The following is a 113,691-nucleotide window of genomic DNA, read 5'->3' as shown; positions in this document are numbered from 1 at the left end:
GCCAATAAGCACATGAAAAGATGCTCAATATCATTAGTCACTAGGGACATGCAAATTAAAACCACAATGAAATACTATTTTATACCCACTAGCGTGGCTATAAACAAAGAAACAAACAAAAAAAAACCCAATAACGAGTACTGTAGAAATCGGAACCCTCATATATTGGCTGGTGAAAATATAAAATGGTGCCGCAGTTGTGGAAAACAGTTTGGCAGTTCCTCTAAAGTTAAACATAGAATTACCGTATGACCCAGCAACTCTACTCCTGGGTATATATCTAAGAGAATTAGAGACATGTGTTCAAACAAAAACTTGTACAGGAATGTTAAAAAAACATATTCATAATGGCCAAAGAGTAGACACACTATCAACTAATGAACAAATAAACAAAAGGTGGTATATCTATACAATGGAATTTTATTCAGCCATAAAAATGAATGAAGTGCTGATGCATGCTACAACATGGATAAACCTTGCAGACATTGTGCTATGTGAAAGAATTTAGACACAAAAAGTCACTCATTGTATGATTCCACTTATATAAAATGTCCAGAATAGGAAAATCCATAGAGACAGAAAGATCTGTGGTTGTCATGGACTGGAGGGAGGGGGAAATGAGGAGTGTCTACTTAATGGGTATGAGATTTTTCTTTTGAGGGTGATGAAAGTAGCCTGAATTAGATAGTAGAATTATATACATTTTTTAAGTCAGTATGACTTTTTGTTTTTTTTTTGAGATAGAGTCTTACTCTGTCACCTAGGCTAGAGTACAGTGGCATGATCTTGGCTCACTGCAACCTCTGCCTCCTGGGCTCAGGTGATTCTTGTGCCTCAGACTCCTGAGTAGCTTAAATTACAGGTATGTGCCACCACACCTGGCTAATTTTTGTATTTTCAGAGAGACAGGGTTTCATGATGTTGGCCAGGCTGGTCTCAAACTCTTGGCCTCAAGTGATCTGCCTGCCTCAGCCTCCCAAAGTGCTGGGATTACAGGAGTGAGCTACCGTGCCGGGCCTGTCAGTATGACTTCGAAGTCAAGTAAACCTAAACTAGAGTTCTGGTTCCATGTGACAATGGGTTAGATGTTTAATCTCTGTAAAGCCTTAATTTCTTTCCTCTCTGTAAAATGGGTCCATTAATATTAACATTTCACGTATCTTTGGCTTTTGCCTGTATCTCAGCACTTTGGGAGGCTGAGGAGGGTGGATCGCTTGAGCCCAGGAGTTCGAGACCAACCTGGGCAACAGAGCGAAACCTCATCTGTACAAAAATTACAAAAATTAGCTGGGCTTGGTAGCGTGGACTTGTAGTCCCAGCTACTCAGGAGGGCTAAGGTGGGAGGATTGCTTGAGCCCAGGGGGCGGAGGTTGCAGTGAGCCATGATCACACCACTGCACACCAGCCTGGATGACAGAGTGAGATCCTGTCTCAAAATAATAATAATATTATTATTATTATTATTTTTGGTAAGTATTAAATTAGACAATAATAGAAAGTTGATGCTGTCTCCCTGAATGGCACTGCCATCCTTTCTGTTTGCAAGCCAGAAACTTAGAAATTACCCCTGACCTCAACCTCTGCCCCCATGGCTAGTTGTATAAATTTTGTTTTCTAACTGTCTCTTGAATTTACGTTTCTCTATCTCCTCTACTATCCCCTGAGAAAGATGAAAAGAAAGCAGCCCCTGACAGTTGAAAGCTGGCTTGATACTCACAGCTAAGACAAATTATTTTCCTATTGGACGTAACAGTCTCCCAACCTCAGAAAAAGTTACTCTAAGACTATGATAAAATAAGAGAAAGCAAAGCCTCTTCATAATTTTTTCTAAATACACAAAACGAACAAACAAATATGTTCACTGTGCCACCCACAAAATATCAAACACAAAATATCAAACATCCCTCTCTTGGCTAAAAAGGAATGACTGCTACATTTTCTTTCTTCTTTTTTAATCTTAAATTGTCCTTTCCTGCCAGCCCTATTCTTAGGAGACGGCCCTCCTAAACTGAGAGGGAGATTGCTGTGCGTCCTGCCAGACTACTCTGCTAGGACTGAGCGCGGGGGAGCAGAAATGGCCTAGGCCAGGACAAGTGACTGCTACTTCTTTACCAATTACAGCTTTATCCTTGTTCTAACCTGCCCTCCCTGAGATAATATCTATTCACATCCCCAATTACAGAATTGACCCGATTCCCTAACAACATCTAATCCAGAGCAAATCTTCATTTTATTTGACCTTCCCTCCAAATCACCCGACTGTCATGAGTGGTGTAAGGTTAGAAATAACCAAGTCTATGTATTTTTGTGTGTTTTTACAATGTTAGGATTTTATCGATGTTATTTTAATCACAAAAGTTACAGATTATATGGAGTTCTTAAGGAGGCCATTTTTTTAAAGTACTTTTTGTTTCTTTGGTAGTCAGAGCCCCAGAGACACGGGCTCAAGTCACTTTATAAGTCAGTCAATATTGTAAACCATACATTATTATAGTATATTAAATTAATATATAAATATTATAGGTTAAGTATTTTACGATAAACAAAGTAACATTTAACATTAAAAAAAGAGAGAGAGAGAGAGCTAGGAGAAAGGGTTAATGAACTAGTTTAGTAGGAGTGAAGATGATAAAAGGAGTCCGGGTCTGGGGTGGGTGGTTTGCTGGTCATGTAAGGAAAACTGGGAGGTGGTAGAGCCTTTGGTGGCAGATGCCAGGTTTTTATCATGAGTGACTGCAAGAAAGTGTCACTTAGGATGGCTGTTTTGAGTTGTTGAAGGGCTAATCTGTTTCATATTCATAGAGTATTTGGTGAGAACTGATAGTGGAAGAGTGTGTTTGTGTTTTTATCTGGTTGTATGCAGCCTTTAAAAAAAATTAATTTATTAAACAGAACGTGTTATTCTTATTGGCAAAGTGCCCTATGAAATGTAAAATGGCGTCTTTTTTAATAAGATGGAGTTAGTTATGTCTTTTTGTTGTTTTATTTTGAGCTGGAGTCTCACTCTGTTGGAGTGCAATGGCGTGATCTCTGCTCACTGCAACATCTGGCTTCTGGGTTCAAGTGATTCTCCCGCCTCAGCCTCCTGAGTAGCTGGGATTACAGGCATGCATCACCACACCCAGCTAGTTGTTTTTTTTAGTAGAGATGGGGTTTCTCCATATTGGCCAGGCTGGTCTCGAACTTCTGACTTCCAGGGATCCTCCTGCCTTGGCCTCCCAAAGTGCTGGGATTACAGGCATGAGCCACCACGCCCGGCTGGAGTTAGTTACATGAAGGGTGCTCTATACGCTTACCAAAGTCCAACTTCTATTACTCGTTCTTTCTAACAACCTCTCACTGAGACAACTCATAGCTCATGTCTCCCCATGATGTGTGCTCTCCCCTCACTGCAATGAGTAATAGACCCAATTTGTTCAACGCTAGGTGTGCTCCTGGTGCCTTTAGGCTGGAAGCCATTGACACGCTTTAGTTCAAGCCATCAATAACTTTTGCTTAGTCTATTGCAATAGTCTGTAATGTTCACTGTTTCTTATACATTACTGAGAATCACTTTGTAATAGAGACAATGACTATTATTATTATTATTATTTTTTGAGACAGACTCTTGCTTTGTCGCTCAGGTTGGAGTGCGGTGGCGTGATCTCAGCTCACTGCAACTTCTGCCTCCTGGGTTCAAGTGATTCTCCTGTCTTGGCCTCCTGAGTAGCTGGAACTACAGGCATGTACCACAATGCCCCGGTAATTTTTTGTATTTTTCATAGAGATGGGGGTTAGCTATGTTGGCCAGGCTGGTCTCGAACTCCTGATCTCAAGTGATCCACCCACCTTGGCCTCTCAAAGTGCTGGGATTACGGGCATGAGCCACCGTGCCCAGCCAACAATAATTATTTTTAAGATTTCATGAGAAATAGAGTTTGTTAATTATTTATTTATTCTTCCAAATATTTGCTGATTACTCTACTATGTGCATAGCATTGTGACATCATGAAGATATATAAAGAAAACTTTTAATTCAAAAAAGTCTCTGCCTTCAATAAGCTTTGGCAATCCATGTACATGGATAAAATATTATATGAAGTTTTAAAATGAAAGTTGGCAGCTGGGCACAGTGGCTCACACCTGTAATCCCAGCGCTTTGGGAGGCCGAGGTGGGTGCATCACCTGAGGTCAGGAGTTCGAGACCAGCCTGGCCAATATGGTGAAACCCTGTCTCTACTAAAAATACAAAAATTAGCTGGGGTTGGTGGCGGGCGCCTGTAATCCCAGCTACTTGGGAGGCTGAGGCAGGAGAATCGTTTGAACCCAGGAGGCGGAGGTTGTAGTGAGCCAAGATCGTGCCACTGCACTCCAGCCTGGACAACAAGAGCGAAACTCCATCTCAAAACAAAAAACAAAACCAAAAAAAAACAAAAAAACACTTTTCATCACAGAAAGCATTATTCATAGTATTTTGGAATTTTAAGCCTTTATTTCAAACTTTTTTTTTTCTTTTTTGAGATGGAGGCTTGCTCTGTTGCTCAGGCTGGAGTGCAGTGGCATGATCTTGGCTCACTGCAACCTCTGCCTCCCCGCTGGTCAAGCAACTCTCTTGCCTCCTGAGTAGCTGGGATTACAGGCATGCACCACCATGCCTGGCTAATTTTTGTATTTTTGGTAGACACCGGGTTTTGCCATGTTGGCCAGGCTGGTCTCGAACTCCTGACCTCAAGTGATCCGCCTGCCTTGGCCTCCCAAAGTGCTGGGATTACAGGTGTGAGCCACCATGCCTGGTCCTATTTCCAACTGAAAAATTGTGTTATATGACTTACAAATCTAATTTTTTGCATTAGATGACAACCACTTTCACTTGTTCTTTAATATTGGAGCAACCCAAGATAGAGATTATATTTTTAAAAACAGAATTATTATTTTTTTTGAGACTGAATCTTGCTTTGTTGTGGGGGATAGGTCAGAGTGGTGGAAGAAGCTATAGGGAAAGAAGCAGACCTTTTGAAATGTCAGAAGGCTCTGCAAAGCTTCTGGGGAGAATAAGCTGGAGGCACCTGTTTTCTTACCCTGAGGCAGAGGGCAAGAAATAGGTACAAGGAAGTATAGCGGAATTTATCTAAATAGGCTTGTTTACCCATGTTGTCCAGAAACTATCTTTGGCCAACCCCGAGTGACTGCTCCAGGTAAGGGGGAACAATAATGTTAATTACCTGCAGATTGTGTTTGCTCCAGACTTTCGCATTATGTCTGTACTAAATAAATGCAAGCAGCTCCAGCTGCTCGAGACTGCTTACTCTGCCAGCAGTCCCCTAGCGGCTCTGACACTGCATACCTGTGTCTGAGTATTCCTTTCATCCATCGCTCGGCCAGGGTCTGTGGGACAGATCCGGCATTCTATCACCAAGGCTAGAATGCAATGGTATGATCATAGCTCACTGTGCAGTCCCAAACTCCTAGGGTCAAGCAATCCTCCTACCTCAGTCTTTCAAGTAGCTGGGACTACAAGCATATATCACCATGCCCGACTACTTTTTTAAAAAATATTATTTGTAGAGGCCGGGCGTAGTGGCTCATGCCTGTAATCCCAGCACTTTGGGAGGCCGAGGCAGGAGGATGGCTTGAGCTCAGGAGTTCAAGACCAGCCTGGGCAACATGGTAAAACCCCATCTCTACTAAAAATACAAAAAATTAGCCAGGTGTGGTGGCGCGCATCTGTATTGCCAGCTACTGGGGAGCCTGAGATGGGAGGAGCGCTTGAGCCCAGGAGGCAGAGGTTGCAGTGAGCCGAGGTCGTACCACTGTACTCCAGCCCCAGTGACAGAGCGAGCCCCTGTCTCAAAATAAGTAAATAAGTAAATAAATAATTTGTAGAGGGCCGGGCACTGTGATGCTTGCCTATAATCCCAGCACTTTGGGAGGCCGAGGCGGGAGGATCACTTGAGCCCAGAAGTTTGAGGCCAGCCTGGGCAACACAGTGACACCTCGTCTCTATATAGAAAAAAAAATTAATTAATTAAAAAATAATAAAATAAATAAAATATTATTTGTAGAGATGGACACTTGCTATGTTGACCAAACTGGTCTCAAACTCCTGGCCTCAAAGGATCCTCTTGCCTCAGCCTCCCAGAACACTGGGATTACGGGCCTGAGCTGCCACAACTGGCTAAAAAATCCTATTGGCAAATTTGATTACACTGTTTCCTTCCTTCCTTCCTTCCTTCCTTCCTTCCTTCCTTCCTTCCTTCCCTCCCTCCCTCCTTTCTCCCTTCCCCTCCCTTCCCTTCCCTCCCTTCCCTTCCCTTCCCTTCCCCTCCCCTCCCCTCCCCTCCCCTCCCCTCCCCTCCCCTCCCCTCCCCCATCCTCTCCTCTCCTCTCCTTTCCTTTCCTGGAGTCTTGCTATGTTGCCCAGGCTGGACTCAAACCACTAGGCTCAAGTGATCCTCCTGCCACAGCCTCCCCTGTAGCAGGAACTACAGGCACGCACAACAGCACCCAGCTTACACTAATTTTAATGTTTTAAATTACATCGTGCATATTAACATAAACTCTTTTAACCAGCTTAAATGCTTTACATGGCAGATTTGCAAGTAAATCTAATAAATTAAACCTACAAAACGGCAAAACAAGTTTTCTTAAATATCCTAAATATCGCAATGATGTTAACAGCTCTAATCAAATTTTCTCAGCTCTTTCGTCATTTTTGTTCATTTTATTTTATTTTTTGAGACGGAGATTTGCTCTCGTCGCCCAGGATGGAGTGCAATGGCACAATCTAGGTTCACTGCAACCTCCGCCTCCTGGGTTCAAGCAATTCTCCTGCCTCAGCCTCCCTAGTAGCTGGGATTACCGGCACCCGCCAGCATGCCCGGCTAATTTTTGTATTTTTAGTAGAGAGAGGGTTTCACCATGTTGGCCAGGCTGGTCTCGAACTCCTGACCTTAGGTGATCCTCCCACTTCAGCCTCCCAAAGTGCTGGGATTACAGGCGTGAGCCACCAAGCCTGGCCCATTTTAAGGACTTCTTTTTAAAGACTAGTCAAGTGCAGCAGTGGGAAGGTAGGGAAAGAATAGAACAAGGAGTTTCATCTGCAACTGTGAACAGTCAATTGAGGTAACTTGCTACCTTTGGATCAGCCAAACTTTTCATCTTAAAATGCCAACATCTAAAAGATCAGAGTCAGCCAGATGCAGTGACTCATGCCTGTAATATCAGCCCTTTGGGAGGCTGAGGCGGGAGGATCACTTGAGGTCTGGAGTTTAAGAACAGCCTGGCCAACATGGTGAAACTCTGTCTCTACTAAAAATACAAAAATTAGCCAGGTTTGGTGATGGGTGCCTATAATCCCAGCTACTCAGGAGGCTGAGGCATGAGAATTGCTTGAACCCAAGAGGCGGAGGTTGCTGTGAGCCAAGATCTCACCACAGACCTCCAGGCTGGGCAACAGAGTGAGACTCCGTCTTTGAAAAAAAAAAAAAAAAAAAAAAGCAGCCGGGTGTGCTGACTTGTGCTTGTAGTCCTAGCTACTCAGGCTGATGGAGGAGGATTACCTTAGCCTGAGAAATTGAGGCTGCAATGAGCTGTGATGGCGCCACTGTACTCAGCCTGGGTGACACAGTGACACCCTGTCTCAAAAAAAAAACAAAAACAAAAAACTGGACAAATAATTTGCATAGCTTGATCTCATTTATGTTTTAACGTGTGTGTGTGTGTGTGTGTGTGTAGATAGATAACACACACAGACACATATAGCCTTCTTTTCAAACATATCCATACATATATACATATGCTTAGCAAAAGGGCTAAAGAGAAACTCCAACCTACTAGCTGTGGTTATCTCCAGGAAGACAGAGTAGATGAGAGAAAGAAGCATTGGCTATCTTTAATAATTAAAATTGAAGAAAAGAAATACTATTTTAAACTTAGGAAGCAATATAAAATTTCATTATTCTATATTCTCCAGCATTTTCTTATTACCCTATAGGATATTTCACAGCTTTAAGGAGTTAAGAAAATTTCAGTAAAATTGAAATCTAGCAGAGGAGAGGGCATGGTTCTCTGAGTGTCTAAAAACTGTCCTTCCACATGTAATAGCCTGGGACAGTGATCATAAAGCTACGTCTGTGGGACCCCTGTGCTGTAACATTCCACAGCAATGGGATCAACCTGGATAGGATGGCCTCGAGCGCTCAAGTCCGTGGTCCAACAATGACTTACAAAACATTTTGTGAGGGTTGAGCAATCTGTAGGAAAGAGTTTAACAGTCAGGGTTAAACCGGAGAAAGAGGACTGTAGGTGGAGCTATATTGGCCTGGGTGGTTATGGGGGATGGCAGGGGAAGTCCCAGATCTGCAGGGGAGGCTGTCAAGAAGGGCAGGCTAGAACTCTAGTACGTGAACAATGCTATATTCCGTAGGTGGAATTTCTTCTTCAGGGAAGCCTCGCTTCTGTTCTTAACTTCTTTCAGCTAATTCAATCAGGCACACCCAATGATCTAGAATCATCTTCCACACCTAAAATCAATGGATTATGAACTTTAGACGTATCTACAAAATACCTCAGAGCAACACCTACATTTGGGTTGCATTGAATAACTGAGATGGCTGTAGTGATTGGCTACTTTTTCTGTCTGTTTTTCAGGGACCACACGGCCTCTGTCTCTCTGAATATCTCCTTTTCTCTCTCAGGGTTTCCTCTGCTCATCTCCCTTGTCAGCTGAATTCCTGGCTTACTCAGTTTATGTTCTATAAGATTTTAACTTGCATGCAACCCATCATACCTGCCCCTTTCTTCACTTTCTATTTTATATTCTTAATCCTATACCTACTGGGCATTTTTTTTCCTCAAATTCCCCAAAGAGTGTCAATATTATTGTCCCTACTCATCTTTTCACCATGAAGAATGTTGATAGTAAGGTGGTAGTGAGAATTAGAATGACAGCTATAAAACAGTTTATGAAGAATCAACTTGAAGAAGTGAATGACTAGATATGAAAGTTGCAAAAGGAAAGCGAATTAAAAGTAAACCACCATTTTCTACACTGACTGGAGCTTTGCTCCTTGTTAACAGTCATACTCAAACAACAAATTGCATCTGAGCCTGGGTCTTACCCAGTGGCTGTAATTCCTTGCCTAACTGGCTGTCTCTCCTGTCCCTGGTCCCATAAGCCAGTATGACTCACAAACATGTACCTAATAGCATTTAAACTCAAAGCCCAAATACTAGCTTATGTTTCTCGCCATCACCCCAGGACACTTTTGGCTTATTTCTGTCCTACCTATGCTCTGATGAGCTCTGCTAGGTCTGTATTCTAAACTCTAGTCTCATGGAAATACCTCAATTCTAGTCTCTGTTGTTCTAGACTTTTGTTTTTGAGACAGGGCCTGGCTCTGTCACCCAGGCTGGAGTGTCATGGCATGATCTCAGCTTACTGCAATCTCCATCTCCCGGGCTCAAGGCTTCCCACCTAAGCCTCCCAAGTAGCTGAGACTACAGGTACGAGCCACCATGCCAAGCTAATTTTTGCATTTTTTTTGTAGAGACAGGATTTCACCATGTTGCCCAGGCTGGTCTTGAACTCCTGAACTCAAACAATCCGCCAACCTTGGCCTGCCAAAGTGCCGGGATTACAGGCACAAGCCACCACGCCCAGCTCTTGTTCTAGACTTTGAATTTCCGTGTTTATTCCTGAAACGTGCATGTTGGTTTTCCTCTACTCAGGCTTAGCTCAGCCCTACAGTTTCTGATAAAGTTGTTGTTTTGGGTAGGAACAGAACTCTACAGCACAAAGGCTACAGAATTTAATCTCACTTTCTGGTGACTGTGACTGGCTAGGTTGGCCATATCTTCCTCAAGCAAGGGAGATCATTTGTTTCTGTATCACATATCTTTTGAGCGCCTGCTGTTTGTCAAACCCCATTGTAGGTGCTACGAAGTTAGTGAAACACAGCCTTTCCCTTTAAAAATGCTCCTAGAGGAAGGAGAGACCAACACTACCCAATTTCAAACACAAAATTTGACACCAGCATGCACAGAAAGCACATGGAGGATATCATCTTAAATCAGCTTAAAGGTTCAAAGGTGGCTTACTGGAGCTTATAGCACACTACGGCCTTAAACTCCTGGGCTCAAGCAATCCTCCTGACTTAATCTCCCAAGTAGCTGGGACTACAACCCCATGCCCCCATGCCTGGCTAATCTAAAATAATTTTTTGAAAGGGGAAGTATGAGTTTGGTGCAAAAGTAATTGCAGTTTTGGCAAAACAGCAATTACTTTTGCACCAACTTAATAACTAAAGTTGAGGATGGTTGTGTGTTCCTCTAGTCCCAGCTACTCAAGAGGCTCAGGCAGGAGGATCACTTGAGTTTGAGGCTGTAGTGTGCTATAATCGTGCCTGTGAATAGCCACTACACTCCAGCCTGGCAACATAGGGAGACCATGTCTCTAACAAAAAAGTAGGAGTAACTTCATCAAACTTGCAATTTATTTATTTATTGTTTACGTGGAGATGCTAATGTGACAGAACAAACCTGTTATTTAGAAATATTCTGGCAGCAGTGTGGAGGATGAATTAGAAAGGGTGGACTGGAGACTAAAAGATTTCCTAAATGCTATTGCAGTTAGGTCTGGATAAAAGGGATAAAGCCTTCACGATAAAAGGAGCTAGTGAATACGGTGGGTGGGGGGTAGCATCTACCTTTGGTTGATGAGTTGGCACAGGTGAGGAGGGGGTTAATCCCAGGCACCAAGAGAGAAAATAGAGGAGAAAAGAAAACAGGGTGATAAAAACAATGAGTTTACTTTGGGACATGCTGACAGGTAAATAATTGTATACGGAGGTATGAGTTGGAAATAATAAATCTGGTGATTATCAGCCGCATATTAATTCAATGAATCCATCCATGCACATGAGGTCCCCAACATGGAAAGTCTGTAGAAATGAAAATGATAGAGGAAGGAGAAGCACAGATATGTGAATTATGGGAGAGGAAAGAATGAGTCTTGGAAGAGATACCCAAAGAGAAAAGGGAAACAAAGGGAGTGGTTTATACAGAGACAAAAAATTAGCAAGTTTTCAGAAAGAGGGAGTGCTTACAGAGAGATAAGATAAAAAGTGCTGATTGAATTTAACAGTATAGAAGTAAATAAGGCATTTAGTAGAGTGGTAAACATATTGGATTGAAGACTGAATGAGCAGTAAAAAATTGGGGATGATGAACAACAATCAGATATTGTTCTTTTGTGAAATTTGTGAGTGAGAGAGAATGATAGGATTTGTATTGTTTATTTTGTCCATTATCATCTTAGAAGATTGTCTGAAACATCATAGGCTCTTGATATATGTTGTTCTGATGGACTGATTGAGCATCTTAGACTGAGCTACCAATCAAGCCCATCAACAAATTCTGAATTCTCTCAACATTGCTTGGGACCAGGCCATCCCTTCTTTTGCCCAATCCGCACATGGTAAATAGCTACTTGCTCCATGGAGGGCAGGACAGTTTTACCCAGCCCATAGTGGGTCAGGTGAGTTGGTGCCTGGTATCAGAGCAGGCCAGGGGATTACACAGCCCATTTGTCAACAGCAAATTAGCAAATTAGTCTGGTCTTACCAAGTTGACAGATGCTAAGATACTCATCAAAAGTTGGGGGTTACGTAAGCCATCATTCCTAAACAATGTGAAGGTAGATTCAGGACATCAGGCAATTTGATAGACTAGGTTATGGCCGGGAGTCTGAGATACACTAGGGTCTATGAGTTTTTCAAGGGTCTACATACTATTTGAAACCTAAAATCAAACAAATGCCTCCAAAATACCCATCTCCCCAGTGCCAAATTCCTGCAAAATCAAAGTAAATAAATGTTAGATTAAACGTCAACAAAACACAAGATGCTAATTAGCCAATTGTAATTCAACTCGTATATTAGTTCTTTGTTTTTAATTTTTTTTTTTTTTTTTTTTAGAGATGAGGTCTCAGTATGTTGCCCAGGTTGGTCTCAAACTCCTGGCCTTAAGTGATCCTTCTGCCTCAGTCTCCCAAGGTGCTAGAATTACAGGTATGAGCCACAGGGCCTGGCCATATATATAAATTTATTTTGCAGGCTGGGCGTCGTGTCTCATGCCTGTGATCCCTGCACTTTGGGAGGCCGAGGTGGCTGGAACACTTGACCTCAGGAGTTCAAGACCAGCCTGGCCAACATAGTGAAACCCTGTCTCTACTAAAAATATAAAAAGTAGCTGGGAGTGATGGCAGAAGCCTGTATTCCCAGCTACTCAGGAGGCTGAAGTAGGAGAATCTCTCGAACAGAGGTGGAGGTTGCAGTGAGCTAAGATCGTGCCACCGCACTCCAGCCTGGGCGATAGAGTGAGATTCCGTCTCAAAAAAATAAAAATAAAGAATAATGTTGCACATGAATATGGGCAATTGATATGATGCACAGGAGGGCCTGTGTAGTGTGTGTGTGTATACACATATAAAATTTTATGTATATCAGCCAGGTGAGGTGGCTCACGCCTGTAATCCAAGCACTTTGGGAGGCTGAGGTAGGGAGATCTCCTGAGGTCAGAAGTTCGAGACCAGCCTGGCCAACATGGCGAAACCCCATCTCTACTAAAAATACAAAAATTTGCCAGGTGTGGTAGCAGGCACCTGTAATCCCAGCTACTCGGGAGGCTGAGGCAGAGAATTGCTTGAACCCAGGAGATGGAGGTTGCAGTAAGCCAGGATTGTGCCACTGCACTCCAGCCTGGGCAACAGAGCGACACTCTGTCTCAAAAACAAAAAAAAAATTATGATGTTTTAACATGTTAAAAAATCTCTCTGGCTAAGTGGAGACTGTCTCTCCTAGGGCCAGCCAATTCTTAGAGATAGCAGTCTCAGCCAGGAGCACATCTTTAATATGCAGACTAATCAGTCGAGAGCCAAACCTCCTCTATCTGGTTCATAAACCCCAAGAGGCACTATTTCTCTATAGTAATCATCCCAGCACTAGACACCAGGCACCATGTATCTAGTATATTCTAGGTGTACTCTAGACTATAGGCGTGGTTCCTAGTTGCCTGGTATCTAGTGCTGGGATATCTAGAGACTAGATATCTAGAGTACACTAGATACCAGGCAACTAGGAACCACGCCTATAGTTTAGAGTATTCAAATTAGCCAATCCTAAACTTACCCCACTCTGTCTTACCTCTTCCCTTTCCCAAAACTGCAAGAAACGCTCTGTCCTAAACCTTCGCTTGCTCCTGTCTTCAGCATCCTGACCACCCTGCTGTTTTCCATGTGGCCCTGCATGCCATGCCATGCCTCTGTGTCTCTAGGATCTAGTATAATAAACTTTTCTCAAGCCTCTCCTCTGACTTCTCTTGTGAACTCACCAGACTAATCATCCCAGAAAAGAATACAAAACACTCCCAAAAGAAGGACCATCGAAGGCCTATAGGTCTTGAAATGGTTTTGCCATCACCTTGATCCATCGCTAGTGATTTTATCTTAAATTCACCTCTTTCCCAAGGACATGAGCATGTCTAGTTAGTGAAAGATACCTTCACCCATCACCTGGGCTATACGCTACACTGGGTATTCCCTTTAACCCCTGATTATAGTCCTTGTTTTATTAGATACATGTAGCAGTCTTTTTCTTTTCTTTCTTTCTTTTTCTTTTCTTTTTTTTTTTTAAGCAGCATAGTGTTGCTCCATTGCCCAGGCTGGAGTGCAGTGGTGTGATCATACCTCACTGCAGCCTCGAATTCCTGGGCTCAAGCAATCCTCCTGCCTCAGCCTCCTGAGCAGTTGGGACTCAAGGGGGGAGCCACTGTGCTTGGCTAATTTTTTTGTTGGTTTATAGAGATGAGGATGTAATTATGTTGCCCAGACTGGTCTCAAACTCCTAGTCTTGAGCAATCCTCCTGCCTCAGCCTCCTAAGTAGTAGGGACTACAGGTATGAACCACCATGCCCATCCCTATAGCAGATTCTTAATCATTCTAAGGTTTAACATTTTCTGGGGTTTTGTTGTTTGTTTGTTTTATTTGAAATAGGGTCTCCCTCTGTTGCCCATGCTGGAGTGCAGTAGTACAATTATAGCTCACTGCAACCTTGATCTCCTAGGCTCAGGTGATTCAACCAGCTCAGCCTCCCGAGTAAGTGGGATTAGAGATGCATGCCACCACACCCAGCTCATTTTTTGTGATTTTTGCACAGACAGGGTTTCACCATGTTGCCCAGACAGATCTCAGACTCCTGGGCTCAAGTGTAGGGGCCAGCCCCACAGGGTCGGTGGGTCTCTCCCTGTGTACGGCAATGAGAGAGTGTAGAAATAAAGACACAAGACAAAGAGACAAGAGAAAAGGCAGCTGGGCCCGGGGGACCACTACCACCAATGCGCGGAGACCGGTAGTGGCCCCGAATGTCTGGCTGCGCTGTTATTTATTGGATACAAGGCAGAAGGGGCAGGGTAAAGAATGTGAGTCATCTCCAATGATAGGTAAGGTCACGTGGGTCACGTGTCCACTGGACAGGGGGCCCTTCCCTGCCTGGCAGCCGAGGCAGAGAGGGAGAGGAGACAGACAGAAAGACAGCTTACACCATTATTTCTGCATATCAGGGACTATTAGTATTTTCACTAATTTACTACTGCTATCTAGAAGGCAGAGCCAGGTGTACAGGATGGAACATGAAGGCAGACCAGAACATGAAGCACAGCATCACAGGGAGACGGTTAGGCCTCTGGATAACTGCGGGCGAGCCTGACTAATTTTAGGCCCTCCACAAGAGGTGGAGGAGCAGAGTCTTCTCTAAACTCCCCCGGGAAAGGGAGACCCCCCCTCCACTTTCCCGGTCTGCTAAGTAGCGGGTGTTGTTCCTTGACACCTTTTGCTACCGCTGGACCACGATCCGCCTGGTAATGGGCATCTTCCCAGACGCTGGCGTCACCGCTAGACCAAGGAGCCCTCTGGTGGCCCTGCCCGGGCATAATAGAAGGCTCGCACTCTTGTCTTCTGGTCACACCTCACTATGTCCCCTCAGCTCCTATCTCTGTATGGCCTGATTTTTCCTAGGCTATGATTATAGAGCAAGGATTATTATAATATTGGAATAAAAAGTAATTGCTACAAACTAAGGATTAATGATATTCATATATAATCATATCTAAGATCTATATCTGGTATAACTGTTCTTGTTTTATATTTTACTATACTGGAACAGCTCGTGTCCTCTGTCTCTTGCCTCGGTGCCTGGGTGGCTTGCCGCCCACACTCAAGCAATCCTCCCGCCTCAGCCTCTTCAAGTGCTGGGATTACAGGCGTGAGCCACCACGCTTGGCCACATTTTCTGGTTTTGTTATTTCCCTAGAGGACTGCTTGAACTTTATTTTAAGACTGGTGTAAAGGAAAACATTACTTAGCTAGTGAGTGAGCCCAGCTGACCGTCCAGAATCTATATTTCAGCATGGCTCTGTTGTTATTTATTTTTTCATCATGGAGGAAGTAACTTCTGTTTCCTTATTTAAAAAACTGCCTTGAAATGATATATTGTGTAAACATTCACTGAAGTTGGCAAAAATGATTACTCTGTGGGATGAGGATATTAATAGGAAGCATATGATTCCATCAAAATGTAACTTTGGATATGACTAAGAAATTGTACATTTACATACTCAGGGATTTGGATATTCAGTAAGGTGTAATGTTCCTTATTACTTTAAGACTCTAGCTTATTTTATGCCTACTGTTTACCTGGTATATTAGGCTGAACTTACATTGCTATAAAGAAATACTTGCCAAACATGGTGGCTCACACCTGTAATCCCAGCATTTTGGGAGGCCAAGGCAGGCACACTGCTTGAGCCAAGGAGTTCAAGACCAGCCTGGGCAATGTAGTGAGACCATGTCTTAATAAAAAAAACCAAGAAGTTAGCCAGGTGTGGTGATGCATACCTGTAGTCCCAGCTACTTGGGAGGCTAAGGTGGGAGGATCACCTGAGCCCAGGAGGTCAAGGTCAAGGTTGCAATGAGCCATGATGGCACCACTGCACTCCAGCCTGGGTGACAGAGTGAGATCCTGTCTCAAAAAAAAAAAAAAAAAAAAAAAAAGAAAGAAAGAAAAGAAAGAAATACCTGAGCCTACGTAATTTAAAAAGAAAAGAGGTTTAATTGGCTTACGGTTCTGCAGGCTGTACAGGAAGCATGACACAGGCATCTGCTTCTGGGGAGTCCTCAGGAAGGTTACAATCATGGTGAAAAGTGAAGAGGGAGCAGGTGTCTCACATGGTGGGAGCAGGAGCAAGAGAAAGAGAGTGAGGTGCCACAGTTTTAAACAGCCAGGTCTCATGAGAAGTCACTCCCTATTGTGAGGACGACACCAAGGGGATAGTGTTAAACCATCACGTGAAATCCACCCACATGATCCAATCACCTCCCACCAGACCCCACCTCCAACAGTGGGAATTACACAATTCAACACGAGATTTGGGTGGAGGGCTTATATCCAAACTATATCACCCAGTTGTATAATCTCTCATATGGCTCTTTATTATTATTATTATTATTTGAAACGGAGTCTTGCTCTGTTGCACAGGCTAAAGTGCATTGGCACAATCTCTGCTCACTGAAACCTCCACCTCCTGGGTTCAAGTGATTCTTGTGCCTCAGCCTTCCTAGTAGGTAGGATTACAGGTGCCTGCCACCATGCCTGGCTAATTTTTGTATTTTTAGTAGAGATGGGGTTTCACCATGTTGGCCAGGCTGGTCTTGAACTCCTGACCTCAAGTGATCTGCCCACCTCGGCCTCCCAAAGTGCTGGGATTACAGGCATGAGCCACTGCGCCTGGCATAGCTCTTACTATTATTATTTTTTTTTAGAGACAGGGTTTTGCTATGTTGCCCAGGCTGGTCTTGAACTCTTGTCCTCAAGCAATCCTTTCGCCTTGGCCTCCCAAAGTGCTGGGTTTACAGGCATGAACCACTGTGCCCAGACCCAAGCTTTCATTTTATATCATCATTACAAAAATCACTGTTCAAATCCTCTACTTAATGGCCAATCAGAACCTGGGAGAAAATATATGTAATTAATCTATCAGAGAATATGATTGGTCCACCAATCTTGCCTTCAGAAATCCCGTAGAGTAATTCATTTGTCTACCACGAGTATGTCATGGTGTAGAAGCTCTGGCTTTATCCTAAGCAACTGGCTCATACTTCTGTCACAAGCACAGCAAGAGCTGCAAACTATCCACTACATTTTTTTTTTTTTTTTTTTGAGACGGAGTTTCACTCTTGTTCCCCAGGCTGGAGGGCAGTGGCGCAATCTCGGCTCACTGCAACCTCCGCCTCCCGGGTTCAAGTAATTCTCCTGCCTCAGCCTCCGGAGTAGCTGTGATTACAAGCGCTTGCCACCACGCTGGGCTAATTTTTGTATTTTTAGTAGAGACGGGGTTTCACCATGTTGGTCAGGCTGGTCTCGAACTCCTGACCTCAGGTGATCCACCCGCCTTGGCATCCCAAAGTGCTGAGATTACAGGTGTGAGCCACCACGCCCGGCCATCCACCAAATCTTATAAGATACTCAGTATACTTAATAAATTGTAGCATAAAGTGAAAGCATCAAGCACCAAGAGACAATCCAAGCCAAATATGTTGACTGATTTGCTTTTTTATTTTTGAGACAGAGTCTTACTCTGTTGCCCAGGCTGGAGTGCAATGGTGCTATCTCGGTTCACTGCAACCTCCGTCTCCAGGGTTCAAGCGATTCTCGTGCCTCAGCCTCCCAAGTAGCTGAGACTACAAGCGACTGCCACCAGGTCCAACTAATTTTTGTATTTTTAGTAGAGATGGGGTTGCATCATGTTGGCCAGGCTGGTCTCAAACTCCTGGCCTCAAGTTATCTGCCTGCCTTGGCCTCCCAAAGTGCTGGGATTACAGGCTTGAGCCACCGTGCCCGGCCGGTTTGCTTCTTATTATGTCTTTCCTACCTATTTCAGCCCAAATGAAGCTGTCCTTACAGAGTTAAGAGGAATTCTGGACAGAAATATAATTATAATTAATCATTAATCAGGCTGCTCTTCGGCCCCCTTCCTTGTAATCGATAGTCAGTAGCATTAGACGCTGACCATTTGAATCCCCATTGTTACTACAGATAGGGTCCCCGACATTAGAATCATAAGGCTTTTGTTCAAGAATTGCTTAAGATGTTTTTCAGACCCCAAATTCCAGCGAAATAGCTGAGCTAACCAGTTTGAAGACCACCCCCCTACCCCCAGAGGAGCCAAATCAGCCTGAGAACGCAGGTTCTTCCTGTGTCCCATGACTTCATCCTGAACTCTGACCTATCAATGATCTCCACACTTTGGCTCACTCCAAAACCTTTAAAATCCTTAGCCCCAAACTACTTGGGGAGAGAGGTTTGAGGTTTCCTCCTATTTCCTTTTCAGGCAGCCCTGCCATTAAACCTCTTTCTTTGTTGCAACTTGGTATCTTGGTGCATTGACTTGCCATGTGCACTGGGGAAAGATCTATTATAGTTCCATGAATTAGAAGACTGGCCCTTTTCTTTCTTTCCTTCTTTATTATTTTTTTCCTACAAAATGACCAATGCGAAAGTATTTATTAATACATTTTATCTGGTTAAAAGGTTAATATCTATTGTTTGGTTAAAGGTTGTTAGGCAGAAAGAAACTTAAATAAGCAGACTAGAAGTCTGTCCCTTTTCTTTCTTTTCTTTTTCCTTTCTTCTTTTTTTTTTTCTACAAAATGACCAATGCAAAAGTATTTATTAATACATTTTACCTGGTTAAAAGGTTAATAACTATTGTCTGGTTAAGGGCTGTTAGGTAGAAAGAAACTTAAATAAGCAGAAAGAAAGATTGTATGATGATTAAAATTATTTTAAAAGTTTAATATTACAAAATAGCTATTTTATGCATATATGTCTAGATATAAGAATGGACAAATTAACAACCTATTATTTTCTCTCTCTCTTTTTTTTTTTTTTTTTTTTTTTTTGAGATGGAGTCTTGCTCTGTTACCCAGGCTGGAGTGCAGTGGCGTGATCTCGGCTCACTGCCACCTCCGTCTCCCAGGTTCAAGCAGTTCTCCTGCCTCAGCCTCCCAAGTAGTTGGGATTACAGGCATATGTCACTACGCCCGGCTAATTTTTACATTTTTAGTAGAGGTGGGATTTCACCATGTTGGCCAGGCTGGTCTCAAACTCCTGACCTCAGGTGATCTGCCCGTCTCGGCCTTCCAAAGTGCTGGAATTACAGGCGTGAGCCACCGCGCCCGGCCTATTTTCTCTCTTTTTTAAAGCTACCTAAAGTGATGGAAGTAATGAACTCCTTAGATTTCCTCTCCAACAATCCCTCTCCATTCAGATACACCCTTCCTGGCTCTTCTAGTCCACAAACCAGCATCCAGCCCCAGTAAAGATGAAAAAAAGAGTAGATACTTGAAGTACTGGCCTTCCTCTGAGTTCTTGGCCGTGTCTAATACTTGATGCAGTGGGAAGGGCATGTGGCCCAAAGACAGGTTCTGGGTACTTGCATACTGTAGTTGAGTGTGCAAGAGATGTGCCTACCTTCTAGTCTATTTAGGTATTCATGTCTGCTTTATTGCTAGTTCTGTAAACTATAGTAACTCATGCATCCACATCCTGGCCCATAAAGACAATCACCAAGTGTTACCAATACCTACAAAATCTGGGGAAAGTAAGGATGTATCTCCTATTGATTTCATAAAAACAGAATCCTGGCAGGAACAGATGGCACACTTTACCTAGGAAACTTGAGAGGTGTTTAATAAAACAATGTTTGCAAAAGTGAAGCTTAAAGGAGCCAAAAAGAAAGAGTGAAGTGTCCTGGGGCTAGCAACAGCTCAGGAGCTGTCCCATTCCTTTGCTTGAGAAGCCTGGGGGAAGGTGTGATTACCAGGATCAGGAGGTGTTGACTGTAGTGAGGGGGCCACCTTGGGAACTTGTCTGAAGTCACATGTCATCAGGGAGATAGGCACAAAGACTGGCTAGCTTGATGCATAGCAAGCTGTTGTAATCTTTGGACCATGAAATCTGCACAGCAGAAGTAACCACCTTTGATTGCTAATAACATCAAATCTGCCCCTAGGGTTTTAAAGTTGTCATGGTCCATGAAATTTGGTTTCTTTTTCCTTCTAATTGAAATCCTGCAGAGGCTTCATGTATCCTTTATCATAGATGAGATCTGGATACGAAATTAAGCCAAAAGAGATAGAGTACATTGAAATCTGTGAATTACGGAAGTTTGCAAAGACATTAACAAAGATCTATGAAGTTGAACCAGTCTTAGGGGAAAAAAATCAATGATAAAATAATAAAATTAGAAGGAACCTGTGGTGATCATCTACTTGTATTACAAACCACCACACTTATTTTTTCCTAAGAAGGTTTCAGTGACTATTTCTAGTAAGATGTGTCACACTGATTCACACAAAGATGAGATTTCATAAATATGTACCACATAATAAATATGGCAGTAACTTATACAGCAATAGAAACCTGAGCTTAAAATTCCATCTTACATTCCAGGATGCCTCAGTTGTTCCATAGTTGTTTTTTTTTTTTTTTTTTTTTTTTTTTTGAGACGGAGTCTCGCTCTGTCACCCAGGCTGGAGTTCAGTGGCCCGATCTCGGCTCACTGCAAGCTCCGCCTCCCAGGTTCACGGCCATTCTCCTGCCTTAGCTTCCCGAGTAGCTGGGACTACAGGCGCTGGCCACCACACCCGGCTAATTTTTTTGTATTTTTAGTAGAGACGGGGTTTCACTGTGTTAACCATGATGGTCTCGATCTCCTGACCTCGTGATCCACCCATCTCGGCCTCCCGAAGTGCTGGGATTACAGGCGTGAGCCACTGCACCTGGCCTGTCCCATAGTTTTAATTTTATGAAGCTACCACGAATCTTTCTTTGACCCCGTGCCAGCGCTCTCATTCAGGCTTCCCTGAACATTGGCAACTATCGGTTATGAAACAGTGATTCCAGATGAACGAGTGTATGAAAGGTTGTAGTGTACGCTGAGAATTTAAGAACCTAAATTTGAGAAACACTGCTTTGGCCAGTTTCAGAAGATGCCAGTTCTCAGCAAGTACAGGGTCTCAGTAAATCTAAGTGATTATCCTTGACACTGGACACAGAAGTAGCACCCTTCTTATTATAGTCTGTAGGAAGTGTAGACTTTCTACAGGCAGATTAAAGTCCAGCATCCAAGTCTGTACACAGATGTGTACATCTGTGTGTTCACTTGCCCTGAGTCCTGGGGACGAGGTAGGTATTCAGGAAATGACTCCAGTTCATCTGTCTCTGGCTTCTATTGTATTTGTTTGCTCTTTAGTAATTAGGCAAGGAGGGAGGATTGTTCAAGCTCAAAGAGCTTATTCTGTTCCAGAAAATTTGTTTTATAATTTAAAGTGAGAAATATATCTTTCATGATGGAGGATCAGATGTTTAAAAATAGTAAATCAGAAAACAAGTCACCACTAGGGTGTCGATTCCAAGTATAGAAAGGATGCATTGCTTTACATTAACTGGCAGAATAGGAGTCCACAGCTTGTTTCCTCCAGGGGATATTTTGAATTGTAAAATCTGAAAAAAAATAGATGTGATATGTAAAGAAAGTTGTAAGAAATGCTCCTTTTGTCACAAAAGACTGCTTCCTCTTTGGTGAGACGGTACAGTGGTGTGACAAGAAACGTAAGCTCTGGAGGCAGAGTGGCTTAAAACTTAGTAGCTATATTCCCTTGGTCAAGTCACTCGAACCTTCTGTGCCTCGGTTTTCTGATCTATAAAGTGAGGATAATAATAGTACTTGCTTGGTGCGGCAGCTGTTAAGATCATATGAGTTCACACATATGAACACTTAGTACCTGGCACATGGTGAGGACCCTATATGTGTTTTCTGTTTTTATTATTTCTACCATCTGACTCAGTACATATAATCAAGTATATATAAAATTTATTGTTCCTGTTTGTTTAGAAGTCTACCTCCACTAATTATACTGAGAGTTCCTTGTAGGAATAAGCACTTAGGGTATATTTGGCGGAATAAACAATCTATAACTTTGCTGCTCAGGAAGAAAAAGATAGGATTAGAGACATAGCTCTGGAATAATAAATAATAACAGCGATCATTTATTGAATACTTATAATATGCCAAGCAGTTCTAAATGCTTCACATGTATTATCTCATTCAATTTTCATAACAACCCTGATGATGACTTTATTATGCTCATTTTGTAGAGGAAGACAACTGGTACACAGACAGGTGAAGTAACTGCCCAAGGTCACACAAGCAGGATGCCACAGAGCTAGAATTTGAGCGGCCCTGTGGCTCCCATCTGCACTCAAAGATGTCATCATATTATCATAATATTGATGTTTTATAGGGTGGGCTGATATTCAGCCAGTACAACAGAGTGTGACGTTGTCTATTTGGTTGATACCCTGTTCTGATTTAGTTGGTGCTTGGATGATATCAGTTGTTAAATAAATTATGACTATTACTCCTGATTATAGGTTGAAGCTGTGAAAATAAATGAACTCTCCTGGGAAGTGTATTTATGAGTAAACTAATATTTAAGCACCAAGAAAGCAAAGATAGTGTTTTTTTCCCTTCCATATTCTCAGTTCCTAGAAAAGACTGTTTTTACTCAATCTATTGAATGAATGAATGATTAACAGAGGATAACCTTGTAAAACATCTCTATTTAGGGCTGGACAGAGTAAAAGAAGCCTAGAGAAGAAAAATAAGAAGACAAGATAGAGGACAATATATGTTATGCATGTCAAGGAGTTTTAAGAATAATGTGGGCCAGGCGTGGTGGCTCATGTCTGTAATCCCAGCACTTTGGGAGGTAAGGCAGGCGGATCACCTGAGGTTAGGAATTCAAGACCAGCCTGGCCAACATAGTGAAACCCCGTCTCTATTAAAAATACAAAATTAGCAGGGAATAGTGGTGCATGCCTGTAATCCCAGCTACTTGGGAGGCTGAGGCAGGAGAATCTTTTGAACCTAGAAGGCGGAGGTTGCAGTGAGCTGAGATCACGCCATTGCACTCCAGCCTGGGTGACAAGAGTGAAACTCCATCTCAAAAAATAAAATAAAATAAAATAAAATAAAAAAGAAAAGAATAGTGTGGTCAAACACGTGGATGCTACAAATAGGTAAAGGAAGATAATGATAGAAAAGAACCCATGAGTGTCCTTAGCAAAGGGTTTCCAAAGGAGTGAGGAGCAGAAGATAAGGACACAGACTAAAGAGTATTACACTATTATTTTTGAGAAACTTGGCAGAGAAGAAAAGAACACATGTGCCAGGCACAGTGGCTCACCCCTGTAATCCCAGCACTTTGGGAGGCTGAGGCAGGCGGATTGCTTGAGCCCAGGAGTTCAAGAACATTCTGGACAACATGGGGGAGACCCTGTCTCTAAAAAAAAAATTTTTTTTAACTAGCTGGGTTTGGTAGTACATTCCTGTGGTCCTAGCTACTCAGGAGGCTGAGGGGGGAGGATCACTTGAGCCCAGGAGGTCGAGGCCACAGTGAACTGTGATCACACCACTGCACTCCAGCCTGGGCAACAGCAAGACTCTCTCAAAAAAACAACAAAACAAAACAATAGAAAAGGACACATGTGAGTACCACATACCTGGAGAATAGAAGGAAGATGATCTTTTTTATCTGGTTTTTAAAGTTCCATTAGTGACAGTTTGAAAATTCTAATAGATCTTAGGAACCCCACAAAATTATTCTAAAGTTAATCTGATAGAAGAAACATGTGGAACACAAAAAAAATTCTGTAACAGAAGACCAATGATGGGGCTTACCTTTTAGTTACTTGGCCTCCTCATTTCTGTGTTTCTCCTCTACCTCAGCTGGGACTCCGTTGGTCACACACTTGCATTGTTACCAATTGTAACTACTTTGCTTTCAAAATAGTTAATCCATCCTGTGTCTGACAATAACATACTTTTTTTTTTTTTTGAGACGGAGTCTTGCTCTGTTTCCCAGGCTGGAGTGCAGTGGCATGATCTTGGCTCACTGCAACCTCCACTTCCTGGGTTCAAGTGATTCTCCTGCCTCAGCCGCCCGAGTAGCTGGGATTACAGGTGTGTGCCATTGTGCCCGGCTAATGTTTTGTATTTTTAGTAGAGACGGAGTTTCACCATGTTAGCCAGGATGGTCTTGAACTCCTGACCTCGTAATCTGCCCGCCTCAACCTCCCAAAATGTTGGGATTACTGTTGTGAGACACCATGACCAGCCTCTAATAACATACTATTCTTTAGCTTGTTTGTTTAAGCACACACACTCCACTTATTTGATGACCTTATCAAGATGGCTGCTTCATTACCTTTCTGGCTTTTCCCAGCCCACCTTTCTCCATTTTCCTTCTTATCCAGCTCAGAGACTCCTTCCTACCCGAAGCTGCTTTCCTGTCAGTCTTTGCATTGATTCCACCTGCCAAAATTCTAAACCTGGTTAGCCCTAACCATCAGTATTCTCCATGCCTGCACCTGAGCAGCTGAGCACTAGAGACAGTCAAACAACAGATCAGAGACTATAAAATTATAACCACTATAGGCTCACTCCTGTAATCCTAACACTTTGGAAGCCAAGACAGGGGGATTGCTTGAGGATAGGAGTTTGAGACCAGCCTGGACAACAACAACAACAACAAATTAGCCAGGTGCATGCCTGTGGTCCCATCTACTTGGGAGCTGAGGCAAGAGGATCCCTTGAGGGGTTGAGGCTGCAGTGAGCCATGATTGCATCACTGCACTCCACCCTGGGCAACAGAGTGAGATCCATCTCTTAAAAAAAAATACAAACTATGACCACTATAAACTTATAACCAAAATTCCAAATGGGCTCTTATAACTCTACAGTATAGTAAATCTGCTCTAGGCCAGGTGCAGTAATCTCAGCACTTTGGGAGGCCAAGGCAGGTGGATCACTTGAGGTTAGGGGTTTGAGACCAGCCTGGCCAATATGGTGAAACTCCGTCTTTACTAAAAATGCAAAAATTAGCTGGGCGTGTGCCTGTAATCCCAGCTACTCGGGAGGCTGAAGAAGGAGAATCGCTTGAACCCAGCAGGCAGAGGTTGCAGTGAGCTGAGATTGCACCACTGGACTCCAGCCTGGACGGGCTCTGTCTCCAAAAAACAAACAAACAAACAAAATCTGCTCTATTTATCTTGTCAACTCACTATCCCCTCCCCAAGTAGCTGGAGATGGAGATGAGTAAGTGTATTTATTTATTTATTATTCATTTATTTATTTTGAGACAGGGTTTGTTCTGTCATCCAGTGGCATGATCAGGGATCACTGCAGCCTCAAACTCTGGGGCTCAAGTGATCCTCTCACCTCAGGATCTCAAGTAGCTGAGACTACAGGCATACGCCACCACAGTTGGCTAATTTTTAAAAAATTTTTTGTAGAGACAGAGTCTCACTATGTTATCCAGGCTAGTGGTCTCAAATTCCCAGGCTCAACTGATCCTTCCAAGGCTGGTCTGGAACTTCTAGATTCAAGCAATCCTCCGGGATTACGGGAATGAGCCATTGTGCCTGGCTGACAACTTCTTAAAGTTTCTTTTTTTTTTTGGAGATGGAGTCTAGCTTTGTCACCCAGGCTGGAGTGCAGTGGTGTGATCTCGGCTCACTGCAACCTCTGCCTCCCAGACTCAAGCGATTCTTCTGCCTCAGCCTCCCGAGTAGCTGGTGTTACAGGCATGCACCACCACACCCGACTAATTTTTTTGTATTTTTAGTAGAGACGGAGTTTCACTATGTTGGCCAGGCTGGTCTCGAACTCCTGACCACAAGTGATCCACTTGCCTCAGCCTCGCAAAGTGCTGGAATTACTGGAGTGAGCCAACTGTATTCCCATTCTTCTCCTGCAACCCCTATGTTCAATTCATTATCTTCCCTACTTTTACATCCTAATAACTCTCTGGATTCCATCCCCTTCTCTGTATATCTACTATCTTACCCTGATACCATTTCTTGCCTGTCCTACAGTGGAGGAAAGGCAGCATGTGAAAAGAAGAGTGAGATTTCTAGGCATCTGTTCTTTGGTTTGAGTGACTGGGTAAATACTGGAGTCATTTTACAAAATCAAGAATATCTCCTTTTAAGCTGGGCGCGGTAGCTCTCGCCTTTAATCCCAGCACTTTGGGGGGCCAAGGTGGGTGGATCACTTGAGGCTAGGAGTTCAAGACCAGCTTGGCCAACATGGAGAAACCCTGTCTCTACTAAAAATGCAAAAATTAGCTGGGTGTGGTGGTGCATGCCTGTAGTCTCAGCTACTAGGAGGCTGGAATTACAGGAGTGAGCCACCTGTAATCCGAGAATTGCTTGAACAGGGGAGGTGGAGGTTGCAGTGAGCCGAGATCACACTACTGCACTCCAGCCTGGGAGACACAGCAAGGTTCTCTCTCTCTCTCTCAAAAAAAAAAAAAAAAAAAAAAAAAGAATATCTACTTTTTAAAAACTGAGTTTGAATTGCTTCTGCCTTCATGCTTACAGATGTTTTGTAGGGAATTCAATATAATTTTCTTAGGAGAGAGGCCTAATTAAACATGCAGATTTAGAAGATGTCAACATAAAGGTGGTTGGAATATAGAGGTATATATGAGAATTCCTATTGCAAGTGTATATTATGAGATAAAGCCACAGATAGACTCTGGAGAATACCATCATTTAAAGACAAGTAGAGGAAAAGCAAGCATAAAGAAATTGAGGAAGAATAGTCAGGGTTAGGTTGTTTCCACTGTCTCTAGACAACCAGGGAGTGGCCCTTCCCACAGGAAACCAAGGTTACGTGCTATTGTTACTGTGTGTGTTTTTTTTTTAATGGCTATCTTCTTCTAAGGAGGTTGCATGAATATTTAAGCAAATACTTGTTGTGTGATGACACACAAGTATCCTATGGAGAGGCCTACACGGCAAGGAACTGAATCCTCCTGCCCATAGCCATGTGAGTGTTGCATCTTGGAAGCAGATCCTCTCACATGAGCCCAGCTTTCAGAAGAGCAAACCCCTGCAGACAGCCTGACTGAAACCAAATGAGAGACCTGAGTACCACGGTAACCTACTCGCAAACTCCTGATCCACAGAAACTGTGAGATAATTAAATGTGCCTTGTGTAAGCCACTAAGTGTTGGTATAATTTGTTCCACTTTAATAGATCATCAATATGACAGAGAGAAATAAGAGTTTCTGGCATTCAAGTTTCTTTCTCCTTAAGCCACATATCGTCTTGATTTGATAGTTGAGGAAATTAAAGCTCAGACAAGTTAATGTATTTGTCCAGGGTTGCAGTGTTGAAGTGACAGAAGTATGAACATTTTTAGGCTTTCTGACATATAGACAGTGCTCCTTGTACCATCTCACATTGCTTTTAATAATTCCCTTTTCATCATTTATTAAGTGATTGCTGTAGACAGGCAGGTCTTACATTAGCCATTAACATAGGTGCTGGCAATATAAAGGTGAAGAAAGCGAGTCTAGTGGATTAGTAAAAAATAGAGCTATGGAATTATGGAATACTGGAGAAATTAGCTTGATAAGAATAGTGGACATGAGGCCAGGTGAGGTGGCTCACGCCTGTAATCCCAGCACTTTGGGAGGCCAAGGTGGGAGAATCACTTGAGGCCAGGAGTTCCAGACCAGCCTGACCAATATGGTGAAACATCAACTCTACCAAAAAAACAAAAATTAGCCATGGCACACACCTGTAGTCCTAGCTACTAGGTAGGCTAAAGCACAAGAATCGCTTGAACCCAGGAGGCAGAGGTTGCAGTGAGCTGAGATCATGCCACTGCACTCCAGCCTGGGCAACAGAGTGAGACCCTGTCTCAAAAAAAAAAAAAAAAAAAAGAAGAAGAAGAAGAATAGTGGACATGAGAAGAGTCAGATAACAAAACCATGGGAGCAAAGGCAACAGAATAGGTGTGTTTGGCAAGAAAGAAATTAAAAAGATTGAGAAAATTTGTATCTATCTCAGCTATCACTCGAATCAACCCAAATTTATCCTTCCAGTATTATTATGATTGGAGGCATGGAATTATTTAATATGTTATCTATTTCAATTTTTAGGTCCTTCCTGTATTGCTTCATAACTTTATTTCTCACATAGTTTTTTTTTTTCAAATATACTTTCCTTAGAGATGGGGTCTTGCTATGTTGCCCAGGCTGGTCCCGAACTCCTGGGCTCAAGCTATCCCTCCTCCTCAGCCTCCCAAAGTGCTGTGATTATAGACAGCCACCACACCTGGCCCTCGTATAGTTCTTATATTGCTTATCACTCATGTTTTTATGACTAATCTATAACAACTTCTCAAATCCCAAATAAATTCCCAAATTTGAATTTATTTATTCAAATTAGCAAAAAATGTTAATGTACAAATAAAATGACAGATGATAAGTAATTGGAGTATGGAGTGTGAAGGAACATATTCACATATATGACAAAACTACAGATTTTTCTTTTTTTTTTATTGAGATGGAGTCTTGCTCGCATCGCGCAGGCTGGAGTGTAGTGGCACGATCTCGGCCCACTGCAACCTCCACCTTCTGGGTTCAAGCGATTCTCCTTCCTCAGCCTCCTGAGTAGCTGGGATTACAGACATGTGCTACCACACCTGGCTCATTTTTGTATTTTTAGTAGAGAGGGGTTTTGCCATGTTGGCCAGGCTGGTCTTGAACTCCTGACCTCAGGTGATCCACCCACCTTGGCATCCCAAAGTGCTAGGATTACAGGTGTGAGCCACCGTGCCTGGCCAAGGTACAGATTTATATAAAATTTAGCTCTCAGCTTCTTCGAAACCAAAACATATGATAATTTTTTTAAAAAAATGCTTTACATTGTTCTTGTATAATGTAAGGAAACATATCAGCTCATGTGAGAGACTGCCTTCTAACTTTGAGGGGATTTTTTCATATATACATTTTTTCACATATATATGTATATATATACACGTGTATATCACGTATACACACACACACACACACACACACACACACACACACACATATATATATATATATATATACATACATTTTTCAGATGGAGTCTTGCTCTGTCACCCAGGATGGAGTGCAGTGGTGTGTTCTTGGCTCACTGCAACCTCACTGCAAGTAACTCTCCTGCCTCAGCCTCCTGAGTAGCTGGGATTACATGCATGCGCCACCTCACCCAGCTACTTTTTATATTTTTAGTAGAGACGGGGTTTCACCATGTTAGCCAGGCTGGTCTCTAACTCCTTACCTCAGGTGATCTGCCCACTTCAGCCTCCCTGAAGTGTTAGGATTACAGGTGTGAGCCACTGCACCCGGGTCACCCACTATAAATATTTTCGTAAGAACAATTTATAAACAATATCTGTCACAGCAGTTAAAAAATGTATAATCTTCATATGGACAGCTAGCAAGTTCCCAGCTCTTTTCATGCCCCCAAAAGAGACTGCCTTATTGCCACACCAACCCAGGAAGGGCAAGCCAGAAAAATGACCGAGCCAATCTGACTCCATTATGCTGATATATTGATTCCTGGCAGATCTTGAATGCTTCAGGAGAAGAAAAAAAACCACATTAAGTTTTAGTACCATTTCTGCCACGGTATTTTCTCTCTGACCCTGGCCAAGTTGCATGTTTATTTCCTAGTTTTCTCATTGTGATAGGGACGCTATATCTCTATGTGTTCTCCTTTGCTTTCTTTCTTCTTTTTAACTTTTAATTAATATATAATAGATGAAGATGTTTTCAGGGTAAATGTGATTTTTTTGTTGTTTTTGTTTTGTTATTTTTGAGATAGGGTCTCACTCTGTTGCCAAGGCTGAAATGCAGTGGTGAGATCATAGCTCACTGCAGCCTCAAACTCCTGGACTCAAGTGATCTTCCTTTCTTGGCCTCCCAAGTAGCTAGGACCGCAGGCACATGCTACCATGTCTTTTGTGGAGACGGAGTCTTGCTATATTGCCCAGGTCAGTCTGAAACTCCTGGGCTCAAGCCATCCTCCTGCCTCAGCCTCCTAAAATGCTGGGTTACAGGCATGAGCCAACATGCCCGGCCCACATGTGATATTTTGATACAGTCATATAATGTGTAAAGATAAAACAGGGTAATTGGGATATCACCATCTTAAATAATTATTTTTTCTTTATGCTAGGAACATTTGAATTATTCTCTGCCAGCTATTTTAAAATGTACAATAGAGTATTGTTAACTATAGTCACCGGATTGATCTATCAAACACTAGATCTTATTTCTATCTAACTATATATTTGTACCCATTAATTAGCCTCTCTTCATCTCATCCTCCTTCCTACCCCTCCCAACCTCCAGTAACCATCATTCTACTCTCAATCTTCATCAGAACCACTTTTTTAGCTCCCACATATGAGCAACAACATGTGATATTTGTCCTTCTGTCCTTGGCTTATTTTATGTAACATAATGACCTCCAGTTCTATCCATGTTGCTTCAATTGCAGGATTTTATTCTGTTTCATGGCTTAATAATATTCCATTGTATATGTATACCACATTTTTACTTTTCTAATTTCAAATTTTTTAATTTTTTAGAGACAGGGCCTTGCTATGTTGCCCAGGCTGGTTTCAAACTCCCGGCCTCAAGCAATTTTCCCACCTTGGCCTCCCAAACTGCTGAGATTACAGGTGTGAGCCACTGAGCCAGCCCATATACCCCATTTTCTTGATCTATTGATGGATGCTGTGTCCAAACTCCATTTTCATTTTTCCCTAGACATGCAGCTGGACTGTTTCTTAGTCTTCTTCTTAGTCTTAGTTAGTTGGAGCCACATGACTGATTTTTGGTTAGCAGTGATGGCAGTAGCTGCTGCCATCACACTGCCTGCAGGAGGGGCTGCACACTCCAAGGAGCCCGTGGGAGCTGCGCCCCCTTCTGAGTTGAGGCCAGAGTTCCCTGGGTGTTGCTGCAGCTGCCAGAATGGTGGCTGCAGACCCAGGTCTCCTGCACGAAGGAGCCCCACCTCCTGGGCAAGGCTGCAGCTGTCCAAACTGCCACTGTGGATCTGAGCCTCCCTGTGCTCTTGGAGGGGGCCTGGAGCAGACAGGATCTGCCCTCCCAGGTGCAGCTGCAGCTGCCCCACCCATGGCTACAGACCTGGGCCTCCTAATCCACAGAACAGGCAGGAGCTGGGGACAAGTGGGACCCCCACCCCTTCTGAGTTGGTAGTGTGGGAGCTCCCCGGATGCCTCTGCAGCCACCCTCCCAGGTACAGGGCCAGGCATCTCTGCAGCCTTCACCTTCAGGCCTTGGGAAGGCCCCCCAGTCCCTGCAGGCTTGAGGGGATATGCTTCCACTGCCTGGCCTCTCTTCTCTCCCACCACCTGCTTCAATCTCGGGGTGGGGTTGCAGCTGAGCCAGGGACCAAAAATGGCAGTGGGGAGGTGCACAGATTCCTGGGTGGAAGGGGGCGGTCCCCAGTAAGGCCTCTCCTTCAGGCCAGGGAAGCCTTGAAGGCTGGGGGCCCAGCTGCCAGTCCCACAGACTGGAGCGGGGACATGTGGTATCTCCTCTAGGCCCACCCATGGCCAGTCATGGACCAATCGGCAGGCACTTCCTCCCATCTGAGGTCCATAAAAGCCTAGGGCTCAGCCAGAGTAAAGTAGAGGGCAGAGAAAAGCCCTGGGCTCAGCCAGAGAAGGGCAGAGGACAGAGGACTGAGAGAGGACTGGACAACCAGCTGCAAAGAGGAGCTACCTTCTCTGTGAGAGCTTCAGAGACCTGCAGAGACATTGAATGAACTGCCTGCAGAGAGGAGTCACCCTCTCCAAGGTCTTCGCTCTGCTAAGAACAGCAGACAATGGGGCAACCAGTGGGCAGAGAGGAGCTACCCTCTTCAGAGCCTCCTCTCTGCTGAGAGCTGGACACTTGATTGGATGATCTGCCTACAGAGAGGAGCAACCCACTGTGGATTTTCTCTGAGCTGTAACACTCAATAAAGCTCTTCTTTGTCTTGTTCACCTTCCACTTGTCTGCATAGGCAGGATTTGGCACCACTGGCAGTGACACTGTAACATTTTGGGGGCTCATCTGGGATCTCCAAAAGGGTAAGTAAAAGTGGATCTACTTTCTGTCCTTTCTTTTGGAGTCTCTAAACTCCACAATAGTCAAAATGAAAGAAAAATACCAGGCTTCTGTCAACCAGTTAAAAGCAACTAGTGCAGCTGCAGAACTTAAGACATGAAGGACAGGCTTGCTGGGGAGGGACACTGTCAATCCCCCATCAACCTCAGGTGTTGGGAATGTTGGCTTTGTTCTAACCCAATTTCCCTTCATGGAGGTCTAGCCATCTCATGGGACTGGAAGGAGGTCCTGGGGCAACTGAGGGTATCTGGCCAAGGCTACACTTTGGTGTTATTCAAAGGCTCCTGGACTAACTCCAGTCCCCAACTGCCCATTAGGGTGTCCGCACTAGGACCTTCAGCCTTTCCTATTGTTCTTTTCTTTCTTTCATGGCTATCATGGTTCCTATCTCTTTTATATACGATGTTAAATGTAAAGGATGTTGTTGCAAGCCAGAGATATTACTGGGTGGAATGAGCATTTGGCTTGGTCACCAAAGTGTAAGAGTAGCACAGATGTAGCAAAGTGTGTCTTGGTATCTGTATGTAAATTTGTGGTGAAAATGTTCTTGTAATTTACTTGGTTGCCAACTTAGTGCCAAGCACCTTGAGGCACAGAAGAGAAGCCTTGCCTCAGGAAGGAAGCTTTTCTGTAAACATGAGGGCAAAGGGTCCTAGGTCCCTTATGTGCAGGCCTTCTTTGCCTTGCATGTTAACCTGGATCTTTGCCAACATTGTAGGATTGATTCAGCCCTCCTAGTGGCCATCTCAGGAGAGGTTACAAGGGGCAATCCCAAGGAAATAGGGAAGCAAGCCCCAGAGATACCTCTAGGTACCTCTAGAAATCCTCATTTTAGGCAGGTGCCAGTCTCACTCCTGCCCCTACAACAGATGCCTGATGAATATGGCCCTGTTAAGATCCAGGTGCCCTTTTCTCTTCAGGATTTATTGCAAACTAAGGGGGATCTTGGCAGGTTTTCAGATGGCCCTAATAGGTATGTAGAAGCTTTCCAGAAATTAACCCAAGTAACATGGCATCCTGCCATGAGTTCAGTTGGCTATGAGAGTGCAGAGGTGAGCTCCATATTGTCAAGGAAAAACTGGGGGATGAGTTATGCCTTGAAGAAACTAGAGACATTTGGTCCAACAAAACGAAACAACATTTAAAAAAAACTCTCCTATTTCCCCATGGCCAGCCTATTTGTGTTGATGCTTACCATTTCATAATTTCCTCATTTTGTTGTTGCATGGAGTGAAGAGAACTGACATGCTGTCCAATAAACTTCCTTGTCCTCCTTATGCAAGAAAGGAAATCCTGACTTAATGCGTAGCCACAGAACAAGTTAAAAGTGAAATATCTACACAAATTATTTGGAATCCTTCTGTATGAGAAAGGAGATTTGTCTATTTTCCCACATTTATTCATTTATTGACATCAGTATAGACTCATGGATATTTGTTTTATGGTTGGTTTGTAATCCAATGCTACATTATTTATTTTGTTGTTCAAGTTGTTCCAGCTTTGGACTGGGAGCTCTTTCGATTGGCTTCTGTTTTCTACAGCTAAAATTAGTGAAGAGATAATCTTCTGTTATTTCATTTAACCTTCAACCCAACCTTATAAAAATGTCTTTTTGTTATTCTTGTTTTACAAATAAGGGAGCTGAGGTCGAGAGTTTAATTTATGCAGCTGTTGATTGGCAAAGCCAGGATTCGAATAAAAACAGTCTTTAACCAGCATGCTATGTTACTTTCTGTCAATGTCTTCATTCAAAGACCACCAGGAACACACCTGTAGTTAAACAAGTTGTGTTTTTTTTGCAGTGAGGGAAAATGCATGTACATCTCCCCCTTTTCTGTTTTTTGCATCAGGTTTTGTTGATTGAAGAGTACAAATGTGTGCAACAACGGATTTGTCAAGTGTGGTGGTCACTGCTCGCATTCTGGCTTTGCATCCTAGAATTAGTAAATAACATAAGACAAACATGAGTATAATTAGCAACATTCTTTTTCAATCAAGGAGTGACCCCTCCCCCAGGAGTGGGGGTCTGTCTATCCAGGAGAAATGATCTCGCACACCCTTCCATCCTAATATATGAATCTATTGTGAGTACACCATTTCACATTAAGCTCCAAATCGCTGTCAGATTTTTCTTTCATTTGGACAGAGCTATTAATGAGTCACGTAGTTACGCTATTCTTTATGGAGGAAAAGAGTGAATAACCCCTTTTCAGAATATCCTGATGAAGAGAACTTGAAACAACAGAGAATATCAGAGAGGATATGTCCGGTTCATTCTTTTAAGCTACAAATATTTTATTCTATATCAGGATAATCATGAGCATTGAACCCTGACTTCCTGGACTCAAATCCTGGCTTCCCCAAATACTACTTGTGTGACCTTAACTAAATTACTTAATCTGTCTATGCTGCAGTTTCCTTATCTGATTCTGCCACTTACTAGATGTGTGATTTTCAGCAAATCACTCAGTGTCTTGGAACGTTCCTCATCCTTGGGCGCTCCCCTTCGTCTTTGCAGCGCTTGCTTTCGTTGCCTGGCAACGGGACGCGACACCAGGATTGAGCGTTAAGTGCGTGCTTTGGACGAGCGCATTACTGAGGCGGTTTTGACCGTTGGGCCTTGTCATTTGCTAGACTCACCTGGGTCCCCAGTCAGTGCCCGGCTCCTCCTCCTCCACCTCCTCGGGGCGGCACCTGCGGGGCAGGGGGAGCCCCTTCCACAAACCCGGGTAGGAAAACCAAGGTGGAGCGTTGCCAGATTCAATACAGTACCACATGCGCCGTCAACTTTGAATTTCAGATAAACGAGTTACTTTTGAGTACAAATATAGTATCACACAAAGTTATTCGTTGGTTATCTGAAATTCAGAGTTACCTGGGCATGCTGTGTTTATTTGCTGAGTCTGGCACCCCGGCCCGGGCCGCCTCCCTGTCCACTCTGGCTGGGTCTCCCAGGCATGGGCAAGGGACCTCCTTCTACCTCCTGTGGCAACTTCTTCAGGCTGGAGGCAGCTGTCTCTGTGGAAAGGGGCTTTCGTATGTTGAGCCAAGATGCCTATTGATGTATATGACAAATCACACTTAAAACAGGAGAGATGGGTTATTCTCATCGTTCAAGGAAACAGGTGCTGAGCGAGATGGCAATCCTTGCCCGTGTCCTACCGATATGTCCACAATTCCCAGACAGGTCCTGGACTTGGGCCGACCCTTAGGAGGGAAATTTCATACGGAAAATTTTTATTTCTATAATCTATAGCTTTTAAAATTAATAAAATGTCGTTTAATGTCTCTTTGAATATGTTACTTATACTTATTTTCTATATTTTGTCTGTTTTTTTAAAAATAGTTTTTGAGTGTAAAGTATTTCATTTGTTGTATTTATTGTCTCATTTTCATGGTCTTGCAAACCAAAAATGAAGATTTCTTCCCAGGGCAATCAAGGAAGAAGACTTTCACTCAATTATCAGCTCCCAAAGTTGAACTTCGATTTAAGCTATTCCCTGCATTTTCTACATGAGAAAACATTAGAGATAATGGTCCCTTTCTCATGTTCATCTTTCTGGAGCAGCAGCAGGAGTCTGTTCCCATTTTTATGTTATTTCACTTCAAGTGACATTGAGATGTCTATGCAGTATTTGTGTCTTTGGATTATATCATACTGAAGAAATACAGTGAAGATACTGTGCTCTGAAGTCAGTTACTTTCCTCTGTGTGGTTAAGGCAGCAATGCCAACTCGATAGGGAATTAGGTTTATTTGTGCCACTTTGTTTTCAGTTTTAATGACTGTATTTACATATACATGCATACACATTCCTTTCCCCGCTGCTTTGTATTCCTTTCCCCAGTACAAAAGATGGCATACTGTGTGCAATTTCTGCACCTTGCTTTCTTCACTTCACCCTGTGTCCTGGAGTTCACACCCTACTTTACAGAGCTTCCGCATTCTCTTGTATATCTGCATAATAATCCATTGTGTTGCTCTGCCTCATCAGTCCTGAATTTGATGAATATTCAGATGGTGCTCCAGTTTGACTTTTGAAAATAATGGTGCAAATAACCATGTGCATCTGCCATTTCATATTTTTGCAAGCATATCTTTGTTTTGTTTTTGTTTCTGTTTGATACAGAGTCTTGCTCTGTCGCCCAGGCTGGAGTGCAGTGGCATTTTGTATCTTAAAGGTATTTTCTGACTTTCTTGTACCTGGAAGTCTACTTCTCTAGTAAGATTAGATAATTTTTTCTGAATTATTCTTTTAAATATGCTTTCCAGGTTGCTTATCTTTTCTTCTCTTCCAAGAATGCCTGTAAGTCATAGGTTTGGTCACTTTACATAATCCCATATTTCTTGAATTTTCATTTTTTAAAAATTCTTTTTTTCTTTATTTTTATTTGACTGAGTTAATTTGAAAGAGCAGTCTTCAGGCTCTGAAATTCCTTCTTCTGCTTGACCTAATCTATTATTAAAGCTTTCAAATATATTTTGAAAATCTTTAAGTGAATTTTTCATTTTTAGAACTTCTGTTTTTTAGATATCTATCTCTTCATCTCCTGGATTGCTTTCATGGTTTCTTTGTGTTGGTTTTCAAGCTTCTCTTGGATCTCATTGAGCTTCCTTGCAATCCATACTTTGTATTTTTCATCTGTCATTTCTGAGTGTTCATCTTGGTTAAGGTCTATTGATCCTTAGGTGGTGTCACAGCATTCAGATTTTTCATGGTGCAATAATCCTTACTCTGGTTTCTTCTCATTTGGGGAAGCTGACACTTCTTATTTTTAAATTTATTTTCATTTTGATGGGTTTTTTTCCCACTATTATTCCCCTTCCCCTGGGGGCGTGACTGTGGAAATGTTGGGTAGGGTCTTTTGGTTTTGCTTCTATAGATAGCCAGGTGCACTTTACTCTGCAGGTTTTACATTGAGCTGTGCAGTTTGACCTCCAGGCCAGTAGGCGGTGCCACCAGCCCATTTACGAGAGGGTTAATTGCGGTCACTCTGCAGACCTCTTTCTAATAATGGCCATTGTTGTTATCTCTCCCCTGCCCCTGACGTGGCTCTCTCAAAATCCTATTTGGGTAGAACAGTGACCTTTAAAGGGAGAGAAATTGCAAAGAGCCCATGAATTAGTTGAGGAGCAATTAAAAGCCGGCCATACAGAACCGTCAAACAACCCTTGGAATTCGCCCATTTTCGTCATCCCCAAAAAGTCTGGTAAATGGAGACTTTTGCATGCCTTGCGTGCTATCAATGCTAATTTGCAACCTATGGGGCCCCTTCAGTAGGGGCTCCCCTCCCCTGCAGCGATTCCTTGAGATTGGCCTATAATCGTTATTCACTTAAAAGACTGTTTTTATACTATTCCCCTTGCAGAACAGGACAGAGAAAAATTTGTGTTTACAATACCAGCTATCAATAATGAAAGGCCAGCTCACCGATTTCATTGGAAAGTGCTACCCCAAGGAATGCTGAGCAGTCCTACCATGTGTCAGTATCATGTAAATCAGGCTTTGCTCCCCAGTAGAAAAGAATTTCCTAATTGCAAGATTATTCATTTTATGGATGATATTTTACTAGCAGCCCCAACAGAGCCAGTACTTTTAAAGTTACGTGCCTCTGTCATAAGGAATACACAGTTAAGAGGTTTAATCGTAGCACCTGAAAAAGTACAAATTTCCTCTCCTTGGAAATACCTTGAGTATATACTAACTACCCGGTCAGTAAGACCCCAAAATGTTAAATTAAATACTGGCAACTTACATACCTTGAATGATTATCAGAAATGACTAGGTGATATTAACTGGCTTCGCCCAACCTTGGGCATAACTACTGATAAGTTACAGAACCTGTTGTCTATCTTAAAAGACAATGCTGCCCTAGACTCTCTAGGTATTTAACTCCTGCAGCACAAAGGGAAATTGAAGAGATAGAGCAAGCTATTTCTTAGAGGCAACTAGATTGCATTGATCCATGGTATTCAGTTCAATTATTTGTTTTTCCCACTAAACACACCTCTACAGGGCTAATAGGACAGATGACCCCAGGGCTGTCCTAGGATGGGTTTTTTGCTCACATACTGGGACTAAAACAGTCTCTCCCTATATCCAGTTAGTTAGTAAAGTCATCTATTTAGGCTGCAGACAAGGCAATCTATTACTAGGTTATGACCCTAATATCATCAGAATTCCTTTAAGTAAAAAGCAATTTGAAGCAGTATTGCCCTTATCTATGGACCTGCAAATAGCACTCTCTGATTACACAGGCCGTATAAAGCACGCCCTTCCTGCTGACAAACTCCTTCAGTTCTTATCTCGTACTTCTGTGCTTTCGCCTACAAAAATAGTTCAATCCCCCATACCTAATGCTTTAACACTGTTTATTGATGGCTCTGGTAAAGATGGAAAAGCAGCTGTCTGGTGGAGATGGCATAATTCCCTCACTTGTTCTGGATTTATTAGCACTCAAAAAGTTGAGGTTGGAGCCTTAATATTGGCCTTGGAAACTTTTTCTGCTCAGCCCATCAATATTGTTAGTGACTCTGCTTACTCTGTTTAATTTATTGCAGAACCTTTACACAGCCCTTATTAAGTCCACTCTGGAGCCCACCCTGTGTGCACTTTTTCTCTGACTTCAGCATTTCCTAGGTCAACGTACACATCCTATTTTTATCACACATATTCGAGCCCACAGCTCACTGCCTGGCCCATTGGCATATGGCAATGATCAATCAGACCTACAGGTTAAGACATCATTGCTTGACCAAGCCCCCCAATCACATCAATTTTTTCACCAAAACTGGAGAAACTTATCTAAACAATTTCGACTTTACCCAGAGACTAGCTAAACAAATTATCCTACGATGCCCAGATTGCCAGCTCACAGGTACATCCTCTCCTTCAACAGGTATTAACCCTAGAGGACTAGAACTTAATCAGTTATGGCAAACAGATGTTACACATATCCCTGAAGTTGGAAAACTTAGATATGTACATGTATCCATTGATACCAATTCTCAATTAACGCTCATGCCTTTCCTGTAGAGTCCACCCGATATGTCATTAAACATCTTCTTTTAACTTTTGCATTTACGGGGTGGCCCACAACAAAGAAAACTGACAATGGTCTGGCTTATGCCAGCTCACAATTTCAACAATTTTGTCACACGCGGAACATCCAACATTCCACAGGCATCCCGTATAACCCCCAAGGACAGGCCATAGTAAAATGTATCCATTCCATCCTTAAAAATATGCTCAGAAAACAAAAAAGTGGGAATATGAGTAAGGACCCTGCAACACTACTAGCACAAGCCTTATTTACCCTTAACTTTTAAAATTTAGATGATAAATTTTAATCAGCTGTAGAAAAGCACTTTGCTAAAACCTCTCAAGATGTAAAACCTGCAGTTTTATGGAAAGACGTAAACAGTAATATATGGTGTGGTCCAAATGAATTGTTAACGTTGAGGAGAGGATATGCTTGTGTTCACATTCCCTCGGGTCCTCTCTGGATTCCAGCACGACACATCAAAGCATACCGTGGCGTGGCTAGGACCCAACCCAGTACCAGAAATGAAGAAAATGACCCTACAGGACCAACAGCCCTGGATGATGCAGCTTCCTCGGATGACACACGCCTCAGATATTACCTAGGGGATCCTGAAGAGGATAACTCAGGAGGCCGAGCAAATCCTGCTCTGGACACAGACACCATTCACTCCAGATAATTTGTTGCTTACTATGCTCTCTGTTGTACATCACAACTCGCGTAGTGTATTGATTCTTTTTATGCTCTCACTTTGTCTTTAACCTGTACCTGCTACACTCTGTTGGGCTCATATCTTAGATACGGCTTTCTTTTGCCCTGCCACCTGGGCAGACACCTGCTTCCCAGCCTCTAATAACATAATTGCTTGGCTGGGAGGGATAGATTTACCCGCAGTGGGGGTCCCTCATTAATAGCACACATGGGACTAAGGTGCCAGGTAACACTACATATCACTCTGCTATCCTCCCACTGCATGCAAATGATAAAAGTTCTAACCCTTACTGTGTACCTGCCCAAACACAATTATGGCTACATCATGGCAAAGGAAATGCCTTAACAGCCTTAGTTCCAGGTAGCCTCAAACTGGCAATGCAATCAATACCACTCTCCCAAACATTCCTGCCTGTGCTAAAGAACAAAGCCAGGAAAATAATGGATTCCACTTTAGCTGGGAGGTCTGTCATGGGGAACAGGCTCGTAGCCTCCAGTTAGGCAATTATAACATTTTAGACTGGAACCCCCACAGCCATTTGCAGGGCGATCGTACTGATGTCTGCGTCTATCATGGCATCATGATAGTTTCATAGCCAAGTCCCATTCCCCTATAATTTGGGCTGAAGGGGGGATGGGATATCTCAGACCCCAAGTAGAGTCCGTCCCACCTCAAGACACTTTATGGCACCTGGGACATCTCAGCACACCCCTTACCATCTGGTGTGGGACGTATCATAATTCTAGTCACAACTATACTATGACCGTTTTCCATAATGACACTGATCAGTGCCTGATTTGCACTACCCATCCATATGTTTTCCTTATGGGAGCCAATATTTCTATTACACCCCAAAACTCCACGTTTGTGACCTGAGTGCAGGGACAGGCTTGGTTTGCCTCTTGTATCTCTAATTATATCTAATTTAAATATTCCTAATGTCATGGTATTGAGGAGACAATCTGAGGCTTTCCTACTAGTCAGTTTAACACATGATTGGCAAGGTTCCTCTGCCCTTGACACCTTAGAACGTGCCCTGTTCCAGGTCAGACACAAGAGATTCACAGTTACACTTGTAGCCTTTATAAGTCTCAGCCATAGTCATCCTAGCAACTGCTAGTGTTGCTGTAGCATCTATTACTGAACCAGTACAAACAGCTACTTTTGTAGATGGTTTGGCCAGAAATGTGTCTAATGAACTTCTTTTACAGCAGGGTATAGATAAAAAGATTCTTCACATCTGCAAGCCCTCAAGGCTGGAGTGCAGTGGCACAATCTCGGCTCACTGCATCTCCACCTCCTGGGTTCAAGTGATTCTCATGGCTCAGCCTCCAGGGTAGCTGGGATTACAGGCGTGCACCACCAGGCCCAGCTAATTTTTGTATTTTTAGTAGAGATGGGGTTCACCATGTTGGGCAGGCTGGTCTCGAACTCTCAATCTCAAGTGATCTGCCTGCCTCAGCCTCCCCAAATGCTGGGATTGCAGGTGTGAGCCACCGCATCCGGTCTCGAACAGAAATTCCTTTTTTTTTTTTTTTGAGATGGAGTCTCACTCTGTCACCCAGGCTGAAGTGCAGTGGTGCGATCTTGGCTCACTGCAAGCTCTGCCTCCCAGGTTCACGCCATTCTCCTGCCTCAGCCTCCCAAGTAGCTGAGACTACAGGCGCCCACCACGACACTCGGCTAATTTTTTGTATTTTTAGTAGAGAAGGGGTTTCACCGTTTTAGCCAGGATTGTCTCGATCTTCTGACCTCATGATCTGCCCACCTCAGCCTCCCAAAGTGCTAGGATTACCGGCATGAGCCACTGAGCCTCAAACAGAGATTTCTTAAAGTGGATCCATTACCTACAGTAGCATGCTCCAACTTCATAACTGTTTTTAATCTTACAAACTCCATGAACTTTGTCTATGGTCTCTAATCAAGCATAATGTTAAATTTAGATGTAATTGGCCTTACAGTTTTCATGTTCACAGTGGATTAGATACAGCAGGTCTAAAGAGGTTGAAGGGAAAAAAATATAAAAACCAAAAAGTGACATTAGTGAAAAGAAAGCCGAAAATAGTGAGAAATCAAAATATACAACTAAGTCTGGAATTAAATAGTCAAGGAAAAAACAATCATATACATGTCAGTATCCATTGCACTGTATTTCTAAACTGTGTTCAGAAAACATCTTTTTACAACAATGACCCTACGTGATTAAGAAATCTCAAATTATTTTCAGCATATTCCGATTAAGAAAGTATGAAAATGAATATCATTGTTAGGAAGATGTTTGCTACACGTATTAAAAGTACCAATGCAAAGCAAAATTTTAAAACATCTTAAAATGGTATTTAAAAAACTCACCTTAAGAAAAAAACTTCAGTTTCTGAAAATGGATAAACAAGAACGAGAAAAGCATCCCTTGACATCTGGGAGCTAACGTGACACTCAGAGGACCTCTCCATGGCCTTGTCCTGTGCAGCAGAAAACTGTCACAGAACACCAACTTCAGACAAGGAGCAAGATGAAAACAAGACTACTTCGCAATCATGGACACACAATAAAAGCAGAAAAGCATAAACATTTTTCAAACCACCAAAATGACCACACATCTTCCTATTCTGACTACTATGGGTTAGTGTTGTTTCTTTACCAAATAAAGCTTCAGACTTCTTGTAGTTATTCTTCCTTCTAGAAAAGATTTATCAAGATACTCAATGGTAGAATTAGTCTCATTTCCTGACAGCAACTGCATTAGTCAAGGCCCTCCAGAGAAGCAGAGTCAATAGAATATAAAGAGATATAGAAAAGGAAACTTTTTAGGGGAATTGACTCACATAATTATGGAGGCTGAAAAGTCCCATCAGCTGCCATCAGCAAGCTGAAGAATGAGGAAAGCCAGGGGTGTGATTCAGCCTGAGTTTGAAGGCCTAAGAACAAGGGGAGCTGATGCTGTACTCTCAGTCCGAGGCTAAAGGTCTGAGAGCCCCAGGGCTGGGAGGTAGGAAAGTCTGGTCTAAGCCTCCAAGTCCAAAGGCCCAAGAAACCAAAGCTCCATGTCCAAGGCCAGGAGAAGATGGAGCCCCAGCTCAAGGAGAAAGAGAGAGTAAATTCCTCCTTTTTCCACCTTTTTGTTCTACCTGGGCCCTCAGCAGATTGGGTGATGCCCACTCACGTTGGTGAGGGTAATCTTCTCCACTCAGTCTACTGATTGAAAAGGTCATCTCCTCCAGAAACACCCGCACAGACACACCAAAAATAATGTTTACCAGCTGTCTGGGCATGTAATTCAGTCAAGTTGACACATAATATTAACCATCACGGCATCCAATCCAGAACAAAACCCTGCTTGTTTAAACCCTCTCCAAACTACCTAACATCAGCCCAAATCCTATAATAAATTATTTCTAACACCCTCTTATGAAGCACCACAAGGTCCTCCATGGCATGCATTTTCCCTCACTGCAAAAAAACACAACTTGTTTAACTACAGGTGTGTTCCTGGTGGTCTTTGAATGAAGACATTGACAGAAAGTAGCACAGCATGCTGGTTAAAGACTGTTTTTATTCGAATCCTGGCTTTGCCAATCAACAGCTGCATAAATTAAACTCTTGACCTCAACTCCCTTATTTGTAAAACAAGGATAACAAAAATACATTTTTTGTAAGGTTGGGTTGAGGATTAAATAACAGAAGATGATCTCTTAACTAATTTTAGCTGTAGAAAACAGAATATCTAACCAAATTGGCTTTAAAAATAAATGTTAAAAACCTGTTAACATTTATCTCACATTACGTTAGTTTAAGATGGCCTGAGAGTTTGATGGGTGGTTCGTTGATGTCAAATGAATCCAAGTGCTTCACATCTTTCCACTGTAACCTCATCCTGTGTCCCGAGTGCTGCCACGTGCATGGTTGCAGGATGCTGTGGCCTCAAGTGTCACACCTGCAACACTTCAGTCTTAAAAACTAGGAAGTAAGGAGGACAGCAGCCTTCTCTTACATCTTTCTGTTTTGGGCAGAGAGAAAACCCTTTTCCAGAATTCCTACCAACAAATCTTCCCCTTTTGTCTCCTTCCTGAGAGTCAACATTGTGCTAGCTCCAAGCTGGGATTCTAGAGCTGCATTGTCTGAAATAGAATCCTGGCTCCACCGCTGACTGACTATGTGACCAGGGCAAGTTACTTAAGCCTCACTATATGTTAATTTTTCACTTATAAAATGGGAATAATAGTATCCACATCAAGAGCTGATATGAAGATTGATTACATATGTATGTATATATGTGACAGAGCGCTTAGAACAGTGCCAGACACATGTTAAGTGTGAGTGCTAATTCTTATGATGTGCTATGTCACATGGTCATTCATACAAAGGAGGCTGTGAATGGATGTACGTGGCCTTTTTAGCCTCTTTCTTAGAAGGGAGGCTGTGCTAACAAAGAAGAAATGGAAATGAAAAAGGTTCTTGCATAGGCCAACCGTGTATGCCACTACCTGTAGAGTATTTTGAAGAGTGCTTAGCACAGAGTAAGTTCTAATAAATAATCTTCATTATTTGTCATAATAGTCTTTCCTCATCAAGTGACAAAATACTCTGGAACAAGTGAGCATTTAATAAATAGATCTCCAAATCCAGCAACATTAATGTACTCCTCCTTTATGTGGCCAGCCACATTCCTGCACCGCCCTGCAGACTCCGTGGACACAAGTGGCTATGACTCAGTGGCAGGAAATGATGCCACATGATGCCTAAGGATGCAGGGAGGTCATTAGGCTCAAAGAAAGTGTTTTTGCAGGGACTTGTCCCCATCTGTGGAGATGTGCTGAAGGCCTTACTCCTCCTGCTCAGGCACCTGCCTGCTCAGGCGAGGCACCTGCTATACTTACTCTGCCTCTATGGGGGCCGCCACATTGCTATAGCAAATGGTCCCCAAAAATATCCACTGAGGGAAGAAGCAGGGCAGCTTTCTCTCTCAGTCATCAGTGTTGGTCTGTTTACTCAATTTAATTTCTGAATTTTCTTTATCTCACTATTTAGGTTGCTTGCTCAGCAAATTCCTGATCTATGACTCAGACTCCAGGACCTCAGACCATTGTCTTGAGCTTCAGGCTCTGATTAGTTCATCTCATAGAACTATTTTATTGGTTAAAAAAAAATAGCACACTACGGTGGAAAGCACACTTGACCATCTAGAGTTATGGATTCTAGCTATATCTGGACCACAAATTAAATGTGTGATTAGGTTAAATTAGTTATTCTTTTTTTTTTTTGAGATGGGGTTTTGCTTTTGTTGCCCAGGCTGCAGTGCAGTGATGCGATCTCGGCTCACTGCAACCTCCGCCTCCCAGTTTCAAGCAATTCTCTGGCCTCAGTCTCCCAAGTAGCCAGGATTACAGGTGCCCGCCACGATGCCTGGCTAATTTTTATATTTTTAGTAGAGATGAAGTTTCACCATGTTGGCCAGGCTGGTCTTGAACTCCTGACCTCAGGTGACCCACCCACCTCGGCCTCTCAAAGTGCTGGGATTACAGGTGTGAGCCATCACACCTGGCCAAATCAGTTATTTTTTATTTTATATTTATTTTATATTTTATTTTATATTTATATTATTATTAAAATGATGAGTTCAAACCTGATGAACAAAAGTTTTCTTATTTCTCTATAATTGTAACCTTTGGAGTATATTGCACTCAGTTTTCTAAGGGTCTAAAAAGTCCAGAAACTCTCCGCAGAACTGCGTGTCTCTTGGTTACTTATTAGATAATTTATCTTAAAACATCTGGTCCTCTATTTTTTAAGTACTGAAAAACATAAATTAGGAATATCTGGGCAATATTAACAACTACAACCAAATCTTTGGATTTCTGAGTAATTATAAATTATGCAAAATCTACTTAACTTCATGTTTACTGAACAAAACATTTCGGAAGGTCCGCTCAGCAGGTAAGTCATTAGGCTCATCTTCAGGTAATCAATGACAAACTTATAAATATAGGACATTCAAATTCTTGCATTCCTGGGATAGACATCCACAGAATAAAAAATTTCTGGGTGCAGTTGCCTCAATCCACCTGTCAGAGTGAATTTAATCCTACCACTAATCCACTTCTCTTGGTCTGAAAGACTTCTCTAAAATATAATAGCTGAAAATATAAAAGGAAGTCTTCGTTAATTTCTAACAAAATCATGCCTCATATGAGGTCATGGAGGTAGGTTAGTAGGAAGGACAGATGTTACATAGTAACAAGAAACAGTTCTCTCTTAAGGTGAGCTAACTGTGGTGATCCACCAGAGGCGGTGCTAGAGGGTGCCTGGCAAACAAATGGACACGGTATGATAGAGGGTCTTGGTTGAAGCATCAGATGTGGACCACGAGAACAGTGACAGGGAGCAGGTGCTACTCTAACAAACTTTAGCAACTTTCTGATTGTGCTGAGCAACAGGTCTCCTAACACCCCATTGAGACCAGATGCCAAAGTTGGCATCTCCTAAAGGCAATATTGTTTTTATTGCTATGATAAAAAGTTCACGTTCATTCATTAATATTGTTATTACTTTTCTCTCCTTTCACTCGCAAACAGAAATTACAGGCCTTGAGAAGTTAATGGCCTCTGGCTGTGCACCTGCCTCCAATTAGTACCGAGGCAATAGGTGAAAAATATGTTTGGAAGCATGCAAACCTCCAGGGGCTGGTTAATGCCCTATTAAACCTGATATTTTAGAAAAGTTCTGAGCCATGGAGTTGTATTCTGTTTTTGGATTGTCAACAAGATCAACACCTCTGGCAGTTCAAATAATTGCCTGGCCCAAGAGGCTGAATAAATTAGAAAAGTTAAAAAGAAGTAAAAAGTAACGCTGACAAGTTCCTGCAAACAAAATAGCCTTTCAGGCTCACTGATATGACAAACTGAGCCTATGAAGAGCAGCAAAATTAAAAATCAAACTGCAGATTTAAAACAGAATATTTTGTTTTAAAAGTCTCCACAATAAGCTTTTTAGAAAAGATAACTTTAGAGTTATAAAAGAGTTGCAAAAATAGCACAGACTTCCCTTCTGCCCTTTATGCAGTTTTCCCTTATGTTAATATCGTACATAATAATAAAATAATAATATTTTACATATTGTACATAATAATAAAATAAACGAAGGAATTATCCTTGGTATGATACTCCTAGTAAATATAGAACTTTTTTTGAATGTCACCAATTTTCCCATCAGTTCTCAGCTTCAGGATCCAATCCAGGATTGCACTTTGGATTTAGTTGTCCTGTCTCCTTTGTCTCCTCCAACCTGTGATGGTTCCTTAGCTCTTCCTTGTCTTTGTGACTCTGACACTTTTGAAAGGTGCTCATCAGTTATTTTGCAGAATGCCCCCTCAATATGGGTTTGTCTGAGGTTTTCTCATCAATAGATTGAGCTCAAGCACTGTTGGGAAGGATGCCACAGATTGTGTGCTCTTTCCAGTGCACCCTATCAGGACGTTCTTGATGTGGATATATATGTACTTTGGTTATTTTAATCTTGATCACTTTACTAAGGTCATGAAAAACGTTTTATCGTTATTTTTGTAGGTGAAGAAAGAGAGGATTAATGAGAAAAACAAATTAGACGGCATAGCCTAGATGCAGAAAGTCTAACTCCAAAATTCATGAACCTTCCAAAATTTACCATGTTGTCCCTCTTCACTTGGAACTCTAGTGACACACAAAGATGTATGTTTTTTCATTTGTACTTCCTCTGCTAAGATCTCTAAGTGAGGGGAAAGGACTAAGCCGTTGTCTATTATTTGTTTCCGTGTTCTTTCAAAGCTCTAGAAAATACGTGAGCATAATTCAAGTAAAAATGTTGGAAGCTTAAAATTTGTGGTCTGTTGGTGTATTAAATATTAAATATCAATGTCATGTGCTTTCTCCTGAGCCAGACATACGTTTTCTGAAGGTCTTGGACAAATATAATTTTGAGTAATGGTTAACAAAAAAATAACAATGCTATGAATGTGGGTATTAATATCTTCATTATTGAGATATCTGGACATTGACAGACTGAGAAACAAGATTTTCTAGAAAAAATTTCCAACAAAAATTTCCAGAGAAAGTTCAAAAATTTCCAGAGAAAATCACTCATAATCTTGAGATAATGATTGTGTTAGGCTCTAATAGTGGAAAAATGGAATAAATTTTCCTTACTCTGTCTCACTCCCCTTTCTCTCCACATCAATTCTATACTTGAGATAACTATGTCCTTAGAAATGTGTCACATATAATGGACCTTATATTTTGTTGGAAAGAATTTTAGTCAGTATTGTAAAAATATCATCCAGAATAATCTAAATATCTGGTATTTGGGGCTGGGGGCGGGGGTAGGGTTGAACTCTTTTTATTATTGTTATTAAAGAATCCACTTCTCTGCTTGTCATGATGCCCAGGTTGAGTTGACAGCAATGAGTTCTGGAGGTTGCTACATCCACTCTAAATTTTCTGATTACCATCCCTGTCTTCTCTCTCGACCTCAGCCGAAAGCCCGGACTCATGAGGCCTCACTCCCTGCCCTCCTATTCCTAGAAAATCACAAGGCAACTATGTAGGAGGCTTTCTCAGAGGAGAAAATGACTTTGTCCTCCCGGAAGTCAAACCCTCCACTTTGCATCATGAGGCAGATAGCAACCCCAAAACATAGAGAGTTTGAGGCCTGAGCACTCCTCAATGAAAAGCTAACTGTTTGGTATGCTAAACATAAAATTGCTTTCAATTAATTTGTATCTGCTTTTATATTTACCCATACCTAGAATAGATTTATTTGAATGAGCTAATATATGAATCTATTGTGAGCACACCATTTCACATTAAGCTCCAAATTGCTCTCAGATTTTTCTTTCATTTGGACAGAGCTATTAATGAGTCATGTAGTTACGCTATTCTTTATGGAGGAAAAGAGTGAATAACCCGTTTTCAGAATAACCTGATAGAGAGAACTTAAAACAACAGAGAATATCAGAGAGGATATGTCTGGTTCATTCTTTTCAGCTACAAATATTTTATTCTATATCAGGATAATCATGAGCACTGAACCCTGACTTCCTGGACTCAAATCCTGGCTTCCCCAAATACTGCTTGTGTGACCTTAACTAAATTATTTAATCTGTCTATGCTGCAGTTTCCTTATCTGTCAAATGGGAATAACAACAGTAACTACCTCAAGTGTTGTAATGAAGATTAAATGAGGAAATACATGTAAAACATCTAGAATAGTTACACACAGAGTGGCCATGCATCCTAGCTGGCTTGGAACAGTCTTCATTATTTCCATCATTCTGGCATAATTATTAATAGAGCCTTCTCTTTACTCTCAAAAGTGCCCCACTTAGAAATATAAATTACATAATCATCCTAGTTACAAAGCACATAGTAAATGCTGTACAAACACTAGTTATTATTGTAACTTTGTTCTAGGCATTGGAACTAGAGCAGAGTAAGTGACCACAACAATAAAACAATCCTGCCTTCATGGAGTTTGCATTCTTTTTTTTTTTTTTTTTGAGACGGAGTCTCGCTCCGTCGCCCAGGCGGGAGTGCAGTGGGGCAATCTTGGCTCACTGCAACCTCCGCCTACCCAGGTTCACGGCATTCTCCTGCCTCAGCCTCCTGATTAGCTGGGATCACAGGCGCTCGCCACTACGCCCAGCTAATTTTTTTGTATTTTTAGTAGACATGGGGTTTCTCCATGTTGGCCAGGATGGTCTTGATCTCTTGACCTTGTGATCCACCCGCCTCAGCCTCCCAAAGTGCTGGGATTACAGGCTTGAGCCACCGCGCCTGGCCCAGAGTTTGCATTCTAGTTGGAAGAGACAATCAATAATCAAAATCAGTTGGTAAAATATGTATTAGATGATGATAAACACTGTGGGGTGCAATAGCAACTAAATTCCTGGAAACTGCTTCAAAGCCTATTGTCTTGGATGTGTCAGTATGATCGTTCAACTTTTCTGAACAGAGAAATATAATAGGGTTCGCGATTAAACAAAAATGTTATTCTCAGGACCTGACTGCTAGATTGAGTGAGAGAAGGAGCCAAGAAAGTTGTGAATAGAACCAGTGTGAAGTCATCACAGTAAAAGATTCCTTCCAGATGGGAGACTTCTCACAATGTGTAATCTGACCCTGCCCCCCCGCCCCCCACCCCACCAATGACCAATTCTGTGGTAGACTGTTGGTTATATTCCAAAATCCATTTTTCCTTCTTCTTGACAGTCGGCCACCCAGGTATAGACCCCATTTTATGATTGAGTGCTTTACAATATCTTAGTAGAGAAACAAATATAATCTTTTCCTAAAAGGAAAGAGTTTGTCCTGCTTTCTTCTATTTCAGTTTCCTGTGGGCTGGACATGGCAATGACTGTGCTTTGACCAGTAAGACAAAATGCATTAAGGTGGCCTTTCTCAACATGGCTCCCAAAGAATTCCCTTAGGAAAATTATCTGAGTGACCATTTTCTCAATTCTCTCAAGAACAGTACATAGTTGCTACTACTTTATGTGCATGGAAAATAAGTTAATGCATCACATCACATAAAATAAATGCATGGGACATTAGGGCTTAATTCTTTCCCAGAATAGATTAAGGAGAGATGGCAGAACTACAAGGTGGAGGGAACCTGAATCCCTGAATTACCTTGTGGAGCAAAGCTACCTAGCCAGTCTAGACCTGCTACACATATCATTAGTCTTAAGGAAAAATAACATTTTTATCTTAATTAGTCCTCTGTATTGATGTATATTTTTGTTATAACAGTATAGCATTTATTTTCACTTCTATATATCCCTTCTTATCTCTTTTAAGGAGAATACACCTTATTGCACTGAAGTACATTGGGCTAGGGTAGATTGATTGTTAGCTCATAAGTGGTTTGGATACTTAGGTATTTTTACTCTCAATCAATGATTGATTTTGAATGATGACTGAGTATGGACTCTGAATCTAACTTGTTCTCTAATAAATCACAGCAAGATGGAGAAAGTAACTTACTTGTTTCTCTTACCCATCTTCTTCTTCAGCAACACCTCCACATTTGCCCCCAGTGATAGGCCTTGGTAGCTTAACTGGTTGTGATATCATAGGAAATGACTGCATGCATGTAGAAGGATGACAAAGATGGAGAATAACCAGAGTGCATAAGAGGGTAAGATGGAAGGTATGAGGAAGTGGTGATTACCAGAACAGAAAAGAGAGAAAAAGTCAAAAGGGAGAAAGGGGAGGAAAGCAAACTAAATCTCAGGAAACATTGTGAAAAAATAGTGAGAAGTGAGAAACTCTTCCAGCATAGTAACTGTATTCAACAGGTATGTCTATGCTGTGGCAACAAATAACTTCAAAGTCTCAGTGGCTTAAAACCATAGGAAATGTATTTCTTGCTCACACTACATATCCAACATGAGTTAGGGGTAGGAGGTGGCATAAAGCTGTGTTCCATAAAGTCATCCAAGGACTTGGATTAACGAATGTTCTATTATCCCTCGGCACCAATATCTCAACAGGATGCTTCATATTTTGCTGCAGTTAGGTAAGTAAGTATTAGAGGGCATATCACCAGAAATGAAATTATCTTTTTGGGGGGTAAATACCCAGGAATGAAAGGAATGGGTCATGTGTATATATAATTTTAGGTGTATGTTTAACTTTTTAAGAGACCATCAGATGGTTTTGCAAAGTGGTTGTACCATTTTACACTCCCAGCAACAACATGTGAGAGTTCAGTTGCTCTACATCCTTTCCAACACTTGGAATGGCCAAACTTTTAAATTACGCATTCTAATAGATACATGGTGAAATCTCATTATTGTTTTGATTTGCTTTCCCTGGCAACTAATGATGTAGAGCTTCTTTTCATGTACTTATTTGTCAGCAGTATATCTTTCTTGAAGTGTCTAGTTCAAGTCTTTTTCTCATTTTAAAAATGGCATTGTTTACATTCTTCTTATTGAGTTCTAAGAGTTCTTTATATATTCTAGGTACAAGTTCTTTATTAAATATGTAATTTGCAAATATTTTCTCCCTGTGTGGCGCTTATCTTTTCATTTTCTTTTTTTAATAGTGCCATTTGAAAAGCAAATATTAACGGAAATACTTTTTTTGAGGCTGCTGAAATGTTAAAAATGTGAGAAATTTTGGAGTCCTTATATAATTATGCTAAGCTTTTTCATAACTCTATGCCCCACCCTCCCCACCCAGGTGATAACTGATGCTGTGATAAAAGTGCTTTTGCTGCTTGGGCACCTTATTTGATTTATTGTTGGAAAGACCCCGTGATGTAGGGGAAGCTGTCAGGGATCTCCTTGCTCAGCTCCTGAGAATGAGCTTAATGATAGGGAGGTTTCAATTATTAAGAAGAAAGGGAACAATAAGAGTAAACAAAGTGGAAAAATATGGGGACAGTTATATTGAGTGAAGTGTGCAGATGGTTGATTTCAAATGGCATGAAATACTTAGCACTGAGATCTTTGTTTCTAATACTAGTCTCCAAAAAGATACCAGAGATCCTTGACAAAATGGATGATTCTAGGACTGGAACAGAACATATATGAGAAGAGACTGAAGCATCTTATAGTGGCAGAAAGTAAGAAAATGCTCAAATGCAATGATGGGCATATGTCAAAGGGACACAGAAGCCAATCAAAAGAGCTCCCAGTCCAAAGCTGGAACAACTTGAACAACAAAATAAATAATGTAGCATTGGATTACAAACCAACTGTAAAACAAATATCCATGAGTCTATACTGATGTCAATAAATGAATAAATGAGTAAATGTGGGAAAATAGACAAATCTCCTTTCTCATACAGAAGAATTCCAAATAATTTGTGTAGCTATTTCACTTTTAAGGAAGTAGAGCATAACTCCCCACACCCTAAATATGAGCCATGTATAGTGACTTCCTGCTAAAGAGCACAATTTAAAAAGAGAGACAAGAGTGAGGAAACCTGACAGATACTGCCTCAGTCGAGTGTTCAAGGTTCACATTAACCATGATGTCGTATTGATAGTAGGTACCCTTGATACTCTGCGATGAGAATGGCACTTGCTTTTGTGGTCTTCCTTCCCAAACCCATAAACCTAGCCTAATCATGAAAAACCATCAGACCAACCCCAATCGAGGAACATTTTACAAAATACCTGACCCAACCAGTACTCCTGAAAACTGTCAAAGTCATCAGAAACAAGGAAAGTCTGGGAAACTGTCATAGCCAAGGATCCTGGATGGAATCCTGGAACAGAAAAAAAAATAGGCAAAAACTAAGAAAATTTGAATAAAGGACTTTAGTTAATAATAATACACCAATGCTAGTTCACTAATTATGACAAATGTGCCATATTAAAGTAAGATGTTAATAATTGGGAAACTGGATGTGGGCCATATAGGGACTTTCTGTACAGTGTATTATAGTGACAATTTTTCTATGTATCTGAAACTATTCCAAAATTTAAAATGTAGTTTAAAAGTTATTTCTAATATTTTTTAAGTGGCGTGAAAGGGGAGGAGATAGATGGGGGAAGTACTAAAATGTTAATGGATCACTGTGAGAGATTAGGTTGTTCGGCTGTCCCACCAGCTCCTCAAACTTTAAGAGGTTACACAACAGACTTGTTCAATTTGTCCTAACCTGAATTTTAAAATCTGATGATTACACACACACACACATGCTCTCTCTATATATGTATATGTGTGTATATATATGTATGTATGTATATATATACATACATAATCTCTTCAGAGTCAGTGCAGACTAAAACAGTACAAAGTAAAGGAGAGGATTATGAGGAAGGTGAGTGACATGTGGTCCAATGTCTCTTGGCACAATCCCCAGCAGAAGACATAAGGCCATACGCATCAGTATGAGTAAAATGGTAAGGGATGATGAAGAAACATTATTGGATTGCTGGACATTGGTACTTAATCTACTGTCACACCTAAACCTGCCAATGAAAAGTGAAAGGGAAATATAATTAAATACAGAAAACTTGCAGGTGATAGTATGGCCAGAAGTAGATACAATCATCCCTTGGTATCAGTGGGGGATTGGTTTGAGGACCCTGCTTTGAATACCAAAACCTGTGGATTCTCAAGTCCCTCATATTAGTACGGTATTTATGAATGAAATTAATGTATGATTTTGTCTCAGTCCAACTAGAATATATTTTAAAAATGAGCATGATGTCTGAATGGCGGACTCTTTCCTTACCCAAACCATTGGAAAAGACTGCCAATCTTCTCTTCATCCTGTTTTTAATTGGACCTGCTAGATGGGAACCCTTAGAATTGCTTAAGCACATTCAAATGATTATTTTAAAACAATATAGGATGGGGGGTTCAGTTTTAATTAAGAATAGGCTGGAGGAAGAATTTCAGCTTTAATTAAGAATAAGTTAGACACAGTCATGTTAATGCCCACAGATTCCCTGTTTAATAATCCAGTATGGCCTAGAAGAAAACTTGGTGGATCCTGGAGATGAATTGTATGTTAGAGAGGACTGAATAAAATCATGCTTCCAACAGCATCAGCTGTACCCAAGATGGCATCACAATTCAAGCTTTGCTAAAAGCTAAAAGACAGTAATATTCTGTTATCTATTTGCCTAAAACCTTATTTTCTATCTCTATTTAGGGAGAAAATCAAAGCTAATACACATTCATGTGGGATGGATTCCAGTATACATTTGCTATGTTCCCATAAGGTTATTTAAATTCTCCTTTTTATCACGGCACTTGGCAAGAAGATACTTAGATGTGATCAATTAGAAAGTAATATTATTAACTGCATTAATGTCATATTAACTCAATTTGAAGATCTAGCAAAGATTGAATTACTGTATAATGCTTGTTAATCATATGAGGCTGATTAACCCAACTAAAGAACAGGGTCCAGGGGAAATGGTAAAATTCTTAGGCATCACCTGGACAGGGGAGATGAGAGGCATCCCTCAGACAACCAAAAATAAGTAATTGTCTCTGCCAGCTCCAAAATGAAAGCAAGAGGTGCAAAGATGTTGGCTTGTTAATGTGGTGGAGAAATGGCATACCCCTGTTAATAAAGTTATCAAGAAAAAAGCTAAATTTGACTGAAGTTTTGAGCAAGATAATACATTTGTATTTTTTTTTGTTTTATGTTTTTGGAAATTAAAAAGCCCTTGTAAAGCCCTGTGGGGCCCCACGAGTCCCAAACACAGACGATTTAAGAAGTTTCTGCAGCACACAGTCAAGCCATGCTGACTGGAGCCGCTGGCAAAAGCCTGTTACTGCCACCTAGTGGCTGCCTGTGGGATTTTTGTAATAAAAAGCTACCTGGCTGCAGCTTGAAGTAGCACCATTTAAAAGGAATTGCTAGCTTGTTACTGGGTTTTAGTTGAAACTGCTTTTTGTACTGAAGGACATAAAATTATTTGAAAACTCATAACATCCTATTTATATCATATCATCATTCCAACAAGAAATGAAATGCACAGAATTCCCTCCTTGAATAGAAAGGAGATACTCAAGAATGTGAAATGGGGTTACCCAATGCATGCACAGTCAGGTGGCTGACAGGTCACCATAAATTTGGTTCCCCTGAGGAGTTGGCTAAACCTATAGCTGAATAGGCCCCTCTCTCTGGTCAGCTGTCAAGGCAGCAGTGTGGCTTACAGATAGATGGCAGTTCAAGGGTAAAGGGCTGGCCGTCAACCTGGGAAGCAGCAGCCCTGGGATCAGTTAGTGATTGCATGTTAGATGAAAAGACAAAAAATAAATCTGCCCCAAGGCTAAAATTGAGTGATGTTTCTCTTGGCATCAAAGAAAAGTAGATACTAACAATACTCGTATGGCATAGATGTTTACAGCTTTTACTGATTCTTTTTCAGTTGCCTGAAATATTGACAGGCAATATAGTTTAGAAAAGGGACTTAGACGATAAGTTCCTGGATGATATTTAAAAAGGGAAATCAAAGAATCTATTGCTGAACAACAGGTGCTGGAGAGGATGTGGAGAAATAGGAATGCTTTTACACTGTTGGTGGGACGTAAACTAGTTCAACCATTGTGGAAGTCAGTGTGGAGATTCCTCAGGGATCTAGAACTAGAAATACAATTTGACCCAGCCACCCCATTACTGGGTATATACCCAAAGGATTATAAATCATGCTGCTATAAAGACACATGCACACGTATGTTTATTGTGGCACTATTCACAATAGCAAAGACTTGGAACCAACCCAAATGTCCATCAATGATAGACTGGATTAAGAAAATGTGGCACATATACACCATGGAATACTATGCAGCCATAAAAAATGATGAGTTCATGTCCTTTGTAGGCACATGGATGAAGCTGGAAACCATCATTCTCAGCAAACTATCGCAAGAACAAAAAACCAAACACCGCATGTTCTCACTCATAGGTGGGAATTGAACAATGAGAACACTTGGACCCAGGAAGGGGAACATCACACTCTGGGGACTGTTGTGGGGTGGGGGGAGGGGGGAGGGATAGCATTAGGAGATATACCTAATGCTAAATGACGAGTTAATGGGTGCAGCACACCAGCATGGCACATGTATGCATATGTAACAAACCTGCACGTTGTGCACACGTACCCTAAAGCTTAAAGTGTAATAAAAGATAAATAAAAATAAATAAAAATTAATCCCCCCCCCCAAAAAAGAAATCATTAAGCATGGTCAACTTTAGAAGAATGCACTAAGGATAGTTAAGAAGGCTTTTACTTGTCACATGCTTTTCATAGTATTAATCATAAAACATATTACTCGTATAATTTGGGGAAAATCAATGAAACAAAAGATATAAAAACATTTTGGCTGGAAAAAATATTAATTTATTGATTTCTGTTTAATTGTATATTGATAAAAATTAACATACAATTGTTTAGTAATATTGATGGTTGCTGGTTGATTGTAATTAATAAAAGATGGACTGTGGTAATTATGTTCATCATTTTATAATTCATATAGCTCATCCACTAGATAGTTTCTCTTTTTTTACTGATCAAAAGCTATTTGCTGAGAATACACATATTAAATATGGGTATATTCTATAATATACACATATATAATTTAAAGATATTTTTAAAATTGTATTACTATAAAACAGAGAATGCAGAGAAAATTGACCAGTACCTTGAAATAATAAAAAGTCCCTTTGAGAACAAGAATATTTTCTCACACATGGAAAATTCGTGAGTCACTGGATGTGGGGATTTACCAAGTCATGTACATCATACTTATGCCTCCTGACTCGTGAACTTAAATAAACTGAGACCAGTGTGATCTTATTCTTAAGTATCTTTAAGTAAGGAGAAGGCACATATCTAACTATTCTTCCAGAGAAGCATTAATTCTTTTTTTTTTTTTTTTTTGAGACAGAGTCTCACTCTATCGCCCAGGCTGGAGTGCAGTGGTGCAATTTTGGCTCACTGCAACCTCTGCCTCCCAGGATCAAGCTATTCTCCTGTCTCAGCCTCTCAAGTATCTGGAATTACAGATGCGTGCCACCACACTTGGCTAATTTTTGTATTTTTAGTAGAGGTGGGGTTTCACCATGTTGGCCAGGCTGGTCTCAAACTCCTGACCTCAAATGATCCACCCACCTTGGCCTCCCAAAGTGTTGGAATTACAGGCATGAGCCACTGCTCCCGGCCCAGAGAACCATTAAATTCTAATATCTAATTGAAATTGCTTTTTCTGACCTTCAAATACATTTCTCCTACTGTAGGCTGTAACATAGAACTAAAATCCCCAAATAATTGAGAACAGGAGAATTAAACTGCCTGCTGGGTCTCTGAGACTTCAGAAGCTGCGTTATGTTGTGAAAAACTAAGCTGAGTTTCAAAGTGGTCTAATCACATGAGGCTGTCCTGCTGAGGGGGACTCTAGTAGTCAGCCTAGTAGTAGCAGCCTAGTAGTCAGCATAAGATAAGAGGGACATAAATCCACAACATTAGAATATTCAAGAGCTGCAAATGAAGAAGAAAGAAAAACCATAAAAGATGAAAAAGAGGACGGGCGCGGTGGCTCACGCCTGTAATCTCAGGACTTTGGGAGGCTGAGGCGGGCGGATCACGAGGTCAGGAAATTGAAACCATCCTGACGACCACAGTGAAACCCCGTCTCTGCTAAAAATACAAAAAATTAGCCAGGCGTGGTGGCGAGCGCCTGTAGTCCCAGCTACTCGGGAGGCTGAGGCAGGAGAATGGCTTGAACCCGGGAGGCGGAGCTTGCAGTGAGCGGAGATCATGCCACTGCACTCCAGCCTGGACGACAGAGCGAGACTCTGTCTCAAAAAAAAAAAAAAAAAAAAAGATGAAAAAATTCAGGTTGCCATGTCCTAAATACATACACTATATGCCCAGCTTTGTGCTATGTTGTCTAAGTCTTCTTTTCAGTTACCAAATGTGTGGATGGTACAGATCCAAAGTGAAATTCAGAGTGCAGAGGTGAGCTCCATATTGTCAAGGAAAAACTGGGGGATGAGTTATGCCTTGAAGAAACTAGAGACATTTGGTCCAACGAAACGAAACAACATTTAAAAAAAAAACTCTCCTGTTTCCCCATGGCTAGCCTATTTGTGTTGATGCTTACCATTTCATAATTTCCTCATTTTGTTGTTACATGGAGTGAAGAGAACTGACATGCTGTCCAATAAACTTCCTTGTCCTCCTTATGCAAGAAAGGAAATCCTGACTTAATGCGTAGCCACAGAACAAGTTAATATTCTACATCTATCGGAGCTGAACTTCCTAAAAGACAAAGTGTTTATCTTTCAAGATTCATTCTCCCTGAATCTTACCAACAAAACACTCCTGAGGAGAAAGAAAGAGAGGGAGGGAGAGAAAAAGAGAGAGAGAGAAACAAAAAACCAAAGAGAGAGAAAAAATGAATTCATCTAAATCATCTGAAACACAATGCACAGGTAAAATCTGCAACTCTTCCTTTCCTTCCATAGATCTCTTTTTGGAACAAGTGATAAATATGGTGAAAGACAGGACAATAGAAAAGTATTCACTGAAGTTAAAAAAAAAAGTGGGGGGACAGAGGAAGAGAGAGAGAGAGATTTAAAGACTATTTCTTATACCAGAAAGCCTGCTGGCCTCTAGCTAAGGGAGAGCTATCAGTTTCCACCCTTTCTGCAATACATTGTGTCCCTTTTGGCAAGTCACTTCACTTCTCTGGAACTCTCTTTGTCTGTAAAATGTTTAATGGGAGGAAGAGAGGAACTATTAGATGACTGTTAACATTTTACCTAATTTACAAAGCGCTTGAAAAGTGAGACACAGAAAAAAAAAAAAGATCAGGAGAAGGACAAGAAAAGCAAAGACGAGAAAAGGGAAAAGAAAGAAAAAGAAAGAAGGGGGGCCTTAGAAAATACTGAAAAAAATTTAACTGAGAGACTTAGAAAGGAAAAATTGTATATCTGAGTTCATGAGTCAGAGTCTTACTCCAGGGGTGCTAAACGTGTGGTCCTCAGACCAGCAGCAGCAGTAGCCCCTGGGAACTTGTTGGTTCCATACAAACTCTACTGAGTTGCTAACTCTGGGGGTAAGGGTCAGCAATCTGTGTTTCCATAAACCCTCCAAGTGATTCTGAAGCATGCTGAAATTTGGGAATTACTCAGTACAAACAATGGAAGTAGAAGGAAATAAGTAAGGATGAATAAGAATCTCTTCTATCTCTTTTGTACCTTGCTTAGGGAAGATTGATCATGTTTGTGTCTTTCTTTCTACAGAGAGAGGATGCTTCTCTTCCCAAATGTTCTTATGGACTGTTGCTGGGATCCCCATCCTATTTCTCAGTGCCTGTTTCATCACCAGATGTGTTGGTGGGTTCTGAAGGTCAAATTCAATTTAATTCTTCCTGGTGCATATTAGGAGAAAACTCTTCCATGCTGCCTGTAGACTCTCTTTGCCCTCAAAGGGTCTTTCTATTTCACCCTTTTTTTTTTCCCTATTAATCTCTAGGTTATTTCTCAAACCAGAAACCTCAACAAGCAGGGAACTGTTTCTGAATTTTAATCACCTGTGACTTACTTTTCATGATAGACATTTTTCACTTCCTTGGCAGTCCTGAATCCTCCTCTTTCAGCCTCTATCATTAGTGTAACCTTCTCTAGGAGAGTCTGCCTTAGAGCTTGAACTACTGGTCGGCACCAGAGATATGACTAATTACTTTTGGAAGGAAGGGTAGAGAGAGTTGGACTTGGCATAAGAGGTAGTGCAAACATATCTATTTTCTCTGGGTCGTAAGAAAAAGCAGATTGTAAGAAAAAACATGATAATTATTGGCACTTTTGTTATAAATACAAAACTGAGGGAACTGACATTTTTAACCGAAATAAGACTAACAAACATTATGCCCTTTCTTTTACAGTGACATTTCGCATCTTTCAAACCTGTGATGAGAAAAAGTTTCAGCTACCTGAGAATTTCACAGAGCTCTCCTGCTACAATTATGGATCAGGTATAATAGTCCCAAAGGTGAACATCAAAATTTACAAAGCAACATTTTCTGGCTTCTAGATTGACTTTGGGACAGGTGAGATATAGCTGGATTAGGTCTTATTTTTCAAAAGCAAAATGTAAAATCCTAGAAATTTGGTGATGCAATTAGCATTGGGGCAGAAAGTCTTGGGGACATTATAGTAAACTTTTAGAATAAATTTGAGGGGTATGTCTGAACAGTAAATCTGGAAGTGGAAGGTATTATTCCCAGGAGTGTACCTTTTTTTTCATTCACCTACTTCCAAAATGAGATGGAGAAAAAACGTATGGAGTAGAGAATTTATAAATATCTCACAAATATACTCTCTATGCTCTTCTATGTCATCCTGTTGCAAGTCCTAGCAAAATGCTACATGACACTAAAAAAGTGACTTCCTTCTCTGAGCTATAATTTTCTCACCATTAAATTGAGAGAAGTTAGAAGAATTATTTATAATAGACCTCAAAGGCAAAAGTTCTGTAATTCTAAGAAATCTAACTGTAGGGACCAGCCCCACAGGGTTGGTGGGTCTCTCCCTGTGTCCAGAGACGAGAGCATGTAGAAATAAAGACACAAGACAAAGAGATAAAAGAAAAGGCAGCTGGGCCCAAGGGACCACTACCACCAATGCGCGGAGACCGGTAGTGGCTCCGAATGTCTGGCTGCGCTGTTATTTATTGGATACAAGGTGAAAGGGGCAGGGTAGAGAGTGTGAGTCATCTCCAATGATAGGTAAGGTCATGTGGGTCACGTGTCCACTGGACAGGGGGACCTTCCCTGCCTGGCAGCCGAGGCAGAGAGGGAGAGGAGACAGAGAGAAAGACAGCTTACGCTATTATTTCTGCATATCAGGGACTATTAGTACTTTCGCTAATTTACTACTGCTATCTAGAAGGCAGAGCCAGGTGTACAGGATGGAACATGAAGGCAGACTAGGAGTGTGACCACTGAAGCACAGCATCACAGGGAGACGGTTAGGCCTCCGGATAACTGCGGGCAAGCCTGACTAATGTCAGGCCCTCCACAAGAGGTGGAGGAGCAGAGTCTTCTCTAAACTCCCCCAGGGAAAGGAAGACTCCCTTTTCCTGTCTGCTAAGTAGCGGGTGTTTTCCCTTGACACTTAACGCTACCGCTAGACCACAGTCTGTCTGCCTGGCCACGGGCGTCTTCCCAGACGCTGGCGTCACCGCTAGACCAAGGAGCCCTCTGGTGGCCCTGTCCGGGCATAACGGAAGGCTCGCACTCTTGTCTTCTGGTCACACCTCACTATGTCCCCTCAGCTCGTAGCTCTGTACGGCCTGGTTTTTCCTTGGCTATGATTATAGAGCGAGGATTATTATAATATTGGAATAAAAAGTAATTGCTACAAACTAATGATTAATGATATTCATATATAATCATATCTAAGATCTATATCTGGTATAACTATTCTTGTTTTATATTTTATTATACTGGAACAGCTCGTGTCCTCTGTCTCTTGCCTCAGCGCCTGGGTGGCTTGCCGCCCACATCTAACCCATCTATATACTACAGTATGGAGATTTGATTGAGGATACATTGTTTAGGTAACATAAGAGATGGCTCTTTGGGGGTCACCCAAATAAAATGCATAAATTTCTCTGACATTAGTAGTCTAAGAACAGATAATAAGGTTCTATATCAATAGCATAACTAAGATAGTTTGCATATATAGTTGCATTTCCTGGCACTGACATCCAGAGAATGAGAATTACGTTCAAAAGACCAAAAACATTCTGTTTATGTTTCTTGACATTGGAATTATCTAAAGTCTTAGATACTAAGATGTAGGGTATGAACAAGTGATTCCAAGGCTTCTGACTTAAATGAGGACTCCATGGGGCCAGATGAAGCTTTGGGTTTTCTTATTCGGTTCACCTGGGACACTCACTGAAACATCTCTCATCCTAGGTTCAGTCAAGAATTGTTGTCCATTGAACTGGGAATATTTTCAATCCAGCTGCTACTTCTTTTCTACTGACACCATTTCCTGGGCGTTAAGTTTAAAGAACTGCTCAGCCATGGGGGCTCACCTGGTGGTTATCAACTCACAGGAGGAGCAGGTAGCTGGAGTCCTCCGATGCCAATGTAACATTCCCGACATGGTCCACCTCTCTTTTCATACATATGCACAGTGCTTGACCCCCAATGACTATTGTTAATGAATGTACTAAAATGCATGCTGTTCTTACTATTTCGGTAAAGTCACTGCCTACCTTAATTTATTTTCCTTCCTAGAAGAACCTAAGAAAAAGGGAATTTCCATGTGGAGTTCCTTTAGTTAGGCAAGGGGAAAAAGAGGGTTGGAAGTGTTAATTTTAGACGAATCGTTATGTTTATGAACATATTATATGAAAGAAGAGAAGCAAATATTGTCCGTTTTCTTTAAGCTGTGATTAATAATATTTTGCGCTAGATATATTCAATAAATTTGGCCACCAATAATAGTAGATAAACTTTGAAAGAATTATTGAGGATCTCCTTTTCTGTTGAAGGTTATTTTTTCAGTTTAATTTTATGTTATGTATATTTTACCACAAAAAAAAATCAGTAGATAATCCTCATGATCTTACAGTTTCACTTATCTGTTATTTCTCATCCAGATTCTTTTTTACTTTTTGAGATGGAGTCTTGCTGTGTTGCCCAGGCTGGAGTGCAGTGGCGCAATCTCGGCTCACTGCAACCTCTGCCTCCCAGGTTCAAGCGATTCTCCTGCCTCAGCCTCCCAAGTAGCTGGGACTACAGGCACCCGCCACCATGCCTGGCAAATTTTTTTATACTTTTAGTAGAGACAGGGTTTCGCCATGTTGGTCAAGCTGGTCTTGAACTCCTGACCTCAGGTGATCCACCCGCCTCGGCCTCCCAAAGTGCTAGGATCTCATCCAGATTCTTACCTCTTTGAATAATAATTACTAGCAACGTTTATTCAAAACTAAAATAACTGATCTCCTTTTATTTTGTATCTTCCATAGGAATTCCTTTCCTACAAGAAACCTAAAATGAGAGAGTTTTTTATTGGACTGTCAGACCAGGTTGTCGAGGGTCAGTGGCAATGGGTGGACGGCACACCTTTGACAAAGTCTCTGAGGTAATTACCCTCCTATTGAGAGGAGTTCTTGAAACCTCCTTCTGTTACCTGCAATAGATCAGGTCCATTATTGGTGGTGGTATTAAATGCAGGAAAGAGAAGAGCTAAGGTAGAAAAGATGAAGGAGAAGTACAAGCACCCACTTCTCTCCTTTCCTGGAATTGTCTCAAGAATAAAGGGGAAATAATAAATGAAAATGAACTGAAGAATCATTCACTGAGAATGCAAAAGAGACGAGAGGTGGAATTAAGAGTCTTATTCCCCAAAACTGAAGGAAATGAGGAAAAAAATAGTAAGTTGAGAAAGACAGCAGGTTCTTATGCAGTGAAAAATGAGAATCTCTTGATAATGTCTCTTTTCTCCTTAATAATAGCCTCACGTCATTAGAACATAGCATTTTTTATTGTGGATATGCTTTTTTTGTTAGATTGGTTAATTGATATATAAAATATTTTGCTATATATGTTGATTCTCATGATTTGTTAGGGAGTGAGTTTTTTCTTTTTTCTTTTCTTCAACTTTTATTTTAAGTTCCAGGGTACATGTGCAGGATGTGCAGGTTACATAGGTAAACGTGTGCCGTGGTGGTTTGGTTTGCTGCAGAAATCATAACATGACCCGGGTATTAAGTCCAGCATCCATTAGGTATTCTTCCTGATAGAGCATAGCATTTTTAATTTTTTTTCTCATTTATTATTTCATTTTACCTAAATTACACTTTCTTGGAATGTATCAGTATTATTAATCTTTATTTAGCATTTGAGGAAACTAAAACTCAGCAGAGTTAAGTGACTTAGCTAATGAGCAGTTCTAAGAGTACAACAGAGATACTCTGACATGTTAGAAATGCTGCTTCACTACCACACTGTAACATCACTGCAGGATGCACCTAAGTTAATACACACTCTGTGCAGAATAAAGAGAGCTAAGCCGATATGAGGTATGAGTGTGAAGAAAACAAATCTATCAGAATATCAATCTTCCCCATAACTTCTCATTCTATAGCTAAGGAACAGGACAGAATAGAAAAGGAACAAAGGAACAGGACAGAATAGAAAGTCAGAAAGATCCGGTTCAGCTTCAGTACTCACAAACTGTGACTTCGACAACTAGTTTAGCTTCCTGAGGTTCCTTTTCTTCTTCAATAAAATGGACATTATAATACCTACCTCGCAAAATTGTTGTGAGGTTAAATAACACAAATGTAATTTGCCTAGTATATTAGGTTACTTTACCTCTTTTTGCTGGGATTTTAAGTCTCCTATGTCATTCTTTTTCAGCTTCTGGGATGTAGGGGAGCCCAACAACATAGCTACCCTGGAGGACTGTGCCACCATGAGAGACTCTTCAAACCCAAGGCAAAATTGGAATGATGTAACCTGTTTCCTCAATTATTTTCGGATTTGTGAAATGGTAGGAATAAATCCTTTGAACAAAGGAAAATCTCTTTAAGAACAGAAGGCACAACTCAAATGTGTAAAGAAGGAAGAGCAAGAACATGGCCACACCCACCGCCCCACACGAGAAATTTGTGCGCTGAACTTCAAAGGACTTCATAAGTATTTGTTACTCTGATATAAATAAAAATAAGTAGTTTTAAATGTTATAATTCATGTTACTGGCTGAAGTGCATTTTCTCTCTACGTTAGTCTCAGGTCCTCTTCCCAGAATTTACAAAGCAATTCACTACCTTTTGCTACATTTGCCTCATTTTTTAGTGTTCGTATGAAAGTACAGGGACACGGAGCCAAGACAGAGTCTAGCAAAGAAGGGGATTTTGGAAGGTGCCTTCCAAAAATCTCCTGAATCCGGGCTCTGTAGCAGGTCCTCTTCTTTCTAGCTTCTGACAAGTCTGTCTTCTCTTCTTGGTTTCATACCGTTCTTATCTCCTGCCCAAGCATATATCGTCTCTTTACTCCCCTGTATAATGAGTAAGAAGCTTCTTCAAGTCATGAAACTTATTCCTGCTCAGAATACCGGTGTGGCCTTTCTGGCTACAGGCCTCCACTGCACCTTCTTAGGGAAGGGCATGCCAGCCATCAGCTCCAAACAGGCTGTAACCAAGTCCACCCATCCCTGGGGCTTCCTTTGCTCTGCCTTATTTTCAATTGACTGAATGGATCTCACCAGATTTTGTATCTATTGCTCAGCTAGGACCCGAGTCCAATAGTCAATTTATTCTAAGCGAACATTCATCTCCACACTTTCCTGTCTCAAGCCCATCCATTATTTCTTAACTTTTATTTTAGCTTTCGGGGGTACATGTTAAAGGCTTTTTATATAGGTAAACTCATGTCGTGGAGGTTTGTTGTACAGATTATTTCATCACCCAGGTATTAAGCCCAGTGCCTAATATTGTTTTTTTCGGCTCCTCTCCCTCCTCCTACCTTCCGCCCTCAAGTAGACTCCAGTGTCTGTTATTCCCTTCTTTGTGTTTATGAATTCTCATCATTTAGCTCCCACTTATAAGTGAGGACATGCAGTATTTGGTTTTCTGTTCCCATGTTTGCTAAGGATAATGGTCTCCAGTTCTACCGATGTTCCCACAAAAGACATAATCTTCTTTTTTAAGGCTGCTTAGTATTCCATGGTATCTATGTATCACATTTTCTCTATCCAATCTATTGTTGACTCACATTTAGATTGATTCCATGTTTTTGCTATTGTGAATAGTGCTGCAATGAACATTCGTGTGCATGTGTCTTTATGGTAGAAAGATTTATATTTCTCTGAGTATGTATCCAGTAATAGCCCATTCATTTATTGCATAAAATTCTACCAATACTGATGACGTTATTAAAGAGTACATCAATAACGTGGCAGCTTTCATAACCATGTTTCTTGCACAAAGTGCCATGAGGAGACCCTCAAAATTCAATCACTGGACACCACGTGTAATCACTGAATGAGAAAATTCAACTGGACAAGTGAATATAACACATCAGCTTTCATTGCAAAAGTTTATTTCTCTTAGGCATTGTGACAATCTGGTTTTCAAATCAACACATCTTTAAGCCAATTATTTAACCTAAAAGTAATTTTAAACATACTTTCAACTTTCTAATTCCCTTTTTTAAAATCATGAACATCAATAAGGAGATGCTGAAAGACTTTTTTTTTGTTCATTGGTGTTTCCCTGAAGGTGGCTATAATTTAAGTTTTATTTCTAGATTGAAAGACATATGGAAATATTATTCCATATTATTTCTCCATATATATTTAGAATTTAAGTTTAAAGACAAGTTTTAAAGACAGGTTTATAAAACTAAACTTGTCTTTACAGTTTGCCAAGAAAAGAAAGAATTGCTAAGGGTTTAGTGGTTAAAGATTATTGGAACATAAATTATCTATTAGGAAAATTATTTTTTGAGAAGTAGATCATCCAATTGAAATTGTTTTAAAGTATAATATCTTATAAGTGGGGTTACACAAACACTTTACCACCTTCGGCACCAGAAAACCCAGACATTTTCAAAGAATAGTAGATTAATTCATGATACATATTCTTAAAAGCATATTCCCAAAATAAACTACTGTTAAGATTTACATATTACTATATGGGTCCCCAATTTTTTTAAAGAAAAATTACTATTTTTTGTAAAAATGATACATGTTCATTACCAAAAATTCCTACAGATCACAATTATAGAAAGATGAAAATTTTTAAAATTCCAATTCCACGTTGCAGTAATAATTATCATGAACGTCACTCCAGGAAACTTTTTATGCCTTTAATGGGGTGCAGGAAATGCTACCTCAAAATATGGCACCTTGGGAACTGAGAAAACCGCAAAAACGGGAAGTCCACTCTCATCTTTCTCTTGCCTTTCTTACCGGAAGCAGGCCATAGCATCTAGGAAGGTCATCTCTGACCTTCTTCCTCCTTTCTCCTCTGAACACTCTCCTATGACAGGTGTCCTGCTCTATACCCAAAAGGAAAGAATGTCGTACAGGGAAGCCAAGAAGAACCTGAACAAACAGGCCTTGCTAAGTCTCATTAGGTTATTATCATTAGATCATATCGCTTTTTGTCTAACCATGTTTTTTTTTTCACAACTATCCACTTCATGAGGCTTAGCACAAAATTTACATAGATTTCTCTGTTTTTTGAGTGTTCATTTCTGAAGGCTCTCATGTCATGTAAAACTTACGTTAAATACATCTGTATGGTTTTCTCTTGTTAATTTGTGTTTTGTTATAAGGGCCTCAGCCATGAACCTTGCAATTGGTGAGAAAAAGATGTTACTTTTTCTCCCCTATGACTTCAAGAGTTAGATGAAAAGATGGAAAAACAAAGAGTTAAAAAAACCCAAATATATATATATATTTACATGTATACACACATACACACATGCATTGACACACTTTTAGAAAGGAATTATACAACAGATAATACTTTAATTTTTTAAATTTTATTTTGGTTTTGATTGACACATAATAATTGTACACATTTGTGGGATACAATGCGATGTTTCAATACATGTGTATGCTCTATATTAATCAAATCAGGGTAATTAGCACATTCATTACCTCAAACGTTTAAAAAATTGAAGTGAAATTGAAGAATTACTGAGTTCAAGAATGTTACAGCCTTTATAGATTATGAAAAAGAGTTATTTCCCAGAAGGTCCCTCTGAAGTAAAAAACAAAACAAAACAAACAAAAAATTATAAACAATCAACAATTAAGTCAAATGTTTTTGCTCTCCTGTTTCCCAATCCCCTTTTCTACCTTTCCGTTTCCTGATAATGACTCCTAAAATCATTGCACGTGGGTGGAGCAGAGCAAGGTGGTCTTTATACGTGTGTGCATGTATATGCGGGAGGGGGAGAGGGACGCATGACTACCCCTCAGAGAGTTAGATCCCAGACAGTGTAAAGGGGAGATTGTGGGGGAAGCAGGAGACAGTAAGGATGTCAGAACGCCAGTGGGTTCAGCAGGGCATCCTGGTGGGGGTTGGACTGTCCCAAAGTCTCAAAGCCTGAGCTAGAGTGAGGAGGACGCCCATACGTGGGGGTGGTTGAGCAAAGGTGTCTGAGCCGAAGCAGGAGGACTATCTAGGAGGGCCACAGGGCACCGGGCAGGGTGAGGTGGATGTCCACACAGGTCATTCAGCACAGGATGGAGAGGTAGAGCCTGAGCGGGTCAGCATATATGTCGTGCAACCAACTTTAAAATTTCGCACGGTTTACTCTTGGGTATCTTAGAATTGTATTGCCATTGTAAGTGTAATATTATTTTGTACATTTTGCAGAGTATTATATTGTTGATTTTTGTATAATAATAATTTATCCAGAAACACTGTTTAACTTTCCTAATTTTTTAAAACATTTTGTCCATACATTCCCTTTTATTTTCTGTGTAGATAATTATACTGTCTAAAACACTGAGCTATCCAGTACAGTAGCCACCAGCCACAGTAGACTATTAAGCACTATCCTAATTGAGATATTCTGTAAGTGTAAAATACACACTAGTTTTTTTGATAATTTGAAAAAAGAATATAAAATATGTCACTAAGAATTTTATATGGATTACATGTCAAAATGATAATATTCTAGATATGTTTGTTCAAATAAAATAAGTTATTAGAATTAATTTCACTTCTTCGGGCTTTTTTTTTTTTTTTTGCTTTCTTGATATAATTACTGGAAAATTTAGACATATGCAACTCACATTTTTGCCTTTCACTATATTTCCCTGGGACAGTTCTGGTCTAGAAATAATGATAGTTGTGGGTTTTTAAAACTCCCTTCCAGTTCTTTTGGTCATATTGAGCTGGCTAGGAATGCCAACATATTGTTGCATAAAGCTGCTATAGTTTTGTTCTTAAACTTAAAGAAAATGCTTCTAATGGCTTACCATTAAATCTAATAGTTGCTACAGGTTTGGGGTAGACATCCTGCAGAAAATTCCTTTCATTTCTTCTTTGTTAAATGTTTTAACACTAAGTGGTTTATTGATTTTACTAGATGATGCTTTAGCAGCTCTTTTAAAATGTTGATAAGATTAATTACATTAATAGATTTGCACACTATGTACATATATGCACATTGTTTAAAAAAACAAATTCTTCTAGAGGATTGTAATTAAAAATAGCTGTTTCCTGCCCACTTCTGATTCCCACACCTAAGTGGCAATCGTATTCAACCGTTTAGATGCTTCTTTTCTATTGAGTTCCATGTTTCTATTTCTATCAAAAGTTTATACTATAATTCCTTGATTTTTTTCAGTTTTAGATAATTTCTATGAGCTCCACACTAATGAAAACAAGAATAGTCTTCTTTCTCTCTCTCTTTCCCATCCCCCTGCTATCACTATATAATCATTTATTTAAAAATCAGTATTCAACATTTGCACTGGTATGAATATGTAAATATTATTCACAGCTGAACCATTTGCTGTATTCTTACTACATATTTTTAATTACATTTTGCTTTTTATGGAGTTAATATTGACATCTTTTCTTTTTTTGGAGACAGGATCTCACTCCGTCCCCAGGCCAGGGTACAGTGGCACAATCATGGCTTCATTGGAGCCTCGACTTCCTGGGCTCAAGCAATCCTCCCATATCGGCTTCCCAAGTAGTTAGGACTACAGGTGCACACCACCAAACACAGCTAATTTTTTAATTTTTTGTAGAGACAGGGTCTCACTTTGTTGCCCAGGCTGGTCTCAAACTGCTGGCCTCAAGTAATCCTCCCACCTTGGCCTCCCAAAGTGCTGGGATTACAAGCTTGAGCCACCATACAGGACCCATTTTTTTATATTTATCTAGCTTTCTGCGTACTGACATAATTCACCTTTTAACTCTTCAGAAATGTATATCACCTCTCAATTCATTCAAATGCATTCCATCTATCCCATAATTTTGTAGGGAAAAAAATCTTCCTTGGAAAATTTCCTTCCTTTCCCAATCTGAACGGAGATTGCTCTGGTGATTTGCTTCACAGCCATTACTTTGCTAAGTGTTATTAAAAAAGAAAATATTTTGTAATTTTAAGGTTATTTCAAATTATGTTGCAACAATGCAATATAAATGCTATTCACTTATAAGAACAAGATATAAATCAAAACTATATTGTTAAGTAAAAAATGCAAATGTTTAAGAATATGTAGATTATATTTCTATTCATATTTAAAATGTGGATTATATATCTATATATGTTTAGTATATAACATGTATGTAATTATATGTTTATTATGTATAGTACATAGTTTATATATAGTATATATTCTTATACACTTTATATGTAGTACATATAGTATAACCATTTATGGAAATGTAAATAAGAAACTGATAATCATAGTTACTCTGAAGAGGCATTTCAGTAACTAGAGTTCAGGTTAGAAGATTTATTTATCTTCTACGTTTACTAATGTTTTTACAGTTTGCCTTTTTAACACACATATATTACTGTTTCAAAAATGAAAACACTGCTTGAAATTTTTAAGAATTTTAAGCTTCTAGGACTACCATAATGTACTAAAATAATTAGAACCTATTTTTATGAAATTACTGTCTTTGTCTTGAAGAGATTGTGATGAGGTGCCATGAGAGTTCAGAATAGACTAAAAGAGACTATGGATGTGTATTAGTTCATTTTCTGCTGCTTATAACAGGATATCTGAGACTAGAAATTTATAAAGAAAAGAAATTTATTTCTTATAGTGATGGAGGCTGAGAAGTCCAAGGTCAAAAAGCTGTGTCTGGTGAGGGCCTTCTTGCTGGTAGGGACTCTCTAAAGAGCCTCAAGGTGGTACAGGGATCACACAGTGAGGGTGCTGCGTGTGCTAACATGCTAGCTCAGGTCCCTCTTCCTCTTTTTATAATGCCACCAGTTTTCTGCCTATGATAACCCATTAATACATCAACCCATTAATCCACTATTCTATAACTGGGAGTTAATTCATTCATGAGGATAGAACCCTCATTATCTGATTGCTTCTTAAATGCCCCACCTCTCAGTCAGTGGTGTTTTGAGGCTCCCACGGAAAAAAACCGCAATAAGTGAGTGGATCCTTCACCCGCAACCAAGATACCCAGGCTGTCTCATCATAATTGACTGGAAGGCTGGTGTGACCCACGGAGAGAAGAAAGAGCAGAGCGGTGCAGCGGCCCACCTGAGAGCCACATGGGGGAAAGGGAACCCCCTCCCCCGAGCCAAGGGAGGCAGTCGGTGAGCACACTACCCAGCCAGGGAAACTGTGCTTTTTCCACGGAACTGTGTAACTTACGGATTGGAAGATCCCACTCACAAACGCACGCCACCGGGGCCTAGCATCCCAACCCTGGAACGCGCGACTCTCACCGGCTCTCAGCTGGAATGTGCCAAGGCCTACTGAACTCCTGGGGGTGGGGGAGCGCGGGCGGAGGGCGACCAGCACTGGCTGTGGCTGCCTGCTGTCTAAGCCGTTTGCGCTCTTTGAGGGAGGGGCAGTAGCCAGCACTGGGACTCACAGCTGCTTAACATGCAAAGCTCCCTGGGCGGCGGAAGGGAAGCACCCATTTCTGTAGCTTCAGGCTGTGCTTTTCCCCTGCGGAGCCAGGGAGGCTGGAGAGCTTGGTCCCAAGATTTGTCCCCACAGCCCAACACACTGGCTGTGGCAGTCTGCGGCCAGAGTGCCTCTTCAGGCCTAACCTTGACACAGCCTTCCTCAGGGGGCAGGGCTTCCCTGCAGGATCTCCAAAAACTCCAGCCAGAGGCTCGGGGACAGAATTTGGTTCTCCGTGGGCCTGGGCCCCTAGGGAGAGGGGTGGCTACAGTCTCTGCAGATCAGCAGACTTAGCCTCTCCTCCTGGTAGTTCTGAGGAATCCGGGCAGCCCAGATGAGTGGGTTTAACCCCAGCAAAACACACCCTCTCCACCAAGGGACAAAGGGCTTCATTAATCAGGTCCTACTCCCTGTGCCACCCAACTGGGTGAGACCCTTCAACAGGGGTTGTCAGACACCCTATACAGGAGTGATCCTACTAGCATCAGGTTGGTGCTCCTGAAGGTCAGAGGTCCCAGAAAAAGGAGCAGGCACCCGTCTTTGCTGCTCTCCAGCCTCCTTGAGTGACATCTGCAAGCACGGGAGTGAATTGGATTAACAGAGCCTGAAGTGAACCCCCAGCAAACTGCAGCAGCCCTACAGAAGAGGGACCTGACCATTGAAAGAAAAAAAACCAGAAAGTGACAACAACAGCATCAACAACAACAACAAAAGGGCCCCCACAAAAGCCCCATCTAAGGGTCAGCAGCCTCAAAGACTGAAACTAGACAAACTCACAAAGATGAAAAAGAATCATTGAAAAAATGCTGAAAACCCAAAAGACAAGAGTGCCTCTTCTCCTCCAAATGATCACAGCATCTCTCCATCAAGAGTGCAGAACTGGACAGAGGATCAGATGGATGAATTGATAGAAGTAATCTATAGAAGATGGATAATAAAAAACTATGATGAGCTAAAGGAGCATGTTCTAACCCAATGCAAAGAAGCTAAGAACCTTGATAAACGGTTAGATGAATTGCTAATTAGAATAACCAGTTTAGAGAGGAAGATAAATGACCTGATGGAGCTGAAAAACACAGCATGAAAACTTCATGAAGTATAAAGTATCAACAGCCAAATTGACCAAGTGGAAGAAAGGATATCAGAGTTAGAAGGCCACTTTACTGAAATAAGACATGCAGACAAGAATAGAGAAAAAAGAATGAAAAGGAATAAACAAATCCTCCAAGAAATATGGGACTTCATAAAAAAACCAAACCTATGATTGACTGGGGTACCAGAAATAGACAGGAAGAATGGAAACAAGCTGGAAAACACACTTCAGGATATTATCAAAGACAACTTCCCCAACCTAGCAACACAGGCCAACATGCAAATTCACAAAATACAGAGAACACCATTAAGGTACTCCACAAGAAGATCAACTCCAAGACACATAATCATCAGATTCTCCAATGTCAAAATGAAGGAAAAACTGTTAAAGGCAGCCAGAGAGAAAGGCCAGGTACCTACAAAAAGAAGCCTATCAGATTAACAGCAGACCTCTCAGCAGAAACTGTACCAGCCAGAAGAGATTGGGGGCCAATATTCAACATTCTTAAATAAAAGAATTTTCAACCTGGAATTTCATATCCAGTCAAACTAAGCTTCATAAGCAAAGGAGAAATAAAATCCTTTCCAGACAAGCAAATGCTGAGGGATTTCGTTACCGCCAGGCCTGCCTTGCAAGAGCTTCTGAAAGAATCACTAAATATGGAAAGTAAAAACTGGTACCAGCCACTGCAAAAACAGACCAAAATATAAAGACCAATGACACTATGAAGAAACTGCATCAACTAAAGTGCAAAAAAACCAAATAGCATCATGATGATGGGATCAAATTCACACATAACAATACTAACCTTAAACGTAAATGGGCAAATACCCCAATTAAAAGACACAGACTGGCAAATTGGATAAGGACTCAAGACCCATCGGTGTGCTGTATTCAGGCGACCCATCTTACATGCAAAGACACACAAAGGCTCAAAATAAAGGGATGGAGGAAAATTTACCAAGCAAATGGAAAGAAACGAAAAAGTAGGAGTTGCAATCTTAGTCTCTGACAAAACAGACTAAAGGTTAAAAAAGACAAAGAATGGCATTACATAACGGTAAACAAAACGATTCAACAAGAGATAACTACTCTAAATGTATATGCACCCAATACAGGAGCACCCAGATTCATAAAGCAAGTCCTTAGAGACCTACAAAGAGACTTAGACTCCCACATAATAATAGTGGGAGACTTTAACACCCCACTGTCAATATTAAACAGATCAACAAGACAGAAAATTAACAAGGATATTCAGAACTTGAACTCAGCTCTGGATCAAGTGGACCTAGTAGATGTCTACAGAACTCTCTACCCCAAATCAGCAGAATATACATTCTTCTCAGTGTCACATGGCACTTATTCTAAAATTGACCTCATAATTGGAAGTAAAGCACTTCTCAGCAAATGCGAAAGAACTGAAATCATAAAAAACAGTCTCTCAGATCACACTGCAATCAAATTAGAATTCAAGATTAAGAAAATCACTCAAAAACACACAATTTCAAGAAAATTGAACAAACTGCTCCTGAATGGCAGCTGAGTAAATAACGAAATTAAGGCAGAAATCAAGAAGTTCTTGGAAACCAATGAGAACAAAGATACAATGTACCAGAATCTCTGGGACACAGCTAAAGCAGTATTAAGAGGGAAATTTATAGCACTAAATGCCCACATCAGAAAGCTGGAAAGAGCTCAAATTGACACTGTAACATCACAATTAAAAGGACTAAAGAAGCAATAGCAAACTAATCCAAAAGCTAGCAGAAGACAAGAAATAACTAAGATCAGAGAAGAGCCGAAGGAGAATAGAGACATGAAAAACCCTCCAAAAAATCAGTGAATCCTGGAGCTGGTTTTTTGAAAAAATTAACAAAGTAGATAGACGACTAGCTAGACTAATAAAGAAGAGAGAGAAGAATCAAACAGACACAGTAAAAAATGATAAAGGGGATATCACCACTGATCCCACAGAAATACAAACCCCCATCAGAGAATACTATAAATACCTCTAAGCAAATAAACTAGAAAATCTACAAGAAATGGATAAATTCCTGGATGCATACACCCTACCGGGACTAAACCAGGAAGAAGTTGAATCCCTGAATAGACAATTACGAGCTCTGAAATAGAGGCAGCAATTAATAGACTACCAAACAAAAAAAAAAAGCCAAGGACCAGATGGATTTACAGCTGAATTCTACCAGAAATACAAAGAAGAACTGGTACCATTCCTTCTGAAACTATTCCAAACAATTGAAAAGGAGGGACTCCTCCCTAACTCATTTTATGAAGCCAGCATCATCCTGATACCAAAACTGGGAAGAGACACAACCAAAAAAAAAACTTCAGGCCAATATCCCTGATGAACATTGATGCGAAAATCCTCAATAAAATACTGGCAAACTGAATCCAGCAGCACATCAAAAACTTGCCCACCACAATCAAGTCAGCTTCATCCCTGGGATGCAAGGTTGGTTCAACATACGCAAATCAATAAACATAATCCATCACATAAACAGAACCAAAGACAAAAACCACATGGTTATCTCAATAGACGCAGAAAAGGCCTTTGATGAAATTAAACATCCTTTCATGTTAAAAACTCTCAATAAACTAAGTATTGATGGAACGTATCTCAAATAATAAGAGCTATTTATGACGAACGCACAGCCAATATATCATATTGAATGGGCAAAAGCTGGAAGAATTTTCTTTGAAAACTGGTACAAGACAAGGATGTCCTCTCTCACCACTCCTATTCAACATAGTACTGAAAGTTCTGGCCAGGGCAATCAGTCAAGAGAAAGAAATAAAGCATATTCAAATAGTAAGAGAGGAAGTCAAGTTGTCTCTGTTTGCAGACAACATTATTTTATATTTAGAAAACCCCATCATCTCAGCCCAAAAACTTCTTGAACTGATAAGCAACTTCACCAAAGTCTCAGGATACAAAATCAATGTGAAAAAATCGTAAGCATTCCTTTACACCAACAATAGGCAAGCAGAGAGCCAAATTATAAATGAACTCCCATTCACCATTGCTACAATGAGAATAGAATACCTAGGAATACAGCTAACAAGGGATGTGAAGGACCTCTTCAAGGAAAACTACAAACCACTGCTCAAAGAAATAAGACAGGACACAAACAAATGGAAAAACATTCCATCTTCATGGATAGGAAGAATCAATATTGTGAAAATGGTCATACTGCCCAGAGCAATTTATAGATTCAATGCTATTCCCATCAAACTACTGTTGATATTCTTCACAGAATTAGAAAAAACTATTTTAAATTTCATATAGAGTCAAAGAAGAGCTTGTATAGCCAAGACAATCCTAAGCAAAAAGAACAAAGCTGGGGGCATCATGCTACCTGACTTCAAACTATACTATAAGGCTACAGTAACCAAAACAGTATGGTACTGGTCCCAAAACAGACATATAGACCAATGAAGCACAACAGAGACTTCAGCAATAACACCATACATCTACAACCATCTGATATTCAACAAGTCTGGCAAAAACAAGCAATGGGGAAAGGATCTCCTATTCAGTAAATGGTTCTGGGAAAACTGGCTAGCCATATGCAGAAAACTGAAACTGGGCTCTTTCCTTACACCTTATACAAAAATTAACTCAAGATGGATTAAAGACTTAAATGTAAAACCCAAAACCGTAAAAACCCTAGAAGAAAACCTAGGTAATACCATTCAGGACACAGGCATGGGCAAAACTTCATGACTTATTGACAACTGAAGCTCAACCTATATATAGTTCTTTACAAATTAAAAATGGATAATATTAACTATACGAAGCCCACTAGCATTTACATAAAGTTACTTCAACAAGTTTCATAGGTTTCATGCTACATAATTTAGTGAATATGGCAAACACAGTCAAATTTATTTAGCACCATTTCAGCTAAAAGTATCAGCTTTTAACACAGCTACACGCATCCATCACCACCACCACCACCACACAATCAAACACCAGTATTTCAAACCCAAAAAATCAGTAGCTAATTTACAAAATAAATACTGCTTTTAAAAGCAGTAGTAGGAAAGTTAGGTTAAAAAGCTGTTGCTTGGAATTTTTCAGCTTAGATCCAGGAAAAATTAGCAAATTGAAAATTTTAAGAAAGACCACCATATTTTATTAAAGTTGGATGTGACTGCCCTTTGCAATTAATGTTTCATGCACCAGAAAAGCATAATTTCTGGTTGTCAAAACAATAACTTCCTTGCTAGTTCAAACTATAGTTATACAGCTCTAAAGAAACATTAACAATTTGTATAAATGGGTTGAAAATGTGATTATTTTCTATTCAAATTAATAATGCAAACACGAATACAATGTTACTTCAAACAATTAAGAAATTTTATCCAGTCGTTAGCTAAGTAATGAGGTCGAGTAATCCCCAGTAACTTCCTGTGATACCAAAGGGAATGTATGTTATCTCTAATGAAGCACACCTGGGTCTGTCATGAACTAACAATGTGAAGGTGAGCCCTTTGGCTTCTGGGGGATTTTATTTCCTCTGCTGTAGAATTGAAGGACTTTGTTTAAGGTGTCTTACAAAGACTTCTTGCTTTGCAAAAACGTGTTGGGTGGAGTAAGAAGTAAATTTTTAAAGGCATTTGGACTTTTTTTCTATCTGTAGAACAGCATAATTCAGAACTATTCCACACTGTTGTTCTGGAAAAATTTTCCTCATGCAATGTAATTGTAATGACTGACATTAAAAAGTCTGAAAATGAAACATCAAACAATAAAAATGTGGTTTCAAATCTTTAAAGTGCTTGCAATATTTGGGTTAAAAATGATGCACCACTACCAGTTAGAATATCCCATCTTTGAATTTTAAGAGCTAAGAGTCTGAGAAGGGGAAAAATGACAAAGAGATTGCATTATTCACGCTATTCTTCCATACATGCATTCAGTGCACACCAATTGAAAAGTAAACACCTTGAAATACTACTAAGAAAGCAAAGAAAGATTATTCCTTCCATCAAACACCATACAAAAACCACATTATCTACACACACACACACACACATACACACATGTTGTCTCGAATGAATCAAACAAAATAAAAAAGACCATTATGACTAAAAACGCTGTATGAACCAGCATGTTTTCTGTGTTCCAATGACGCACGTACATTCTGCCTTATTCTAATTGGTTTTTCTTTTCTCTTTCCATCACAAGGACCACTTTCTGAGTTTCTAGTTCAATGTTGTTCCAGGTATTTTACAAATCCTACTTGCTTCAAAGTTACAAGGAACATCATTCCAGGCCCATTTATCTTGGTTATAAACAAGAACAACACAGTTTTCTCCCTGAGAGTTGTCGGGTTCATTCTTATGCCAGAATCTGAAAGAACAACAACATAGATAGAGATTTATAGGTATATATAGACAATGTAGATTATAGGTGTAGATTAGATATAGATATATTAGGAGACAATTCAGAGAAATGTCCCTAGTGAACAGTTTAGAACTGCACTAATACTATACTCACTAGACACATGTAGCTACTGAGCACTTGAAATGTGGCTTCTCTGAATTGAAATGTGCTTTAAGTCTTAAGTGCTGTATTTTGAAGACTTAGTGCCAATGAAGAATGTCAAAGACCTCAGTAATAATTTTATAATGATCACATGTTGAAATGATAAGATTTGGATATATTGGGTTAAATACATTATTAATACGTTATTAAAATACATTTCACTTGCTTCTTTTTACTTTCTTAATATAACTAACAAAAAATTTTAAATTGCACATGTGGCTTTGCATTATATTTTTACTAAACGATACTGGCTTCAAGAAAGAAAATGACAAGATTTTGATTCTCTTTCAAAGAAAATTTTTATCGCTTATATTGTTTATTTAAATGTCAAGCCTAAAACAAATTTTATATCACTTCTATGCTATTCATTCTTTCATTATTGACATTGTGCAAATAAGAATACTGAAAATTGCATGCAAATTATAGGACCATTCTGGAACTGGGACATAGCATATGGAGATTACTCAACCTACAGTGGTCTCTCTTAACATTTTTATATCAATGTACTCCACTTCAAAATGAATGTTTCTTGCTACCATCTTCTAACCTTTGCTTATAAATCCCCTTAGCCCACTCAATATACTTACACTCTGCGTGGGTTAAATGGCGTCTGGTCCACCCAACGCCACTGACCTTTGGCATTCTCATCTCTAAGTCCAAGGAAATAGGAAAGCCGTCTATCCAGAAACTGAATAATAAAGTTCTGCATAAAAATGTAAATTTTAATATAGTTGCATGAATCAGGTGATGGCTATGATGTTGGAAAAAGAGGAAATATGTCAACTAGATTACTGGTTAAGCACAAAAGCTCTGGCATCAGATAGATCTGTTTTCAAATCCTGCCTGTAATGTTAGTAAGTGCTTCAATCTTACCAAACCCCCAGTGCTCTTGTCTTCAAAAGGGACAACTCCACTACTTTATAGAGTTACTAGGAAGATTAAGTGAGGTCAGACTTGCAACCCTTTTAGCACAATGCTTAATAAGATTAGATTTTTTAGGAGGTTTTGTTTTTAATATCTTCTTTAATTGCGTGCATATTTCATTAAATTCCATTTTATTCAGAATTACCGAACCTATACATTGTAAACCTATGGAGACAAAATCCTTGAGGAAACTATTAACCAAGAAAAAGTTAGAATCTGAGTCATGGTACATAAATGGAAACATATTACATGAGGAAATAAATTTTAGCCTTTAAAGAATTTACCCTAAGATTTCTTTACTTATCATTAGATCCATACATCTGAATTAGTTTTCCTGTACTTTATCCTGAGAAGCTAGTTCAGTCCTGATTAACCATTCATTTATTCACCTACTAACCAAACATTTATCAAGACCTATCCAGTGTGCCTCACACTGCACGGGACATTGGAAGCGCAAAGGTGAGTAGAGCATGGATCCAGCCCTCCACGTAGTAAAAGTCACTGGAAGAGATGGAGCAGTGAACAGACAATTATAGTGGAGTGAAGTAAATGCCATGATCTCGTTGTGCACAAAGTCCTACAGAAGTACTTCCCACTTAGAACAGGGAGGGGTAGAATGAGGAAGGTAGTTAGGGTAGCTTTCTGGAGGAAATAACATATGAATCAAATATAGAAAGACCAAAAGAAGTTGGCCATATGACAAAAAGTTGAAGAGGAAGAAAGGGCTTTCCAGGCAGATGGAGCAGATGAAAACAGACAGAGGCATAACAGGACAGAGAAATTCCTCTTTTTCTGGAAAGAGATTCAAAGCAGCAGAGAAACTGATGTGATCCTCCCAACACACCTGCTCAGCTTCCGTGCTGATGGTCATCAGATGGGCCCCCATCCCTGAACAGTTCCTTTCACTCTCAGCCCACGTCTTGTTGTCAGTAAGAGGAAAATAGCAGTTGGACTGGAAGGCTCTCCAGTCAATAGGACAACAGTTCCAGGTGCTCCCTCAAGTGAAAATTAAAACGGAAATTGGTAACAAAAGAGCATTTCATCTGTAACAGATTGCATAACTATTCTACTACCTATATCCAATTAATATTTGTGAGAATAATATCAAGATCACCAAAATTATTCTGTTCTCCTACCAAAAGATCCTGAAAATTACATTCCTAAATATCTTCTAAACATAAGTACTGGACACCACATAATGACTACGAGAAAATCACAAAATATTGCCTTAGAAGGCATGACTGTTATTCATTGTTCCTACATCTGTTGACTTGCACATTTAAAGTGTTTCCATTACGAAGCTTTTGCAGGATATTTTACCTAAAGTGGGTAAAGAACCTACTAAAACTTAAGCACTGCCCCATTCTCCCAAATGAGATGACAAATTCCACAATAATAAAAGAAATAAAGACATGTCAGCAAAGCTGTATATTCTAGGAGGAAACTGTCTTTATCATATGTCTGAATCAAGGGAAAATTGAATCTGATTAATGTTATGTTTTGGATGTCAAAAATAACCCATCCATCTGTAAAGCTATATTCTCCGGTTATTAACTGGATTACAGTAATGAGAAATAATTCTATCTTAAGGTATTCTTATTTACTCCGATGCCAGATTCTCATCTTATGCTATTTTAATCTTTCCTGGTTCACTACTGACATTCCTTCAGTCAGACTATGAATTTGAACGAAAATGGAAATTAAAAAAGAAATTATCTTACACTCTGTACCTTCAGCACTTTTCAGTTCTGATTTCTCTTTGATGCATTTGAGCTTTGCATGGTGCTCTAACTTGTGCACTCCTGTGCCTCTCTTACAGCGTGAAAAGTTGTGATGAGTCACTGTCAAGGATAAAAGCAAGTTAGGTTTCTTTTTCTATATAACCACTAATTAGGGAAATAGGGGCTGACCTTCCTAAATTTTCTCTTATCCTAATAATTAAGGCCCTCATATTCTCTTTTCTTTCTATGCAGCTTGTTTGTTTCAGCTCCAGGTGAATTGGTTGAAAGCAATTGTTGAAAATTAATATTTTTATTATCATATTGTCCTTTTTTTTTCTGAGACGGAGTCTCGCTCTGTCACCCAGGCTGGAGTGCAGTGGCGCGATTTCGGCTCACTGCAAGCTCCGCCTCCCGGGTTCACATCATTCTCCTGCCTCAGCCTCCCGAGTAGCTGGGACTACAGGCGCCCGCCACCACGTCCGGCTAATTTTTTCTGTTTTTAGTAGAGACGGGGTTTCACCTTGTTAGCCAGGATGGTCTTGATCTCCTGACCTCGAGATCCGCCTGCCTCGGCCTCCCAAAGTGCTGGGATTACAGGCGTGAGCCACCGCGTCCGGCCCGTTTTGTTCTTTACGGGAGAAGTTTTGCAAACTTTTATGTGCACATGCTTGCAAGCATGTTTTTCTATCAAAATTTGTGTTAGAATAGGGGTTTTTGGTGCGCGCTGGGTTGTATGAACCTTATGCATTTCTAAAATACTTTCACCTTGAAATATATAAACAAATGTACCCTTCCTGGACAGCACACACCGGGGCCTGTTGTGGGGTGGGGGGAGGGGGGAGGGATAGCATTTGGAGATATGCCTAATGTTAACTGATGAGTTACTGGGTGCAGCACACCAACATGGCACATGTATGCATATGTAACTAACCTGCACGTTGTGCACATGTACCCTAAAACTTAAAGTATAATAAAATAAATATAAATAAATAATAAAAAATAAACAAATGTAAAAAAGTGGAAAACAGTTTAGCAAATTATTGTAAGGTGAACACTCCAGGTAACAACTACTCAGCTCAAGAAACAGAATATTGCCAAAACCCCAGATAGCCTTCACATCTCAAAGGCAGCTCACTCCCTCGCCTTTATAGGTAACCACTCTCCTTTACAGGTAACCACTCTTGGCTTTTAAAGTAACCGCTGTGCTTTGCTTCACAATTTTGTCACTTACTAACATGTCCCTATAGATCAGATTTGCCTGTTTTTGAACGGCAATCACACAGTATGTATTCTGATTCTGTCTTTTGTTGAGAATTGTTTCTGAAATTTGTCTATTTTGTTACGTGCCCGCTATAATTCATCCATTGTCATTGCTGTAAAGTGAACTATTGTCTTCCTGAAACAAAATATATTTATCTATTCTACTCCTATTAGATGTGTGCCTTGTTTCCAGTGTTTGGCTACTGTGAACTATGCTCTTCTGAGCATTTTCAACCATGCATTTGGAGCACATAAGCATGCGTTTCTGTAGGGCACATACGTAGGAGTGGAACTGCAGGCAATAGCGTACGAATATTGTAAACTATGATAGCGGTAAACTTTTCCAGAGTGACTGTAATGCTTAAACTCCACCAGAAGCAATTCACTAGAGGTCCATTTGCTCCATGGCATCATCAATATTTAGTAGTGCCAGACTTTTTATTGTTGCCATCCTGTTATGTTTGCAAAGGTGTCTCACTGTGAGTTGCATTTGCATTTCCCTGATAATTAATTAATGAGGCTGGCACTTTTGTGTGTTTATTAGACATTTCATTTTTCTCTTTGTTTTAGTACCTATTTAAGACTTTGCCCAGTTTTTTTATTGTAAGTATTTTTCCTACTGGTTTGAAAAAATTTGTATATAATCTACATGTGAATTATTTATTAATTATATGCATTACAAGTATCTTCTCCTATGGCTTTTTATTTTCACTGTTACTGGTATGTTTTGTTGTACAGTAACTCATTTTAATGTAGTATAATTTGTCAATGTTTATTTTCTAGTGCATTTTGTGGCTTGTTTAAGAAATCGTTCTCTACCTCCAGGTCATGAGGATATTCTCCATTTATCTTCTTAAAACTTTATTGATTTACTTTTCACATTTTGGACAATAATCTGCTCTAGATTTGTTTTTGTATACAGTGTGATGCAGGAGACCAATTTCATCTTTTAAATATAAATAATCAATGGGCTCTGCAACATTAATTGAACAAAATTGTCCTTTTCCCATATGTCTGAGATATCTTCTTTTGTTTTATATAAAGAGTCTTATATACATGCAGGATCTGTAACCAAGCTCTCCTTTATTTTCCTCTAGTCTATTTGTCTTGCACCTATATCATATTACTTTAATTATAATTATTTTATGTTTGATATCAGAAAGAATTTTTTTAATGGTGGTGATGGTTTCAAGGGTGTATACTAATCCCCCAAATTGAGATGTATACATTAAATATGTACAGGTTTTCATATGTCAATCGTACATCAATAAAGAGGTTGAAAGAAAGGAAAAAAGAAAGAAAGAGAGGGAAAGAGAGAGAGAGAACAATTCTTCCAACCTTGTTCTTTTCAAAGCCAGTCTATCTGAAAGTTATTTTTCTTCTGCTTACTCTTTTCTCATAAGATGTATCCCTTTGTGATCCCAGTCCAAAATGGGGGGAAATTTGCTATAGTAACCAACTTTTACATGTACAGAAAATGGTCTAAATTCCATCAATCAATCTCTATCACAAGGTACCACCATTGAAAGACAGAAGGTCAAGAATGTAGCTCTGAATATTCAGTGCAAGACCCTGAAGATATTATAGATAGGTTATGCTAGGAAAAATCAAGATACCAAAAGGCTTAGAGCAACTTCAGAAAAGTTGTTTGGAAATAATAATTCAAGAAGAGTTCTACTTTGGCTAATAACTTACCCAAACAACTTGCAATAAAACAGACACTGAGAAGTAAGATGAAAACTACAGCAATAACCGAAGGTATCAGCTGGGGATGCATGCCTCCTTCCACTAGGACCAAAAGAAAAATAGAGATTAACCTCCTCTCAGCTACAAGCTAGGAAAGCTAATTCTACCAAGGAGCAATCTAAAAGTGACAGCAAACCAAATATTTCAGATCTAGAGAAGAGCATAAATATTTTCTCCAAATAAATCAATTTTAGAGCTTATTGATGAATAAATAAATAAGAAAGAAAAATGTAAAATTTCTTGGTAATTTTGAAATGAAAAGAATTTTATAAGTAAGATACAAAACCCAAGAGCCATTAGAATAGATAATTTGAGTACATAAAAATTAAAACTTCTATATAACACAAGCAATGTTAGAGTCAAGGAACGTATGAAAGGAAAGTCTTCTCATAATATTAATATCCGCACTGGATAAAGTATTTCAAAATCAACTAGAAAACTGAGCAAAACTCTGAGCAGGAAATTTGCTGAAATTTTAATTTGCTGAAGTTATAAATAGCCACTAATCAAACAAAAATATGCCCAATCAGGGAACTGTAAACGAAAAGATTGTGGTATAACTTTTCACACATCAGATTTTTTAAGTAAATTAAGTACATGCAGTGTTGGCAAGGCTGAGGGGAAATAAGCACTCTTAGTGAGAAAATAAATGCTGCTGCCTGGACTGGAAAATTAGGAATGCCTTTTAGAAGGATCAATTTAGTGGCATTTATCCATTTTTAAATGCATTTCATTTGCCACAATAATTTCAATTACAGGTGTCTATTCTATAGAAATAATTGAGCTTGTTTATGTTAAAAGATATTCATTGCAGTACTTCTCAAAATAGAAAACACATACTGTAATCTAATATTTACATGTATATTATCAATAGTGGAAATTCTAAATTATGGTCCCTTCACACAATGATATTCTGTATAGTAATTAAATAAGCATGTAATCAGTATATATTGATGCAAAAAATCTCTAAGAAATATTGTTACCTAAAAAGGTAATTCAATAGGATCACACTGTGATTACAGTTTGCCATGGTAGGGTGATGAGATAAAGTAAAACTTTAATTTTAATTTAAACATTTCCACACTTGTTCTATATATCTATCAAAAATATTATTTAATATTATCACAATACAAATCCACTGGTGTCACTTAAGTCAAACATAAAATGGGACAGTTAGAGCCTCTGATACAGCATAAGCCTAAATGCTTTTTCTACATCTTCCTTTTCTCTTTTTTCTTTAAAAGAATCTTCTCATATTACTCTCTTTCTTTTCATCTTATTTCTCTTTTATATATTTTATCTCCCCTCTTGGTCCAATATACATTTTATAAAGAAGTTTCTGTTATCCAACTTATTTGACTCTATGTCCTTCCTCTTCACCAACGTCATTTTTATTTCCTTCCACCTCCTTCTCCCCGTCATCATCAACAATCTTTAAAACTACCATCAATTCATATGTTTTAAATTAGTATAATTCCATCTGCTTCTTTGAAATGGAAAGGAGAGAAAGTACTCACGTTTACTTTGAGGTTTTTCTAGCCCCATTGTCTAATTAGTCTCTTGTTCAATGGTCAGGACGGCAAGAATTTGTTCTATTTTTTTTCCCCCAGAGTATATTTCTGTGGATAGGGGAATATATTCAGAAATACTTGAGATCGAACACCAATGTTACATATTGTAGTGAGATTAGAAAGGTACCAGTATAAGAAAGTTAGCTCAAAAGAAGTCTTTTTCAAAGACAGGGGTTTCCTTTGATACATTCCGGGAGATGAGGCGAAAAAAAAAAAAAAAGGAAATTGAGAAAGCAATACCAAACAACAGTTAGTAGAAACCCACAAGTATGTTGAGATCACTAGATCAGTGTGAAATGTGGAATTTCTCAATTTGTTTTTTTTTTCATTTAGACAAAAAATTTAGCAACGCCCTAAAAGAAATAATTGTTATGCCCAATAAAAATTTAGTAAATGTCCCCTCTTTTTAAATTCTTTTTGTGAATATTATATTTTCAAAGGCAGTTATATTCTTGGGGTGAGTTCTATACTAAAAAGTTCTCTGGACTGAATAAAAAGTTGAGTCTAAGAGAGCAAAAGACAATGTGAACAATGAACAAAAACTTTTAAAGTATACCTTGTGTGTACATGGCATGTGAAGACACAGCAACCTTTGTTTTCGAGTTGAGGAAGAGATGATAGAGCAGTTAATTAAATCCCAAGAACTTTCTAGGTGAGCAAAAAGAGTTGTGTTAAGGCAAAGACAAAGAAAATGTAAGATTCTGTGATAAAGACACCATCAGGGTCCCTGACTTCATTTATAGCACTGTTAGGGAGTGAATGTCTGTATCTCCTCAAAATTCATTGGTGGAAGCACTACCCTCCAACGTAATGGCATTTGGAGGTCAAAAGTTTGGGAGGTAATTAGGTTTAATATGAGGTCATGAGAATGGGGTCCTCATGATGGAATTATAAGAAGAGACCCGGCTAACGAGCTGTTTACTTCCTGCGGGTGCTCAGGCTGTGGCCATCTTCCTTGCTGTTGCTCTTCTCATTGGAGAAGATGGCCCTGGAGACGGTGCTGAAGGACCTGTGGCATCTGTGGGCCTGTTTGCTGTGTTCACTGGTCAAGGTACTATAGACCAGTTTGAATATGATGGTTGTGACTATTGAGATGCATATCTACAGATGAAGGGTAACTGAGAGATGCTATATGGCTGCACCAGCTCCTCCTTTGATGGAATCATTGCGATGATGAGTCCAGAGGACAGCTGGGTCTCCAACTGGCAGCGAGTCAATAACTTTAAGCCAGGTGTATATGCGGTGTCAACCACTGGTCGCTTGCCCTAAGGAATCGTGCGGGAGCTGAAAAGTTGAGGAGTGGCCTACAAATCCAAAGACACAGCTATAAAGACCAGACGCAGGGCTGCCAGCGTCTTTGCTCTCCACCTCCTGCCTCTGCTTATTTTTTGTTCTGGAACTAAATGGGCAGAGCTTCAAATGCTTCCTACCCTCCAATTCAGACTCAGCCAACTGTTGAGAGAACAGCACATCATTTTATCATTTTACCTTATTTGGACTTCAGGTGGGGGTGGGAGGGATTTGGGTTGGTGGATTAACAGATGGAATTGAGGAGAGAGTAGGATGCTGACTTTCCTACCTGTAGCCCAAGGCTGCGCCTTGCTCATGAAGAGGTCTAGGTCAAATGTCAATAAATAGAAACCTCTAGAAAGTTCTTAAGGCCATGACACCTGCCTCGCTTCCCTCTTCCTTTCTCTTAGGCACACAGTAAGAGCTTATTTGCCCTATAAGATACCTTCCCAGAGCAGCAGAGGCCCTTCCACTCCCTCTTGACTGTCTCAGCCTCCAGGATTGCAGCCTTTGTAGTGTGCTTCCTTGCTTCCTATCAGAAGGTGCTGTCCAGAGGCTCAGTAACCCCATCAGCTTGGTGGCCCTGGTGTCTTGTGCTTGTATCCTTCTGCCCTTGAGACCTGGCACAGCAGTATCCCTTGAAGAAATCCTGAGGCTTTGTCGTGCTCCTTGCTCCTTGACCATGTTTAATAATTCTTTTCCCCCTCTGCTCGTCAGTTTTCTTCTCTTTACTGCTCTTCCTATATCTTAGGCCAGTCTCACACACTCACATTTTACATTTTCCTTACTGGAGACCCTTGGGCCTTGGCCGACTGCTGGGTCCTAGTCTGCCTTGTTTGTGCCCCTGTAGGAGGCAGGTCCTTTTCTCCGCCGGCCCAGTAGGGGACCTTGGGTAACATCCCATTTTTCGGCCAAAGTGAGTTATTTGTTTTAGGATAAAAAATTTACTACAAATTCTCATTTACTTAAATTTCCACAGAAATCCTGTTAGTGTCCCCATTTTGATTTCCCTAAGTTCCTTGTTCTCCCTCTGTAAAAAAAGAATGATTACACCTTGCCTGTTTACCTCAGGAATGTTGTGATTGTAGAAACGAAGCTATGTGAAAATTATGCAGCCATAAAAAATGATGAGTTCATGTCCTTTGTAGGGACATGGATGAAGCTGGAAACCATCATTCTCAGCAAACTATCACAAGGACAGAAAACCAAACACCACATGTTCTCACTCATAGGTGGGAATTGAACAGTGAGAACACTTGGACACAGGAAGGGGAACATCACACACCGGGGCCTGTTGTGGGGTGGGGGGAGGGAGGAGAGATAGCACTGGGAGAATGAGGAGTTAATGGGTGCAGCACACCAACATGTCACATGTATACATATGTAACAAACCTGCACGTTGTGCACATGTACCCTAGAACTTAAAGTATAATAAAAAAATTTAAAAAAAAATTTAAAAAAAGAGAGAGAGAGGAAAAAAAAAGAGAGATGAGTTCTCCAGAAGGCAGTCATCTGCAAGGCTAGTAGAAAGCCCTCACTGGTAAAGTGGTTAATTTGACAGGACTCCAAGAACAAATTTACATGACCTGAAGGAGGACACTTTGGGATTCATCACAGAAGCCACATAACCTACAGAGAGCAAAGAAGAGCGACACAGAGCAGCTGCCCATCCAGGATTGCCATGGAGCCAAGGGAGGCTCCCCACAATGGGGAAATGATGAGTGACAGTCCCTAGGGACCCACACTTCTGCCATGCTGGCACTCTGATCTGAGACTTCCAGCTATTAGAACGGTGAGAAATAAATGTCTCTCTTTCATACCACCGGTCTATGGTATTCTGTTATAGTGGCCCAAGCTCACTAAGACAAGTACATAACAGCTTAGAGATCCTTTAAGAAAGATCTCTACAATTTCCAGAATATAGCCCTTTCCCTGAACTCTTCCCTAAGCTACAATATTACTTTAATGATATGTGTGTATATATATTCTGTGATCTTCAGTGAAATATTACTTTACTATGTTAAATTGGGGATGGGAGGAGGTAAAATTATAGATTTGGCAATCCATATATTTTCCGGCACCGCCAGTCACTACAAGAAGTATTCCAATAGCAACAATAGCACTAACCCACAAACTCGGATATGCAACCCTGGAAACTAGATTTTTGGTTAAAGTAATATTTATTTCTATCAAAAGGACCTGGGACTCCTAGAGAATACATAAATCCTGCTTAGAACAGGAAAAAAATAGAATAGGTCTGGTACATTCTGTTGTTCTCAGAAAGTGACTATAATTTCAAAAATATGAGGGAAACCCTACTCTAGAAACTTCTCAGAGCTGAATGAAAAGCTGTGTCCAAGACAGTTAAGATTACAAAAAGACAATATGAACAATAAGCAAAACCTCCATTAACCTTTATTTTTGAGTTGAAGAAGACGTGACAGAGCTGTTAATTAAATCCTAACATCTTCCTAGATAATAGAAATCAGGCTTGTTAAGGCAAAAAAAAGAAAAAAAAAAAGGAGAGAGAGATTCTGTAGTAAAGACACAATCTTTATCACAGGTAAAAGGTAAAGTGGTTAATTTGACAGGACTGCAAGAACAAATTCACATAATTTGAAGGAGGACACTTTGGGATTCATCACAGAAGTAACATAACCCACAGAGAGCAAAGAAGAGTGAGACAGGACAGCTGCCCACCCGGGATTGGCATGGAGCCAAGGGAGGCTCCCCACAACGAGGAAATGATGAGTGAGTGACAGTCCCTAGGGACCCACACTTCTGCCATGAACCCGTACAATCCTGGGCACAGGGGATGCCCCTGACAACCCCCCGAGTCCTGTCCTCCACCAGGCCTGCACTTACATGGAGAGCTGCATGGAGTCGAATTCATGGTGCTGAGGAGCAGACAGACTGCAGGCCTCCGCTAAACCTTGCCAGGCAAAGCCCACTGGCCTGGGCCCCCAGCACAGCCACTCCACCCCCGCCTGAGGACTTGGGCTGGTAGCAGCTCTGCATTTCTATGGGATGGAGCTCGCAGAGGTAACACAACAGGAACACCGTTTTTTTTTTTGCCACTTCCATAGCCCCCGCCCCTACTGCCTTCAGGCTGGGAAGAGGGTGAAGAGCCTAAGGACTATCACAGACCTCCAGCATAGAACAACTGCCTTACAGAAAAGTGGCCACACTGTTTTCCATGCAAGTTCATGTGCCTGCTACTCCTCACTAGGCAGGCCTCCCCACCTGAGCCCCCAGCACAGCTGCCCTGCCTTGACCTAGGCACTTCAGGTGGTGGCAGCTCTGCATTTCTCTGGGGAGGAAATCCCAGAGACAAACCACAGGTTCTCTACATTGCCATGACAGCATACTAGTCTTGCTGCTCTCGGGCTGGGGAAGGAACAAAGAGACTGATTGCTTTCCTGGCACCTCCAGCATGCTACAGCCACCACATGAGGAGGAGCCGAGTCTTTCTTCCCTGTGAATCCCTTGCCCCCTACTCTCTACCAGGCAGGGCCCCCATCTTGGGCCCGCTGCATGGTATCCCCACCCCCAGCTGAGCATTCCCATTAGCTGTGGCTCTGTATCTGTCTGGGGCGGAGTTCCCAGAGACCACTGACAGCCACTTTGCCGCTGTCACTGCAGTGGTACTGCCCTTGCTGCCCTTGGGCTAGGGAACGAACACGGAACACAGACTCTGATTGCTTTGCTGGCACCTCGAGCATACACAGCCACCATACAGAGGGGAGCCAGCCTCTCCTTCCTGTGAGCCCCTGACCCCCTGCTCTTCACTAGGCAGGGCCCTGGGCTTGGGCTCATAGCGTAGCCACCCCATCTCCAGCTGAACATTCCCACTGGCAGCAGCCCTGTGTCTCTCTGGGGTGGAGTTCCCAAAAGCAACTGACAGCCCCTCTGCCACTACCACTGCAGTGGTATCTACCCATGCTGCCACTAGGCTGCGGAAGGAACAAAGAGCCTGAATGCTTACACCTTCAGAATGCCACAGTCACACTACAGAGGAGAGACCAGACTGTCTTCCCCATGAGCCTCATGCCCCTGCTGCTCTTCACCAGGCAGGGCCCCCTGGCTTGGGTTCACAATACAGCCACCTCACCTCATGCTGATCTTTCTGATTGGCAGCAGCTATGCTTTTCTCTGAGTGGAGCCCATGGAGACGAGTGACAGGCCCTCTGCCATTGCCATTGCCAAGGTTCCTGGCCCTGCTGCCCCCAAGCAGGGGAGGGGACAAAATGCCTGAGCTCACCCCAGAGCTGTGCTGAGCAGCCTGGAAATGCCAAGCCAAGATCTGCGGCCACTAATCTCAAGTATGAGAGAAGCCCACAATAACAGAGCACTGAGAGAGAGCACAGCTACAAATGTGAGGAAATACAGAGAAGCCACATGGATGATCAACAGCCTGCCTGCCAGTCATTATGCTTAGGCACCATCTATTAGATCCCAGCCCAAACTTCAACAACAAAAATACTTTGCTAACACACCTCCCTGTGAAACCAAGAGCAAGAATTCAGCCACAAATAAAGATCCCGTGCAAAGCCTCAGTCCTCTGAAAACATCCAGAAATGAAGCCAACTGACTATACTCCAATTACACCACAGTTAAAGGAACATCAGCCCACACAGATGAGAAAAAAACTGGCGCAAGAAGTCTGGCAACTCTAAAAGCCAGAGTGTCTCCTTACCTCCAAACAACCGCACTACCTCTCCAGCAATGGTTCTTAACCAGAAGGAATGACAGGTGTAGAAATCAGAATCTAGGTGGCAATGAAGATCATTGAGACTCAGGAGAAAGTTGAAAACCATTCCAAGGAACCTAAGAAATCCAGTAAAACGATTCAAGAGATGAAAGACAAATTAGCTATTTTAAGAAGGAACCAAGTTGAGCTGATATGGATGAAAAACTCAATTCAAGAATTTCATAACACAATTAGAACTATTAACAGCAGACTAGATCAAGTTGAGGAAAGAATTTTGGAGCACGAAGACCAATTCTTTGAATTAATTCAGTTAGACAAAAATAAAGAAAAAAGAATTTACAAAATGAACAAAACCTCTGGGAAATATGGGATTATGTAAAGGTACCAAATCTATAACTCATTGGTGTCTCAGAAAGAGAAGGAAAAAGAGCATGCAACTGGGAAAAAATATTTGAGAATATTGCCCATGAAAATTCTAACTAGAGAGGTTGACATTCAAATCCAGGAAATTCAGAGAACCCCTGCAAGATACTATACAAGACAACTATCCCCAAGACACATAGTCATCAGATTCTCCCAGGTCAACATAAAAGAAAAAAATATTAAAGGCAGCTAGAGAGAAGGTGCAGGTAACATACAAAGGGAAACACTTCATGCTAAAAGTGAACCTTTCAGCAGAAACCCTACAAGCCAGAAGAGATTGGGGGCCTATATTCAACATTCCTAAAGTAGATAATTTTTAACCAAGAATTTCATATTCAGCCAAACTAAACTTCATAAGTGAAGGAAAAATAGAATCTTTTCAGACATGCAAATGCTAAGGGAATTTGTTACCATCAGCCCTTGTACAAAAATCAGTAGCATTTCTACACACCATTAATACCCAAGATGAGAGTCAGGTCATGAACATAATCCAATTCACAATAGCCAGAAAAAGAATAAAATACCTGGGAATACAGCTTCCCCACTGCAGAAGTGAAAGTTCTCTACAAAAATCACAAACCACTGCTCAAGGAAATCAGAGATGACACAAACGAATGGAAAAACATTCCATGCTCACGGATAGAAAGAACCAATATTGTTAAAGTGGCCACACTGCCCAAAGCAATTTACACATTAAATACTATTCCTATCAAGCTACCAATGATATTCTTCACAAAATTAGAAAAAAAAACTATTTAAAAAGTCATATGGAACAAAAAATGAGCCTGAATAGCCAAAGCAATCTTAACAAAAAGAACAGGTCTGGAGACTGGAGACATTGTGCTACCTGACTTCAAGCTATATTACAAGGCTACAGTAACCAAAAAGAGTGTGGTACTTGTACAGAAACAGACAGATAGACCAGCGGAACAGGTTCGAGAACCAAGAAATAAAGCTGCACACCTACAACTATCTGATCTTCAACAAAGCTGACAGTAACAAGCAATAGGGAAAGGATTCCCTATTCAATAAATGGTGCTGGGATAACTGGCTAGCCATATGCAAAAGATTGAAACTGGACCCTTACCTTTCACTACATACAAAAATCAACCCAAGATGAATTAAAGTCTTAAATGTAAAATCTAAAACTATAAAAACCCTAGGAGAAAACTTAGGAAATACCATTCTGGACATCAGCCCTGGCAAAGGTATGACAAAGTCTCCAGGAGCAATTGCAACAAAAACAAAAATTGAAAAGTGGGAACTAATTAAACTAAAGAGTTTCTGAACAGCAAAAGAAACTAACAGAGTAAACAGACAACCTACAGAATGGGAGAAAATGTTTGCAAACTATGCATCTGACAAAGCTCTAATATCCAGAATCTGTAAGGAACTTAAACAAATCAACCAGCAAAAACACAAACAATCCCATTTAATAAATGGGCAAAGGACATGAACAGATACGTCTCAAGAGAAGACATAAATGGCCAACAGGCATATGAAAAAATGCTCAATATTACTAATCATTAGGGAAATGCAAATCAAAACCATAATGAGATATCTCACACCAGTCAGAATGGCTTTTTATAGCCAAAAATAACAGATGGTGAGGTTGCTGAGAAAAGGGACTGCTGATACACTGTTGGTGGGAATATAAATTGGTTCGGGCATTAAGGAAAGAAGTCTGGCAATTTCTCAAAGAACTTAAAATAGAACTGCCATTTGATCTAGCAATCCCATTACTGGGTATATACCCAAAAGAATATAAATTATTCCACCATAAAGACACATGCATATATATGTTAATCACAACAGTTTTCATAATTGCAAGGACAAGGAATAAGCCTAGATGCCCATCAATAGTGGACTGAATAAATAACATGTGGTACATATACACCATGGAATACTATGCACCCATAAAGAAGAATGGAATTATGTCCTTTGCTACAATATGGATGGAGCTGAAGTTCATTACGCTACGCAAATTAACACAGGAATGGAAAAACAAATATCAAATATTCTCACTTATAAGTGGAAGCTAAACATTGAGTACACATGGACACAAAAAAGGACGCAATAGACACTGGAGCCTACTTGAGGGTGGAGGATGGGAGGAGGGTGAGGATTCAAAAACCATCTGTCAAGTATTATGTTGCTTATCTGGATGGCAAAATTATCTGCACACCAAATCCCTATGACATGCAATTTACCCATGTAACTAACCTTCACATGTACCCCTTGAACCTAAAATAAAAGTTGTAAGGAAAAAAATTTTTTGATTAAAAATAAATAATTTAGGCAGAAAAACTGTTTATTTCATTATGATGATTAATTGGAACTGCTTGAATGTATAAAAATTCATGAATTTATAATGATCCAAAAAGGGAAATAATTTTTATAATATAAAATATTAATAAATATTATGTTTTATTTTTAAGTGATTTTAGTAAAAAAAGCATGTTGATATGTACATTACATTAATATATGCAAATGTTAGTTTCCTCTAGTAAGATTGTATAAAATTCCAAGCTTAAGTATTTATTTGCTTTGTTTTGTTTTGTAAAATTATATAATAGGTACCAGAAATGATATCTAATCCTGGGGAAAAAGTCAATTCTGTACCAACAACAGGGAAAACCAATATGCGTCTGTTGTTACACTTAATGACCAAGTGGAAAGGGGAGCCAAGAGTCCATACTCTGAGTAACTGAGTGGAAAGAGGGCTCACAATGTATGACTAAATGATGAATTGGTCAGAAAAACTAAGCAAAAGAGCTGACAACATAGATTTACTCATGTCCTGGAAGACAAATCCAAACATGGCCTTACTGATTATGATAAAATAAGAAATACATCATTTTGGAATGGTGTTAACAGGTTAAGCCAATGAGTTATATAACATTTACCAAGCAACATATTAGAAGTACATTTCTCAGAGAGATATCTGGTTATAAAAAAAATCTAAATTATATGAAAAGTATGATTCAAATAGACTGTTTCATGTCACAAGTGAAGTTTAAGAATAGAAATAATTATGAGTCTTATTTCATGTCCAAAAATCAATTGGTGGGTAAACAGATCACTTAATCTCGCCTCGAAGCAATGAATGGTTACAATCTTGGAAAGGAATCAAAATAATGTGACTGAAACATAATAAGATACAAAAGTACGTATTGCAATACCCACCAAGAATGCACTGAAAAGTTATGCTTCAGTGTAGGTATGTTGCCAAAATTTACTGTGTGGTTTCAGCTTACGGAGTATCAAAGATCTGAATGTCAACTTGAACTTTTTTCTAGCACCCGTGAACTTGACTGATCACTGATCATAGGATCACATTAACAATGGTAGTAACGTAAGAACAGCATATTTTTCCAATTCCTTATTAATACCTGAGTATTTTATTTTAAATATTCATAAATATTCTAACTTTTGGTGAAAATTCTGTTGTGTATTTACATTTTGAATTATATTAATTCTATTATATTTTGAATTCTATTAAGCAGTTAAAGTTAAAATGCACATTCATTTTTGCCAGAATAAACTGCCACCATAATAACAACTGTGAGAATTTCTAATTTTATATTAAAAATTATTGAGACTTTGAATATTTAAATAAGGAAATGAAACAGCAGTGAACTTAAAGTATAGTAATTTAAAAAAATTATACAGAACCATAGTGTAAATTAAAATATGTGCATATCTTTTTGGTTGTTTTAAAAATAAACAAAAACAGAAATCAAACACACAACAAAAAAGAAACAGCAGTGAATATAAACACTAAAAGAGAGTGTAGTATACTTTAGGAAGACAATGATCTTTTTGCAAATGGTTTTAAACTTTATAGAATACAACAAAGTAGAAAAATAGGAATTAGATTATTTCATAATTCTATTATTTGTAGAATTGTTTGGTAAGCTAGAATTTCTAATAGTAGTCATATATTCCATTTAAGGTGTGTTTCTTTCCCACTTTGTAGATTCTTCACATCTTTTAAGGATTAAATCACACCCCACAATTCATAAGGAAAAATCATGTACAAGAATTATGATAAATTGTACAATCTAAGACATATTTAAGGCCAAGTAATATCAAGGAAAAAAGAAAGTGTTAGAGGAAAATGAGGTACCCGATAGATATTTTGGTCCTCCATAAATCTCTTTGAAAGTAAATATTTGTTGCAATCCAGAAGCTGAGAGTGTTATGTAATTATTGCTGCACTATATACTCAAGTTCTTGTGACTTAACTACTGAAAACTTAGCTGCAATAATTTTTGATAAGTTTATATTTATTCTTTTATCCCAAATAACTCATTCTATGATGTGAGATTTATTTTAGCTCGGCTTTCTCCAAATGTTTATTTTAACATTTAGCCATTCAGCATTCATTTATTCAACAATTTACCGATCACTGCTGTGGTTTAATTGTGCCCCCAAAGTTCACGTATTGGAAACTTAATCCCCAACACAACACTATTGGGAGCTGAGGCCTAATGGTAGGTGATTAGGTCCTAAGGGCTCTGCCTTTATGAATGGATTAATGCTACCATACAGTCAGTTTGTTATCATCAGAGTGGGCTTCTTAGAAAAGTGAGTTTGGCCCCTTTTGCTCTCTCTCTCTTTCATGCATGTGCTCTCTTGCCCTCCCACCTTTTTCCACGGGATATTGCAGCAAGAAGATCCTCAACAGTTGTGGGCCCCTAGACCTTGGACTTCTCAGCTTCAGAATTGTAAGAAAGAAAGAAATCTCTGTTTTCTATAAATTACTTAATCTGTGGTATTCTGTTATAGCAGCATAAAGAAACTAGGCCAATTACCTGTTTTGTGACAGGCAGTGCTCTAGCCCTTCACAGTTTGATAGAACTGGCCGTGATGATAGATCAATATGGTAGCCATTAGCCTCAGGAGACTACTGAGCATTTGAAATGTGGCTAGAAAGACTGAGGAAATAGCTTTTTATTGTATTTAACTTTGTTTAACTTCAATTGAAATAGCCAGAAGTGAACAGAGGCTACACTATAAAACGGCACAGCTCTAGACTCTTATGAAACAGGGAACAAAAGAGGCAAAAATCACCACCCACATAAAACTTAAATCCTAGTAGGATGAGATAAAGTAATTAAAGATAATCATATATTAAGTAAATTACATAGTATGTTAAAAGACGATACGTGTAGTAGGATAAAATAGAACAGGACAAATGGGATTGGAACTACTGAGAGTGGGACAGGTATAATTTGGATCTATTCATCTGGGAAAGTCTCACTGAGGTCACATTCAAGTAAGCACTTAAAGATGGTGAGAGTTAGTCGTGTGGATTTCAGAGAGAAGAACCTTCCTGGGAGAGGGAGAGGAAACAGCTTGTGTAAAACCCTAAGGTGAAACCTTATCTGACATTTTCAGGAAGAGGAAGTAGGCCAGTATGACCACATAACTATATATTTGAGGCACCTTAGACAGTTAGAAAAGTAAGTACATGTGTTTTGGAAAAAATAATGAAGAATATGGCATTGATATTTTACAATACCTTTAAACATAGCACCAATTTCTGTAATCATTGCATTCATATCTGCTGGAAGTTTTTGAAGTGTTCAAAAAATCAACCATATGAAATGGCTATTGTTGTTTAAGTATTTTTTTAAGAAATTAATTTTCAAATATGTAGCTCATGTTTCTAAGCTCAGGAAACACTGTGTTTTAAATTTTTGTTTGTTAACTATACACTGCGCACCAAATTGTGCCCAAGGCCCCACAGGTATTAGAGATATTGTCAATAATATCTATGTTATAATATGATTTCATTAGTGGATGCTGAAAGATACAACAATTTTTTCTTCTTACTCTCTTATTAACCAATGACTTCAATTTTTCTTTTTTTATACCTCTTCCCAGGTACTTGCTATTCAATTATTTTTGTTCATATCAGTATTTATATTTTCAACCCTAGATTCTAAATTCTTGACATCTTGCTATAGTGCTTTATTCCTAATAATTCATTCCTGGGTTGGCTATGATAGTAGGAATGTAAATGAAAACCCTTGATATGCTTATTGGGTTCTGTTTTCTAGCTCTATATTAATACTCTAGCTCTCTATACTGTACCTAATACTTGTGTACTTGACTTTTATTTAAAACTATATAATTTTCTCTTTTTATCAGGTAGAAACAGCCCTAGCAATTAACTCCTAGTAGCTACCTATAAACCTGGCATATGTATACAATTGTTTAGTGAAGATATAAGTAGGAAAAGATTAAACTTTTGAACAAAAAGTATATATACCCAAGCACCGTCACTTGTAACAAGTAACAGTCCATCTATTCAACTTTATCAGGAAATCCAATGTTAAATGCATTTTTGTGGAAACTTAACAGTTTGTGAAAGTTCAACAGTTTGCAGGAACTGAAGTAGATACACTTCAATTTAATCCCTCTTTGATAAAAAGCTGTCTTAAAGCACAAAACAGAGTCCACAAAATCATAAACAGAATTATTGATCTGGAGCATGTCACTTGGCTTCTCTGAAACAAGTTGCCCCATCTGTAAAATGATGCTTGCCTCCTGATCTCATAAAGTTGCTGCGAAAAGGTAGGTCTGTGTGAAAACATGCATTTTCTTAAATATTTTAACTTTTATTTTAAGTTCAGGGATACATGTGCAGGTTTGTTATATAAGCAAACTGGGTGTCACTGGGGTTTGGTGTACAGATTATTTCATCACTCAGGTAATAAGCATACTGCCCAATAAGTAGTATTTGATCCTCTCCATCCTCCCACCTTCCACCCTCAAGTAGGCCCTGGCGTCTGTCATTCCCTTCTTTGTGTCCGTGTGTCCTCAATGGAACACATGTTCTAAAACTGTAAAGAACTGCGTAAATAAGACACTATCATCTTTGTTAATGAAGATCCTTTAAACTTTACTCTTCTACATCCTCAGTTTGAAGATCAGTGATTATACTGGATGCTCATGCCCTTACAACCAACTTCTGCTACATTACATAAGGCTCCCCAACTATACTTATAGCATTTTTTAGTTTCCTTCTGTTCTTCACTGTCAGGCCATTAGTGTCACTTTTTGTCATTCTCAAGAAGAATCCACATGTCCACCTCTTGCAGTCAGCAGTTGATACCTCCTAATGCAATGGTTGTTAACAATTTCAGTCAACACGCTCTTTGTGAGTATTGCTCCTTTTATCATTCTTCCTCCAAAAAAATTAAACATACATTGATTTTGTGGGCATTTTATCAAATCTGGGAGAATTCCATAACAACTCTGCATGGCCCTTGTCAGAATTAATTTAACTAGAAGATGGTCCTCTTTTTCTTTATCTGTCTTTTTTTACAACTCCAAAATAGGATGACAAATAAATAAAATGTTTCATTTTTTAAAGCTTATAATTTAGAGGAGAAACAAGATGAATTTAACTGCAGAGGAAGAAGGGAGAAGTTGCCCTCCTGTGGCTGCTACAGGTAAAACGACATTCAAGCTTCCCTCTGCACCACTTCTTTTGCAGGTTAAAATAAAGGAATCTCCTCTGAATAAGCCAGAATTGAAACACAAGACCCACAGAGAAGAAAACGTCACGTTAGGGTACAGAATACAAGTTCTAACAAGCTCCCAAAAATGGAGAGATCTACCCGAAACCCATGTTGAACAATGGGACAATCAGTGGTGATCCTGATACACTGCAGATTAAAAGCCCTCCTTCCTTTGTCCTGTCCTCCTGGACAACACATAACCTTCCTGGATTCTCATGCAATTGCAATGAGGAGAAAAGAGCTCCAAAATAACTGAGATTGAACTTCCTATGAGGCTGGCATAACAGGATATTAGAACCAGATTTCCTTGCACACTCAGGTGTGTTGACAGTTATACCCAACACAACAAAGAGAAAGGCATAGTGTACAAGAAACAGTAGATGTAAACCAAACGAGCCGGGAAGGGAAGTCCTTGAATAACAACCATGAACAGGACTAAAGGATAGTGAGTCTAGTGTGGAGTAGCAGAAGGAGGATGCTGAGAAGAACAGATCAAAGCACAATGCTGTATAATAGAAAGATTGGGAGGATTGAAGATCAAGGGTATAACAGATAATTCAAGGAAAGGTGACTAGCAATATCGGAAAAAAATTAAAGTTGTACAAGAAAGGAGGATTTAAATAGGAATCAAATTGAAGTGTGGCTTGAGTTGAAATAATAGATGGAGTCTAAGTAAATAGAGGCCATGTGATCTGAGTGATGGAAGCAATCTCCTCTGGATAAATCAGAATTGAAACACAGTACCCACAGAGAAGAAAACATAATGTTAGCCCATATCTTGGCCCAAAAGAAATGTGATTATGTAAAAATTTATTGATTAGAGTTAGCCTTTGGACAAAGCACGGACATTCGGCCATGGTGTAGTATAGAATGTAAATGTCAACAACCTTGACAAGGTACAATTTAAAATGTGGCTGAAGTAAGAAGGAAAGGGATGAAGGAATATGAGGGGAGTATGGGAACAACTGTTCTCATTTTAATGAGATGAAACAAAAAATAGATGGCCAAGGATACTATTTAGACTTACAAAAGTAACCAACAAATTAATGAAAAGTAATAATATCATTACTTAATTATCAAAAGTCAAAGTAGAAAATGTAAAAATGAAAAGGAAAGTGGAAAAGAATTAGAGGAGCAGGGAGTACTGGATTGCAATTTGCAGAAATAGAAATATGAGTTTTATTTAGAATCATGGAAAAAATCACTAGAAGAACTTAAAAAAAAAAAGCTGACCAGGCATGGTGGCTCACACTTGTAATCTCAGCATTTTGGGAGGCTGAGGCGGGCAGATCATGAGGTCAAGAGATCAAGACCATGCTGACCAACATGGTAAAACCCCGTCTGCACTAAAAACACAAAAATTAGCTGGGCATGGTGGTGCTTGCCTGTAGTCCCAGCTACTCAGGGGGCTGAGGCAGGAGAATCACTTGAACCCAGGAGGCAGAGGTTGCAGTGAGCCAAGATCAAGCCACTGCACTCCAGCCTGGTGACAGAGCGAGACTCCGTCTCAAAATTTAATTAAAAAAAAGCTTAAATAACTTGCATCTGCACAGTAGTGCCAGGAAAGATTGGTTGCTTTTCATAATAAACTCTTTGGAACAATTTGAATTATCACCACGTGCATATTTTATTTTGGTGTTAATTTTTAAAATTTATTATTGACCTGTATGATGTCAGAGTTTGCATTCTTTTTATTATTTCATGCTGCCCAAACTGGTGATATAGGAATATACATTATTGCAAGTAATTAAAGCATTACAACGGCAACAACGAATCCCCCTGAGTGTATCAGAGCACAGGAATAAGAATGGGGAATCTTTTATACAATGTCCAGAAATCATGTCTAACTCAGCCATGGTTGAAGATATTGTCAGTCTCTGAGGTAGTCTAACTCAGCTGCAGGAGAAAGTTCAAACCACTGCTCACACTTGAAATCAGAGAAGTAACAGCACTCAAAGTTTTAACAGATGCTTATGGGTACAGAGAATATGAAGGTGGGGTTAGAAAAGAGGATTGAGAGTTGATCGAGTAGTTTTTGGCAGAGATTCCAAAATTCATCAAGAAACAGGAGTCATGAACAAACTGAAGCAGACATCAAATCAATGGGTTAAAAATGGTTGTATTTTGGGAACGGTCTGAGGATAAAGTAAAGAATTTCTAAATTCATAAACCATGCTGGGTGGGGTGGCCCATGCTTGTAATCCCAGCGCTTTGGGAGGCCAAGGTGGGAAGATTTCTTAAGCTCAGGAATTGAGTCTAGCCTGGGCAACATAGTAAGACCTTGTCTTAATAATAAATAAATAAATAAAAATTATAGGCAATGTAAGTGTCTCACTATAGATATCAGATCCTATCAGGTACAATATTAATATCAGTCCTACTAATTAGAGGAACTGATGTCCTTTTTGAGTTCTCAGGTTAAACAGCAAAGCTGAGTTTGCAAAAAGACGATATTGGTGAATACAGCCAGAAGAGGCTGGAGTAAAGGGAGTGACTGACAGATATGGATGCTTTGGAAACAGATTCCTAATAAAGTGGTCTTACGGGTTGTGTCTGTGATTCATTATTTAGATCTTTTGTTGGATCTTTAATGTGTTTGTCCCCTGCCCTCCGACCATTGGCATTATATGTCAAGAGTTTATAACCCCTAAGGACATAATTGTGGCCTTTCTCTGCCCCATCTTCAATGAAAGGGGTTATAAAAATAAACTTATGTAAATTATTTTAAGGAATTTGGGCCACGCCAGTGTAGGTTCGGTACTGTATGAGTAGTCACGTCATTTTGTTATTACGGTACAAGAAAATAGTTTTCTAGCTCAAATGTTCTTAAACTGAAATCATGTAAATGAGACCAGAAAGTCCTTGATGGTAGTGGTGAAGGCAAATTCAGTCAAATTTTTTTGAAGCAAAAAGCCAACCAAGAGTAAAGTTTGAAAATCATGAATTGAGGCAATGCCAAAATTGTCAAATTAGCATGTCAATAGTACACGTCACTGGGTGGCTCAGTACATCTTCTAGAAAGAAGAAATAGGCTCCCCAGGGATTGGAAAAGGAGCAGAAATGTACATCGTGGGAAGGAGGACAACAGTTATTCACTGCAGACTGATGAGCTTCATTTTAATAATTGCCAATAAAGCAAAACAAAGCATAAGATATTTTGAAACTGGCTTTTAAATAACATTCATCTTGGCTTAGAAAATTTAAATGAAGGCATCTTACTCGATCCTCTCTATTGATGAAAATAGCCACTATTAACAAGACAGTGAAGCTGCACCCACAGCCGCCCCTTCCCCCAGATGCTCTGTCCCAGGAAGATGGGAGTTTTATCTACAAGCCCCTGACTGGGGCTGCTGCCTTTCTTTCAGAGATGCCCTGCCCAGAGAGGAGGAATCTAGAGAAGCAGTCTGGCTACAGTGGCTTTGCCGTGCTGCAGTGGGCTCCACCCAGTCCGAACTTCCCAGGGGGCTTTGTTTACACTATGAGAGGAAAACCACCTACTCAAGCTTCAGTAATGGAGGAAGTCCCTCCCCCTACCAAGCTCGTCCCACGTCGACTTCAGGCTGCTGTGCTGGCAGCGATAATTTCAAGCCAGTGGATCTTAGCTTGCTGGGCTCTGTGAGGGTGGGATGCACTGAGCAAGACCACTTGGCTCCCTGGCTTCAGCCCCCTTTCCAGAGGAGTGAACAGCTCCGTCTCACTGGCGTTCCAAGCACCACTGGGGTATGATAAAAAAACTCCTGCAGCTAGCTCGGTGTCTGCCCAAACAGCCACCCAGTTTTGTGCTTGAAACCCAGGGCCCTTGTGTGGTATAGGCATCACAGGGAATCTCCTGGTCTGTGGGTTGCAAAGACCGTGGGAGAAAAGCTTAGTATCTAGGCTGGATAGCACCATGCCTCACAGCAGGGTCTCTCATGGCTTTCCTTGGCTAGGGGAGGGAGTTCCCTGACTCCTTGCACTTCCTGGGTGAGGCAACACCCCACCCTGCTTCTGCTCACCCTCTGTGGGCTGCATCCACTGTCTAACCAGTTCCAATGAGATGAACCAGGTACCTCAGTTGGAAATGCAGAAATCACCCACCTGTGTTGGTCTCACTGGGAGCTGCAGACCAGAGCTGTTCCTATTCAGCCATCCCGCTTATTACAAAAATTGACTCAAGATGGATTAAAGATTTAAATGTAAGACGTAAAACCATAAAAACCCTAGAAGAAAACCTAGGCAATACCATTCAGGACATAGGCATGGGCAACGACTTCATGACTAAAACACCAAAAGCAATGGCAACAAAAGACAAAATTGACAAATGGGATCTAATTAAACTAAAGAGCTTCTGCACAGCAAAAGAAACTATCATCAGAGTGAATGGGCAACCTACAGAATGGGAGAAAATTTTTGCAATCTATCCATCTGACAAAGGGCTAATTTCATGCATGTCCATGTGAAGAGACCACCAAACAGGCTTTGTGTGAGCAACAAGGCTGTTTATTTCACCTGGGTGCAGGTGGGCTGAGTCCGAAAAGAAAGTCAGCAAAGGGTGGTGGGATTATCATTAGTTCTTATAGGTTTGGGATAGGTGTACAAAGTACATTCTTAAGGGCGGGGAAGAATATTACAAAGTACCTTCTTAAAGGTTGGGGAGAATATTACAAAGTACCTTCTTAAGAGCGGGGGAGAATATATGTATCAGTTAGGGTGGGACAGGAACAAATCACAATGGTGGAATGTCATCAGTTAAGGCTATTTTCACTTCTTTTGTGGATCTTCAATTGCTTCAGGCCATCTGGATGTATATGTGCAGGTCACAGGGGATATGATGGCTTAGCTTAAGCTCAGAGGCCTGACAGCTAATATCCAGAATCTACAAGGAACTTAAACAAGTTTACAAGAAAAAAACAAATCACCCCATCAAAAAGTAGGTGAAGGATATTAACAGACCCTTTTCAAAAGAAGACTTTTATGTGGCCAAAAAACATATGAAAAAAAGCTCATCATCACTGGTCATTAGAGAAATGCAAATCAAAATCACAGTAAGATACCATCTCACACCAGTTAGAATGGCAATTGTTAAAAAGTCAGGAAACAACAGATGCTGGGGAGAATGTGGAGAAATAGAAATGCTTTTACATTGTTGGTAGGAGTGTAAATTAGTTCAACCATTGTGAAAGACAGTGTTGCAATTCCTCAAGGATCTAGAACAAGAAATACCATTTGACCCAACAATCCCATTACTGGGTATATATTCAAAAGATTATAAATCATTCTGCTATAAAGACACATGCACATGTATGTTTATTGTGGCACTATTCACAATAGCAAAGACTTGGAACCAACCCAAATGCCCGTCAATGTTAGACTGAATAAAGAAAATGTGGCACATATACACCATGGAATACTATGCAACCATAAAAAAGAATGGGTTCATGTTCTTTGCAGGGATATGGATGAAGCTGGAAACCATCATTGTCAGCAAACTAACATGGTAACAGAAAACCAGACACCGCATGTTCTCACTCATAAGTGGGAGTTGAACAATGAGAACATATGGACATAGGGAGGGGAAAAACACTTACTGGGGCCTGTCAGGGGAGGATAGGGAGGGGGTAGACCTTTGGGGAAAAGAGCTAATGCGTGCTGGGCTAATACCTAGGTGATGGGTTGATAGGTGCAACAAACTACCGTGGTACACATTTACCTATGCAACAAACCTGCATGTCCTGCACATGTACTCCAGAACTTAAAGTATAAAAAATAAAAATAGCAAAGATTTAGTCTGCTAGAGAAAATCTCTGAGCATTTTTTAATTTAAATATTGGTGTTTTCACAGAGAATTCATGGAGAAGGACAAAAAAAGAATTTCCTTGATTAAAAAAAAAAAACAACTTAATACAAGTATCCTAAGTAATATACCAGTAAAAAGATGAGTTCCAGCTGACGCTAGCTCTAATTTTGGAGCATTATGAAAGATGTACCTCTAAAGCAATGATAGGTAACATATGTTGATATGTCAGGCACTGCTCTAAGCCCTGAATGGTAATTAACTTGTTTAATTTTCACAAAATGAGGAAAATGCTATTACTGCCATTTTACAAATAACATACCCAACACTTTAAAAGTTAAAAACTTGCCTGAGCTCCTGAAGAGTGCTGGAATATGCCAGAACCAGAATTCAGATTTAGGCTTCATAACACTCAAGCCCATATTGGTAACCTCTAGGTTAAAATCCTCTGAGAAAAAAAGGACATCTTACGAGTTAAAAAACCACCAATAAACACTAACAGATAAATTAAAAACATCAGAAAATATCTAGCAATCAAATGTTGGGATTCATGACTAGAGTAACTAGAAAAGGAGACTGCGTAAGAAGCAGAGGAAGGAACAGATGTATACCAAGGGTCGTGGTGATGAAACTGGTATCAGCAAGCCAGATGGAAACCACAGCAGCAATTCAGTGACTCAAAAGGGACCCACAGCTTCCTCTTTGGGTGGAAAATGTAAAGAATAGTGATCTGGGGTAATAAGCTTCTCAGCCAGGGTAACTCAGAAATGTTTACAAGTGAGTATGTCTAGACTTACAGTAAAGATCCATTTTTCTTTCCAAAAGTACTTCTGACACATTCTAGAGGGCAGACTGCAGTCAGAGACATTTTAAATAGAAGAAATGTCTTCAAGTAGTGAGACAGCATCCATACTTCCAGGCTACTGATGGGGTATATATGTAGGAGATGAACTCCTTAGGAAACACAGATTACACATTTACATCTCTAGTTCTTTTATAGTCAGGGACATACTTAACTTTCCTTTCAAGGTTACAGTCGTTTCCCCAAACCACTATAACTTTATATTTCATTCTAATCCATCTCAGGTTATCATTTCCCTACTTCTTGTTATTTAGATAATTTGTGTATTGTGTTATATTTTCATTTGTAAGTGATAGAAATAAGCTTGTGGGCCAGGCATGGTAGCTCAGTGCTGTAATCTCAGCACTTTGGGAAGCCCAGGTAAGCAAATTGTTTGAGCCCAGGAGTTCCAGACCAGCCTGGAAAACATGGCAAAATCTCATTTCTGCTGAAGATACAAAAAATTAGTTGGGCGTAGTGGTGCTTGCCTGTAATTCCAACTACTCGGGAGGCTGAGGTGAAAGGATCACCTGAGCCCAGGAGGTTGTGCTGCGATCCATGGTCATGCCGCTTCACTTCAGCCTGGGCAACGGTGAGATCCTGTCTCAAAAAAAAAAAAAAAGAAAAGAAAAGAAAAGAAAGAAGCTTGCTAAAAGCTGCTAATGAAAAATGAATGTATAGGAAGGCTGCTTGTGCATTTCCCAGAATCCGTAGAGCAGAACAACCAGGCCCCACAAGCATAGGGTTGATGTAGCTTGGGGAATCTCAGACACAAAAGCATTTGTGGATCTTAAACCTAGAGCTCTGCCATCAGCAAGATTTGGTTCCCCAAATCGTGGACTCATATTTCTCAGCTTTCATTCGGAATCTATGTGAGGGAGAATTTAATTTTGATAGCCTAGAGCAAGTGTAGCCAAAAGATGGACTCATGTAACTACAAACATGGTTACTAAGCTCTCTGGGGACAAACCTCAAAGGAAATAAAATTGTCAAAAAGTGGAAATGATAGCCCCAAACCTCCTACTTCATCCCAGTGTTTCTGCTTATGCAAAAATTTTTCTTAGAAAATGTGTACACATTACAACCAGCTCATTTACTTAGATACAGGGCACATTGGTCAGAGCTCTGAGATGACATACAATGGAGTGGAATGATCTCCTATGATCAGAATCAGTAGTCAAAATCTCAAAAGGTTAGATAGGTTGAGCAAAAGTAATAAGAAACAACTGAACATGCATAAACATTAAGAGTCATGCTTGTGTCCAGAGATGTAATTGTATGGTCAGTAGTGGTTCGGGGAAAAACCCTCCACACACTGGAAGATCTGCTGTTATTTCCTACCCACAATTGAGCAGACTCCATTACATTTCGGAAGTACTCTGGAGATGGAGTTTATGTGTAAAGATTGTTTCATACAAAAATTACAAAACAGAAAGTTGTTTTCACTATTCAATAAACATGTTATATTTACATTTTCAAAGTATATTCCTTACTATAAAAGGGGAAGCTGGTTGGATCACTGAGAAGCCTTACCTTAAACTTATCACAGCCTTGTTATTAGCCAGTTGGGCAAAGGATAACATGAAGTGTTTTAGGCATTAACTAGATACCAGGTCATACATTTCCTTAATTTATTACAATTCCAATAAATTCCAAGAGAAATGGTCAGCAGAGAATGATTTATGACAGGCAGTATTTATGACAGGAGTTTGAGACCAGCGTAGGCAACATGGTGAAACCCTGTTTCTACTTACAAATACAAAAATTACCTGGGTGTGGTTGTGCATGCCTGTAGTCCCAGTTACTTGAGGAGCTGAGGTGGGAGAATTGCTTGAAGGTCGAAGATGTAGTGAGTCAAGATTGCACCAATCCCAGAAAGTAATGACTTTTAACTCTTGAAATAGGGAAAATGAGGGTGGATGCACCCTTTTTGCTGCCCCACCTCTCCTCTCCCTATATGTACTATTGACGATTATTTGCCCACTCACTGGAATAAATTTTCAGTGTCAGATTACATTAGCAGTTGAATGCATGACTGAGAACTTCTATAGTTCCCACTGCCTCTCAGACCATTAATATGAAATACTAGAAAATAAATTGATTATATATTTGTAGCTGGGAATGGTAACAGGGTTGAGGTGCAAATCAATTTTAGCCTTTTGTAAAATGTATTAATTTTGCATGAGGAAATGTATGTTTGTAGTTGTTGACTTTAAAATAATTTAAAATAATCAAAAACAAGGTAAAATTTCATTGTGATTAAATTCTGATCTTATCACAGATTAAATAAGCGGATTATTTGAAGAAGCCAATATGCTGCCTTTTTTAATTTGTAATTTTTTTTGAGAAAAGGTTTCATCAGTTGCCCAAGCTGGAGTGCAGTGGTGCAATCTTGACTCATTACATCCTCGACCTTCTGAGTTCAAGCAATTCTCCCACCTCAGCTCCTCAAGTAACTGGGACTACAGGCATGCACCACCACACCCAGGTAATTTTTGTATTTTTAAGTAGAAACAGGGTTTCACCATGTTGCCTACGCTGGTCTCAAACTCCTAGATTCAAGTGACCTGCCTGCCTCAGCTTCCCAAAATGCTGGGATTACAGACGTGAGCCACTATGCCAGGCTTCAATTTTTAATTTTTAAAAATTTCATTTTATTGTGGTAAGAACATTTAACATGAGATCTACCATCTTAATAAATTTTTAAGTATACAATACAGTGTCATTGACTACAGGGACAATGTTGTACAACAGATCGCTAGAACTTATGTATCGTGCTTAACTGAAATTTTATGTTTGTTGATTAACAATGACCAATTTTTCCATACTGACAGTCCCTGGCAACCATCATTCCACTCATTCTATTCTTTGATGTTGTGAATTTGACTATTTTAGATTGCTTATAAAGGTAAAATTATGCAATCTTTGTCTTTCTGTCACTAGCTCATTTCACTTAAAATAATGTCCTCAAGGCCCATCCATGTTGTCACATCGGATTGTCTTCTTTTTGTTGTAATATTCCGTTGTATGTACCACAAACCACATTTTCTTTAGCCTTTCATCTGTCCAAGTATACTTGGGCTGTTTCTGTGTCTTGCGTATTGTAAATAATGCTGTAATGAACATAGAAGTGCTAATATCTCTTTAAGATCCTGATTTTGATTCTTTTGGATAAATACCCAGAAATGAAATTTCTGGATCACATTATAGTTCTACATTTAATTTTTAAAGGAATCTCCATACTGTTTGTCATAGCATCTGCACCATGTCGTTATTTCATTTTGTTTCATTTGGCTTCACTATTTTGCGTTCCCACCAACAGTATACAAGCATTCCAATTTCTCCACATCATCAATACTTGGAGTCATTTGTTTCTGTGAGAATAGCCATCCTGACAAATCTGAGAGGATTCCTTACTGTGATTTTGATTTGCATTTCCCTGATGATTAGTGATGTTCAGCATTTTTTCATAAAGCTATTGTTATTTGTGTGTCTTCTTTGTAGAAATGTCTACTCAAGTACTTTGTCCACTTTTTATTATTATTATTTTTTGACACAAGATCTTGCTCTGTTGCCCAGGCTGGAGTTCAGTGGCACAATCACGGCTCACTGTATCCTCTACCTCTCTGGCTCAAGTAATCCTCCAGCCTCAACCCCCAGGTAACCATGCCTGGCTAACTTTTGTATTTTTTGTAGAGACAGTGCTCCACTATGTTGCCTAGGCTGGTCTGCAACTCCTGAGCTCAAACAATCCATCTGCCTTGGCCTCCCAGAGTGCTGGGATTATAGGCATGAGCCACCGTGCCTGGCCCTTTCTCCATTTTTTAAATCAAGTTATTAGCTTTTCTGCTATTGAGTTGTAGGAGCTCCCTATATATTTTGGATATTAATCTCTTATCATATACATGGTTTGCAAAAGAATCTGTAGATTGCCTTTTCACTCTGTGATTGATTGTCTCATTTACTAGGCTGAAACTTTTGGTTTGATGTAGTTTCATTTGCTTATTTTTGGTTTTGTTGCTGGTGCTTTCAGTGTTGTGTCCATGAAATCACCTCCAAGACCAATGTCACGAAACTTTTCCTTGAAATTTTCTTTTAGAAGTTTTACAGTTTCTGGTCATACATTTAATCCTTTTCTATTTTTGTGTTTGGTGTAAGATAAGCGTCCAATTTCATTCTTTTGCCTGTGGATATTCAGTATTTCCTACACCATTTGTTGAAGATATTATCTTTTCCCCATTGTGTATTCTTGGCACCATTGTTAAAGGTCAGTTGACCATGTATATGAGGGTTTATTTCTAGACACTCAATTCTATTCTATTTGTCTATATGTCTATCTTTATACAAGTACCAAATTGATTACTGTAGCTTTGTAATATATGTTGAAATTATGAAGTGTGATGCCTCCAGCTTTGTTTTTCTTGTTCAAGAATTATTTGACTATTTGAAGTCATATAAATTGTGGAATTGTTTCATATAAATTGTAGAATTGTTTTTAATATTTCTGTAAAAATGTCATTAGGATTTTGTTAGGGAGAGGGTGAATCTGTAGGCCACTTTGGCAGCATGGACATTGTAATAACATTAATTCTTCCAATCCATGAACACAGGATGTCTTTCCATTTATCTCCACCAGCTTTAATTTCTTTCTTCAGTGTTTTATGCCTTTCAGCACATAAGTCTTTCACCTCCTTGGTTAGGTTTATTCATAAGTATTGTATTCTTTTTGATGCTACTGTAAATGGGGTAGTTTTCTTAATTTCCTTTTCAGATAATTTGTTGTTAGTGCATAGAAATACAACTGAATTCTGTGTGTTTATTTTGCATCCTGCAACTATGCTGAAATTGTTCATTAGTTCTAATAGTCTTTGTGAAGTTTTTAGGATTTTCTATATGTAAGGTCATTTTATCTGTAAACAGATAAATTAACTTATTCCTCCTGTATTTGGATGCTTTTTATTTATTTTTCTTGCCTAATTGCTCAGGCTGGAACATTCAATACTATGTTGAAATGATGAGAGAGGCATCCTTGTCTTGATCCAGATTTTAGAGAAAAATCTTTCAGTTTTTCACCATTGAATATGATAGTAGATATGATGCTTTTCAAATATGGTCTTTATTGATTAAGTTAAATTCTTTCTACACCTAATTTGTTGAGGATTTTATAATAAAAGGGTATGAAATTTTGTCAAATACTCTTCTTCATCTATTTAGATGATCATATAATTTTTATGCTTCATTTTGTTGATATACTGTATCACATTGATTAATTATATTGAATGATACTTGCATACTAGGGCTAAATGTCACTTGTTCATGTTGTATTATACTTTTTATGTGCTTTTTAAGTTCATTAGTTGCAAACTAAGTTAATTAGGGATATTGAGCTATACTTTTCTTTTTTTGCAGTGTCTTTATGTGGCTTTGGTATCAGGGTGATACTGATTTCATAGAATGAGTTGATAACTTTCTTTGCCTCCATGATCCAATCACCTCCCACCATGCACCACCTCCAACATTAGAGATTACATTTCAACATGAGGTTTGGAGGAAACATCCAAACTATATCAGATGCCACAGAAATAAAAAGAACCATAAGGAACTATTATAAAAAATTTTATGCCAACAAATTAGATAACTTAGAGGAAATGGATAAATCCCCAGAAACATACAAACTACCAAGACTGAATCAAGAAGAAACAGCCTAAACATTCTAATAACAAATAAGGAGATTGACTCATAATCAAACTATCCAAAAAAGAAAACTCTAGGATCAGACAGCTTCACTGGAGAACTCTAATAAATATCTAAAAAATAACTAACATCAATTCCCATCAAAGTATTACAAACAACAGAAGAGGGAACACTTATCAATTTTGCCTTTCGTGACAGATATTGACTTAAAGTCTGTTTTGTCTAATGTAATTATAAACACAACTACTCTAAATTTTTGTTTGTTTGTTTATGTGATGATTTTTTTTTGTTATACTTTAAGTTCTAGGGTACATGGGCATAACATGCAGGTTTCTTACATACGTATACATGCGCCATGCTGGTGTGCTGCACCCATTAACTCATCATTTATATTAGGTATATCTCCTAATGCTATCCCTCCCCACTCCCGCAACCCCACAACAGTTCTCAGTGTGTGGTGTTCCCTACCCTGTGTCCAAGTGTTCTCATTGTTCAATTCCCACCTATGAGTGAGAACATGCGGTGTTTCATTTTCTGTCCTTGTGACAGTTTGCTCAGAATGATGGTTTCCAGCCTCATCCATGTCCCTACAAAGGACATGAACTCATCCTTTTTTATGGCTGCATAGTATTCCATGGTGAATATGTGCCACATTTTCTTAATCCATTGTATCACTGATGGACATTTGGGTTGGTTCCAAGACTTTGCTATTGTGAATAGTGCTGCACGTGTGCCTTTATCTTTATAGCAGCATGATTTATAATCCTTTGGGTATACACCCAGTAATGGGATGACTGGGTCAAATGATATTTCTAGTTCTAAATCCTTGAGGAATCACCACACTGTCTTCCACAATGGTTGAACTACTTTACAGTCCCATCAACAGTGTAAAAGTGTTCCTATTTCTCCACATCCTCTCCAGCACCTGTTGTTTCCTGACTTTTTAATGATTGCCATTCTAACTGGTGTGAGATGGTATCTCATTGTGGTTTTGATTTGCATTTCTCTGATGGCCAGTGATGATGAACTGCTCTAAATTATTGATATACTTCAATTTCAAAGAGAAAAAATCAGAATTTTGCCTCATTAATGGAAATCCAATAAAAGGGGTCGATTTCAGAGAACATTAAGTGTTTTGAAGATTCAAAAGCACAAATTTTTGTGCTTTTGAAATAATTAATTCATTACTTAGAAAAAATTGTAGTCCCAGTAATAGGACAGATGTTGGGAATATGAAGATTAATACCATATGTCTTAGTCCATTTAGGACTAAGTCTATTAAGACTTTTTATTCCATAGCAATCCATCACTGTAAAGAAATACATGAGGCTGGGTAATTTATAAAGATGTAAGGTTTATTAGGTTCCTGATACTGGATGGCTTGAAAGTTCGAGATTAGGCATCTGCATTTGATGACGGCCTCAGGCTACTCCCACTCCTAGCAGAAAGTGAAGGGAAATTGGCTTATGCAAAGATCGTATGGCAAGAGAGGAGGCAAAAGGGAAAAGGGAGTTGCCAGGCTGTGTTTA

At 40.0% G+C, this 113,691-nt stretch overlaps 2 protein-coding genes, 2 long non-coding RNA genes, 1 other non-coding gene and 1 pseudogene across 12 annotated transcripts, besides 3 other annotated features; 3 read left to right on the top strand and 3 right to left on the bottom strand.

The window, feature by feature from the left end:
- Positions 1-1,961: 1,961 nt before the first annotated feature.
- Positions 1,962-2,093, bottom strand: LOC124900334 (small Cajal body-specific RNA 11). Its single transcript, XR_007063636.1, has one exon.
- A 29,572-nt stretch (positions 2,094-31,665) lies between these two features.
- On the top strand, positions 31,666-48,205 carry LOC124902872 (uncharacterized). Of its 2 annotated transcripts, XR_007063203.1 has the most exons (3): positions 31,666-32,108; positions 33,377-34,874; positions 47,462-48,205. It is a non-coding gene; the product is annotated as an uncharacterized LOC124902872 (long non-coding RNA). The 2 variants fall into 2 exon arrangements; XR_007063202.1 differs by lacking the exon at positions 47,462-48,205 and having other exon boundaries at positions 33,377-35,441.
- Positions 33,529-35,111, bottom strand: LOC105369645 (uncharacterized). 2 transcript variants are annotated; one of them, XR_007063201.1, is made up of 4 exons: positions 35,021-35,111; positions 34,786-34,932; positions 34,586-34,679; positions 33,529-34,079 (listed from the first exon to the last, which is right to left on the bottom strand). It is a non-coding gene; the product is annotated as an uncharacterized LOC105369645 (long non-coding RNA). The 2 variants fall into 2 exon arrangements; XR_931342.3 differs by having other exon boundaries at positions 34,786-35,026.
- Positions 34,322-34,953: an enhancer, noted in NCBI's record as "H3K4me1 hESC enhancer chr12:8717245-8717876 (GRCh37/hg19 assembly coordinates)". NCBI's record gives its function as "activates a minimal SCP1, AML or CMV promoter by ChIP-STARR-seq in naive H9 embryonic stem cells {active_cell/tissue: H9 hESC(naive)}" and the evidence as "EXISTENCE:reporter gene assay evidence [ECO:0000049][PMID:30033119]".
- Positions 35,588-36,220: an enhancer, noted in NCBI's record as "OCT4-NANOG-H3K27ac hESC enhancer chr12:8715978-8716610 (GRCh37/hg19 assembly coordinates)". NCBI's record gives its function as "activates a minimal SCP1, AML or CMV promoter by ChIP-STARR-seq in primed H9 embryonic stem cells {active_cell/tissue: H9 hESC(primed)}" and the evidence as "EXISTENCE:reporter gene assay evidence [ECO:0000049][PMID:30033119]".
- Positions 48,206-58,696: 10,491 nt separating the features above from the next.
- On the top strand, positions 58,697-66,327 carry CLEC4E (C-type lectin domain family 4 member E). Of its 3 annotated transcripts, NM_014358.4 has the most exons (6): positions 58,697-58,841; positions 59,655-59,747; positions 60,296-60,385; positions 62,336-62,487; positions 63,397-63,512; positions 64,793-66,297. In NM_014358.4, the coding sequence occupies exons 1-6, from the start codon at positions 58,805-58,807 to the stop codon at positions 64,962-64,964; spliced, it is 660 nt and encodes a 219-aa protein (NP_055173.1). In that variant the 5' UTR covers positions 58,697-58,804; the 3' UTR covers positions 64,965-66,297. The 3 variants fall into 3 exon arrangements, with proteins under 3 accessions (NP_055173.1, NP_001397898.1, XP_011518916.1); NM_001410969.1 differs by lacking the exon at positions 62,336-62,487 and having other exon boundaries at positions 60,296-60,402; positions 64,793-66,327; XM_011520614.4 differs by lacking the exon at positions 59,655-59,747.
- A 1,578-nt stretch (positions 66,328-67,905) lies between these two features.
- On the bottom strand, positions 67,906-86,099 carry CLEC4D (C-type lectin domain family 4 member D). 4 transcript variants are annotated; one of them, XM_011520632.3, is made up of 7 exons: positions 86,023-86,099; positions 85,842-85,943; positions 84,274-84,366; positions 81,328-81,438; positions 80,442-80,593; positions 79,261-79,376; positions 77,236-78,478 (listed from the first exon to the last, which is right to left on the bottom strand). In XM_011520632.3, exons 2-7 carry the CDS (start codon positions 85,867-85,869, stop codon positions 78,331-78,333), a joined length of 648 nt encoding a protein of 215 aa, XP_011518934.1. In that variant the 5' UTR covers positions 85,870-85,943; positions 86,023-86,099; the 3' UTR covers positions 77,236-78,330. The 4 variants fall into 4 exon arrangements, with proteins under 4 accessions (XP_047284728.1, XP_047284727.1, XP_011518934.1 ...); XM_047428772.1 differs by lacking the exons at positions 77,236-78,478; positions 79,261-79,376 and adding exons at positions 67,906-68,145; positions 70,316-70,476 and having other exon boundaries at positions 85,842-86,099; XM_047428771.1 differs by lacking the exons at positions 77,236-78,478; positions 79,261-79,376 and adding exons at positions 67,906-68,145; positions 70,344-70,476 and having other exon boundaries at positions 85,842-86,099.
- Positions 86,813-87,530, top strand: SUPT4H1P2 (SPT4 homolog, DSIF elongation factor subunit pseudogene 2; annotated as a pseudogene).
- Positions 106,477-106,526: an enhancer, noted in NCBI's record as "active region_5935". NCBI's record gives its function as "activates an Ori minimal core promoter by ATAC-STARR-seq in GM12878 lymphoblastoid cells {active_cell/tissue: GM12878}" and the evidence as "EXISTENCE:reporter gene assay evidence [ECO:0000049][PMID:35858748]".

Source organism: Homo sapiens, chromosome 12 (genome assembly GCF_000001405.40).
Source record: "Homo sapiens chromosome 12, GRCh38.p14 Primary Assembly".
Taxonomy (NCBI): domain Eukaryota; kingdom Metazoa; phylum Chordata; class Mammalia; order Primates; family Hominidae; genus Homo; species Homo sapiens.
Note: the sequence above shows the minus strand (reverse complement) of the source record. Positions and strands in the feature narration are given on the sequence as shown.

Excerpts from the sequence above, each read along its gene's own strand:
- CLEC4D (NM_080387.5), bottom strand. The coding sequence starts at position 85,869 with ATGGGGCTAGAAAAACCTCAAAGTAAAC. Across the intron at positions 84,367-85,841 it reads AGAAAAACCTCAAAGTAAAC|TGGAAGGAGGCATGCATCCC; the intron begins GTGAGTACTTTC and ends TTTTGGTCCTAG. Across the intron at positions 79,377-80,441 it reads TCAGCACGGAAGCTGAGCAG|AACTTTATTATTCAGTTTCT; the intron begins GTGTGTTGGGAG and ends ATTTTTATGCAG.
- CLEC4E (NM_014358.4), top strand. The coding sequence starts at position 58,805 with ATGAATTCATCTAAATCATCTGAAACACAATGCACAG. Across the intron at positions 60,386-62,335 it reads CTGCTACAATTATGGATCAG|GTTCAGTCAAGAATTGTTGT; the intron begins GTATAATAGTCC and ends CTCTCATCCTAG. Across the intron at positions 63,513-64,792 it reads CCTTTGACAAAGTCTCTGAG|CTTCTGGGATGTAGGGGAGC; the intron begins GTAATTACCCTC and ends ATTCTTTTTCAG.